This window comes from Carya illinoinensis, chromosome 6 (assembly GCF_018687715.1).
Source record: "Carya illinoinensis cultivar Pawnee chromosome 6, C.illinoinensisPawnee_v1, whole genome shotgun sequence".
Classification (NCBI taxonomy): domain Eukaryota; kingdom Viridiplantae; phylum Streptophyta; class Magnoliopsida; order Fagales; family Juglandaceae; genus Carya; species Carya illinoinensis.
The window spans coordinates 35,709,026-35,820,317 of record NC_056757.1 but is presented as its reverse complement, the minus strand read 5'-3'; the positions used below and the strand labels follow the sequence as shown (position 1 = coordinate 35,820,317).

The following is a 111,292-nucleotide window of genomic DNA, read 5'->3' as shown; positions in this document are numbered from 1 at the left end:
TCGGCCCAAAAATAACTAGGCAAGTTGTTCTCATTGAGCATTGTTCTTGCCATCTCTTGAAGAGATCTATTTTTCCTCTCTACTACCCCATTTTGTTGAGGAGTTCGAGGAGTAGAAAAATTATGCACAAAACCGTTTTCATCACAAAATGTTTCAATATTTTTATTAACAAACTCTTTTCCCCTATCACTTCGGATACTTGAAATAGTATAACCCTTTTCATTTTGAATTCTCTTGCATAACTTGGTAAAGGCATTATGTGCCTCATCTTTATGAGCAAGAAAGATGACCCAAGTATATCTAGAGAAATCATCAATAATAACAAATGCATAATATTTTCCTCCTAGACTTGCAACTCTATTTGGTCCAAAAAGATTCATGTGTATCAGTTGCAATGGTCTAATAGTGAAAATATGTTTCTTAGTTTTAAAAGAAGTTTTTGTTTGTTTACCAAATTGACATGCATCACAAATTTTGTCTTTAAGAAAATTTGTTTTTGGTAAACCTCTCACAAGATCATTTTTTGAAAGTTTGGAAATAAGTTCCATATTGACATGACCTAATCTTCTATGCCATAACCAACTAGTTTCATTTTGAGCTGAAAAGCAAATAGCATCTTGTGAGGTAATTTCTTCAAAATCGATTGTATAAACATTATTGTTTCTAAAAGCAATAAAACAAATATTACAATCATGATCATTCAAAATAATGCATTTATCCATTTTGAAAGTAACTGTAAATCCTTTATCACATAATTGACTTATGCTCAAAAGATTATGTTTTAAACCTTCAACAAGTAGAACATCTTCAATTATGAGAGAAGATTCGTTACCAATTTTACCTATTCCCATGATCTTCCCTTTCGAGTTGTCTCCAAATGTCACGTGTCCTTCTTCTTTAGATCTAAGATCAAAGAACTTGGTCTTGTCTCCCGTCATGTGTCTTGAACATCCACTATCTAAAAACCACTTATTTTTACTTGTGGATGACTTAATGCATACCTATAAAAACAATTAAAATGATTTTTCTTGGTACCCAAGTTCTTTGGGTCCTTTATTTATTAGTATTAGAAGAAACAAGATTTTTAGGTACCCATATGGCCCTAATAGTCATTGTATGATTTCTTCTAATAGGACAAGTATGATAATTATGACCATTTCTATTACAAAAATTACAAATAGCATGTGACATATATGAAAAACTTGAATGATTATAATAATATCCTTTTTTGACAAAATTATTTTTATGAAAAGAATTTTGAATATTAGTTTTTGATATAGAATGATTATCAAAGAAATTTTTATAAGGTTTGTATTTTTGTTTTGTCATATATCCCAAACCTGCCTTGTCAAAAACACATCTTTGACTACCAAGAAGTTTTTCAAAATTTCTTTTTCCATTCGTAAAGTTTTCAACAATATTTTATAAATCGATTTTCTTCTTATTCAATTCAAGATTTTTATCTTTCAAAATGATACTTTCTTTTCTTAAAATTTCAATTTCGTTTGTTAAAGAAGAATTTTTCTTTTTCAAAGCGGTATACTTGATACCCAATTTTTCTAATTTCTCATAAATCTCTTCTAAAACATTTTGCAATTCTTCATATGAAGGATTTTCAATATCATCAAGATTTGTTACCTCAATGTCATCTTTAGCCATAAGACAAAGATTTGCTGATTCTTCATTGCTTGCTTCACTATCTGAGCTACTTGAATCATCATCCCATGTAGCTTTCATTGCTTTCTTGCCCTTGTTTAGATCTTTCTTTAGCAGAGGACAATCTGGCTTGATATGACCAGGTTTATTGCATTTATAACAAATTAAAGTGTCATTTTTACCTGAATCTTTCTTGGAAAACTTTTTGAAGGATTTCCTCGGAGGAGTTCTATTTTTCTTCAAGAACCTCTGAATTCTTTTTGTTATCATCGCAACTTCTTCATCTTTATCGTCATTTTCCTCATCTTCATCACTTTCACTTTCATGAGGAACAGCTTTAAGTGCTAAGCTCTTCTTTGGCTTTCCTTCTTCTTCTCCTCTTTTCAATGTGTACTCATGGGTGATAAGTGACCCGATGAGTTTATTGACTTCGAGCTTCTTGAGGTCTCTAGCTTCAAGAATCGCTGTAACTTTTGATTCCCAACGTTTTGGTAAAGAGTTGAGAATTTTTTTTACTATCTCCACCTTGGAATAAACTTTGCCAAGAGCTGTCAAGCTGTTTATGATGTTAGTAAAACGAGTGTGCATACTAGAAATAGATTCATCATCATTCATCTTAAACATTTCATATTCATGAGTAAGAATATAAATTTTTGATTCCTTGACTTGCGAAGTTCTTTCATAAGTTACTTCCAAGTTATCCCAAATTTCCTTTGCCGTAGCGCAATTCATTATTCTATTAAACTCATTTCCATTAAGAGCATTATATAATAAATTCATAGCAGTTAAATTTAAAGTATAAAGTCTATCGTCTTCACGATCAAACTCTTCTTCTTCCTTTTTGACCTTTACTCCACCAACCACTTTTGTTGGAATATAAGGTTCATTTACAATACATTTCCAGATTTCTCTACCTTGAGCTTGAAGAAATATTCTCATTCTAACTTTCCAGAATGAGTAATTATCTCCACAAAAGAGTGGAGGCCGACTGCTAGATTGACCTTCACCAAATGAAGCTGCAATGTTAGCCATAAGATCTTAACTCAAAAGATAGTTAATCTTATAATAGAGCTCTTAGCTCTGATACCAATTGTTGCTCAGATGACTGACACAAGAGGGGGGGTGAATTGAGTTGTATTAAAAAAATAACAATTATAAATCAAATATATAATATAAAATATAAACAAAATATGAAATAACAATAAATATAAAGAGTAAGGGTAAGAGAGAAGCAAACTCAGTATGTTAACGAGGTTCGGCCCCACTGCCTACATCCTCGCCTCAAGCTATCCCTTAAGGATTCCCAAATTCACTATTCAACCTCCTTCAGGTGGAGATAGAAACCTATTACACATTTGAACAACACCGCTACAAAGGATCCGTGTAGAACACCCTTTACACTTGTAATCACCTTACACGTGGTGATTCAACTATTCCCCGTGTAGAATACTTTCTACACGCACAAGGGTTATACAGACCCTTTTTCTGATACAAAAGCTGATAGTGGGTAGGTTATCAGAAAACACTCCTCAATGAGTGAAATAAGAACAATACAGCGCAAACTATATCTCTCAAAATGAATAAGGATTAATGCTCAATGCTTAGAGAAGAGAGAATGAAAGCTTTGAATGAATGTTGTATGCTCTTGGTGTTGTGAATGTGAAGCTCTCAAATGATCTATTTATAGGCATATGAGACTTCATATTCAAATTTAAAAAGATTCACATGTCAAAGACAACATCATTCACTTTTTCAAAAAATTCAAATAAAAGGTTTTTCTTTTTCAATTGTCAAAGACAACATCATTCACTTTTTTTAAAAAAATCAAACCTAATCTTTTACTTTTGGCATATGACAAAATGAGCACACTTTCCTTTTCAAAAAATTCAAACCTAATCTTTTACTTTTTGTATATGACAAAATGAGCACACTTTACTTTTCAAATTTTTCAAACAAAATCATCTACCTTTTGTATAAGTCTAAAAAAGTATCAATCACTTTTAAAAATATTCAAATAAAACATGCACATGTGAAAGATGACAATCAATCATCTTTAATATTTTCAAAGTTCAACCCTTTAATTAAGGCATGCACATGCAAAAGATGACAATTAATCATCTTTCAAAATTTTCAAATTTAATTTTCAAAAATATTCATGCACATGTGAAAAATGTATTTTAATGCTTTATGATAAAATATTAATTTTGAGCATTAATCCTAATTTCGAATTTTGAAGAGATTTACAACATTACACTATAATTTTAATGTGAACTTGTTCCCTTCTTACTCATGCTTGTTTCCTTAATGTGCTTGACTCCATTGTGTAGACAACTTGATCTTGAGACTTCTTTATTCTTTGAATTCATTTGTTATCATCAAAATCCATGTATAAATATATAATTACACAAAAATTGAAATCTTGGGTTCAACATGTGCCTCTATTGATTATAAAGGAGGCACTGCACCAACAGCAGAGCCATCACAGCATGTAACATAGCCCTTCACAGATTGTATTATATTATGTTATTCTCTACGGTCATGTAACAAGCTTATTCTTTATTCCCTCTTGTAAAAGTCTATATATAGACCACTGTTAGCACAATGAAATAAATATATGAGGAAAACTTTTCAATTCTGTTTTGTTAACATGGTATCACGAGCCACACGACTCAACTAGTCTCCCTGAATCTATGGCCTCTTCCTCCTCTTCTTCTTCTTCTTCCTCCATCACTGAACCACCCTCCATCACCCCATCCTTTTCCCATATAGTCACCACTAAGCTCACTACAGAAAAGTTGAAAACTACCTACTCTGGAAAGTCTAGACATCTGTCTATCTTCGTGGTTAGGATTTATATGGCTAAGTTGATGGCACTCACCTCAAACCACCTGAATTCATCTTCGACTCTGCCACTTCTCCTCCCAAACCCAACCCCGCTTACTCTCTTTGGAAATGCACTGATCAACTAGTTCTCAGTGTCCTTTTCTCCTCTTTCTCGGACTCCATCAACCACTTTACCTTCTCAGTGCCCCAACTACATTAACCACCTTACCTTCTCCTTCACCAGTATGTCCTTTACCAATTCTTATCCTGCCCAGATCTCCGATCATCACCAGAGCCCAATCCAATTCTTCCAGACCCAAAATCTTCCTCGATGGTACGATACCGTACCCATCTCGACATTGTCTCACCACTAGCATCAATGTTCCAGATGTCCCTTCAAGTTATTCAGTTGCCTCAAAGTTTTTTGAATGGCGTCAAGCTATGGAGCAAGAATACACTGCCCTCCTCAACAATCAAACTTGGACTTTGGTTCCACCTACTCCGAACTCCAACATCCTCGGCTGTTGTTGGGTTTTTTGCACCAAAACAAATGCAGATGGCTCCTTCCAACGCCGCAAAGCCCGACTGGTTACCAAGGGCTTTCATCAACAGCCCGGCGTAGATTATCACGAGATCTTCAGCCCCGTGAAGCCCACCACAATTCATCTCGTTCTGTCCATTGTTGTGTCTCATGGCTGGCCCTTACGGCAACTTGACATTGAGAATGCCTTTCTCCATGGCACCTTAACCGATACTGTCTTCATGCAGCAGCCTCAAGGATTTGTGAGTCCAGAACATCCCACTTATGTATGCAAGCTGTCCAAAGCACTGTACGGTCTTAAACAAGCGCCACGAGCATGGTTCGCTCAACTCAATTCATGGTTAACAGAGTATGGCTTCTCTCCATCCAAAGCTAATCCGTCCCTTTTTATGCTCACTCAAGGTAACACTCATATTTACCTCCTTGTCTATGTCGACGACATTGTCGTCATTGCATCAAACACCTTTGCCATTGATACCTTGCTTCACGACATGAGCCTAGCATTCTCGATACGTGATTTGGGAAAACTATCATTCTTCTTAGGACTTGAACTTGATTATACTCAGCATGGTGTTTTTCTGTCTCAAAGAAAATACATTAAGCACCTTCTGTCTCGTAGCAAGATGCTACATGCCAAACCCGTGACATCACCAATGGTCTCTACCATCAAGTTGTCCAAGTATGACACCCCTGACTTCGATGATCCATCTATGTATCGGAGCTTAGTAGGAGGTCTTCAATACCTTTCATTCATTAGGCCCGATATATCATTTGCAGTCAACAAGATTTGCCAGTTTATGCACACACCCAAAACCTCACACTGGACTGCACTAAAATGAATCCTCAGATACCTTAAAGGTACAATCAATTAGGGTCTCTTTTTTGCATCTCACTCAAGCTTCACTTTGCAAGCCTACTCCGATGCTGACTGGGGAGGATGCCCCGATGACAGGAGGTCAACTGAAGGATTCTGCATCTTTCTTGGTAAGCATCTGATCTCGTGGTGCTCCAAGAAGTAGAAAACTGTTGCCAGATCCTCCATGGAAGCTGAGTACAAATCATTAGCCTCCTCCGCTACTAAACTACTATGGCTTCAAACCTTACTTTGAGAACTTGACCTTCCACTGAATCATGCTCCTACTCTTTGGTGTGATAACCTTGGAGCAACCTATTTATGTGCAAATCCCGTCTATCAATCCAAGACAAAGCACATGGATATTGACTACCACTTTGTCCGAGATCGTGTAGCAGCAAACACCTTAAAGATTGACTTTTGCAGCTCCAAAGAACAATTGGCTGATGTTCTAACCAAACCCATCGTTGCTGACAAGTTCATCAAGTTTAAGCCTCGTCTCAATTTGGTTGACACCCCCTTGGACTCGAGGGGGCATATTAACATATGTGCCTCTATTGATCATAAAGGAGGCACTGCACCAACAACAGAGCCATCACAGCATGTAACATAGCCTTTCACAGATTGCATTGTATTCTGTTATTCTCTATGGTCATGTAACAAACTTATTCTTTATTCTCTCTTGTAAAAGTCTATATATAGACCACTGTTAGCACAATGAAATATATGAGGAAAACTTTCCAATTCTGTTTTGTTAACACCTACAACTAGCCATGCATCTTATAGATCTCGAACCAGGCCTACTTGTTTCCAATTTGCCCCCTCTCTCTATAGATACAAATGCAGGAGTGATGATATTGATATGCCAAGGACCACCATTATCTGCTGAAGCATTACAGACTCGGAAGAGCCTGATCAGAAATTAGGCCACGCAACTCCTTTTTTTTTCTCACTTAGGGTTCCCCCTCCCCCTCCCCCTCCCCCAATTGTGATTTCTCTCTATACACTGTTCAAATATCCCATTTTTCATACTAGCTAGTTGGCCTGGGTCATGAAATGCTAGTGACCGTAATTAAAAGTCAGGCACTTTCTTCCGTTTCTGATCATATAGACTTCATTACAGAGATGGATTTGTATTCTTGGGTTCAAATCATAAGGGACTATAACAGTACTAGTATCCAATTAAGTGATCTCTTCATCCATTTACCCTTAAGCAGTTCTTGTGGCAATTAGTTTTTGGTAATTTTGTACCTGAATAATGATGAGAAGTTGGATTAAAGCTACAATCAGCTCCGGCCTCTTAAAGAAAGATTAGCAAAGCCTCTTGGGTCAATCCACTCATGCAGAAAACAATTACCTTTTATCCTGCTTTACTTCAGATCAGCTTCTGTTTGAAGATATATACGGTACTCCACCGTCATCATCATCATAACTCATGATGATTATTATGGTATATTATATCATAATGCTAGTTATTCTCAAAAGAAGATTTCGATTAGTAGGTTTCATATGTGGTGGTTGATGCCAATAATAAAAGATAGAATTGGAACTTACAACTTGAGCAGTAAAATATATAGTATTGTACCTAACAAATCAATTAATTAAATCTGAACAAACGCCGAATATATAAATATATATATATACAGGCCACCATGGCAGCAGCTTGAATGTAGAGAAGCCATAGGCAAGGCCCACAAGAATTGTAAGTTTGATTATTCAGCCTGTCGACGTACGTTTGCATGAAGTGGGGCTAAATTGAAAGCAACCGATTGGCAAGTACCCCACAAAATGAGGGAAGGAATCAACCTAAAAGTCCGCCAAATAGTAAAAGATGGCTGCTTGAAAGACTAAGTTATCCTGGAAAGAAAGGCACAATTAATAGGAAAGAAAGCATAGCATGCAAACTCGATGTAGTCAGTTTCTTTTACTTTCCTAAATTTTGTTCTTAACTGACAGATCACAGATAAAAAGGCTCCCTCTCGTACGTTGACAAAGCCTAAGGGTACATCCAAATTAAAGCTTGGTATACAATACCCGCAATATTTTTGAATTATTGAATTAAATATACCATTTTTAAGCTTCCTTATCATCAGTAATATTTGCAATTTTGATTGATTCAGCCTTACAATTCTTTTTTTAATTGATGGGTGTGGTGTGGGAATTAAAGCTGATCAGTCCCATTAAACATAAATTATAGTAATCCCGAGAGAAGTAGAACATTAGTGTGGTGTTAGAAGGGAGATTGTATTGAGAACTGATCTTAACATAATATGTAAATGGCCCAGACATTCCTTTGCTTCCCTCTAAAGATATTCTTGCTTAAACATAACCTTTCCAGCTTGCTTCTTAGTTCTTATCACAACCCCTACCTCTCTCTCTCTCTCTCCATAGAATACCTATATATAGCTTCTTTGAACGTTTTAATATCATCCTCCATAACACAATTTTATTGAGAACTCGGAAACAAACGATGCACAATTACCAGAAACTCATGATCGCCCTCATTGGGCTTCTTATGCTAGGAATGGTTCAGATTTCAAGAGCATCTTTAGTTTCAACGGGGGACTTCAATAAGGATTTCTTTGTTATGTGGTCTCCTAGCCATGTAAACACTTCAGCTGATGGTGGAACAAGAAGCATGAAGCTTGACCAAGAATCAGGTACAGTGAGATCGAAATGATTCTTGTACAAATTATAATTGCATGGAAGCTTTCAAAAAATATCCTTCCAATTTTTCACTTATGTGGCTTGAAGTTTTTTCTAGGTTCTGGTTTTTCTTCGAACCAGATGTTTCTTTTTGGACAAATTGACATGCAAATTAAACTAGTACCAGGTCGTTCGGCCGGCACGGTCGTGGCCTATTATGTAAGTGATCATGACCTTTTCTCTTCTTCTTTTTTATGTTCTTCTCGAATTGTATATTCCTTATCATAAAATGATTTGGCAATGTTTTGCAGCTGACATCTGATCAACCTAACCGGGACGAGGTAGATTTTGAGTTTCTTGGCAATGTTGTTGGGCGACCATACATACTTCAAACAAATATTTATGCCGACGGCTTTGACGACCGTGAAGAAAGGATTAACCTATGGTTTGATCCGACAAAGGACTTTCATACGTATTCAATCTTGTGGAACCTTTACCAAATTGTGTAAGCTCATGCATTTTGCTCGATTCATTGCCTAAAATGATGTTGAAACTTCTATATATGCGGCCAGCTGTTTGAATCTGCAAGGCTTTGCATGCAGAAATATTATGTCTTCATTTTCTTTTTTCTTTCCAAATTATGGAAAGAAACTTGTTATGTATGGATGTACGCTTGTGCAGTACTACTGATCTGACCCTAATTGTATAGGTTCATGGTGGACTCGATTCCCATAAGGGTGTACAGAAACCATGCAGACAAGGGAGTGGCATATCCTAGGTGGCAGCCAATGAGCATCAAAGCCACCATATGGAATGGTGACAGCTGGGCAACAGGAGGGGGACGAGATAAAATCGATTGGTCAAAGGGACCCTTCATAGCTTCATTCAGGAACTACAAGATTGACGCTTGTATATGGAAAGGAAATGCAAGGTTTTGTAGGGCAGAAAGTTCAAGCAATTGGTGGAACACGGAACAATTCAGCACCCTAACATCTATGCAAAGGAGGTGGTTCAAATGGGTGAGGAAATACCACATGATTTATGACTATTGCCAAGACAACCAGAGATTCCAAAACAAGCTTCCCAAGGAGTGCTCTCTTCCCAAGTATTAATTGACCCAATTAAATTGAAGAAAAGAAAAACACAAAAAAAGAAGAAGGCAAAAGGCATTCCTTGTATGCAGATCTGTGCTTGCATGCATGCGTGCCAGCTATCTACATCATGATGATGCCATTTGTTCCCAGCTATCTCATGACCGCATGACTTGGAGCGATTTTCTATCATTTTCTACTCATCTTTTTCTTAATTTTAATTACGATTCAATTATTTCCTGTTCGATTAATAATTATCATATAAGAAGTTAGTAAACTTGGTTCAAGCATCTCTGTCCTTAGAAGTAAAGAAACCTTTTAGATCATGAGACTCAAGGTATGTATGTTATTTTTTTTTTTCCCTAAAGAAAAACGTTTGCAGGGTGAGTTTGCATTGTCAATTTGTGATTTTATTTTTATGAAATATTTTTATAACTGTGACACTTTTCATTAAAATTATACTGCTATAATTTCAAGATGAGTAATGCTACATACAGTCATTTTTGCGCACTCCCTACGCACTCCACTGATATGATTCGCTGGATTAATTTTTTTTTAATACACAACCAATCATATCAGTGGAGTGCGCAGGCAGTGCGCAAAAATGACTGCACATAAAATTTTCCTTTCAAGATTAGGCAACCAGATCGACACTGGATGCGTACTCATATAATAGACCCATTACATCCTATTCACTGATCCCTAGGTTGTTAATCTAGAAAGAACAATTTTGACCTTAATTTGTATCTGATGGTATTTGCATCCTTTAGAAAAATAAAATTATATCTTCAATCCAAACATCTTTCAATCTGAAAAAACCACATATTCTATTTACACCTTTCATCCAATTACTTGCCTAAATTTGAATGAAAGTAACGGAAAAAATTCTGTCTACATTCACAAAACACAATAACAATACGACTAAAAAAAATTCTTAGAATTTGTTTTTAGCTAATCATATTAATAAAATATGTAAAAAATATATAAAAAAGAAAATTTTTGTTTAACCATATACCCATATCTCTGTCCTTGTATGCATTTAAAAAAAAGTAGTTTCAAAGAAAGGCTGAAAACCCATGCTAATAGGCCCGCCAACCTAGCAGTGATGACCCAATGGGCTCTATTCTATTAATCAAAACCACAGTCGAAAGTCGGTAAAGGTGTAGTCTTAGTGGATTTAGGCCTACACTTTCACTCCTACAGACTGTACCTGTAAGCGCAAGTTCGACTTCGCCGAGTACAGACCATGCCACCTTCTCTGAAAGTCGACTATTTTCCCAGAAGTGAAGGGACAGATATGGGGCGTACAAGCAAAGATCTTCTGCATTTCGAGCACAAGAAGCCCTCCACCTCACCATTGGGTCTCTATCTTTCTCTCCAGTGATTTGTGAGGTCAGCATGACATGTATGTATCTGGTTTCGAATTCCTCATCTAAGTCCGTGGGTGTCGGTATTTTGTGCAGAGTCCATACTTCTTGTTCGCAAAAAGGACTCAGTCGCTCATCCCCAGAAACCCCTCCCTGATGGAAAGCTCCCCAAAAGCCAATCTTTGAGCTTTAAAATGCCTTTTGAACTTTAAGTATGCTTCGTTTTTGTTGTTTAGGGTCATGAATCTGCCTGCAAGAAATGAACCTATGCCGTAGGTTTACATTAATAATCTTTAATTGTGAGTTCCAAATTTTGCATACAAATGCTATGGCTTATGTTCTCTAATCGTGCCATTGTTTGTGCAATTCCAATTTTAGATTAAACGACTCGTGTTGGCCTACTTCTAGAATGAGCCGGATTGTATTACCGTAGTGTTTTTCATTAGAAGTAATTTAGTGTCTTTGCTCTTCTGTACACACTGAATTAAAGCTTTTCCAAGTATAGGAGTTTGTCCCAACTTGCATGATTAAGGTGGCTCTAGAATGAAAAAAGGTTCTCAAATGTAGACTTCGGTTTTTTTTTTTTTTTTTTGATAGGTAGACTTTGGTTTTCAAGTACGCAAAGTCGAGAATATATTTTTTTTTTTTCTTTTTTCTAAAGAACTTGCTAGACAAAGTATCTTTCTGAACATCTAAAAGGCTATTTTTCTGGGAGTAGCTCACTCAAGAATTTGCTGGGGAAAAGAACTCAATCCAAGCTTAAATCAAAATTCCTAGAACTTGTATTTTTCCTTCAGCTGCAACTGCAAGTCCTACAAAATGAAAGAACCTTTCTTCATCATACTGAAGGATGAACGTCTGTGATAAGATTGTGTATACTTGTTATGAAAATTCCTTAATGCAAAGTTGGGTTTTGAGAGGTCTTGATAAGATCATGTGTACTTTGTTAAAGCATGGTCCTCATCTCTCTAATATAAGATGCTAATTACATGGAGATGGATTTTCCTTTGGCCATGGCAGAGCTAAGTTTCAAGCCGTGGATATATCTTTCCCATAGATCTTTTGCTTGGATGCAGATGGTAACATGCTGTATTTCTTGTTACAGTACATTCTAGCATAATAATAAGTACTCTTTTATTAGAAGAAATTTGGTATAATACGAGGAAAATGTTTTTTTATTCATTTATTCACCAATTTGAAGAACTTGATAATCTTACTTTCTCATTTGAACTCTCCAAAACATCTCCTCAATTGCCTGTAGTAATATATATTGCAAAAGAAATTGAGACCACTCTCTAACAATTGGCCGTACTTAATTTCTTTTCTCTGCTGCATTTTTGGGAAAAATTAAAGACTTCTCAGGAGTGATATATATCAGAAGCTAATCATGAGAGGCTTCAGCTCGGTGCAAAGGTTGTGTTTTGATCTCTACCCGAGCTGTATTGTTGAATTGGTTTCCGATGATTCGGGGACAGAACTTGATGCTTGGTGTTGCCAATCTGCATACGCCCGATCGATCAGGCTGTTACTGCTGCTGAATCCGCAATTTCTGGTTCTCAGACTGATTCCGTTGGTGGCTGCCAATAGTAGCTGAACAGATTCGGAGGGTAGCAGTGATAATGCTAGTGATAAAGATGATGTTGATAACAATATTAGTGGCGATGATGGTAACAATTAAAAGATGCCCTCCAGGGAATCTCGAAAGTATCAAATTCTGGTAACAATTAAAAACGACCAAAGATTGTTGAGCTCTATGTTTGGTTTTTTTTTTGAACTTTTTTTTTTTTTTTTTCCCACGTGCATGTATAACCGGGAAGATCGAAGGCAAAAGAGGGGGGGATGAGTTATGATTGTGATCAAAGTGTTTCGCTGCGTACGTACAGCTTGATTCACCCTTAGTAAAGTCTTGTACGTATATGTCATGCTTACACGCAGCGTGCTGAATTGCGCCAAATTAAACCGCTTGAATGGAGTACTAGTGGTCAACATATGAATTTGTGAAGTAATATTTAACAGTTGCGCTAATTCCCAACTGCGTACGTAGTCTATCTGTAGATGCCTTATTTTTTATGTATCGCTGCTTGGATTTATAGATGAGATGAGATGATTTTAGATCCGTTTGGTTGTAAGACTCAATTGAGATCAACTCAATTTAATCTAATTTTAAGTTGAGTCTAACGTCTATATACCAAACTCTCAAATTATTAAATTCATCTCAACTCATTTTAGATGGACTTCACATAATTCATTCCACCAACTCAACTCACTACTATTCATAAAGAGTTCAGTTCAGCTCAACATTCAAATACAGCCGAAGATAAAAGTTGAAAGTTAAATAAAATATTCTTAGAATGTAACTTTTCAATATTATTATTGTTTTAGAATTTAAAAAAGTTGAATTGAGATTTGAAAAAGTTGAACTATTTATTATATTTTGTGTGAAAATTTAAAAAAATTGTAATGATGAGATGAGATGGGTTGATAGTGTTTTTTAATCCAAACAACCTCATTAAAAAATGAAACTTTTAGGATAGGTTTGGGGAGTGAGATAAAATGAAAATTTTTTGATTAGCAGTTAGATAGTTTGTGGATAGTAGTGAGATGATTTGAGTTAAGTATTTTTTTGAGTTTTGGGAAAGGAGAGAGAAAAAGTTAAATAAAAATATCATAGAGTTAAAATATTATAAGAATATATATAATTTTATAATATTATTTTTGTTTGGAGATTTAAAAAAGTCAAATTATTTTTTATTTTTTATTCGAAAGTTTAAAAAAGTTGTAATGATTAGTTTGAAAATTTTATATTTAAATTATGTTTAAAAATAAAATGAGATGAGATGAAATGTGATCAGATTAATATTTTGTGTTTCGTCTTAGGCCCAAACCTATCCTTGGGGATTATTAAAATGTGCTTTCAAAGTAATGAATGCCGGAATAATTCAAAACGTGTAAACCTATCGAGCTAGCTAGCTAGATGGTGGAATTAAAGTCGGGACTGAAGCACCTTTCCTACCAAACTTTGGTAATTTACACCATAAACGACACGATCGATCAAATTACATTAATTCTGTATTTATTTGGTAAATACAAAAAGTTATATAGGGTAACAATTTTTTTTCACATATGGGCTATAGTCACTTAGAGTAAACCACCACTATAAATATATCTTTGATTCTTTACGCCCCCATTCACATGTGCGTCGATTTCTATCTCTTAATAAGTGGTCCAAATAATATTCAAAATATTCAATTAAATAGGATAAAGTGTAATATTGAAATCTGTTCTTATACCAAATTAAGTAAATGGTCACATAGCTTATTTTAGAAGTTTAAACTTATAAGAAGGAAATTGAATTAACATATCTTAAAAGTCTAATTAATTAAATGAAAACTAGCTAGGGGTGCTACCCGCCCCTTACGGGGTGGGGCCACCCCCTTCCCACATGGGCTGGGGTGGAGATTTTTTTCCCGTAATCTGCCCCCGTCCATGCAGGGACAGGATACTCCATTCGCTGCATGGGGTGCGGGGGTGGACCTCTATTTGTTCGCCCCCCCCACCCCCCTCCTCCTTAGGCTCCCCTCCCCTCCTCTGCTCCCCCAATCGATTACAACAAACCTAAACATCAGAACAAGTTACAAACCTAGATCAAGAGAGATTCATCTACCTTGGCCTCTGTTACTTTCATGGCAAATGAAATCGATTCCTCTGTGCCAACGTCTATTACTTTCATGCTAAACGAGATCGAGAGAGTTAAAGAGAGTTTGAGAAACTGAGTTTGGGGGGTTGGGTTGGCCTTATACATGTGGAGGCAGGGCGGGAGATTTACGGAGCAGGACTGAGCTCCTTCCGTCCCCGCCCCCCCCCAGGGGTCTATGAGGAGCTCCCCCGCCCCACCCAGGCAGGGAGGGGCAAAAGGGGCGGTGCAGGAGGGCCGCCCACTTCCCACCCCTAAATAAACCACACATGGCCCCACATTGTAATATATAGAATTGATTCCGTGCGACTTATCTCTCAAATATATATATAAAAATATATATATAATATTACTGATCCCTGGCCGACCTGCAGGATTTCTTCCATTAGCATATATACATGCATGCATATCTTCCATTAACAATCCTCTTCTTTATAAAGCCGAAGATCTTTCCAATTTGCCCGATCTAGTTAAAAGAAGAAGATTTTCCATGCAACAAAAGATAGAGATCATACTGCATATATTTAGATGACTTCGTATATAACACTCATTTTGTAACTCTTTTTCACTCTTAATTTTATAGTTTATTTATCGTTAAATATTATAGGATCGGACGTAGTAGATCGATCACGTAGTTGAACATGCAAGTAAGGCCGCTAATTATTAAGCTAGTAAGGCCGCTCTCCATTGTAATTGCCCGGGGGATCGTAGTTGCAGCCAATGAATGTACCTCCACTATTGCACCGAACCTTAGCACATCCGAGACGAACCGAGTTGCGCCACACCACCTGAGTATAGTGCAGACACTGCCCACCAACACACGTGTTGGAGTTAGGGTCATAGTTCGATTTCTCGTCCACCCACATCTTCACCGCATCTGTCCCCATCAGGTCACCGCTGCTCCATGCAATGTTTTCACCATACGGCCCGCCGGAGTGAACCATATTGCAATCGCCAATGCGCTGATTGGCATAATTCTGTGCATACGAGGCTACTTGGTCGTCCCAGGTCAGAGGTGGAACGCCCACCTCTGCACGGGCGGCACTGTGTGCGTCGAGGAAGTCTTTTGGGGAGTCTTGGGCGTGGGAGAAATCGGGGAGTAGCAGTACTAGGGTTAAGCCTAAGATCAGGCAAATGAGAGCTGGTCGTGATAGCTTGAAGAACGCCATGTTTGGTTATGTAATAAACTACAACGCAAAACAAAAGCAAGCTCACTTGATCAATTGATAGCAACACGAGGAATGTATAACAGTTATATATAGGGATGTCATGCTTCTTACATATGTGGAAATTGACTAAAGTTCAGCTAGAATTTTCAAAAGTAAAATGTACGTGTAAAACGTTATCACGACTAACTAGGAACTAAAGAGACCAAAACACCCCTAGCGTTCTACCTAACTTCAGATCCAAAAACAAAACTAACAATACTAATAATATTAATAATAACAGTAGTGCTATCATGTAAAATTACTTTTACATATTCTTTGGATCGAGACTTTATCAATGTGATTAGTTAAAATAATTATTTTATATTAAAAAAATGATACAACTAATTACATTTATGAAGTACATAAAAAATATACAAAAATGACTTTACATAGATATTTTATTAATAATAACAACAACAATATTAACGATGGATAACAAAAACAGGTGCTAGATGACATGATGCATGTGACCGGCCATATGCATGCATATTATATATACATGTTAGATCTCGGTCTTAATAGCTGGTCTTGTCTGAATTTCAAGCATGACTATATATATATATATATATATTTATATACACGATGATATACGTACGTGCTAGGACGTGGTGCGCGCGGGTGCATGCAGGTAAGTCATTTTGATGTTGGGTTAAATTAACTTGTAGTGCGTATATATGGATCGATGACTAGATTTAATTGGAGATCAGCAAAATTTAGATTTGTACGTGTCTTTAAAATCCAAATCCTCCATTTGGATGATCGAACTTAAGCTTTGATATATCATTCCATAATTATATTTTAAGCTTTTTTCTTCTCTTTTGGATTCAAAAGCAAAAAAGAAAAAGATCAAAGGATGTCTTTTTATCTTCTAGCAATGTCTTTTAGCGTTAATTAGAGATGCAAATTTTCAAAGATGAGAGAATACTTTTAAAAGTTTTAAAAATTCTTCAGGATAAAAAAGAAAAAAAGAAAAAAGAAAGGTAATAAATCTTTAGATCCGATTATCGCTAAAATTTTTTTCGAGTTTATTCAAGTGGATAATTGCCCAGTTTTTAAAATCCAGATCTAAATCTGATTATAACTGGATATCAATATTCAGATCCGGTTCTACACACCTACCCTCAATAGTTTTGGTAAAGTTAATGGGACTATATATCTATCTTGCATTCAATTACGTACCCTCTGAATTCATAGCTGCCTTCATCTTTCATTACTAGTTTCCTAGTACTTAATTTTTTTTTTTTTTTAATAAACAAGATCATCTTCCGGATATATTTTAAATAAAAAGAAAATGATCTTATAGTAGTTTTATATTTTTTAGTAAACAACTAAAAAAAAAAAAAAAAAAACACAACTGATCACAACGGCATGCATGAGACTCACATAATTGAAGCGAAATCAATCCGCAGTCAAAGGCTAATCTGAACCATTAACTTACATAGAAAACCGAGAGATGGAAAAAGTGCGTCCAATGCGTAACATGGAAAACGGAAAAAGTTAAAAAAAACATCCTATTTTTTGGCACAAAATTAGCCATGTCCATCGGAACCACACTCTAATTCTTTTTTTTTTTTTTTTTTGATGGAAATATACTTCATGCATTCATTCAAAAACGAAGTTACAACTGTGACTTATCAATACATGAGAACTAGACTATAAGTCAACTAACGCAACTGCTCAGGAGCTTCCCCGCCAATAAATTTCTTTGTGACGGACATTGTCTAAACTTCTACACCTTCTCTCCTGACAGCAATCAAAAGAGAAAGCGCTCTGTCAAAACAGAGCTAAACCAACCTTTCTTCCGAAGAAGAAAGGTACACTCACGCTCCATATATACTACTACTTGTAATTAATATCCTTCTCTCTCAGTCTTAGCATGCATTTCCATTAATTTTCGCCGCCAATCATCTTTTTAATTAATTACTTACTTGCAATACTGGAAACTACACGTACGTATACGTGTAGTGCAATTGCAACTATATGTATTGGCAGAGACTAATTAACTAAGAATATGAGTAGTTAATTATGTTATGTATTGCATATATATAGAACGTGACATTTTCCATGATTTTTTAATTAATTATTTTTTAATAAAATATTCAAAGGATTTTAGACAATTTCACATTAACGCAATAAATTAATCAAAATGAGATGAAAGTAGTACGTACGCTCATGTAGCATATGATATTTTTCTTATAATATATCGTACTGTGATTTTCTATACCGCATAATGTCGTGTGGTGGAGTAATATTGATCTCTTTAGAAATAAGGTGCATTGAATCATTGATATTCTAGAAAGCATGGGCCAATACATGATGTTCCAGCTTGACGAAGACCAAAAAGGTCAGATCTTAAGCTCCAACCGCCAATTTCGGGAAACAGATTGATCATAGGTTCATAAAGCTGTGAGGTTTTTCAACTGTGGTAAAGCCACTCTACCCTCCGGTGTGGTTTTTCTTTTTCTAAGTAGACTTGAATTTGAGCATCAATTTATATGTTTATCTTTTTCAAATTCTAAATTTTAAAATTCAAAAGAAAAAAAATCTTTTTTGTTTTATACAACGGGAATTGAAGGTTACGAATCCAAATTTTCTATTTGAAAAATCGAGTTATATGCCATTAACTACAAAGCTACTTTTGGCTACTCTAATGAATTTGAACCTAATTTGAAGCGTGTGGTTCCAATTACCCCAAGTTCGGGACAAGCTACATCATACATGCATGTCCATTCACTAAAGTGTTGGTGGGGGTGCTTTTAGGCTAGGGAGGACCCATGAAGCACATGAGCTAGCATAAAAGTAAAGTACATGCTAAATTCTTAATAAGAACACTGTTTTTTGGGGGTTATCTATTTTGTATAAAAATGACTATTTTCATTTTAAATAAATATATTTTGTCGTAAATAGTCATTTTTATTGCAAATAATCAATCGTAAATACTCATTTTTAAGGCGCTACAAGTTTTTAAGAAATACAATGGGAAGTATATATAATATGCATGACTTAGGATTTTTATAACAGGCTAGCCGCTAGCTTTGCATATATCTATACACAGGTTTGCTGCAAATCAGCCATCGTAGCAAAACTCACACCCCACACTCTTATGTGGATTTTCCTCCTTTCTTCTCTTTTTTTTTTGGTTTTTTTTCAGCCTTAACGCTGCTCCTTGGTTTTACTTAGGAGCATATGTGAGCGCGCAATATTTTTGCATATTTAAGCAAGAACGGGTGTTCAATGGTCCTATCTCGACCCCTTTCTCTCTCTAATTAAATTCTTTTGTCCCAGTACTAAGCATCTATAATTCAAGATTCTCCTATATGAACACAACGTAGTTGCCATGCTTGCGATCGATTGTGTGCATAATTAAATAGCACTTGTAGTACGTATGTAATTAGGTTATCGTATCTTGATTTATTTCTTAGGAGAAAAAACTACATCACGGCCTTCCTGATCAACCTGGCACTCATCGATCGGTACCTTCTCATTTCCGAGGAAATTGACTGCTATGTTCTCTCTGATCATCACTCTCTGATCTAATATTGAAATAAAATGGGAGAGAAAGAAAGACAACGAATAAATCGGGGAGAAACATATAATTTCAACTAACGAAACATCATCATGACATCATGTTTCGTGCTTGAACATATATAGAGTACTGCAATCACGATCGACAACCATACTTTCCTGGGCAGCAACATACATAGTATATATCATGTGCTGCTTAATACATATATATAGTCATGAGTAAAAACATGAATTTAGTAAGGACGTTGGCCATCGTTGTTGCCCGGAGGATCGTAGTCGCAAATCACAAATATCCCTCCACTCTTACACCTGACTCTCGCACACCCGAGATGCAGAGTGTCGCGCCACACAATTTGTGTGTAATGCCGACACTCATCGCCAACACACGAGTTTTTCTTATAGTTGTAGTATTTCTTCTCATCTACCCACATCTTCACCGCATCTACTGCAGTCAATCCACTCCAGCCTCCGGCAAGGTTTTCTGAATAGGGTCCCATGGAATGCTCCAAGTTGCAGTCTCTGATCCTCTTGTTCGCATAATTTTGAGCATAGGCTGCAATGGTGTAGTTCCAATGAATTGGACCCACACCAACTCGGGCACGAGCTGCATTGTGTGCATTGACGAAATCTTGGTGCGAGTTTTGGGCTTGGGAGACATGAGTTAGGATTGAGATTAACCCCATCAAGCATATGGCATTGGCTAGGATAAACCTCATGCTCTGCCCCATTTTCAAGGCAAAACCAATTATCAGATTTCTGGTTCTTGGTGAAAATTGGACATATGGTTTAGGTATTTAAAGGCGATTGCTGGTGAAAAATGGTATCCCTCTGTTGGGAGCCTTAAGAATACAAGCTATTTAATAATTGGTGTGCTCTTATCTTAGTCGGCCTTACAATATCTAAAACTGAAAAACGTCCAACAATAATATATAATAAAGATCAAATAAGGGGGCCAGCAATTTATTTTATTATTATTTTTTCTGTTGAAGAAAGGACGTGATCGGTCAGAATTTCACATGCCTATGCCCAACAAAAGGGTACGTTGAGGGCCCAATCCATGTGGAAGCCAGCTACCATGCATCCGTTGGCTATTGAAAGTTGAAACTAAAACGGCTAATTGCCACTTTATAAATTACATTACAAATTGAAACAAGACCTGATCATGCAGCAGCCATATATCACCTTGTGCCAGCAAGCAACACTGCCTTAAGCCATGCATGCACCTTTTAGTTTTCTTCCTTATCTTGGTCATGATATTCAAGATATGATATATCCCACGGACTGGAAATTCAATTTCCACGATTCGATCATTCATTCTACAGTAGAGAGATCTCTGTAATAGCATGAGCTAGGTCAACATATTCTCATCAATCAATCAATACTGGTACATGATTCGACCAAGAAAACCTAATCATCGCCGGTAAACATGGTACAAAAGCTTCAAATAGAAGTGATTTCGATGCTATTATATATATATATATATATATAAACCAGAATATTTCAGTCCCAGACTTTTTTTCTCCTTTTTATCATGATTTGCTGGGCCATGCGTGTCTAAGTTTCGCTTCAGTCATGTGGCATCCGGGACACAAACATAAACTTGTTGAGAGAGAGAGAGAGAGAGCAACAATGTCAGCCCTTGCTAATCTAAGGTCATAATTCCAACGGAGAAATCATGTGATCAGCACATAAATGTATGGGGCGCAACATTTCACGGATAGCCACGAAGACTTTAGGCCACTATGCATGCATGTCAGCTTTAAATTTTCGGCCCTACAGCTGATGGTGATGGAAAGGCACAAATTGGATGCTTTAGCATTATATATATACTTGGATGTTCAACAATGCATGTTCACTTAACCAAATTAATTAAATATTATGCTAATTAAGTATTATGGTAATTAAGCTTTTTCACCTGCACTAGATCATCAATTAAATAATCAAACTTATGGTAAAAGGAACATGTGAGAATTCACGGCATCTGCGGACGGCCGAAGACTTTTCGCCGAACAGATTGACTGCATAATCTGCGCCACAATGAGCAATCCATGGAAGAAAAAGAGTTTCCTCACTTTAAAAAAAAAGGAGTTATTTTATGTGAACTCGAAGAATCAAATGTGTAGGGAATAGGCAGTGAGGATGATCATCTCATGATGTCATTTTATTCTGGCCAATTTGTAGGACATATATGCCTTTAAGTGGAATGATATTTATAATTATAGAGTGCAAGCGTCGAATACTTATTTTTAAAAAAATAATTAAATATAAGATATATATAAAAAAATTAATTTAATTAATAGACTGTACATACTTATATATTTTATAACTGTATTTAGTAATATTCATATTTGAGGAGATTGAAGTATCCAAGCTAGCTAGATCCAGCTGTCCTTAATTTGCCCGTTAGGCCAATCGTGATGTCAAATCGTGATATCACTAGACCAAGTTATTAGAATATTTACAATGAACATACCATCATTGGGTCAAGTAAAAGATTTCATCGGAAGGTCATGTGATATCACTTCCAGACCCTCTCCAAGTCCAAGATGAGTGCTATCTACCTCCTGGGTGAGTCGTTCCCCTGTAGTCCTTCTCTTCAAGCTTACAAACTCCCTCCATAACCCATAAAACAATGTATCTAGAAGCATATTTTTAATCAAAATTCCATCATACTTGCTAGATTTTTACAATGAAAAGGACCCACCAATCTCATTAGTACATTGTAGTAAACTATAAACATCAATAATAGTTATTTTCTTGAGAACAAAAAAAAAAGGATTTCATCGAAATGGATCAATGTCATCATCGCATTACATTACTATTTGATTTGTTAAATCTCAAAAGGATATAGATGGACCCTACAGCCCGGAAAACGCCAACAGGTGTGGATGATGGTGACGCTGCCACGGGCTCTACTTCTGACGGTGAAGAGGTTGGATGATATCGGACTCAGCTTTAAGATATTCAGAGCCCCTTCGGACTCAATCAAGCCGTTTACCAGCCCCACTCGCCTCGCCTCAAATTCCCGGTCCATTTCTTTCGCTGGCGGTGGTATCTCTCTGATCTAGGGGACACATACGTATATAATTACTAGAGATATGTTATTCATCTTATTCATCGAAATTATATATTATTATTTGTAATTATCGTCAAGTAAGTGAAAATATATATGATTAGCATTTTCTAATTATTATATGTGTATACATTCTCGCACCGTAAGTAACTGTCTTCTAAAAATCTCTCTCTAGGGAATCTCTGCATTCGGCAGTGTACGCTGTTGCTCTCTGATTGTATTTTTTAGGAAAAATTCTAAACATAAATTCATATATCACGCACCATTTAATTTTTTATTTTTTTTTATTTTTTTCTTTTACCAAATATTTGTTATATGAATAATGAATAGAAAAATTGAATTAATTTTAAAATAAAAAATTTAAAAAATATTAAAAAAAATAATAATAAGACATGTGGTGTAAGACTTATAAGCAGTAAAGCTCAATTTTTTAATCATTGTTTGTCTGAGCTTAGGGCTTGTGTTTGGTCGAGCTGAAGAGAGTGAGTGAGGAAGGATCTGAATGGCGGTGGAGTACAAATGTTGCGAATCGGGGTTTTTCGTACACATATTCGTAATCACACTGTTGGTGATATTCGCTGGGTTGATGTCAGGGCTGACATGAGCCTCGTCGATCTCGAGGTCCTCGCCAAGTCTGGAACACCTATGAGAGGATTTGCAAAACCACCACCACGGCATAAGCAATGTCTGGACGGGTGATGGTCAGGTATTGGAGGGCACCAACAAGTGATCTGTAAAGAGTGGGATCCGAGAAAGGGGAACCGTCGCCAGTCAGATGCTGAGAGATAACCATGGGAGTGTGAACCGGCTTACTATCAAGCAAGTGGGCTCGAGTAAGAATCTCCCGTGCATATTTCAGTTGACTGATAAAAAGACCATCAGTAGTGGATGTAGCTTCCAGCCCAAGAAAATAATTGAGGGAACCCAAGTCTTTGGTGGCAAACTCAGAATTGAGCTTGTGAGTGAAGCTGTCAAGAAGAGAGGGATTGTTGCCAGTAATGATAATATCATCAACATAAAGGAGCAAATAAATAGTGTCAGACTGCTGGTGAAACACGAAGAGAGAGGTGTCAGCACGACTGCAAGCAAAACCAAGGGTAAGGAGAAAAGAACTAAACCGCTGAAACCAGGCACGGGGAGCTTGCTTGAGGCCATAAAGTGCTTTCTTGAGCTGACAAACATGGTCGGGATAGCGAGGATCAACATATCCAGGAGGTTGCTCCATAAAGACATTTTCAGTAAGGTGACCATTGAGAAAAGCATTCTTGACGTCCAGTTGACGTAGAGGCCATCGGTTGGTAACCGCAAGAGAAAGGACAACACGAACAGTAGTAGCCTTGATAACAGGACTAAAAGTGTTAGTGTAGTCAAGTCCAGGTACCTGAGTGTAACCTTTGGCAACAAGTCGAGCTTTGAGGCGCTCAATGGATCCATCAGGTAAATATTTGGTCCGAAATACCCATTTGGAACCCACAATGTTGGTGTTGACAGGACGAGGGACAAGGATCCAGGTGCGATTGGTCTGTAAAGCATGAACTTCTTCATCCATAGCAGCAAGCCAGGCAGGATTCTTAGCAGCGGATTTGAATCCTGTGGGCTCAGTAGAAGCAAGTAGAGCAGAAAGAAGTCCAGAGGGTTGCAAGACAGTGAGATCCGCCGGATGACGAGTCCGAAAGATACCAGACTTGGCTCGTGTGATCATGGGATGATAACCCAATGATAAGGCAGGAGCGGATGGAGGATCAGGAACAGAACGATCACTGGCAGTCTCATCAGGAGGCGGTCTAGGATCCATCAAAGATGAAGAAGAACCTGCAAGAGAATGAGGAACCTGCAAAGACTCATCCACTGAGTTAGTACAAATAACACACGGGGTGGATCCGGAAGGCGTAATGTGCGGAGAATGGTGCATAGGGAAAATAGAAGGGGGGTCGTTGGGACTGGGTTCAAGAAAATTGGAAAAAATGAGAGATGATATAGGCTGAGCTTGAGAGCTGATATGAGAGGGGAAATGGGTTTCATCAAACTGAGCATGACGAGTGATATATAGCCTAGAAGTAGTGGGGTCAAGACAGCGAAACCCTTTATAGGAAGGACTGTAACCTAGGAAAATACAGGGAATGCTGCGAGGAGAAAATTTGTTAGGCATATAATCACGTAAGCAAGGATAAACACGACAACCAAAAGGATGGAAATTTTCATAATTGGGTGAGGAGCCATAAAGAAGTTCAAATGGGGACTTACCTCCAAGAAGCGGTGTGGGCAGACGGTTGATAATGTAAGCTGCAGTGCTGAAAGCGTCAACCCAGAAGCGAGGGGAAATATGAGAGTGAAAAAGGAGGGCTAGACCAGTCTCAGTCACATGGCGATGTTTCCTTTCAGCGCGACCATTTTGAGCTGGTGTGTATGGGCAGGAAAGTTGGTGGTGAATGCCTGAGGTGCTAAGATGGGCTTTGAAGCGATTGCTTGTAAATTCTGCACCACCATCACTTTGAAAAATTTTGATACGAGTGGTATGTTGATTTTCCACAAAATTTTGAAAGTGAATAAAGATATCATAAAAATCAGATTTGAATTTTAAAGGATAAAGCCAAGTGAATCGAGAGTGATCATCAATAAATATGACATAATATAGAAAACCCGATGTGGATTTGACGGGGGAGGGGCCCCAAATGTCGCAATGAATAAGATCCAATACATGTGACGATCTTTTTTCATTACGTGCATAAGGTAAGCGATGATTTTTGGCAAGTTGACATGTAGTGCACAATGCAGGAGAAGGCAATAAAGATGTAAGAGAAAGATAACCATTTTTATTCAAATAAGAAATAATAGAGTGATTAACATGTCCAAGACGAGCATGCCATAAATCATAAGAAGCATGAAGGGCTTTATTTTTAAGAACGGAAATAAAAGCGGAGTTGCCACGTTCCAGCACATACAAGCCACCATCTCGTTTACCGGTTGCCACCACCCTTCCCGTTTGACGATTCTGGACAGTAAAACAATTATTAGTAAATGCAACCGAGAGAGGAAAATCAGAGGTTAATTTACTAATTGAGAGAAGATTTTTGGTAAGACGGGGAACGACTAAAACATCCAATAAATGAAGATTGGGAGTTGGAGAAGTGATACCGGTGTGGGTAATGGGTAGGGATGCACCATTCCCTACAATTACACAATCCTTACCCATATAGTTATTGGACTGGTCCAAAGTGGAAGGGTCTTTGGTCATATGGGCTGAGGCTCCAGTATCTAAGTACCAATCACTGGGCTCGGGCCCAGTCAGCCCACATGAAGAGGTGAAGGCCTCGACAAGGTGTGCTGCTGAGTCTGCCCGTGCATATCGTTGGTTGCAGCGGTCAGCATAGTGACCATCTTGCCGGCAGATCTGGCAGCGTGGCGGACGGCGGCCCTGGCCGAAACGGCTTCGCTGGTGCGACGGCCCACGGTTGCGAGTTGAATCATTGTGGCCACTACGAGGGCCTTGCTGATTTCGAGAGGAAGAATTCCTCTGCTGTGTCCGTAAGGTACCATGGTGGGTTGCTGTGAAAGCAGCTGTTGGAGGAGCCGATGGTTCAAGAGAGCGTTGAAAGAGTTCAAAGCTTTCGGCTTTGGACACCAAATCAGCAAAAACAGGCAAGGGAGTGAGGGCCATTTGAGCTGTGGAAAAATGAGAGAAATCGGACCCAAGCCCGCGCAGGAACCAGTGAGACTTGTCGGTGTCGTCGACAGGCCGGCCGATGGCATGAAGCTGGTCACAGAGGGACTTGAAGGTTCGGGCATACTCAGAGACCGTGCGAGTACCACGCTTCATCAACTGAAGGTCATCTTTGAGCCGAAGCTCCCTAGCTTTAGACCGATGGCTGAAGGTGTTTTCAAGGGCAAGCCACACCTCACGGGAGGTGGACAAACCCACTACCTCTGCCATGGCTTCCTCGGTGAGGGAGGAGAGGAGGAGGCTGAGGAGGCGTTGATCCGTTTGGTTCCACGCCAAGTGTTTGATATTGGGTGTCTGAGAGGTGGGTGGGTCAAACTGTGAAGGGATTTCGAGAGTGCCATCCACATGTCCTAACAAGGCTTGACTTTCAAGGAGAGGAAGTAATTGACTCTTCCATAGAAGGTAGTTAGAAGAAGAAAGCTTGATGGTACCATGTGGATCATGGTGTTGAAGGGGAGAAAGGTGGAGTTGGGTTCGGCAGCCATGAGGGGAAGAGGGGATCGGGGATGTCAATCCAAGAAGGCTCGTGATACCATGAGAGGATTTGCAAAACCACCACACTCCGAACGTGGTGAGTGATCTCTGTATATATTGAATCATTTACAAATCATGTACATAATGATGAATGGTAAAATAAAAGGAAACTAAATCAATCTATACAATAGAATTGCTGGAATTAAGGACAACTAAATAAGCCTAGAATTATGGTAAGGTTTCCTTAACAGTTTCCTTGACAACCTAAAGATCGCTTACACGCCGGTACTTGTTTTTCTTTTCTTTTTGTTTTGTCCAACTGATTTCTGTGCTCTGCCGAGAAAATTACGCTAGAGCAGAAAAGATAAAGGACGCTAATGGAATGGAAAATTCTGAATGGCTTCTGATTACATTGTATTTTTAAAAACCTTAAATATTATTCCCTTCTCTACTTGTAATAGTAAGAGTTGTAAATTAATTGTTACTTTAACATTTCTCTAACGTGCATTAAAGTGATGTTGTTTTTAAGTGGTTTTTTTTTTCCAAGAGACTAAGCTGTACTTGTAATTATAGCCAAGATTTTGCCAGTGGTCAGAAATCAATATTTACTGCTTTGCACTTTGCTTATTTGCAATCCTGGTGCCATGGAGGTACGTACTGTTGAGGTTTATTGGAGTAGGTGTTTGCTTACATACATAATGTGTCAAAAGAGATTAGGAAGTGTTTGAAATCATCGTTCCTTCTGTCCAGGCGCTTCCAATTTTTCTTGATGGTCTGGTTACAGCGTCGGGTGCTATTCTGATTTCAGCGACATGATTCTTTTGTTCGGTGAGGTGAGCTGTTTATCTGACATCATTTGAAGGATATCATTATTATATGAAAAAGTTTATATACTATATTATCATATTATTTACATCCTACTAATTAAGATGTGACTTATTTATCATCATTGAATAATCATTTATTGTATATTTTTTTAATATCAAATAATAATAAATGCGATACATCATATATAATAAGATATAAATAAACTAATAGCGTAATGTATAACATTACTTGTATTGTTAAATTGGTTAATTATGGTGATTCGGGATTCTTAACTTTTGTTTATTGCTAAAATGCAGGACAATTCTGAGATCATGATATTGAAATTCTCACGGGAAATTGACTCTACAGTTATTGAAATGGTAATGGGCTGACTCACTCTCTCTCTCTCTCATGCCTAGCTTTTTTGTGAGTGCATCTCAATGACAGGAGTTGATGCTTGGTGTTGCCAATCTGCATGCGCCTGATCGATAAGGCTGTTGCTGCTGCTGATCAGTCTGCAATTTCTGGCTCTCAGACTGATTCCGTTGGTGGCTGCCAACAGTAGCTGAACAGATTAGGAGGGTAGCAGTGATAATGCTAGTGATAAAGATGATGTTGATAACAATATTAGTGGCGATCGATGATGGTAACAATTAAAAGATCCCTCCAGGAAAACTCAAAAGTATCAAAACTCGAAAGTATCAAATTCTGGTAACAATTAAAAACGACCAAAGATCGTTGAGCGCTATGTTTGGTTTTCCTTTTTTTTTTTTTTTTTCCCCGTGCATGTATAACCGGGAAGATCGAAGGCAAAAGCGGGGGAACGAGTTATGATTGTGATCAAAGTTGTTGGCTACGCACGTACAGCTAGCTTGATTCACTCTTAATGAAGGATCTTGTACGTATGTCATGTTTACATGCAGCGTACGGAATTGCGCCAAATTAAACCACTTGAATAGATTAGTGGCCAACATATGAATTTATGGAGTTGTATTTAACAGTTATGGTTGCGCTAATTCCCAACTACGTATGTACGTAGTCTATTTGTGGATGCCTTATTTTTTATTTACCGGTGTTTAAATTTAGAAATAAGATGAGATGGTTTTAGACTCCGTTTGGTTGAAAGATTCAACTGAAATCAATTCAGTTTATTCTAATTTTAACTTGAGTCTAACATCTAAGTACCAAACTCTCAAATTACTAAACTCATCTCAACTCAAAACATCCTTACATATATAAGGACTTACAATTTTTTTCAACTCAACATCTCTTTATATATGAGACCCAAAATATTTTTCAATTTCTCATAAATAGTTTTAAACTTATCTTAATATCCAAAAAATCTAAACTTATTTTAGATGGGCTGCATATAATTCACTCCGCCAACTCAAGTCACTACTATTCATAAATAACTTAATTAACCCAGCTCAGCTCATCAACATCCAGACAAAGTCTTAGATGAAAGTTGAAAATTGAATAAAATATTCTTAGAATATGATTTTTTAATATTATTATTGTTTTGAAATTTGAAAAATGTTGAATTGAGATTTGAAAAATTGAATTGTTTAATATATTTTGTGTAAAAATTTTTAAAAAAATTGTAATGGTGATATGAGATGGGTTAAGAGTGCATGTTTTTTAATCCACACAACCTTATAATTAAAAAAATGAAACTTTTAGGATGAGTTTGGGGAGTGAGATAAATGAAAATTTTGTGGATAGTAGTAAGATAGTTTGTGAATAGTAGTGAGATGATTTGAGTTAGGTATTTTTTTGGATTTTGAGAAAGGAAAGAAATAAAATTGAATAAAAATATTAGAAAGTCAAAATATTATAAGAATATAGTTTTATAATATTATTTTTATTTTGAGATTTGAAAAAGTTGGAATTATTTTTTATTTTTTATTTAAAAGTTTGAAAAAATTGTAATGATTAATTTGAAAATTTTAGATTTGAATTATGTTTAAGAATAAAATAAGATAAAATAAAATATGATCATATGAATATTTTGTGTCTCATCTTAGTCCTAAACTACAAAAAGGGATTATTAAAGTGTGAAAAATTATGTGGACTTTCAAAGTAATGCATGGCGGAATCTTAATTCAAGACGTGCAAACCTATAGAGCTAGCTGGCTAGATAGTGGAATTAAAGTCATGACTGGAGCACCTTTCCTACAAACTTTTTGTAATTTAATTACAACGTCGTAAACGACACGATCGATCAAATTACATTAATTCTGTATTAATTTATTTGGTAAATACAAAAAGTACTTATATAGCGTATTTACATGTGCGTCGATTTCTATCTCTTAATAAGCGGGCCAAGCAGTACTACTCGAAATATGTAACTAAATAGGATAACGTGTAATGTTAAAATCTGCTCTGATACCGAATTAAGTAAATGACCACCACAGCTTATTTTAAAAGATTAAATTTTTAAAATAAATTACGTGAAAATCTAATTAATATATCTTAACAAATCTAATTAATTACGTGAAAATAAACCGCACATGGCCCCACATTATAATATATATAATTGTTTTGGTGTAGGGAAGATTTATTTTTTAAAAATGAGTTTTGTTACATACAGTCGCTTTTACACATATACTCTTTGTACACTTTACTGATATGATTGGTCGAAACAGTTATTTTATATAAAAAAAATGATGCAGTCAATCATATGATCAATGGAGTGTACAAATAATACGCACTAGTGACTACATAAAATTTTTGCTCAAAAAATATATATAAATATATATATATATATTTATATAATATTACTGATCCCTGGCCGGCCTACAGGATTTCTTCCATAAGCATATATACATGCATGCATATCTTCCATTAACAATCCTCTTCTTTATAAAGCCGAAGATCTTTCCAATTTGCCCGATCTAGTTAAAAGAAGAAGATTTTCCATCCAACAAAAGATAGAGATCATACTGCATATTGTATATAGATGACTTCATTTATAACACTCATGATTTTGTAACTCTTTTTCACTCTTAATTTTATAGTTTATAGGAAATATAGACTGAAGAGACAAAAGAGAGGAAATGGAGGAAATCGCTCACACACACCTTCATCGAATAACAGACTTGGCTATTAAATAGCCTTACAAATTAAGAAAACTGAAATAAACATAAACATAGCCCACGTTTTACAACTGCTATGTCGTGGCAGTAAGACTAGACGTGGTGATAACTAACCGCTTGACCACTAAGTTAAACATAAAACTAACAGATCGATCACGTAGTTGAACATGCAAGTAGAACTAGCTAGCCGGCCCCTAATTATTAAGCTAGTAAGGCCGCTCTCCAATGTAATTGCCCGGGGGGTCGTAGTTGCAGCCAATGAATGTACCTCCATTATTGCACCGAACCTTAGCACATCCCAGACGAACCGAGTTGCGCCACACCACCTGAGTATAGTGCAGACACTGCCCACCAACGCACGTGTTGGAGTTAGGGTCATAGTTCGATTTCTCGTCCACCCACATCTTCACCGCATCTGTCCCCATCAGGTCACCGCTACTCCATGCAATGTTTTCACCGTACGGCCCGCCGGAGTGCACCATATTGCAATCGCCAATGCGTTGATTGGCATAATTCTGTGCATACGAGGCTACTTGGTCGTCCCAGGTCAGTGGTGGAACGCCCACCTCTGCACGTGCAGCACTGTGTGCGTCGAGGAAGTCTTGTGGGGAGTCTTGGGCGTGGGAGAAATCGGGGAGTAGCAGTACTAAGGTTAAGCCTAAGATCAGGCAAATAAGAACTGGCCGTGATAGCTTGAAGAACGCCATGTTTAATTGGTTATGAAATAAACTACAACGCAAAACAAAAGCAAGCTCACTTGATTAATTGATAGCAATACGAGGATTGCACAACAGGTATATATAGGGATGTCATGCTTGTTACTAGTGTGGAAATTAATCGAAGTTCAGTGGAATTTGGAAAAAAATAGCTAGCTAGCAGCTAGAATTTTCAAAGGTAAAATGGACGTGTAAGACGTTATAACGACTAACTAAGAGCATTCACATTGGTTTCATCAAAATTATCTTTAAAATTTAATAAAATGTATAAATTTTTCATAAATTCAAAACTCTCATATCCATAATTTTACATTAGATTAGTCATTGGATTCATCAAAATAATAATATATTATTATTTTTTTAATAATAATATTTTTATTTGTATTTTTCATATTTTACAATTACACTAACTGTACTTATATTAAAAATTTTATTTGATACTTAAATTTTTGTTTCTCATAAACAGTGATTTTGTACTAAACGGAAGTGATATTGTATTTGGAGGAAGTTGATTTTATAATAAAATATTAGGATAGACCATGAATAGTGTGCCTTCAGATATAAAAATGAAAGTAAATAGACTTTAGCTCAAAGTTTGAGTTCGGGTTGTGTACCGAATCCAATGCAGCGTTTTTAATCACAAAACATTCAATTTTTCATGATTCTTTCATTTTGATGAGTCCTAACTTCAGATCCAAAAATACAACAAATAATAATAATAAAATTTTTATATGCAATTATTTTTAAGTACGTAATTTTTTGTATATTCTACTGATGTGATTAGTTATGTATTAAAAAAATTTGATGAAACTAATCACATCAATAGAATATGTAATAATGAAATAAAAGTGACTGTTTATAAAATATTACTCTAATAATAACAACAACAATATTAATAATAACAAAAACAGGCGCTTGATGACATGATGCATGCGACCGGCCATATGCATGCATTATATGTTAGATCTCGATCAGTCTTAATAGCTGGTCTTGTCTGAATTTCAAGCATGACTATATAAATATAAATATAAATATATATACATGATGATATAGGTGCTAGGACGTGGTGCGTGCGCGCGCGCGGATGCATGCAGGTAAGTCATTTTGATGTTGGGTTAAATTAATTAACTTGTTGTGCGTATATATGGATCGATGACTAGATTTAACTGGAGATCAGAAAATTTTAGTTTTGTGTCTTTAAAATCCAAATCCTCTATTTGGATGATCGAACTTAAGCTTTGATATATCGATCATTCCATAATTATATTTTAAGATTTTTTTCTTCTCTTTTGGATTCAAAAGCAAAAAAGAAAAAGATCAAAGGATGTCTTTTTTCTTTCTTTCTTTTTTATCTTCTAGCAATGTCTTTTGGCTTTAATTAATTAGAGATGCAAATTTTCAAAGATGAGAGAATACTTTTAAAAGTTTTAAAAAGTCTTTTTAAAAAAGAAGAGAAAAAAAAAAAAAAGGTAATAAACCTTTAGATCCAATTACCGCTCAAATTTTTTTCAAGCTTATTCGAATGGATAATTGCCCAGTTTTTAAAATTCAAATCTAAATTCAATTATGGCTGGATATCAATATTCGGATCGATCGGGTTCATAGCTGCCTTCATCTTTCACTACTAGTTTTCGAGTACTTAATTTTTTATTTTAATAAGCAAGATTATCTTCAGGATATATTTTAAATAATAAGAAAATGATCTTATAGTAGTTTTATATGTTTTAGTAAACAACTAAAAAACAACTGATCACAACGGCATGAGACTCACACATGCATGGAGCGAAATCAATCCGTAGTCAATGGCTAATTTGAGCCATTAACTTACATAGAAAAACCGAGAGATTGAAAAAGTGTGTCCAATGCGTAACGTGGAAAACGGAAAAAGTTAAAAAACACCCTATTTGTTGGCACAAAATTAGCCATGTTCATCGGAACCAGACTCTAAATATTCTGAGAGGCTATTTATGTAGATATTCCAATTATATATATATATATATATATATATATATATTAATTCCTGGAATTTAGGATCAAATTCTGGTTACCTTCCATCAAGGGCCTAATTCAACTCGATACGTGTGTCCTATGCCATACCTACAAGTTGAGTGCCGTGTTAGAAGGTTTAAAATTAGGTATTCAATTCACTACTTATCTATATATACTACTACTTATAATTAATATCCTCCTCTCTTAGTCTTAGCATTTCCATTAATTTTCGCCGCCAATCATCTTTTTAATTAATTACTTGCAATATTGGAAACTACACGTATACGTGTAGTGCAATTGCAACTATATTTATTGGCAGAGACTAATTAAATAAGAATATGAGCACTTAATTATGTTATGTATTGCATGTCTATTCATCTGTATAGAACGTGACATTGTCCATGATTTTTTAATTATTTATTTTTTAATAAAATATTAAAAGGATTATAGACAATTTCACATTAACGCAATAAATTAATCAAAATGAGATGAAAGTAGTATGTAAGCTCATGTAGCATATAATATTTTTCTTATAATATATGCAGGTAGTACTGTGATTTTCTGTACCGCGTAATGTCGTGTGGTGGAGTATTGATCTCTTTAGAAATACGGTGCAATGATATTCTAGAAAGCATGGGCCAATCCATGATGTTCCAGCTTGACGAAGACCAGAAACGGTCAGGTCTTTAGCCCCAACCGCCAATTTCGGGAAACAGATTGATCATAGGTTCATAAAGCGAGGTTTTTCCATTGTGGTAAAGCCACTCTATCCTCCGGAGTGGTTTTTCTTTTCTAAATAGAGCTGGCCCATAGAATGCTCCAACTTACAATATCGGATCATTGTTGATCTTAGCTAGTATAGTTTTGAGCATATATATATAGACTTGAATTTGAGGATGAATTTATATATCTATCTTTTTCAAATTCTAAATTTTAAAATTTAAAAGAAAACAAATCTTCTTTTTTTATACAATGGATGTGACGCTCCCAAATTCCGTTTGTGATCGGACGGACATTTGAAGTGTCGAGACATGCAACACAAGGTTACCTGCCTCTATTCATGATATATAAGATGCAATATTCCTAACATGTATCTAACACCATGCAATATTCGCAGTAGATAAATTTTTTCTTTAACAATACTATACACCAAATTGAAAATATCCCAAATGCTTAAAACATACTTAATACATAAAGATCCATTGAACAACTAAGATCACAACACTAGTCCAAAATGGTTATGATCTAAAAAGTACTAGAGATGCAATTACATCGTACAAGTAGTAATTTACGTTGTTAACATTGACGTCGCACCGTCGCTCAGTTAACTGTGTCTAGTTGGTCAGTTCCTAATTCTCTTTCAGGTCCTGTAACAAGATCTACCATTCGGGAGGAATGGTAGTTGTGACTACCACAGTGAGATTTGATTACAAATTTCAGTAAGTTAACAAAAAACTTCCACATATGCTAATGATGCATGGATGATAGTAAAAACATGAATACATAATCAAATTCATAAGTGATTAAAGCATAATTTGACGTACAACATAGCATAACTGACATAACTTAAATTGAAATGTGAACTGAACTTGACCTGACATTAACTTGATCTGAAACTTGACTTAACATGAACTTGTTCTGAAACTTGACTTAACATAAACGTGATTTGAAACTTATTCATTAACTGCTTAAATACATATTCCACAGTTGTTGTGGCCCCATGTATTCTACGTGTCACAATTACTGTGTCTCACGTAGTGTATGTGTCACAATTGCTGTGACCCCATATATAAGTAATCAACGCATAACTTGACGTACAATATTGCATAACTGACGTTGAAACGTGAATTGAACTTATTTTTTAATTGCTTAAATATATACTCCACAGTTGTTGTGGCCCCATGTATTCTACGTGTCACAATTGTTGTGTCTCACATAGTGTATGCGTCACAATTGCTGTGACCCAATACATAAATAATCAAAACATAACTTGACGTACAACATAACATAACTGACATAACTTAAATTGAAACGTGAACTGAATTTATTCTTTAACTGCTTAAATACATACTCTATAGTTGCTGTGGCCCTATGTATTCTACGTGTCACAATTGTTGTATCTCAGGTAGTGTATGCGTCACAATTGTTGTGATCTCATACATAAGTAATCAAATCATAACTTGACATACTTGAAATATGGTTATATCGTAATATGACTTAAACATGTATCACACAACATTTCATAATATGATATCACATGTAACGAAAACATAATTAACATGACATACTTACAACAGTGAACATGACATAACATACATGTAATAGATGGCATATTTAACATTATGTACTTACAATATATGACAGAATATCTTGTGTAATAGATGAAACTCATGATAGAATAAATTCTGTGTAATAGACAAATATGTGATAACTTAGCATGACATATATGATAATACACATACATACACTGTAGTTCCTTTACTTAGCACACATACAAGTAGACTGCTAGTAAGTTAAAAGCTTACTTACCTTGATCTCCACATTTCTTACAAAAGCTCAAGTGCGATAACGAGAAAATGTAATTAGTGATTCTAAAAGTTAGAACTAAATCACTAATAATTTGAAATATGAAAAAATACTAACTTAAAGAGTAAAATTTTCATTTTACCCTCTACATGTAGGAAAATGACCGTTTTACCCCTAACTTAAAGATTTTGCATGCTAACTCCAAAAATCACCAAAATTTACATGTCTCATATAAATTTTATCCTAAACTCAAATATCAATTTAGAAAAATTTAAAACTAATCACAAGTATTAAAACTCTATAGGGCCGAAATTCCCATATGCTATTTCCATTGATTTTTGTTTCTAACTTGTTTCGATTAACCTTTTGATCTATGACTTATAAAGATGTGATCTTCAAACCAAACCATCAAATGATTTAAAAAGATGTCCTAAAACATATATAAGCTTCTAATTCAAGATCACATGGTTAAACATTAACCAAAACATAAATTGAGCCAAGAACATCCACACTTTGGCCTATCCAAACATCTCTTTGCATAATATTTCATATCTTTGAAATTAACATCAAATATCTTCAAAATAATATTCTAATATGTATATAAGAGGCTTAAGATCCTCCAATAAAATTATCAAAACCATTGGAATAGGTTTAAACCACCAAAAATTTTAATTTTTTCAAAATAGAAACTGTTTTTCCTCTTCCAGTTTCTGAGTTTCTAGAACTAAGAAAATATTTCATCAAAACTTTTAATCATGTAACAAATCCTCAACCAATAATCATATACACATGTTAACAATACTCCATAAAAATTTCGGACCAAGATCTATCCATTAGTTTGGTCAAAAACTCCAAAATATAACATATTCTTCAGTTTATCTTCCAGAATAACCTTTCTTTAGTTTAAATAATATTTTACTGATCAAATGATTTTCAAATAGAACAAATAAGATATCCACGTAAATTAGACTAAAAAAGGAACAACTTATATGAATGAGATTTTATAATAAAACACTTACAAAAGTTTCGAAATGGGCGTGCAAAAGAATACCTAAAAGCTGTCTGAGAGAGTGTTTGATGTTCTTTCAATGAAAGATGTAAATGAAGATGATTTCATGGGGAGTATATGGATGTATTTATGCACAAAATATGGAAGATGGTGAGGCTGAAGTGAGGGTTGAGTGTAAGTTTTTCTTACCCAATAATATTTACAAAAATCAGTTCAAGATATTTTTGTCCAATAATATCCACAAAAATCAGTTTAAGATATTTTTATCTAATAATATCCACAAAAATCAGTTCAAGATATTTTTGCCCAATAATATCCACGAAATTAGCTTAAGATATTTTTATCCAATAATATCCACAAAAATCAGCTCAAGATATTTTTTATCCAATAATATTCACAGTTTTGAACAGACGTTTCGTCCAAAAATATGAAAAAAAATTATTGCGTCATAAGACCTTAAATAACCCACTGAGTCTAATGGCACAAACCATAATACATTTTGACACTTCTAACTATTTTCAATAATTAAAAATTCATTTTTGATATCATAGTGAGTAATAACACTAACTATGTAGTTAGACTAAAACCTATACGATTAACAAATTCGTGAAAACTTATAGGGTCTTCATGAGGTTCTTAAATTTCACAATTGAATTTCTAATAAATTATTACAACAGAGAAGGAGGATTTCAAATCTAAATTTTTTATTTAAAAAATCAAGTCATATGTCATTAGACTACCAAGCTGCTTTTGGCTACTCTAATGAATTTGAACCCAATTTGAAGCGTATGGTTCCAAGTACCCCAAGTTCGGGACAAGCTACATCATACGTGCATGTCCATTGACTAAAGTGTTGGTGGGAGTGCTTTTAGGCTAGGGAGGACCCATGAAGCACATGGGCTAGCATAAAAGTAAAGTACTTGCTAAATTTCCTATAAGAATATTGCTTATTCATGGTTAATTATTTTTTATAAAAATGACTATCTTTTATAAAAATAAATTTATTTTATTGTAAATAGTTATTTTCGTTATAAATAATCAATCACAAATACTTATTTTTTAGGCGCTACAAGTTTTTAAGAAATACAATGGCAAGTATATATAATATGCATGACTTACGATTTTTATGATATATATATATATATATATATATTTATATATATTTATAAAGAGCTTTGCTACAAATCAACCATTGTAGCAAAACTCATGCCCCACACTTTTATGTGGATTTTCCTCCTCTTTTACTTAGGATCATATGTGCGCGCGCAATATTTTTGCATATTAAGCAAGAACGGGTGTTCAATGGTACTATCTCGACCCCTATTTCTCTCTAATTAAATTGTTCTATCCCAGTACTAAGCATCTATAATTCAAGATTCTCCTATATGAATACAACGTAGTTGCCATGCTTGCGATCGATTGTGTGCATAATTAAATAGCACCTGTAGTACGTATGTAATTAGGTTATCGTATCTTGATTTATTTCTTAGGAGAAAAAACGACATCACGGCCTTCCTGATCAACCTGGCACTCATCGATCGGTACCTTTTCATTTCCGAGGAAATTGACTGCTATGTTCTCTCTGATCATCACTCTCTGATCTCATATTGAAATAAAATGGGAGAGAAAGAAAGGCAACGAATAAATCAGGGAGAAACATATAATTTCAACTAATGAAACATGATCATAACGTCATGGTTCGTGCTTGAACATATATAGAGTACTGCAATCACGATCGACAACCATACTTTCCTGGGCAGCAACATGCATAGGATATATCATGTGCTGCTTAATACATATATATTATAGTCATGAGTAAAAACATGAATTTAGTAAGGACGTTGGCCATCGTTGTTGCCCGGAGGATCGTAGTCGCAAATCACAAATATCCCTCCACTCTTACACCTGACTCTAGCACACCCGAGATGCACAGTGTCGCGCCACACAATTTGTGTATAATGCCGACACTCATCGCCAACACAGGAGTTTTTCTGATAGTCGTAGTATTTCTTTTCATCTACCCACATCTTCACCGCATCTACTGCAGTCAATCCACTCCAGCCTCCGGCAAGGTTTTCTGAATAGGGTCCCATGGAATGCTCCAAGTTGCAGTCTCTGATCCTCTTGTTCGCATAATTTTGAGCATAGGCTGCAATGGTGTAGTTCCAATGAATTGGACCCACACCAACTCGGGCACGAGCTGCATTGTGTGCATTGACGAAATCTTGGTGGGAGTTTTGGGCTTGGGAGACATGAATTAGGATTGAGATTAACCCCATCAAGTATATGGCATTGGCTAGGATAAACCTGTTCTGCCCCATTTTCAAGGCAAAACCAATTATCAGATTTCTGGTTCTTGGTTAAAATTGGTCATATCGTTTAGGTATTTAAAGGCGATTGCTGATGAAAAACAGTATTCCTCTGTTGGGATCCTTGAGAATACAAAGCTATTTAATAATTGGTGTGCTATATTTTTCGTCGTTATAATATCTAAAAACCGAAAAACGTCCAACAATAATATATAATAAAGATCGAATAAGGGGGCCGGATTTTATTTTATTATTATTTTTTTCTGTCAAAGAAAGGACATGATCAGTCAGAATTTCACATGCCTATGCCCAAGAAAAGGGTACGTTGAGGGCCCAATCCATGTGGAAGCCAGCAACGATGCATCCATTGGCTATTGAAAGGTGAAACTAAAACGACTAATTGCCACTTTATAAATTACAAATTGAAACAAGACTTGATCATGCAGCTGCCATGTATCACCTTGTGCTAGCAAGCAACACTGCCTTAAGCCATGCGTGCACCTTTTAGTTTTCTTCCTTATCTGGGTCATGATCAAGATATCATATATCTCACGGACTGGAAATTCAATTTCCAAAATTTGATCATTCATTCTACGGGAGAGAGATCTCTCTACTAGCATGAGCTAGGTCAACATATTCTCATCAATTAATCAATATTGGTACATGATTCGACCAAGAAAACCTAATCATCGCCGGTAAACTTGGTACAAAATTAAAGCTTCAAATAGAAGTGATCTCGATGTTGGATTATATCTATATATATAAACCACAATATTGCATTCCCAGACTTTTTTTTTGTCCTTTTTTTCATAATTTGCTGGGCCATGCATGTCTAAGCTTTGTTTCAGTCATGTGGTGTCCGGGACACAAATATAAACTTGATGAGAGAGAGAGAGAGAGAGAGAGAGAGAGAGAGCGCAATATTGTCAGTTGCTAATCTAAGGTCATAATTCCAACAGAAAAATCATGTGAACACATTATAAATCATGTATGGGGCCCGGCCAACATTTCATGGATAACCACGAAGACTTTAGGCACCATGCATGCATGTCAGCTTTAAATTTTCTGCCCTACGGCTGATGGTGATGGAAAGGCACAAGTTAGATGCTTTAGCATTATATATATACTTGGACGTTCAACAAGGCATGGTACTCACTAAAACAAATTAATTAAATATTATGCTAATTAAGTATTAAGGTAATTAAGCTTTATCACCTGCACTAGATTATCAATTAAATAATCAAACTTATGGTAAAAAGAACATGCATGTTTCACGGCATCTTCGGACGGCCGAACACTTCGCCAAACAGATTGACCGCATAATCTGCGCCGCCAATGAGCAATCCATGGAAGAAAAAGAGTTTCCTCACTTTTAAAGAAAATGAGTTATTTTATGTGGACTCAAAGAATCAAATGTGTAGGGAACACTGAACAGGCCGTGAGGATGATGATCTCATGATGTCATTTTACTCAGGCCAATTTTTAGGACATATATGCCCTCAAGTGAAATGACATTCAATGCGTAAGTATCGCATATTTATTTTTAAAAAAATAATTAAATATAAAATACAAATGAAAAAATTAAATTATTTTAACGTTAAATCTACTCTTTTTAAAAAGGCTGCACATGTTTATATATTTTATAACTGTATTTAACAGTACTCATACAGAAAATTGAAGCACCCAAACTAGCTAGATATATCCAACCGTCCCTAATCAGTTCACGTTAGGCCAATCGTGATGTCAAATGTTATAAGAGGAACGCTTCACTTTACCTATATGACATTTGGATAGTGAAAATATTTTATCCTATATTATCAGATAACTTTTTTAAATTTTTACATAAAATAAAATAAATAATTTAAAATTTTTAAATTTAAAAATAATAATAATATTAAAAAAATATTTTAAAAAAAATATTTTAATAATATTTTATTTTAACTTTCAACTTTCATCTCATCTTAACTTATTATTTAAATTGCACGAAAATGACAAAGTCTACTATCTCTTACCGCTCATAATTCCTGTTAAAAAGACTCATAATTTTGCAGCTACAGGCAATCTATCAAGAATTGGCTCCTTGCAAAAGCCAGAAATGATTATGTATCACTCTTTTATAAAGATTTTATGGTTAAGGTTTGAACCAGTCTTGGATTTTCATTCAAAACCCGAAAACAGAGAGTAATTTTTTTTGTTGTTTTTGTTGGGAGGGGGGGGGGGGGGGGGTTGAAGAAACCTAGAGGAATGGTATTGGCCCAAGCTCTGCCCGGCTTAACCTGTTGCCAAATTTAAAGTCCAATCCAGCCTAGGTTCTGGCTCACCCCAGGCCCAATCCAGTACAACATGTTTTACGTAAATAAATGCTCTACACAGAGAATCTCTCCGCTCCCCAGGCCAGGCCAGGCCAGGAGCCGAGGAAGTTATTAGAATATTTACAACAAACATACCATCATTGGGTCCAATAAAAGATTTCATTGAAAGGTCATGTGGATATCACTTCCAGACTCTCTCCAAGATGAGTGCTCTCTACATGTGAGTTGTTCCGCTCTTAGTAGTCCCTCTCTTCAAGCTTACAAACTCCCTCCATAACCCATAAAACAGTGTATCTAGAAGCATATTCTTACTCAAAATTCCATCATACTTCCTAGATTTTTACCATGAAAAGGGCCCACCAATCTCGTTAGTACATTGTAGTAAGACTCAATATCAATAATAATTATCTTCTTGAAGGCCAAAAAAAACAAAAAAGATTTCATCGGAAAGGATCAATATCATCATCGCATCACATTACTTGTCTTACTATTAATTAATTGATTTGGTAAATCTCAATAGGCGATGGACCCTACAGTCCGGTAAACGCCAAGAGCTGTTATTGATGGTGACGCTGCCACGGGCTCTACTTCTGACGGTCCATAGGTTGGATGACATCTGACTCAGCATTAACTTTTAAGATATTCAGAGCCCCTTCGGACTCAACCAAGCCGTTTAACAGCCCTCTCGCTTCAAATTCCCGGTCCATTTCTTTCGCCGTCGGTGGTGTCTCTCTGATCTAGGTGACACATGCGAATTTAATTACTAGAGATATGTTATTCATCTTAACCTTCGAAATTATATATTATTATTTATAACTATTGTCAAGTATGTGAAAATATATATGATTAGCATTTTCTAATTATTGTGTATTCATTCTAGCACCGTACGTAACTGTCTTCTAAAAATCTCTCTCTAGGCAATCTCTGCATTCGGCAGTATACGCGGTTGCGCTCTGATTGTATTTTGTAGTCGTTGCTTGTCTGAGCTTGGGGCTTGTGGTTTGGTGGAGCTGAAGAGAGTGAGTGAGGAAGGATCTGAATGGCGGTGGAGTACAAATGTTGCGAATCGGGGTTTTTCGTACACATATTCGTAATCACACTGTTGGTGATATTCGCCGGGTTGATGTCAGGGCTCACCCTGGGGCTCATGTCCATGAGCCTCGTCGATCTCGAGGTCCTCGCCAAGTCTGGAACACCTAAAGATCGCTTACACGCCGGTACTTGTTTTTCTTTTCTTTTTGTTTTGTCCAACTGATTTCTGTGCTCTGCTGAGAAAATTACGCTAGAGCAGAAAAGATAAAGGACGCTAATGGAAGGGAAATTCTGAATGGCTTCTGGTTACAGTGTATTTTTAAAAAACTTAAATATTATTTCCTTCTCAACTTGTATAGTAAGAGTTGTCAATTAATTGTTACTTTAACATTTCTCTAAAGTGCATTAAAGTGATGTTGTTTTTAAGTGGTTGTTTTTTTCAAGACTACTTAGACTAATTTGCTGTACTTGTAATTATAGCCAAAATTTTGCCAGTGGTCAGAAATCAACATTTACTGCTTTGCACCTTGCTTATTTGCAATGCTGGTGCCATGGAGGTACGTATTATTGAGGTTTATTGGAGTAGGTGTTTGCTTACATACATAATGTGTCAAAAGAGATTAGGAAGTGTTTGAAATCATCGTTCCTTGTGTCCAGGCGCTTCCAATTTTTCTTGATGGTCTGGTTACTGCGTGGGGTGCTATTCTGATCTCAGTGACATTGATTCTTTTGTTCGGTGAGGTGAGCTGTTTATCTGACATTATTTGAGGGATATCATTACCACATATATGGCGTATACTAAAATTGTCATGTATATTTTTGCCATAAGAAGAGATACTGAAGTTGCAGGGATTTATGCTTAGATTGGCTATTTTTTATTTTGCCTTATTGACGTGAACTTTTCATGCCGGTGGTGAAGTCAGCAAGGCATGTCTGAGTTCACTGATTGCTTTTTGCTTGTGCAAGCAGGTAATACCACAGTCTGTTTGTTCTCGATATGGTTTAACAATCGGCGCAGCATTGGCTCCATTTGTCCGTGTTCTTGTTTGGATCTGCTTTCCTGTTGCTTTTCCAATCAGCAAGGTAGTAGAGCTCCGTAGTTTCTTCTGTATATTGCGTTCGTGTCAATGATATGATGTGAATTGTTATTTAATTTTCCTATGCTTTATGCAAGTTTCCAGCTATTAGACTTTCTGCTGGGACATGGGCATGTAGCTCTTTTTCGCAGAGCTGAATTGCAAACACTAGTAAATTTTCATGGCAACGAGGTGTGTTCAACTGCTCTCCAATATTATACAATTCCATCTTAATAGCATATGTTTTTTTTTTAAATCTTCATTGGGTCCATATTTTCATTCTTCCAAATAATTTACTCCAATTGTTTCATATGCTAGTCTACTTGCCATGCCATCATCATTCTGCACTCATTAGTTTTCTCCTCTGTTTAAATGTCCCTCCAACTTATCTTTCCCGTTTTATTTATTGAAATCCTTTGCCTTATACCGCCTGCTTTATAATATAAAGATTGCCTGGTACTAGGCTGGAAAAGGTGGAGAGCTGACGCATGATGAGACAACAATTATTGCTGGAGCACTTGAGCTTACTGCAAAAACGGCTGGTGATGCCATGACTCCTATATCTGAAGCATTTGCAATCGATATCAATGCCAAGCTTGACAGGTGTGATATTTATGGAAAGTCTAAGACCGAAAACTCATCTTGAATTAGTTGTTGTGCTACATTCGTATTAATTAGATGTTAAAAATACTTATCATCCAGGGATTTGATGAACCTAATATTGGAGAAAGGGCATAGCAGAGTGCCTGTTTATTACGAGCAATCTACAAACATAATTGGACTTATATTGGTATGCTGATAACTAATTTCCTTATGCATATTTTGTTCCCGAAATTTTTTTTAAAGAGAGCTTACCTCTTCATCAAGATTGGTTACTGTTCTTTCCCTCATATAAATTTAATCATTTATTACAGCAAGTTTGACACCATCCCAACATCTATGTATTTATTCGCTGCAACCTTCCTCTTATAAGTGTTACGTGTTTTTTTAACATTTATATTCTAACATTTTAGGTCAAAAATTTGCTATCGATGCACCCAGAAGATGAAGTGCCAGTGAAGAGCGTCACCATACGCAGGATTCCAAGGTATTTTGTATTGGTTGAAAGGAAGGGGACATCTGGCCAAGTTGACTTCAGTGCACATTTAAAATATTCCATAATAATTTGATGTGCATCATATTTCATATTTCTTTTGTAAGTGATGTGCATCATATTTCTAACATTACTGGTGTTTGACATTTTTCTATGGTACAGAGTGCTAGAGACTTTGCCCCTGTATGACATATTGAACGAGTTTCAGAAAGGTCACAGCCACATGGCTGTTGTGGTGAGACGGTGCAACAAGGTAGTCGAGTCGTCCCCTAACGACCCTCCTGAAAGTATGCTCCAACTTAATATGGCCGAAATTCTTTTGTTAATTTTTTCTATATTTCTTAAACATTAACCTCCCCTCCCTCCCAAGATTTAAAAGAAGGTCAAGTGAAAGACGTGAGAATAAACATTGATGGTGCAAAGAGCAAGAGAGCACTCCAGAAGTGGAAGAGCTTTCCTAATAGGGGTGGCAATAACACATATAAGGGTGGCTCTAGGAGCAAGAAGTGGACAAAGGAAATGTACTCTGACATCCTGCAGATAGATGGCAATCCACTCCCAAAGCTCCCTCAAGAAGAAGAAGCTGTTGGCATAATAACGATGGAAGATGTCATTGAAGAACTTTTACAGGTAAGCGTTGATTATTTTCTGCTAAAATTCTGATGCAATTATTTCGCTCCAACAATTTCTATAAGGGGCCTCTTGACATCAATTGGGTATTATCTAGGAGGAGATCTTTGACGAGACAGATCATCATTTCGACGATTCCTGATACCAGTCTTGCTATAAGAAATCTGAACCACGGCAGTACAGATAATCACGAAAAAATTTGTTCAGTTATATATGTTGTGGCAGTTGGACTATCAGAATGTAGTAATTGTTCAGCATGTATATATATGGCTTTTAGGGACTCGCTTGAACTGTATCAAAAGCTCCTTGTCAACCTGGTTGACGAAACAAGGAAAATTTTACATATCCTACTTTTATCTCACTAGGATGATGTGGTATTACTTATCTACCTTTGGATCTATTCTTTTAAGGAATAAAATATGATCCAAGGGTAATTGAAATGCCACATTTTATGCAGTGAGATGAGAGTGGTTTCTAGCATTACTCGACAAGAAAATAAATGTATGATTTGTTGAGCTCGAGTTGCATCTGAGCTCACTTAATCCAAACTTTTGGTAGGGAAAGATTCCCGGAAAAAAAAAATGGTGGAAGCTAAATAAAGATGTAAAATTAAAGGGAAAAAAAATAGAATGAATATCGAATGGGAAATCCTGGAGACCAGCCGGTCTGGTATCCGGCCATAACCAACTCTCCAATGTCATTTTGCCACGCCAGCATATTATGTGATTAACTGTACACTTACACCAGATCTCATCCCTTACCCAAACTCCCTGGTGAAGAGCACTGCGCCACTCATCACCCCAATATCTGCACATGGAAACTGGAAAGTGATTCCTAGTTCCGAACAAAAACTAAAACTTTAAAGATGTAATCTTTTTTGGATTTGTTGGTATTATGAATGGTTTGGATTGCGGAAACTTCAGAAAAGATCAGGGGAAATTCAAAATAACTGATGTAAAAGTAGAAATCTTACCATGGCCCAATAGAATAGAGTTTGTAGAAGCCAAAATGGCACCAGCAAGAGCAAATTTGTTCAGATAAGCCTTCCTATGAACAGGCGTACCCTTCGGGAGATTGGATTTGTGGGATTCACTTTCAGTGGCTCCTTCTCTTCTTCTTCCATTCTTCAGATCATTTCCCACAGGCAAAGCTGATTCTGAATCAAGAAGGTGGTAGTCATGGTGCTTATCTGGTTCCATAGCGGAACCAATGACTTTCATCTTTGCTGAAGAAGGAATGCGAATGCCGGCTTATGTGAGATTCTAGAAACAGAAAATACCTTCTAGTAATTAAAGACCATCATCTATCCATGTTTACTTAGACGAATTATCAGTGGCGCGAAGGGGAAGGGTGGATTTCAAACTTACTAGGTGCAGTGGGTTTTTGGAAGAATTAATCAGCTGCTTCCCATTTTATTGTAGCACAGACTCCTTTGTCTTACGTGTAGCCAGCCTGTTGGTGGGCTGTTTTTCGCCCAACAGCAACAGGGCTGTTGAAAAGCGTCTCTCATTCCCAAAACGCCAAACGTAACATTCACATGAAATGTTTTAACCACGGGCAATATTTTAGAAGCTTGTAAAAGGTTCAAGCAGCCATACAAGTGATGCGAACACATCTGCTACCAATGTTCGCTTTGATTTCTGCAGTCGAAGGCACGTTTTGAATTTTGAATTCTTATGTAGACTGAAAAATCATTCCATCAGCTGTAGAAATCGAGTTATTTATTTATTTATTGTTTATACAGATTTATCTATCATTTTAAAATGTAAGCAAATGCTCAAATTGTGCTGTGCCAACATTAGGGGATCTGTTCTAACTTCTGTCGAATGCAGCAATTATAACAATGAACGAATATTTACCTTTCCTGAAAAGTCATTCCACGTTAACTTACATTCGGCAATACTAAGAGATCTACACTATATAGTACATGAACTGAATGATTAAGCATGGCCTACTACATACAGCAACACTACATTACTCACAGATCACAATGTGATGTGTAAAGTACAAAATTAAATACCTAAAACTGTTCAATACTCTTCATACTATCCGCTTTGCAAGTTGTCTTATAATGTCCCGTTTGGTTACATCGACTACAATGGACAGTGTGTTTCTCCCGATTAAGGTCCTCTACACAAATTCGTTTCTTTTCCGGGCGTCCTGGTGGTCGACGAAATTTAGGTGGCCGCACAACTTCAGTATCATCGTCCATAGGAACCCCATCAGCCCTTCTCCATTCTAGTTTTCCAGGGATAGGGCGTATCTCCTCTGCATACGTCTCACGATAACTAGCAACGGTGAAACACTTCTCTGTAAAAGCATATATATCCTTTCGACAGGAGATGAGGGCCGCAACAGCATGTGAGCATGGTATTCCGTAAAGCTGCCAATCACGGCATGAACAACTATGGGTCCCAATATTCACAATGTCAGATCGCTCGGCAGATATAACCTCAAATTCAACTTCATCTGACCGAAGGACTTGATATGTGGAAGCACAGTCGACAGCTTCTACCATACGTTTCTCAGCAGATGGGGCAAGCGCAGAAAACCATGAACTGCACTTTATACGTCGATCCTCAAACTCAACCATCAATTTACTGTGAATCCTCTCAATCACCTGGATTACAGGCAACTCTCGAGCTTCGAGAATCCATCGATTGAACTCTTCTATATTTGAAGAGAGTTGACCATACCTAGTTCCTTCAAAGTATGCTAATGCCCAGCGGGAAGGAGGAAACTGTTGTATCCACTTTGCTGCTTCAGGAGAAACCTCCTCAATTTCAGCCATTTTTTGTTTGAAACCAATGGTGGTGGTGGCATATGCAGCTTTCCACAGAAGATGGACAAGCCTTGAGTTCTTAAAATCTTTGCCAATGCTTTCAGTCAAGTGGCGCATACAAAATGCATGAGAAGAATTTGGGAATTTCCTTCTTACCGCATCTATAATTCCTTTTTGCCCATTTGACAAAAATGTGAGCTGTAGTACACTTCCATTGTTCATCTCTAGTGCCTTGTGCAACTCTGAGAAGAACCACATCCAATTTTCATCATTTTCTGCATCAACAACACCAAATGCAAGTGGAAATAACCCGCCATCAGCATCAAAAGAAGTTGCTGAAAGTAAGGTACCCAGGTACTTGCTTTTAAGCTGGATTGCACCGAGCCCAATGACAGGTAAGCAACCATTCAGGAACCCATATATGGATGGATAAAATGAAACAAAAAGCCGATGGAACTGGTTATCAGCACCAGTTGTAAACACCTCTGCAATACTCCCAGGGTTAGCCTTCTTTATTTGTGCACAGTACGAAGGAAGTAGACAATATCCTTCTTCAGAAGAGCCGTAAATTGCTGCAAGCCCACGTTCTTTTGCTCGCCAAGCTTGCTTATATGGTATGGTAATCCCATATTGTTTATGGATGTCGTGCAGTATATCCTTTGGCTTGTAATTAATGTTATCCCGTAATCGTTCCTCTATAAAACTCACAATCCAATCTACAGAAGCCTGATGGTGTCCATTTTGTGCATTTCTCCCACAGGTATGTGAACCTTCAAGGCTTCTTATCGTGAATGTTGGGGCATTGGGAAGCTTAACTGCACGGATGCGCCATGGGCAACCCTCTGCAGCACACTTTGCAAAGTAGCGAATCAGGTCGCTTTTTATAATACGCAGCTCAAAGTGTTGTGCAATTGCAGCTTCTTTAATTGCATTCCGGAAGGCTTTGACATCAGGAAACTCCTGACCAACAAAAAAAGAGTGGTCCTCCATGTGGTAACAAATACAATTTCAGAAATGCTCTTCTTTGAATTTATATGATCAACACTTCAAATATTTTACTTCCAGCGAAAGGCAAAGAAGGTAAGAAAAGCATCATATTTGCACTATGTAGACACTTCAGAGTCGAAGGCTCAGAAATGAGCTCCCTCATCAGAAAAATATCTGCAAGAAGCCAGGTTGTGGCAGTTAAGATCTAACAAAGGAAGAAATCAATTCCATTCAAGGAAGAAAGCAATACTCAAAAAATGATAAACAGTACAAATTAAATGTGAATATGAAGATAGGTAATTCTGCAAGTGATGACTGAATATATTCCTGGCATCAACAGACGTGCTCCTACAGGCAGGAGCGTGAATGTGAAAATAGGTAATTCTGCAAGTGATGACTGAATATATTCCTGGCATCAACAGACGTGCTCCTACAGGCAGGAGCATGTATGCATGAGGATGTTCCGACTGATCAATCCTCGGTACTGTCCCACTGAACACCAAATGGGTTCATTATAAAACAGAAAACAAAACCATCCCAGCAGCTTTAGCTGAAAATCATCACAAAATATGTGGAGCGAGGTACGTAATTTTTTTTTTTTTTATCAGTAAGTAGGAATTTTCTTAAAAATAGGTGAAGCCAAGAACACGGGACATATACAAGATCCACACACCTATGCATGAACGAGCGAGGTACGTAATTATTCTTTCAGTTGCTCTTACCCTTGCTTTTGTTGTTATTTTTCAGTTATTATGTCTAAAGGGGTTTATAGTTGTTGCTCTTGATTCAAAAGAGGAAAAAACCCTAAACTTTATTTTCATCTAAAATTCGAAACTAATCTCATAATCAACAAAATCATAAAATTTAAAATTAAAACCAGTAGTGCTCAGAAGCAGAAATGAAAGAAACACAAGAGGAAACTTATTAAGGACGGACCGCTTCTAGGTGTGCTTCTAAGATCTGAAGCTAGAGAATCTTAAGAGAGAGTTCAATCATGAACAAAAGCCCGCATACATTCAGCCATAGATACAAAACATATATAGTATATGTAGAGATTAACATACCGACGTCAAAAGGTCATATCGAGGCTTGGGAGTAGAGTAACAGTTCGAGATCGAAGCATAGAGGTCGTCGCCATTAGAGAGAGGCAGGTGATTGGAGGAAGAGTACACATTTGGCATTCTGGCGAAAGATTAGGGTTGATTAGGTCAGGATGAGGATATTACTGTTATTAGGGCGGTGGCTTTTTCGTCATTTCAGGTTATGCAGTGAACTAGATAGGTACGTTTCATAACTTTTTGAGTAATTCTAGGTATAGTTATGAAATGTGTAAATATTATGTAATTATTTTAAAAAAGAATCAGATTTATAATTAAAAAAATCAATTTTTTTTTATATAGATTCTATATAATTTATTTTCTTCAAAGAGATCACACGACGCTTGCATAACTATAACTATAAATATTATTTCTCATTTTTAAAAATGTAATATTTGCACACTTACACTGCACTTACTACTACAACTATCATTTTTTTATAATTTTGTATACAAATATTCTTGCTTATATAGTTGAATTTTGCTACACATTAGCCATGAGAAATGCTATTTCAACTGAAGTTTTCTGCCGAAAACTTTTACCGAATTGTGTTTTTATTTTTTATTTAATGATTAAGAAATTATTTTTTTAATAATTTTATCAATTTTATTATTTTTTTAAAAATATTTACAAAGGTTAAAAAAATGTGTAAATAAAATAAAGAAAAAAAATAGAAAAATGACTTAGCCTTTTCGGTACCCATTCGATAACCATTTTTCGGTAAGTGTAACATCTCTCCACGAGCCATTTTTATGGGCTTAGTCAAATATAAATGTAAATTAAAATTTAGCTAATAATCTTTTAAAATGATCTATATTGAAAATGACAAAAGGCAAATATATTGCTTGCTAGCTACAGTTACTCTCTATGTTTGAATAATTCATATTAATTTCTCTCTCATTTTTTTTGTTACATAGCAGCTGCACTACTAATTATTATTTACATATATATACGCACTTGGATTCATATAATTTACAATGAATTTGAATTGCAAATTATGAGAAAAATAAATTAGATAAAAAATTATAAAAAATATTAAATTAATAATATTTTATTATTACTTTGGCTAATAAATTTATAATGTAGAAATTTCTCTTGAATGAAATATTAAAAAGGTAAAAATTTTTATTTTAACTTTGCCTTTGCCTTTGCCTAAGCCAATGAGAACCTATTATGATTTTAAAAATACTAAAACACAAATAATTTTTCAACATAGCTGACTTTTGTCTCAATAACATATTGCATGTGTAAAAAGTAAGATTTATAAATAAATTTTCTTTATATAGTGTATAATGGGTTTCTCTAATGGGTCGGATTAGTCCCCTAAAAAGTGCTCCAAAAATGATTTGGCCCAAAGTCGAATTTTCTTTTATTACTAATGTTGCGTACAATATTTGAAAACCTTACTTTGTCAATATTACTGGCATTGGCCGGAAAATGAGAAATTACCAGTATGATCTTTTTTAAAAATATAAAACCCTTACATGACCTACTGATGAATTTTAGGTTAAAACCTATAACCAACTCATATTAAGTTTGAATCTAAAAAAGCTTATAGTTTTATTAGGTGCTTGTTTGGGTTTGAGTTCGGAATTCGGATTCATCTGCCTAGGTCATAACCAAGATTTATCCAGTCCGGATTCCAGCCTAGATAACTCATCCGAAACTCGGTTGAATAGTCATACCTTTACCAACATGAAAATTCTTTTAAATGAAAAATGGTATGCTAAGTAAATTTTTAAAAACTAAAAAGTGCTTTAATTACTTTAAAAAAGAAAGAGTTAAAAGTCTTTAACTTTTTTTAAAAAGCACAAAATTGAAGATTTTATTAAAAAGCTCCTACAGATATATCTACATTTAAAGAACACTGCTGTAATTAATTTTAAAAATACTCTTTAGATACATGTTTACCAAATAATAAATAATTTTCTAATTGTAAAGTTTTATTAATAATAAAGTTTTTAAATAAAGCTTTACACTTGCAACCAATATTTTTAAAAACTCTATTTTCTAATGCAATCACAAAGAGAGATAAGTTAAACTCATCTCAATCTACTTCATACATTTCAATCTAAAAAGTTAAATCCATCTCAACAACTCAACGCTCAACTCATCTATCATAAATCTGTTGCCAAGCAAGGAATGTTAAAACCTTTCAACAAGCGGAATGATAATGGGAAATGGGCTTCTCACCATTTCATTTTATTTGATAATTTTTCACTTATTGGCAACCTGCTTTCTCTTGAATTCATCATTGTTTTCACTTTCCATTATAAGTGTGCACATATTCTGCTTATTGTCTAAGACCGTCTTAGAGCAAGCCTGTTTCTCATCTTCTTACCCGCGATGCGCTAGTCTTTCAGAGTACATTCTTCTTGATAATGTTTTTCAGCATCTCGTTCGCAGCTACAAGTTCCGCAGCTATTCCAGGTTCATTTGCGGAGTGCCCAGCATTTGGAACAACCTGTTAACAGTAACATTATTTATAAATTTGTCTATATATTAAACATATAGAACATTGACTGGCAAGTAACTGTGTTAACATGAAATAAAAAAAGCTTAATTTTCTGAGTTAATCAAGGTATCTGTAAATACAGAACTCTAAATTGTTCCACCCTTTCTCTTCATACTGGGTATGTTGAGCAGAAAATTCAAAAAAATACTAAATAAAGAGGGGGAAAAAAAACTGTTACAAAACTATGGAACTGCAATCAAGCATAATTTTCCGTTATCTTGGCTTATATAGAACCGTGCCACTAGTTCAACACCATCTAGTCACCTCCTGCAGCCTCGTTTGCATTTACACATGCCAAAATCTGAATGAAAAAAACTATTCCTATAATGAATGTTTCTAGAGTACTCCACTAATGGCTTTTAAAATTTATCCCCATCACACTAATGCAATGCGATGGCTTTACACCAGATCAAAGTGGAAAAGAAACTTGATACGGCACACTGGGGGTTATACAATCCACACTTTTGCTATGATGTGTTCTTATTGCGTAACTGGCTAGTCTGAAAGAACATGATGGCAGCACAATCTATACGCAAATTGACCACTGTTTAAAATGTCCAGGACACGATTGCCAATAAACTATTAGCATTTTTTAAAAATTTGTTGACAATCCAGGACAGTCCATTTGCACTGACTTTGTTTGGATTGACAATCGATCCACCTTATTTCTTCAAAATGGTAGAAGTAAGTAGAGTCCAACCAGATTTTCCAAAGATCAAAGACCAATGAGCTTTGTGAAAAGCAAGATTAATGGTCACAAGCAGTTCTCCTACCTTAAAATCTGCCTCTGGCCATGCTTTATGAAGATCCCATGCTGACATCATAGGACAGCAAACGTCATATCTTCCCTGTCCAATGAAAGAAAAAAAATTCAATGATCTGGCCATCAAGCATAGATTTCTACTGAACCTTCAAAGGACATAAGTTAGCTACTCGTGGTATCACATGATAAGCGTTTTTCTACATTACAATATTGAACATTTTTTGCAGTCCTCTTTACACCTTGAAAGATGTAACAAATACATAAACAGCCAAAATTTGACAATGCGATCACTTAATTAAGGATGTTAAATATAATCAGAAGCTCCCAGTGCCACTGTACCCAAGTGATTCTTCTTTTTAAAAGAGGGAGCTCCCACATGACCCCATGGAAGAAGGATTTTTGGAATTCAATGGGTAGGCTTAAAATATATGGTCCACCATTGCTTGGAAAATAACAACATACCTTACTTCAGATATACTATGGATGAGGTAGCAAGGAGTGAGGCTATATGCATTTGTAGCAATGATGAATATGTAACACCTCATTAGAAGGCGCAAATCACATGGCCTATACTCCAAAAGGACTAGTTATTAGTTAATAATACAATTGGAGCCCCATTGGAACATTATGAAGAGCAAGAACTTCTCATTCATAAGCAATATGGGATCTCATATACCACCTATCCTTATCCTTATTCTTATCCTTATCATATGGGGTATCATAGAATATGATCACCAATAACTTCTTCTTTCTTTCTTTTTCTTTTTTTTTTTGACATCGGGTGTCCAGGAATAGCGTCCCAACTAATCCCGGGGGTGCACAGCCCTCAGTAAGGAGTTTCCCGCAAGTGCACATCGGGTAATTCAATGAAAAAATTCCATAGTCCGATAGCCCCTAGAGATTGTTTGCAACTAAGGGGATTTGAACCTTAGACCTAGGGGGAGCATACCTCCAAGCCCAAGGCCTTTACCACTTGAGCCAACCCCTAACGGCTTCCAATAACTTTTTTTTTATTCACAAGTAATCGAGAACCTCATATATAAACGTGAATATGATGAATTCAAAAAAAAGAATTCAACTTTTGTGGTGTTTTTGTAAGAAACCATGCCATAACATTCAGATCATTTCAGCTAACCCAGTTAGTTGGAGTTTAGGAATTTGTTTAATAAATGTCCCCATACATCAACGAACTGTTCTTGAAGTCAAAGAGCGAGTTCTCCCTATTCTCAGAAGTTCTTATCGAGTCCATCTGTTAATAGAAGTTATCAGATGGATCTCATTCTAATTTTCAGAAATTTTTGAAAAGCCCTTTGAGTACTTAATTCACAATCCTTTCATTTAAGATAGAGTAAGCACTGATCTAGATCATGATATATGCGTGCCTTTGTATAAATTGTATAAGTTTATACAACAGCTTCACTGTTGGCTGAAAAATTATGGATTGAAAATGTGATGGTATATTATACATAAACCTTCACAAGATAGGCTACTAACCAAATTATGCTTGCTTAAACCAAACAATAGGCAAGAGGCGATCATCAAACTTTGCTCCAGCAGGACCAGCTCATGATCCATCATTCAACATAATGGCCATTAACATTGTGTGTGTGTTTTCTGTATACTAGATTACTTTGGTTCAGTATTTTCTAAAGAACGTGACTATAGTGTATGCATATTGATTAAAAAATAATAACAATAATAATAATAAAAGGGAAAAAAAAAATAAAAGTAAAAATTTACCTGTACAATAGTGGTGTTAATATGCCTTATCTTATCAACATTATCTAAAAGGAATGAATCTGTAGGAAAGAATCCGCGCTTCACAAAGTAATGATTTTCAATTCTTGCGAATGCCTGGATAAAGTCAAAAAAATAAATTTAATCAATACAAGCAAATTTTCAATCATTCACATATCCAAAGCCTAGAACATATGCTGTTTACTTGTTTTTTTTTTTTTTTCGATAGGTAAAAGTGAATATGCTGTTTACTCGTTTCAATAAATTTTTATTCTACTTATCAAAAAAAGAACCTAGAACATATAAAAGTGAAAATATTGATCTACCTGATACTAAATTGCAGATGCCAAAAAATTAACTCAAACTTGATATCTACATAACTTCAGAAGTAATGCATGACAATTAATTATTACACTCAGTTGCATACTAGTCCTTATTTTCTTCTTGTTTCTCTTCTCAACCACAGCGGTTAAGAAGGAAATGCAAGCAAAAGATGTTTTAAATTACTATTAACTATAGCATAAACCCTAGTTAAGGGCAAATAAATAAAAAGGAGAAGAAAGGTGTGACACCCACTTCTGATAAGTGATAAGGGTAGATGGTGTATATGATCCGACATTGCTTGGGAAGGAGACGTTCTTGCTTTTTATAGTGTTCTAATGGGCCTCCAATTGTATCATTAACTAGTCATTTTGGAGAATAGGCCATGTAGCTTAGGTCTTCTATTAAGGTGTTACAAATGGTATCATAGCATATCCCAACAAAAAATGTGGGACGTGAGCCGTGCCACATACGTTGGATTGGCTTGATGAGGATGTTGGGAATATAAGGGGGGAGATTGTGATACCCACTTTTGATAAATAAGTGATAAGGGTAGGTGGTGTATGGGATCCCATATTGTTTGGAAAGGAAAAGTTCTTGCTCTTTATAGTGTTCCAATGGGCCTCCAATTATATCATTAACTAGTCTTTTTGAAGTATAGGCTATGTGGCTTGAGTTTTCCATTGGGGCATTAAAAAGGGAGGCCAGAGGAGGATAATGGGGAAAACGAGAAGAAAATTAGAAAAAGCAAAGAACTAAAAGACCTAGATGCAGTATTGATTAGAAGAGATAATACATAAAAGAAAAATAGAATGATTGCTGCAATAGTTTCACCAAGCTTAAGAATAAAATCATTTCAGCATGGAACTATTCCTGTAAAGCTATTCCATAGAGCTGCAGTTTTTGATTCACCAAGCCTGAGCATCATCAATCAAGCTGTTTCTCAACTTTTACAATACCAATAAATGTTTTACAATTTTCATCTTCCAAAGGAAATTCATAACTTCTGATTCTTTGAAGTACCAAATTTTGACCTATACAGTGGCTATGGTAAAGGAAAAGGGAGTTTACTAGAACAGGCTGCTTAAGGATCATGACAAGAAAAAATCACGACACTCATATGAATCAACTTACCAGTGAAAACATATCATCATCACCTCTCTTGATGTTCTCTTCATTAGGGAGAAGATGTGCTGTCATCATTTCCCATTTCGTCCAAGCTCTCGCAGCTGCATACTAAGATATTTGGATAGAGCTAATAAAACAGTAATAATCTCTTCAATATAACAGCCAATAGAGAATCACAAGCAATCAAGTCAAAAGGATAATGCACAGGAGTTCATTTTTTCTCAAAAAAGAAACACAGCCACTTTGGCAGCATTTAGGCATTGGAAGACCTAACCAGGAACAGTTCGGGCTATTAACAATATAATTTTTGATAAGTAGGGTGACTAAATAATTAATTCACATATTTGAATGAGGAAGAGTTTTGAAGATGTTAGAATAACATGTTTCATCTAACATCATTAACAGAAACCTTATATCTTTCTTTTAGGTATATATTCCACAAAACCAATAGGACCTTCAAGTACTTTTGTCAACATGATTGATTGGCTTAATTTCTCACTTTTGATGGAATTGAGAGCTTTTATGTGAGAGGCCTAGATGTACTATCTAATGTAGACCACGCTTTTATTGTTCCCAAGGCCACATCACAAGGAGCTTCAGGTTGAAAACATTTTTCGTTGGAATGATTTGTCAAGGAGTGGTATTCATTTAGATGGCAGAATCAGAAGCTTCTGATAATCCTGCAGAGATCGTACGGCACATATACAAAAGCTAATACAACTCTTACTTGTGTTTCCATATCATCAGAGTTTAATCTCTTATAGTAGGCATCAATGAAGCTTCCCCTCTCCTTTTCGGGTATAAGATCCCTAAATGGCTCCCAAGCTGTAAACCAAGAAATACACAAGCATTCAGCCACTTGCAAATACCAAACCTTGGAATGTTTAAAAGGATGATCAAAACAAAAGCAAAACTATGATTAGAGAGGTTAACGGGTTTTATTCCAATTTATGGAAGCACTTGTATAGATTTGTTAATGGCATTCTTAATTTTGAATAAGAGCGATTGAGACGTAAAGCTTTTAAATACTTTCTGGCAATCTGAAAGGCCATATAGTTTATGTCCCACATACTGAGTAAATTATTTATTAAACCAGCAAAGAAATTGTACGGAACATACCATCAGGGTATATGGCAGCAGCACCACCCTCATAAAACCAATCTATCTCTTTCTTTCGCAAAAGAAAGATCCCTCTGAGGACCATGCCAGTTACCTATAAAGTAATCACAGTGATGATAAAAAAAAAATGTACAAATAGGATATGTTGTTCAAAGAGATAAAGTTACATGCCTTGTCAGGGTGTGCTTGGCTGTATGCAAGAGCAAGTGTACTTCCCCATGACCCTCCAAACACCTGCATAATTACAGAAAAGAAAGTAACCCATTGGTTACATTCACTAAGCATTACAGAATTTGTTTAAGGCTAAAGACGAAAATGTAAAGTATTTACCTGCCATTCTGGAATTTCCAAGTGCTCCCTTAGCTTTTCAATATCATCAATGAGGTCCCATGTTGTGTTTTCCACCAAGCACGCATGGGGTGTACTTTTCCCTGCACCTCGCTGAAAGAATTGATATTTCCTGGTCATAAAGCAACTTCAAATGCAATGGAACAAATAATTTATCATAGACGTTCACAGACTAACCTGATCAAAGAGAATGATCCGGTAAAAAACAGGATCAAAGAATCTTCGATTACTCGGTGTAGTGCCTCCTCCTGGGCCTCCATGAAGAAAGACGACTGGCTGCAAGGATTCAAGAGTTGATTAGCCCAATTCCTTTCTATCTTTTTTTTTTTTTTAATAAGTCAAAGTTAAAAATTAACATAAAAATCATTACAAAAACTGAAAATGTAGAGAAATTTCATAGACATTGAAGCTCTTTGAGACCTCTTGTACTAGCCTGCTTTTCATTTTAAGAATCATCTTCAAATACATGTTTTTTTTTTTTTAAAAAGGATGTGGATGTATATATAGTACCTGATATCTACAAACGGATTGTTTACTAGCTTGTAAAAGTCTAAATAAGAGATATCCCCATATTGGCAATTGAAACTCACATGCCCATTTGGGTTTCCGGACTGCTCCCAATAGATTGTGTGAATGTCTGAAACCTTCAAAAAACCAGTACAATATGGCTCGATATTTTGATAAAGGTTCCTGTTTAATTCCACAACTTCCTTTTCAGACTCCATCAAGTCAACTGGTTGTTGCTCACCCTTGTATCCCAGATTCTGCACACGTAGCACTAAATTCTTTCTTCCTGCACAACGTAAATGTACTGTAGCAACTTCAGCAAACCCATAGGAACACAAATTCAAAACCGCTGTGGCTATAAATACATACGTAAAGACATGTATGTGTGTGCAGGTGAGCGAGTGTTGGGACGCGAGCGCAAACACACACGCAACACATTTATAGAAGTTTTTGTGACGGTGTTAGCCCGGGATCCTAACAGAAAGGTATAGATTAATTAAGAACAGAAATTAGTAGAAATTGAGCAAAATGAAATAAAACTGTTGCAGGAATTCCTAGTTAAAACAACTTATCAAAAACAAATTTCTAGTAATAAAAAACATTCTTATCGGATAAAATCTCAGCAGAATTATCAAACAACTGAACAACAAGAAAACACCAATAATAAACCTGTAAACAATAATTCAAACACAAACATTCGCGCACAGAGAGAGAGAGAGAGAGTTGCCTGAGGGGGTGAAATTCTCGGAGAATGACGGATTGGGAAGTGGAGTGAAGTGGGGAATAATGGCTGAAATTGCAGAAGGTAAGGAGCGAGTAATGGTACTGTTGGTACAAAACCCCAACTTCATTGTTGACAACGTTCATGATCTATATGATTAGGAATATTATTGTGGCCCGCCCCTGCCCCTTCTTCTGTAGCAGAATATTGCATTATTTTCTTTTCTTTTTTCCTTTTTTTTTTTAATTTTTAATTTTGTGTATGTGTGTGATTTTAAGCTATTTTAATGTATTACGGATTATTCTCTTGTCTTTATCCGTAACGTTAATTGCGATTATGCAATGTATCTACGCATCATATCCGTTTCCTGACTAAACACTCTACTTAGAAACGTATTTATTCTTCCAATTAATCTTTTATTAATTCTGTATCAAATAATAAATAACATATATAATTATGTTAACATGCCTAAGAAATTAGGCAATAATTAAAATCTTTAGGATGGTAAAAATAAGTTTTAGTACATACAGTCACTTTTGTGTATACCTCGTATACTCTACTGATATGATTGATTAAAATAATTATTTTATATTAAAAAGATAACGCAACCAATCATAATAATAAAATAATCATTTAATAAAAGTTCAAAGGGAACTGGGAAGTAAATTGGATTTTCTTCTATCATTACTATCATTAGCAATTGAACGATTTTCGAGCTTGGCTAATCAAGTAGAAGTAGAAAGCAGCATTGATGATACAACTTGCTTGATGTGAGGATGATTATTTCTTGTACAATATGCTGTAAAGTCTCTGTGTCTCCCTTACGAGCAGAGATCAAAACAATACAATCTCTTCTTCAACTTCACTTTCTCACCTAAATTGCTATCACTGCTCCAAAGCCCAGCTTTTCGTTTTTCGTTTAGCAGGGACGATCAATTTGAGTTTCAAGGGCTCGGATACTGCCAGTATTCTTCACTCTCTCATTTGAACCATCTTGGCATTCTTTGTCGACGACAATATCGGTAGGACCACATGGCTCAGCCTCTTCTAGCATCTGAACTACCACCATCATGGAGGGTCTTAGACTCGGAAGTTTTGCCGTACAGTGGATTGCTATTCTCAACACCTTGATTGCATCTTCCTTTAGAGCCTCTGAGATGGTTGAGTCCACCAAGTCAAGCAGACTTTCTTTGCTATGCATTTTGCTGCATATCCAGCTGACTATGTCCCCGCTCTCTCCAACCTCTGGCTCAATCGGCCTCTTTCCTGTGACAAGCTCCATAAGGACTACCCCAAAGCTGTAGACATCACTCTTCTCATTTACCTTGTCTGTGTATGCATACTCTTCACCCCCAAAATAAATAAAAAGGAAGGCAGTCAATTACCATATGAAAAATCAGTAATTCAATCAATGCTAGAAGCCTAGATCGTTTTTGGCAATTTCCAATCCTTCTAATCATAATCTGACAAAGAGAAGAAATAACTTACCAGGAGCAATGTATCCAACTGTCCCAGCAACAACATGAGTCCAATCTCCTCCACCAGCCTGCACCATCTTTGCTAACCCGAAATCAGCTATCCTTGGCTTCCAATTTCCATCCAGCAAGATATTACTGGATTTCACATCACGATGAATCACCGACCTACCACACCCATGGTGCAGATACTCCAATCCCCTAGCAGCCCCTAGTGCAATCTCATACCGCACCTTCCATCCCACTTCCATCTTCTTGCATGTGTGCAGACAATCCCACAAGCTCCCATTTGGCAAATACTCGTAAACCAGCAGATGGCTATCCTCACTTGTGATGCTACAGTAAAGCTTCACCACATTCACATGCCTCACTGAGCTCAATGTGGCCACCTCGGCTTCATATTCTGCTGATCGGAAATTCCTTTTTGTTAGCATAGCCGAGCTGCTCTGGCAATTTTTCTGGTCACCTGAATCAGATATCCAAATGTGCTTTACAGCAAGTTCTTTACCATTAGCTAATATAACCTTGTACACATTCCCCGACCCTCCTTTTCCAATCAAATTTTCACTTGTTATGGCATTAATGATCTCATTCTCTGTGAAGCTTAGCACTCGATAGGGCTTCATATCCCAAGAATTAGGCTTCAATGAACCATCGAGGTTATTATGTCTTAGCTTAACGCATAGGAAGCATGCCAGCAAAACAAGCAGAACCAATGCCCCAGCAATAAAACAGAAAATCAGCGTCCGGAGGTGTTTTGTTGTTCTAGAACCTGATGAACATGGCTGGAAATGCTTGAAATTTGGACTGCATAAGCCTGGATTTCCATCGAAGCTGTCACTGAAGGGTTGGATCGAAAGAGCCTCGGGTATTTGACCGATCAACTGGTTGTTTGACAGATCCAGAAGGCTTAGACTCAGTGATGACAAACTGTTAGGAATTTCTCCAGAAAGATTGTTATTGGATAAGTCCAAGAAGTTGAGAGTAGGCAAGTGTCCAAGACCTGCTGGAATGTTGCCTGAAAGTGAATTGTCGGAGAGGTTTATGTCGGTGAGGGAAACACATGAGCCTAATGAATCCGGTATAACGCCGGAAAACATGTTTCCATCTAGATGAAGACTGTTTAGATTCTTCAATCCACCAATTGTTGCTGGGATTTGACCAGAAAATTGATTCGAACTCAACTGTATTGAGACTAAAGATGAAGCTTCGGACATTGTCACCGGCAATTCACCGGAGAAGCTGTTGTTAGATAGAAATAACTGTGCTAGAGATTTTGCCTTAACAATATTGGATGCCACCGGACCTTCGAAATGATTGACAGAGAGATCAAGCAAGGCTAAGTTGGGCAAGCCCCATATCCCAGCGGGAATAACACCCGAAAGAGAATTGTTAGTCACTCGTATCCGAGTCAGAGACGAGCAATTCGCATAGTTTTCTGGGATTCCACCAGTGAACCTATTCTGTAACAAAAGCAGTTTATCCATTTTACCATTCCGGCACATGTCTGGAGGTATAGGACCGCTAAAAAAATTCTCCGAGACATCAATGTAATCGAAATCCGCCCACGAGCCGAGCTTTTCAGGAAGAGGACCAGTGAACTTGTTCGTGTAGAGCGACAACTTCACGAGGTTTCTGAGCTCCCCAAGCTCTTCAGGAACCTCCCCTGCGAACTGGTTCTCAAAGAGCTGTAAAGAAGCAAGCTTTGCCAAGTATCTCACCTCAGAAATATTGCCTTGGAGCTTGTTACGGCTCGCATCAAAATTCTCTAGACTGCTAAGATTTCCAAATCCCGCCGGCAGTTCTCCGGTCAAGAAATTACTGTAAAGCTCAAGTTGCCAAAGATTCTTGAGCTTTCCTATATCGGCCGGGATTTCACCGGACAATTGGTTACAGGAAAGCTCAAGATTTATGAGGCGAGTAAGGTTTCCGAGACCCTCTGGAATCCGTCCTACGAGGCTGCAGTTTGAGAGGTAAAGCCAGTACAAATTCTCAAGCTTCAAGACCTCCACAGGGAAAGGACTTGTTTGAAAAAAGTTGTCACCCAGGCTTAAGAAAGTGAGACTGGTAAGATTTTCCAATGATCTCCATGGAAACGACCCAGAAAACCCGCTGTCGTTTAAACTCAAGAAATTCAATCTCCATAAGGAAGACAAGTCAGGAACTTCTCCAGAAAATGAATTGTGACCCATGTCGAGATCTTGCAAACTTGTACAATTTTCCAAGTCCCGAGTGATGGTGCCATACAAAAAATTCGACCCGAGGGAGAGCTTTTCCAGAGACCCAAGCATGCATATCGAATCAAATGGAAGAATTCCACGTAAATTTTGTTTTGGGAGATTGATTTCTTTGACAAGTCCATTGGAGTTGCATACAATCCCAGTGAAGTTGCACACGGAGTTACCTTGTGTCCAGGAGCTGAAAACATTGGTATTTGAATCTTGGAGGGCCAACTTGAGTTTGAGAAGCGGCTGAAGCTCGTCGGATTTGGAGAAAGAAATCAGGCTGAAAAAGAATAGAAAGACAACTAACGGAGGCAGCCGCTGCTGCAAGAATGGGTCGGCCGACATACCGGTGAAGTCTAACCAGGAGTAGTACTGATGGAGGTGATTTTTGTTCTGGTTTTGGCCTTGTTCAGTGTCACAGCAAGATGTACGTGGAAATGCAAGACTTGGGTCCTGCGAGGCTTGATTAGCACGAGGGCGGCTTCAAAATTAAAGTCAAAGTGGGGATTATAAGTCGTCTCGTGAAGATCAGCTGCTAGAGAACAGCTTTGGTACGCAAGCAGCATTGGATTATCTTCCAGTACGGGGCGGGTGGGACCTTCTAATTATGCAGGTAAAATTCATGAACTTGCTCCGGCAATATGAATTTCTTTTCGTGCTAATTTCTCCGTCAGCCAAAAGATGAATATGTCAATCATATAATATAAATAATTAAATTTATTTCTTTCTGATTCTCCATTTTATTCGGCTCACTTGTTGAAATGAAGACTACTGTGGACCGTTTTGTTTGCTTGATAAATAGATTTTTCTCCCACCAAGAAAAGATCCCCAAATTTCATGTGAATACAAGAGAGACATAATTTCTGACATTTTTACGAGGGGACAAAACTGAAAGTTTACGGATTATATTAGTGATCAGCATGCTGCATGGGGATGGAATGTCGTCTAGCATAGAGGACGGCCAGGCCACCAAGGTTGACCAACTTTTCTGTAGCTGCCACGTGTAACATGCCTTGTAAGTACGTGGAAATAAGTACTTTTTGTGGGTGCCCTGGCAAAACGTCATGCATAAAAGATAACAAGATCTCGACAAGAGAGAGAAAAAAAATAAAAAAAAATTCGAGTCATAAGAAAAGTGATTATTTGTAATAAATTATTTCTTGAAAAAATAATTATTTTTTATTAAAATAATTATTTTTCCTTCATAATTAATTGTTTTTTCGTAAATTATTCATTATAAATATTCGCTTTTTTTTAATGTAACATACATGAAAATATAATATATATATATAAAAGCCTCATTAGCTTGTATTAATTTATTAAAGAATTAAATCTCTTGACTACTTGACTAATTAATTGGTGCATGCATTCATTAAATAATTAAAACTTGCATGCTGGAATATCATGCATGCATGGGGCGATTAATTATGTTATCAAGTATCACCTTGGACCAATTTCATATTTTATTAATAATAAGTGATTTTATAAAATATTTATAAATTGATATAATTTGATATGTTATTTTAAATTATAAAATTATTTTTATAATAAAATAGATTAATATATTACATGAAATTATATAAATAAGTTACTTTTATAAAATCTAGAAATACACAAAAAATAAATCACAAATTAGATCATGTAATCATTGATATTACCTTTGTTTGGATGCTAATTAAATATAATATAATAGCTTTGGAAAAAATCTACTCTTCATCTAGTTTTTCTATCACACACCACACAAAACCTATGTGGCAAACTGGTCTAACAACAACTCTAATCCATATGAAACTCACGTCTCCCTCTCTCAAGCCTCCCCCCTCCCCCTGGGCGGCCGGAATCTCGCCTCTCACTCACTCTCTCAAGCCTCTCCCCTCTGTGCTCTCTACTGTCCTTGATTCCAATTTCTTTTAGGCTGTAAGATACATTTTATCCCCTCATTGATTGGGAATGGAGCAAAAACAACTATATCCATGGGCCTTTCTTTCCACATCACTCAAGTGTTCCTCACAGGCTCGCTTTGCTGCATTAATCATTTCCATGATGTCTGCTATTTTCCCCTTTCCTCCGTTTTTATCAACCAGATAGCATCATTGATAATCATTGCATGTAAAGAAAGACCTAATCATCTCCATCATGTCTAGTTTTTTCCCCTTGTGGATAGCTCTGTTTCTATAGAGCCAAATAGTATCCGGTATAATCACTCCATGTGAAGAAAAATTGTTGCTATTAGAAGGTCATTGGTGAAGGAAGAATGTGGTCAGTGGCGGAGCCACGTTGGGGTGGGGGGCCATTTGAAAATATATATATATATATATGTTAATTTTTTTATTTAATAAAATAATATTAATTTATCATGTATTGGTCTCTCTTCTAAAAATTATTTTGGTCACTCCATAAAATTTAATCTGATACAAAAATGAAATAAATAAAACATATATCATATAAAATAAAATACATATTTTATTATAAATAAAATTAAAAACATTCTAAGTAGTATTTTTAATATCTTTCCATTGTCTATATGGAAGGAAAAATAGCTAAGAATTTTGATTTAGATTTAATATTTAATGATTTTATTTGTTTAAAAGAACATAAGTTATAATTTTAGACACTCTGTATTTCTTTTATTTAATATATTTGTATGAATATATTTATATTATTTCAATGATATATTGTTCTTGATATATCAAATATTTTTTTAATACATAAGTTGTATTAAACTTATTTTATTGATATTGTAAATCTTCCTATCAGATTATTATATATCGTAAAAAAAATTATATAAAAGTAGAACAAAAAATATTTTATTTATATTGTTCTATTTTTGTTTAGCCCCCCTAAAGTAAATTCCTGGACCCGCCACTAAATGTGGTAGTAGACATGAAGGGGTTGCTGGCAGAGGAAGAATACCCGCTTGGGAGGGGGGGGCGTGGGAATTCAAAAATAAATTATTTGGGTATTTTTTCTCAAAATGCACGTTTAACTTAAAAGAGAAAAACAAAAGGAAAAAAAAAAAAAAAAACTACATCACGCTTCGTGTGGTGTATGTAGGGAATTAGGTAGATGTGTAGAAGCACTCATAGCTTTGATTATATACAAAATCACAATCATTAGAGATTTTTTCAGGAAGGTGGAAGTAGGTAGATATGATTGTGACTTTATTATATGAGATTTTAGGAGTAGTTAGGCAAATCAGAACAGGTCTCTTTAAGTAAAGTAATATTTTGTGTCAAAAATATAAAGTGTTAGTATCTCAAGAGAAACATAATTTGCATGCAAAAAAATATTTTTTTTCCAGCAAATAGAATATTTATAGATAAACTATCAGTTATAAGATACAAGTTCAATGGGGATGAGAATCCCTTACCATCTTTCCAAAGCTAACACACATTATAATACAAAAGCAAAAACATAAATTGGGTGATCTGAGCCAAAAGATTGGCTCCCATCTAATTCCCACAAGGGAAGACTGTTTGGTGACGATTTTAAATAGTTCAATGAACAAACTATTAACTATAACTAGAAGTTGCAGGACAAAGGGTTGTGTTGTAACGTGTTGGTCTGGACTAACTAGAAGGAATGAATTATTACATCTACTTTCACTCCATCCTTAGTTAGGGAAAACGGAAATATAGTGTAGCATCCGAAAATTGTAATGAATTGCCAACGAGGAAGCGTTGCTGATGGCACGGCGACGCATGATAATCATGTGCAACGTAAGTCGTGCGTGAGCGAATTCGCTGCACGGATGGGTGGATATCTTCTTCCAAATTGACGATTAGCACTTAGAGAAGTAGAAGAAAGGGGGGTGCATGTCTGCCCTAGATCCCTGAAAAGTAATAGATCAACAAAAGTTGAGCAATGCTATCGGAAATAAATTAAAAAAGTAACAAAAAAATAAAGATAAACAAAAATAAAAGTCATGGCTGGCGAGGAGGGGAGGTGGGTGGAGTCGAAACACCAACCCCCCTTCCCTTGATGAACCAAAAAATTTTCTGTATAAGACGATATAGACACTAGAGAGAAATGCTATGCAGAGAGAAAAAATGTTGTCATGCAAAACAAAAATACTTAAAACAATAGAATTTATCTCCACCAAGAAATAAAACGCATGCATCCTATACCTAAAAGAGGACTTTGATGAAATAAAGGTGCATAGTTGACGCAACATTTATAATAGATATTAGGCAGTTCAATCTATAATTAGACACGGGTGCGTTATTCTGGAATATTATACGTCGTCGTCGTCATTATTATTATTATTATTAATTGGTTGATGTAAAATATCTATTAGAAAAAAGAGAGAGTTGCGTACTTTTTTTCTGTAAGTTATAGAAAAAAAAAAATGTATTTTGATTTTCTGTTTGAATGAAGACGTAGGCAGGCCAATGGCGTGATTGGGACTTCTACCAGCCCAGGAGAAAACGCAAAACAAAGAGGAAAAACCTTGGACTTCCCTGCAGATGCACTGCACTTCGTCTAAAACATTCAGAGTCAAAGCTGGACCTAATTTGTGGGCCAAGGCTCCAATATTCTGAGAGCTAAATACCCGAGAAATTACAGGAAATAAAGCATGTGGGTGTCTGTGACTCAATTTGAGTGAAAAAATCCAATGTCAATTCAATGCTTACTAACCTTTGTCCACCGTTTTCTACATGTCGGTCGAGGAGGGAAGACATGAGATGTGGAGGTGGCTCAGATGCTGAAGTATGTCCCAAAGCCATCCCATTAATCAGTGTCCAGTATTTCAATCATTCATGAAGGTTCTAACGTCTCAACTTCATCTAGAGTATTGTTAAATTGATTATATATATGTAAAAATAAAATATTTTTTAATTATTAAAGATGAAAAGAGACTTGCAATAGATTTGCTAAACTCAAATTATTTAGCTTTCAACTACAGTATTGGTGAATAGGAAAATTCTATATATTATACTACCATTTTACTTATATCCTACTAAGTAAGATTTGACATATTTACCACAATTAAATAATTATTTATTGTATATTTTTTTATTATTAAATGGTAATAAATACGTCACATTATATATAATGGGATAATGGTGTGGTGTATAGCATTACTCTGATAAATATAAAATCAAATTTGATTGTTACTGTTTAAGGAGCAAATGTTTATTTTATTACCCTAGTTACTCCTTGTTACTCATTTAATTAGAATATGATTACTAATTAATATATAATAGGTAGAATAGTAAAATATGATAAAATAAAATTAATTAATAATTAAAAAAATATTTATTAAATATTTTTTAATTATTAATTACTCATTATTATATAATGAATAAATGGATAATTCAATGTGGAGAACTGATGTGAATATTCAAAATCAAATTCATCTTATATTATTTTATTGTTATATAATAAAAATATAACTATTCCAATATAGAAATTTATATAAATAAAATAATTAAAAATTAAATTCATCTTACATTCATCAAAATTACCTTTACTTTAGAGAATCTATTGAAGATACTCTTAGAGCATGCTATATATTGTGAGCGGCAACCGAGGAACGGGAGAAGTAGAACCATTGTTATATGTACACCAAGTCGTCAAAGTCATCACCTTATACCCTAAATTACCATTTTGCAAAGAAAGGAAATTAGATTGCCCATCATAAAGTCATGAAGGAAATTTGGAAAAGTCATACCATCATAAGGCAAATGAATAGTACTTTATTGCACAAATTTTTAGAGGCCTCTTCTACTCATTACATTGATGGGGAAAAAAAGCTCAACAAAAAATAAGCTTACAACTTTACACTCTGTTCCTGTAACTCAGACAAAATTAAAATCCCCCATTAATTTATAAGGAGAAAGGGTTGGAGGGAGGGTGAACAATAGGGGTCTTTGACATCGTCATATTCCCCACAACCAGATTTGGTGCAATAATATCCTATACAAGAACAAGATTAACTTGTGTGATTCCCTCTGGTATAATCTTTTTATTGGGTGGTCTTGGGTCTCTCTCATTCTCAAAAACTAGCTCAAGAGATGAGACGTTTACTCACACTTAAAAACAGACCACTAGCCTTTTCCACAATTGATATAGGACAATCCCAATAAATCTTACCATCAAACTTTGTCAAAACCTCAAAATATATTATCACCATCTCTGGCTTCGTTCTCAACTTAGGAGAATCCACAAAATCAAACCCATCTCCTTCTTTCAACTTCTTCTCAACCCCAAAACCTATCTTCAGGAATGTTTGAGCTGACATGTCTACCTTCAACAGCCTAAAGGAACCTTTCTTGTTGGAGACCCCACACAGAAGTGAGCAGTGCCTCAAAACCAAGCCAGCTTGAGTTTAAGCCATTGATAGAAGCAAAAGGCCACATGGTGCTGAAATGACTTGGAGTGAGAAGGGTGGTAGCTTCTTCTTGAAGCTCAATAGTGGAAATGGCCTTTGATGGTGAGGATAACTCCACAAGCCCTGGAGCAAGGCACTTCAGCTTGAGCCTGTTAGTGGAAGAGCGTAAAGAGGAGGTGGGGCTTGTGAGTGAGGTAGGAACAGCAATACGAAGGGAAAGGAGAGGTGCAACTTGAGTGCGGCAAGTCTTGTAGAGTCATTCGGCCAAGGTTATAAGACCATAAGCAAATCCAATTTGGGTTCGGTTTAAACTTAAAGGGAGTGGGAGATCAAGTGGGTGATAGAGGCGTAATTGAACTAGCACCCTTTATTACCCTTGATGATAATATCATGGATTCCAAACCATCCTCACAGCAGATACACGATGCCTCATAGCACTAGATTTATTTGTTCTCCTTTCTAGAATGTACTGTAGGTACAATTAATAGTTATTGTCTGCTGTAGTTTGTTATTCTCTGTTATAAATCATTGGACACACATTTTCCATTCCTTGTAAAGGTCTATATATAGACTCTATAAATCTTCATTCAATACAATAAGGAAATATTATTCTCTCACACATTCTATTAAACATGGTATCCAGAGCCATTTGACAAACTGTCCACATTGATCCATGGCCTCGTCTTCTTCACCCAACCCTACATCCTCATTCTCTCATCTTATCTCTACCAAATTAACCACAGACAACTACCTTCAATGGAAAGTTCAAACCTCTGCCAACCTAAGGGTCCAAGACCTATATTCCTATGTCAACGGCACCTTTCCCTCACCCCTTAAGTTTCTCTTAAAACTGATTCTACATCTAAACCTAATCCTCCCTATCTCTCATGGCAACGCAAATACTAATTAGTTCTTAGCATTATTTTTTCTTCTCTATCTGAATCCATTCTCAATCATGTTCTTTCCTCCACTTTAGCATATGACCTCTAGAACAAGCTTGCCTCAATATTCTCCTCCCACTCTCAAGCTAAGGAGTTTCAGGTGCGTTTTCAACTCACCAACCTCTCACGCAGAGAGCAAACCATTTCTAAATACTTTGGCAAGGTACGTTTGCTTTCTGATTCCTTGGCTGCTACTAGAAGTTATGATCTGACAAAGATCTTGTTACCTACCTTTTGAATGGGTTAGGTCCTTCTTATGAAACCTTTGTCACTTTAATTACTACAAGAATCGATCCTCTTAATTCCCATGAGCTATATCAATTACTACTCATTCATGAGACCCGTATTTCTCACAATGCTAAAACTCCCTTTTCTTATAGAGAAATATATGCTAGTTTCAGCTCTGCTACACCATGTGACCAAAGGGGTCGTGGTTTTTCATGTGGTGGTTGTACTAGTCATGGTAGAGGACGTAATTACAACAATGGTCGTGGTCGTTCATCTTTCAACAACATTGCTCCTCAGCACAACTCACCACGCCCTACCTGCCAAGTATGCAACAGAGTAGGGCATGTTGCTCTGCAATGTCGAAATCGCTTCACCAATGCTTTCTAGTATGAGGCTCCTTCAAATTTCTCTACAAATTACATAGCTAACTACACTGCTCATAATGGTCCCCCTGACAACTCTTGGTATCCAAATTCGCCATCCACCCACCATGTCACCAATGATATGAGCAACTTGAATTTGTCCTCAAAACAGTACAATGGTGACGAAACCATTCATGTCGGTGACGGTAATGGTCTTCCTATTAGTGCTTACGGTGACTCTTCTTTGTCCACTTTGTCTTCTTCTTTCCTTCTGAAAAATTTATTACATGTCCCATTTCATTTCTAAGAATCTTGTCTCTATCCTTCAGTTCTGTGTGGATAATTGCTGTTTTTTTATTTTTTTAATTTCATTCCTTTCACTTCTCTGTGAATGGCTCTTGGAGTGGGAAAATCCTCCTCACAGGGCCAACTCGTAATGGGCTTTATATCTTTCCATCACTAGCGTCTGGTTCATCCAGCTACCCATCTCCCTCAGTTCATGTTGGTGAGCGTGCTTTTATTGCCCAATGGCATCAAAGGATGAGTCACCCCTCTTTAGATCAAGTCTCCAGAATCCTACGCACAAGGTGTTTGCTTGTTTCCCCATCGCTACTATTTTCCAGTGTCCTAAATGTCCTCTTGCAAAGGCCTGTCAACTTCCATTTAATTCCAGTCGAGCTTCCTCTAGTGGGCCTTTAGAATTAGTTTACTCAAATTTATGGGGCCCTGCCCCTTATGTTTCTCGTATGGGCTTTAAATATTATATATCCTTTGTTGATCATTTTACAAGATTTACATGGATTTTTCCTCTTAAACTCAAATATGATGCCATTAATATTTTCTCTACCTTTTTACCTTTTGTTGAATGCATGTTTAAAACCAAGTTAATAACATTGCAAACTGATGGAGGTGATGAATTCAAACCCATCACCTCCATATGTCAAAAACTTGGAATTAAGCACCATTTTTCTTGTGCACACACCCATCAACAAAATGGGCTTGTCGAAAGAAACTATCGCCACATAGTGGAAATCAGGCTTACTCTTTTGGCCCAAGCCTCTTTACCATTTACATTATGGGCCGAAGCCTTTGAAACAACTGTATATCTTATTAATCTTCTACCTTCTCCCACTTTTAATAATCAATCACCTTATTTCATGGTTCATAAAAAAGAACCCAACTATAATTTCTTGAAGGTATTTGGTTGTGAATGTTGGCCAAATCTACGCCCATACTTACCAAATAAACTAAATTCTCGTTCAACCTCCTGCTTATTCTTAGGCTATAACAATATTCATAAAGGCTACAAGTGCCTTGATCTCACATCTTTACATTTTGCGTGACATTCGCTTCCATGAGACATCCTTTCCTTACAAACATATCACACGGCCCACTTTAACTACAATGGTTTCTTCATCTCACATTCCCTTACCATTTTCTCACCATCTATTCTAGGCCCATTTCCTGGTTCCTTTTCTCTTGGTCAATCTACATTCGAACCTCCATCACCATCCTTACTAGGACCTGGCCCATCACAACCCAGCATCCCTTCTAACCTTCTTAGTTCGTTAATACCTTCTTCTTCAAGACATCCCTATTCCTCCCAACCCCGATTCCCCCACTGCATCTCAAGATCCAGTTTCGTCTTCCTCAATCCCTACCCCTCCACGCTCCCCTATCATCACTCGCTCTACCACCAACTCTCTCTGACCATGTATTGCCACTGATGGAACCATTCTGTACCATTCTCGACATTGTTTTATCATTGTTTCTACTGTGCTTGATGATCCTTCAAGCTACTCTACAACTTCTAAATTCTCAGAATGGCGTGATGCTATGGCTCAAGAGTACACTGCCCTCATGAAGACCCACATATGGAGTCTTGTACCCCATGTCAATATTTCTAATGTACTTGGTTGCAGGTGGGTTTACAGAACCAAAACAAATGCTGATGGCTTGTTTGAGAGGAGAAAGGCGCGGTTAGTTGCAAAAAGTTTCCATCAGCAAGTTGGAATCGACTACAACGAGACCTTTAGTCCCGTAGCTAAGCCAACCACCATACGTCTCATCTTGTCCCTTGTTGTTACCAGAATATGGCCACTGCAGCAATTGGACGTCCACAATGCCTTCCTGCACGACACACTCACTGATGAAGTCTACATGCAACAACCACAAGGCTTCGTTCATCCCAATTATGTATGCAAGCTCCATAAGGCTTTGTATGGCCTCAAATAGGCCCCAGGTTCTTGGTTTGCTGAACTCAATTCTTGACTTCTTAATTATGGCTTCATTGCATCTAAAGTTGACCCATCATTATTTATATTTCATCATGATCATACAACAATATTTTTGTTGGTCTACGTCGATGATATAGTCATCACGTCTTCTCATATGTCAGCTATAACTGCTCTCATTCATGCTCTCGGCAATGCCTTCCCTATAAAGAATGTTGGCAATTTTTTCTTCTTTCTGGGAATTGAGGTGGATTACACTAAGCAATGGTTGTTGTTGACACAATGCAAGTACATTAAAAGCCTTCTAACTCGAAGAAACATGCTTCATGCCAAATCAATGACGTCGCCCATGGCTGCTTCCCTAAAGTTATCAAAATTTGATGCCCTTGATTGTAAAGATACCACTTTATATAGAAGCTTGGTTGGTTGTTTACAGTATGTGTCATTAACCTGACCTGACATATCCTTCTCTCAACAAGGTATGTCAGTTTCTTCATGCCCCAAAAGCTACACATTGGATAGCTGTCAAGAAAATTTTTCGATACCTTAAAGCCACTATCAGTCATGGGCTACTCTTTCAACCTCAATCCACCTTCACCCTTTAAGCATACTTTGGCACTAATTGGGGTGGATATCCAAATGATCGTAGATCAACAGGAGGCTATTGCATATATCTTGGGAAGCATCTACTTTCATGGAGCTCAAAGAAGCAAAAGACTATGGCTAGATCCTCAACAAAGGCGGAATACAAAGTTGTTGCTGACTCAGCTGCTGAACATATCTGGATACAAACACTTATCAGTGAGCTTGGCATTTCTTTTCCTCAATCTCCAATTCTTTGGTGTGACAATCTTGAGGTAACTTACCTTTCAACTAACCCAGTTTATCATTCAAAGACCAAACTCATGGACATAGATTATCATTTTGTCCGAGATCGTGTTGTTGCCAAAATGCTTCATGTATCATTCATCAGTTCCAAGGATCAGATTGCAGATATCCTAACAAAGCCCTTGGTTCCTGAAAAATTTCTACACTTCAAGTCAACTTTCAATGTGGCTGATACCCTCTTGGATTCGAGGGAGCGTATGATCCTTGATGATAATATCATGGACTCCAGACCATCCTCACAGCAGATACACGATGCCTCATAGCACTAGATTTATTTGTTCTCCTTTATAGAATGTACTGCAGGTACAATTGATAGTTATTGTCTGTTGTAGTTTGTTATTCTTTGATGTAAATCATTGGACACACATTTTCCATTACTTGTAAAGGTCTATATATATAGACTCTGTAAATTTTCAGTCAATACAATGAGGAAATATTATTCTCTCACACATTCTGTTAAACACCCTTGACAGTAACAACTGCACCATCTACTAAGATCACTTTCTTTAAGTCATCCATATCCACGTCATGCTGCAGAATAAATCATCATTAAGATCAATGTATCATTTACAAAGATTAAGCCACAAGACTTCTTATCAGATCCTAAAATGGACTCACTGTTATTTTTCTACGAATACATAAGTAGGTTTTCCCTTTTAGGCTCTTTTTACCTGTCTCCTTATCTGAATAGATAGACATTTGCAGTTACCATATATTTGAAGATATTACATTCCCTAGAAAGTTACATGACTAAAGGCCATTCCCATAATTTTGAATAATATAACTATACAGTGCAGTTCAAACTTCAAAGCCCTCAACAAGATGATGACAATGTCAACCAAAAAGAATTTCATTATTTGATAGGCGAATGTGAAAGGCTATTCTTCTTTTACAAGTATAACAAAAATTTTTACTAGAAAATGCATAAAAAGTGAAAGGCCATTATAGAAGAGGAAATTTTAGAAAATGCAAAAGTGGATAAAATTTAAGAAATCCATTCAGACACTCAAAGTTAGATCCATATTTGATAGTTTTGTCAGGTAGGAATTTCTGAACGCCACATGACAACAGTCGTTTTAAACCTTCCACATCCAGTCGTAGAAATCAAAATATGCATTGAACAAAATTTCATCAACATCAAGTATTTGATTTACAATAGTCCCCTATTCACAACTCCTAAGACGTTCCTAACACCTCTTTCCATCCACATTATTTATCTCAATTCATCGGAATGCCTCAATGCCATATAGATATTGAAATATTCAAAGATCAACATTTCATAATTGAACTGAATTCCACAAATATCTCTTAACTTCACGCACCCAATACCAACCTATTGATGAGTTCCCTATATACATCCAAAAACAAATTGACAATATAAAGATCAATTAGAAAAACTAACAAACTGGCAGTGAGGGGCTCATATCTTTGGCATCCTGAAGCCAGAGCTCCATGGGTCCAGCCAACATAAACAGTGTGAGAACTGGCAACCCATGTTACGATTTCCGCCTTTCAATTAACCATTCCTCGTCACCACCGAGTCGGCCGGGCTTGTCCACCTTGAAGGTAGGCAAATCCACATACTCCCAGCTAGGGGTATCAAATTGTGTTAACGGGTCGTGTTCGTGTCGTGTCAAAATATGTATATTACACTATATAAATCAACCCTAACCCAACCCGTTAAGTTTATCGTGTCAAAATATCAAATCCTAACACGGCTCATTAACATAACGGGTTGTGTCGTATTAACCCGTTTTGACCTATTAGCAAATATTACGAAATAGGTTAACACGACACAATATGACATGTTTAAAATTATTTATGTAAATGATTTAAATAGGCCCAAATTTAGTAGAATTTTATATAAATATTAAGATCACAATATCTATAAAAATTATAAAACTAATTACAAGTCCAAAATTACAATCCAAATAACAAAAATATTGAAATTAGAATTCTAACAATTTCATTTTTCGGTATAAGGGCATAATTGTAACTTTAACTTTCTTAACGTGTCATAACGAGTTAACCTGTTATCAACTTGTTAAGCAATCGTGTTTTAACGGGTCAACCCGTTTTGACCCAAACCCGTTAAAACTAAACTCTAACCTGCTATTATCGTGTCGTGTTCGTATTGAATTAAGAGGTCGTGTAATTGTCACCCTCTACTCCCAGATGTTAACGTCCTCCAAAAGCTTGAAAGGGAGGGCCTTTTTGTCAACCTGAACGTCGATTTCGTATGCCAATAATGCCCCATCTGGGCATCCCTAAGAGCGAACCCGCAAACCTTGAAATCATCCGCTTGAAACCCGAGCCCCTTCACGATCGCTTCCTTCAAATCCTACAAACATTTTGAAAATTTAGATAAGTAAATAACTTCAAAAATAAAAAGAATAAAGATATTGCGTTTCATTTGGAAGTGTTTGCTATGCCTTACAGATATGGCTTTTGGGTAGGGAGAATTGAAGTCCGGCGAGGAAAGTAGAGCCTAAGAAGATGAAGCTTGTATGACGGGGAGGACTAAGACGAGGTATATGGAAGAAATCAACCCATCGGAGAGATTGATCGAGCGGACTGTATGTAAGCAAGAACGGTGGTTCTCCCATAACCCATTACATGTGATAAAATGTTTATTTCTCGTAATTTAATTTAAGAAATAAATTTTAAAATTTAAATTCTATCGTTTAAATTGTATGAACAGTTTGAAAATATAATAATTTTTTTAAATTGAATTCAATTGCATCTGAATTTTTTTGTTTTTGAAGTTATATTAATCACGATTACAAGTAGTCTCTTTCACATAAAAAAAAGGTTGCAGAGGAAGGGCATGTGGCTTAAACATAGGCAACTTATACCCTGTACGTCTCCTCCTGTTCTTTCTGAATGTCCACGCATGCGAGCTTGCTGGGAGGGAGAGGTGATTTTGAGGGGCTGCCAACAAGCATAGTCCATTAGCAAACCAGGTTTGGGATGCCAATAGTCCAACCATGTTAACCATTTTTCCAGTGGAAATACGGGATATGCCTAAAAGAATTGGAGCATTATTCATCGCACATATGAAGCTAAACTTTCCAGCTGCACCTTTTGTGTGTTCTAGCATTGACCTGTCACTACTTGGAGGGGCATTTTTATCAACTTTCCATTGAGTTGAAACGGAAAAGACGAATTATGAGAAGTATTTCCCAAGAAAAATGTAATCAGATAGAAGTGTTCAAATCCAGCTTGACAATGGACAACTTTTCATGTTTTCACACAAGCACTGATGGGATTATGGTCCACGAAACATAAAGTAATCCATAAAATATTTGCATATTTGTTTCTGTTATTCAAGCCGGCAGGGTCCGAATCTTAAGTTTGAGAACGTAAAAAGAACAACAAATGAATGATGCATCGTTCCTGCTCCATAATGGGAAAAATTGGCCTTGGCCCGAACATATCATATTGCTCGGGATTGCTTGCTGAAAGGAAAATCTCTGATGGGCACTGACAGTCCCGCCTGTAACACACTGCCTTGCAGTCTGCCAATGCATCTATGCAAGTGAAAGCTCTCCAGAAGGAATCGATCTCTTAACAAGTTTAGCCCACGATTCATTTGTCTCGGTGATGACTTTAAGAGCATAATCCTGCTCATAAGGCAGAAATTTAAATCAAAGAAAAGATAAAATACGAGAAGGGGAAAAAAACTAAATATAATGGGAGAACTCGATACACTCATATAATATAATGAAAAATAATAATGATGATGATGGTGATGATGGTTACAGTAGTAGCAACAGTGATTATAATTTTTTTTTTTCTACATGTAAAGATATTATGTATCAATACAGTAACCAAGTATACTGGATATATACAACAAAACACTGAATCAATACTAGAGAGCCCCTAATGATCCAAAAAGCATGTGAAAAACTATCCAAAATACACCAAACCTGAATTTGAATGGAACAACTGGTATTAGAGAGAGCCAACGATGAGAACCAAAGGCTAAAAAGACACCGCGCGCATGCACTCCTGTTCACTCACTGAAAGCACCCCCACTTGCTCTAGATGTAGAATAGAAGTGATATACATGCGCTCACGCGCCCCTACAGTTGCAAAACACGTGAGTTACATGCGCTCACGCACTTGGCACGTAAAAAGCGTGAAAACCCACGCGCCCTACTCGTTCTCCATGCGTTTTAGAAGAACATAGGCATGAGTTACACGCACACTAGCCTTTGAAAAACGTGTGAAATGCACGCTCTCATGCTCCACCACGCGCATTTTCAGTGCCTAGCGCATCAATGTACATGAGAGCCATGAGCCTTACGAAATGCTCAGGCGCTACATGGCAGAATGCACGTGTTGTGCATGCACCTAAATATTTTCACGCAACCCATACTTTACACTCGCTACAGAAATTTTTTTTGGGTTTTCTTGCTGTATCTTGTGCTATCTGAGGCCCATTTTGACGAAACAAGACTCGTTTCTTAACAAAATCAGGCTTCTGGACGCAACCGTGCTGTTCAATTTTCACAATTCCACCTCGAAGATTCTGTACTTGCATTTTGAACTTTGAATCAGTCTAAATCCATGGAGGATTCAGAATTAGGTACCATGATAAAGCTAACTTCCTCAAATTACAGTCTTTGGAGACCTCAGATGTAAGATCTCCTGAACTGTAAAGATTTGTCTAACCCCTTGGAAAATGAGAGGACGAAGCCATATAATGTTACAGATTAGGTGTGGAAAAAGATGCCCAAGAAGACTATCGGTCAGGTTAAACAATGGATCAACCATAGTGTTTCTTGATGAGATGGCTTGTTAACTTGAAGTTGAAGAGCGATACCTCTATTGCTGAGCACACTAGTGAGTTTCAAAACCTAGTTGATCAGCTCAAGTCTATCAAGCTGATTTTTTGCAATGAAGAACAAGCCCTACTACTTCTCAGCTCATTACCGGACAGCTGGGAGACGTTGGTGGTCTCCTTGAGTAACTCTACTCCAGATGGCAAATTTACCATTACGATTAGGGGTGTAAACCGGTTAGTTCGGTAATTTTTTGTCCAAATGGAACTTTAGACCAGTCGATCTCGGTTCAATAAATTGTGTATCGAGACCATTCGGTCCGGTCCTAGAGTCTATAAATTTTGAACCAGACCAAACCCAATGGACCAAACTCCTATATATTTTTTAAAAATATTTTTAATAATTTAATATATTCTTTTCATATAGTAATTATATAAATTAATGATGTAATTTTCATCTAATTTATTATCATTGACTATATAAAATATTTTTTTAATGAGTTGATTACATAATCTACTTTAATTATTCACTTAAGTTTAATTTAGTAATTTAAATAAATTTTTTTATTAATTTCTTTGAAAAAGATTAAAAAATAATAATTGGGCCGAACCGATAGCTACCAATCCGGTCTGGTCCCTATGAATGTTCGGTTCAGCCCGGTCTGATCTAGGAAAAATGATTGACCGAAAATATCACCCCTCAGACCGGATCGATTTACACCCTTAATGACAATGGTTAAGGATGCCCTATTTAATGAAGAGGCCAGACGGAAGGAAACGAGCATGATTTAGTCTCATGCCCTTGTCATTGAGAGTAGATATAGGCCTTAAAATAATGGTAGAGGCAGAAATTGAGGGAAGTCTCAAACACATTGAAGGTCTAGCGATAGCAAGAACCAGCAGAAGGGTAACTTAAAGAGTTACCATTGTGGTAGAGAAGGCCACACGAGGAAGAACTGCTGCAAATCTCAAAGAGAGCAAGATCAAAGTAGTCAGAAAGAACATGATGCAACTCTAGTACCCTTTCGGGATATGAAGCAGTACTCTCCATTAATGACGAGACGTGTCTGCATGTAGGGCTGCAAATAAACCGAATCAAGTCGAATTCGAACATCAGTACTTGAGCTCAATCAACATGTTTACTTGCTCTAACTCGAATAAAATTCGAATATCATTGCTCGAACTCAGTTAGTTAACCATTAATGTTGTTCGAATTCGACTCGAGCTCGACTAAAAATAAACAAATGACTCGAGCTCGAACTCAATTTTTTATTTTGAAATTTCTAATCTTATCTTTTGATTAATAAAAAAAATTTAAATTTTACAAAAAAAAAACTCAAACCATTTAACTATTCAACCAAATAATTTTGATTCAAACTTCTTATGGTAACTTTTTTTATTTATTTTTTATTTTTATAAAAATAACTTATAGTTATAAATTAAAAGAATAATACACAAGATAAATGTGATAAACTAAACTATTTAATACATATAGATAAGATAATAAATCAATAGTTGTAGTTGTATGATATATTATTCTACAAATGATCCTATACACATTTTGGGAACATATCTATATATATATTTTTTGATAAGTAGATATCTATATTAAATAAGGTAAACTATAAATAAATTAATAATAAATCATTAAGTATAGAAAATATAACTAACATATAATATATATATAACACATACATATATAAAACATATTACGAGTTTCAAAACGAGCTTAAACGAGTCAAACCAAGCTTGTACGAGTTTTGTTCACAAGTCTAAACTGAATTGAGCCTAGTTTATACGAGTTTTGCTCATTTAATATTTGAATCTATATTAGTGTTTACAAACATATCATTTTTTAAATGAAACAAGTATACACGAGCCGAACTTGAACTGTTCACGAACTACTCTATTCATTTGCAGCCCTATTTGCACGTTGCAAACCACGATGTTGAGTGAGTGGTTGACACATCAGCATCATACCACGCCACTTCCCATAGTGAGTTTTTCACAACGTACCAAGCTGGAGACTTTGTTACGGTAAAGATGGGGAACACCAGTGTCTCAAAGATCGTGGGAGTTGGCAATGTGCAAATCAAAACCAACATCGATTGCACCATGGTGTTGAAGGATGTTCGACACGTTCTTGACATGCGGTTCAATCCGATTTTCAGGACAGCCCTGGATCAAAAGGGCTATCATAGCTATTTCAGCAAAGGCACTTCGAAACTGTCACAAGGTGCCATGGTTGTTGCCCAAGGACACATTTGCGGTACGTTGTACAAAACTCATGTGAAGATCAGTTTTGATAGTCTCAAATGCAGTGGAAGCAAAGGCATCATCGAATCTATGGCATAAGAGACTCGGATACATGAGTGAGAAAGCCATCACATTAAGAGACTCCTATACTCCTTAATTTGAGTCGTACTCGAATGGGTAGCCAGCTTGGGAAATTTGTTATACTCCTTTACGTTGATGATATGTTAATCATTGGTGAGGATAGGCCCATGATTAACCAACTAAAGAGGAGGAGCTGTCTCTTGACAGTCCAAGTTGCAAAAAATGTGTTGCTTTATGTACAACAGAGGTAGATGTTGTGGATGAAGTGGTTTTTTCATGAACTAATATCCACTATCATTGGATATGCGAAGCGATGGAACAACAGCTGCTAAAGCTTGTGAAGATCCATACGAAAGAGAATTTAACGAACATGCTAGCGAAGGTGGTTACTATTGATAAGCTCGAGTTATGCAAAGACATAGCTAGGATAGTAGAGGAAATTAGCATTCTCCTCTGATGGGCATGGAGGGGAAGAATTGATGGGTCCACGCCCATCTAGAAGGTGGGGCTAGCTACTTCCTCTTAATGTCAAAAGAAACCGGTTGCCCCTCCTCTATGTCAAAGATTTCTGCTGCACCTCTCCTCTAATGTCAAGAATTGCCACACCCAACAAATGGGTGCTGCATTGCCTCAAGCCTCTCCTATAAATAGGAGAGGTTTGTTGAAGGAGAAAAACACACAAGAGAAGAGCTCTAGCGTGAAGAGTTGAGAAGAGAGAGTAAGAGCAAGGGTCAGCCCTAAGAGAAAAGAAGAGAGTTGAGTTGATAGGAGTGTGATCCTCCTCCATTGTAATATTTTCTGTGTTCCACTATTTAATAGTGAAGCTCTTTCTTTGTGGACGTAGGCAGTTGCCAAACCATGACGCTTGTTGTCATTGTGCATGTGTGCGTGTGTCTTGATTTCCCCAACAAGTGGTGATAATGCAATGACAGAATTAATCTCAATATTATTTCCTCTGTCATGGTCCTCTTCAAGTCCTCAAAAGCTTGCTGACACTTTCCTTATCCCCTTATCATTATAATGTCGAGCGGAGTGTATGATGCTGTGAAATGGAGTTTCCTGAAATGGTTTCATCTTGTGGCATTTTTTACTTTTTGTTTTTATTTTGATCAAAAAGATAAAGAAGAAAGAAAAGCTCAGACGAAAGATCAACCCAGACATATAAAGAGAAAACTAGAGGCTGGTTCAATGCACAGTTCCATTACGACACATTTAGCAACTGTTTTGGTATGGGCAGTGATGTACCATCATGTTCAGGATCCCTTTAGCATGGTTGAGCTGTTGATTACTTTGGAAATTTCCAACATGTTAAAGATGCAACAAGAAAAGAAAGATAACCATATGTAAAGCATGCATCGTGCAATAGCAACATCAATGATATATGACCAAACTTGATCCACATCATGCTATGGTGAGATACGGTGCTGAAGAAATATATCAAGAGCACAGCCATCACATTAAAGAAAACTTTCAAATAATAAATAATGAAAATGTCGGGAAAACCTTGATTGTAATAAGCTGCAAACTCAATTTGTATAGAAAATGACAGGCATGGAGAGCATTCTCAAGGAATCAAGCACAGAAAAGCAGACAACTTGAAAGAAACAATACCTTGTTTGCTGCATTGTTTCCAAGACCAAACTTGTTAGCAGGTTTCCCATCAGGAATCTTGTAGTCTCTGAACCAATCCCTAATTGCAGTGAGAGTTCCCTGAAATACCATCAGATTAGGCCCCATAAATTTTGCTTACTGTGACTGGAAAATTGTACATAAGAAACACTGCACTATTTTTTTCCCTTTTGGGTATACCATGACAACCAATGCCCAAAGCAGTTTCTTCTAGCATGTCAAACTTGATTACTGAAAATAATTAGCAATTTTTTTTTTAATTTTTTTTATTTATTTTAAATATAGATAGAGAAGTCCACAAAAGACATGCTGAATGAAAAAAATGGATTAATCAGTTGATAATATATTTACTATTATGCTTATGACACGTGCAAATAACGGATAAATTAGCTGAAATACTAAACACCACCAAGCCATATTTTGGTTCCACAAGGCTCACCACCAATTTCCTTTGCATCATGTAGTTATTACAAGACTTCGTAATTCAAAACAAAAAATGTTAAGCTTATTACAAGGTTTAAATAATGGTTCATTACTTAAGAGAGACCGGAAATTTACACCAGCCATAATCCTAACTCATTCTGCTCACATAGAGAATGTACAGTTAATCCCTATTTTGCACAGTAATCCCTCCAATTAAAACTGTATGTTGATTGTACTTTTAAGCCATGGCTTATTTTTAAACTTTACCATTGCTGTGTGTTAGAATATTCAAAATGCAAGAGAATTTCACCCCCACTTTCTTGCTGCACCTTCATTACATTCTAATTTATAGGAAAGGTGGTTACTCGATACAACTCATAGACAGTGGTTGGTCTGTTTCCACCCAAAAATAAAAAAAATTGGCATAATGACTTGGAGGATAACTGAAGATACTACAACATCAAGCACAGCAAGAGAGAGTAAAAGAGGGGGGTTATTTTAGGAATATGTATCAGCACTTAGAAAATGGGCATACTGGGAAATGCTTCTCGACATCATCAACGTCATTCACAAGAGACGCTCTTGGATCATCCAACGAAATTGCAACTATCTTCCAGTCAAGTTCCCCTTCATCAATCATGGCCAAAGCACCCAAGGGCTTGACTTTAAGAACTTGGCCAATCTTTCTTTGACTCTCACCAATCTCGACAACATCAACTACAGTTTAGATGAAAACATAAAGGGTATTATTCTCAATTTCTACTTGATCTAAAACATACAAGAATGGTCAGCCCTAAAATAATTGTGTGGTTATATACCTGGATCGTTATCCCCTAATGCCCCTTCAACTTCAGAGTTAGCTAACGATGGGTCTTCCCATGTCTGCGGAAGCAATCCATAATTCCAATTTATATTGTAGCTGACAATCATAAAACAAGATGATTCAGGATTCAGACATTTTAAGGAGGTAAAACTCAAAAGATTTTAGTGATATAGGATCCTCATAAAGCAGTAAAAACCTAAGAATAGGTGAAAATGGTTTATGGTCATAACTAGCTTATATATACAGATGGACATTGAGACCCCCCATCTTTCTGTATCCATAATGACCATGGGTGAACAATTTTCTTAATAAAAAAGATTTTCTTAACTAGTGCTTGCACACTCAACTAGTGAGCACCAGAGCTAGCCTGTTTTCCACATTCAAAATTAAGGCTTGCAAACTCAACCAACAGTTGAGCCTGGATATCTTTTAATGAAAATTCATACGACCAAAAAGACAAGCACATATTTAGGACAAACAATAGCATACACAAAGATAGAATATCAGATCTTACGGATAGTATCGAAGCTTTCCCTTTTTCGTATCCTGCTTAATGGGAGTATATGGCTCATCAGTGGCTACCTCCATCTTTGCACTTGATTCTTTGGGGATTTCAACAATATAGTTGAAAACACCATTACCCAAGCTCAGCGGAATATCATGCCAAGGGGAAATCTGTGACAGAAAACAATATCTTATTTCAATATTAGTTCACAAAGACGACAAAAAGGGGTTTCCATTTATCTTATAACAACTATCATTTCTATCCTCACACATCTTTGCCAAACAGTAAACAGGGGGCAATGGCAGAAAGCAAAATAGGGCAAAGGAAACCAGTATAATCTTGATGTCATGTTTTATGCTGTTCATCATATCTAAAACTAGATGACCGTTTCAACTAAGCCAAACAGTCTTTTATTAGTATCAACATCATACAGAATTCATCCTCGTTCCGAGCTGTATATAATCTGAAACCATTGATTTTGTTTTCATTTATTTTCCGAAACTTCTATGCAATAAAATGTCAGAGGATAAAAGCAAAAATTAGTAGTCTTTCGAACACAGACTGAGCAACGAAAAAAAGAAACCCTCTTTGACCAACCAAAATGAACGAAAGTACAAGATCAGGAGTCAATTTTCTTTTCATTTCCAACATTTTCAAGGTAACCAGAAGCGCTTACAAAGGATCCTGAAACTGGTAGTATATCAAACGCAGATCGAGCAATTAGAACCACAAAACCTCCCTCTAAACAACAAGCTATATAAAAGTCTTCCTAGAATTAACTTGCTTGCAAATCAACGAACTCGAAAACTCTAAAATCAAAAGCATAAATTCCTCCCTTTTCTATGTAAATTTTCATTGAAAAGCAAACGGACATTAGAACGGTAGAATTGAGTATGCAAAGGGCTATTTTGTTCAGAACTATAATTAATCATCCTTTTCCCACATTTCTCGTCAACCAAACAATGCGCCAAATGACAGTTCAATATACTCCTCCATTTTTCTGGGGAACCAAACAAGATTCGAGCCAAGTAAGAGAAAGCACCTTCCTGCCAGTATTATCGACGAAGAAGACCCTGTAGTCTAGCGTTTCAGGCTGACCCTCCTCCTTGATCTGAACCTCGGGATTGTAAATAGCTCTACAAGTAAACAACCTCTTTGCCGCGGACGATGCCCTCAGGTTCTTGAAACGAAGACTGGTGTTGTACGGCGTATGTTTCGATAGGAAGGGATTCTTGAAGAGCAGGCAGGAGGTGGTAGTGTTGCTCGCCACGGCTATGGCTCTGGTGACCGCCATGATTGGATTCTCTCAGGATTCGACTGTGAGAGTGAGAACCACAGAACAGAACTAGTGTTCGGCGACTGAGTACTCTTGAGTCCTGATAAAATCTCGTTTCAATAATGAGGTGGCAGTGTGTAATTGGCTTGGCCGCCGATGATACATTTATAGGCATGCGGTGTTCGAGGCGCGTGTTGAATACAGCCCTTCTCCTTTTTTTTTTTTTTTTTTTTTTTTTTTTTTTTTTCTGTATGGTTGCATTGGTTGAACCTTGAACCTTGAATCGTGACTTATTGGGACGCCAATTTTATCGTCGTGTATGCTGTTGTCGCTTAAGGATCAATCATCATTCGATTTTCTTTTTCTTTTTTTTCCCAACTGTACTTGGATTGAATTTTTTATAAATTTAAATATTAAAATTAAATTGTGTTATTTATATATAGAGAATAAAATGATTAAAAAAATTAATTAGACGCAGTGCCATTGTTCTAGAAAGTCTAAACATCCGTGATGTATTGATTGTAGCCGGAGCCACAAAGGAAGTTCTGTAAACTTCGCGCGTTCCATCTTGAACAGACTTCGCCTTAATAGCTCATGTGTACAAAACAATCAGCTATAAACCCTAGACCTCCCCAGTTCTCCTAAACCCTAATTCTTCGTCCGGTTCGTTCGCATGTATTGTAGCTCATAATGTCTTCGTCGGAGATCGAGGTTGTGTCATCGGACGCAAAAGCCCAGCATAACAGTAGCGAGGTGGCTGTGTTCGACGTGTTTACCGCCTCCGCATATGGCGATTTTGAGAAATTGAGGAAGTTCGTCGAAGAAGACGGAGCCTCTCTCTGTCAACCCGATTTGAATGGGTATTATGCTCTCCAATGGGCCGCTCTCAACAACTTCCCCGATGTTGTGCAGTACATCATTGAGGTACTCTCAATACTTAGACTTTTGTGCATGTATGGGAATGAGTATGACGTCAAAATGTTCTGGAATGGGGAATTCTACTGTGAGTTCTGTTCAAATTAGCTTAACTTGAGTTACAAAAGGGAAACAACTGGATATTTATGCATATCCGTGTAAGAAATGGATTGTGTGGTGAGTTTGTTGAAATTTATCTGAACTCTGCTTTCACTGGAAAAGAAGGAAAAACAAAAGAACAAAATTTGTAGAATCCCGTGCAGTTGATGAAACATGTTATGTATAGGTGTATGCACCATTCTTTGGATTGCTGGATTATGGCGTGGGTGAGGTTTGATATAGTTCGATATGCCATTTTCATTTTTGTTCGTGAAGCATGGGGGCGATGTCAATGAAACTGACAACATGCAACAGACGGCTCTGCATTGGGCGGCGGTTCGGGGAGCCATTGGTGTTGCAGATGTGCTCTTGCAGAATGGAGCCAGGGTTGAGGCAGTTGATGTCAATGGGTATAGGGTAATTTTCTCATCTTTTTTTCTTTCTTTTTTTAATTTATTCTCTTGGAATTTAGAGTTGGTCACTTTGTACTTGTAAATACATAATGGTCATATTGAAATAATTATGGCAATTTTTATTTGGCAAATGATCATGATTCATGATATCTATCGATATGCTTCCCTTTGATGGATCTTACCGCTCTTTCTGTCCACTTCTTTTAGTATGGTGAATTGTGAACATTGAGGATCTTGAAACATAAATTATTTATGCTCAAAATATCTCTTCAATGATTTTTCTCTGGTGTGCATGAAGATGAAAACAGAAAGGATAATGTAGTGGGAAAAGGAAGATTTTCCACTTACGATGTAGAGTTTAGATGAAATTTGTCGTGTCTTGTTTAGCAACAATTGCTCTACTCAAATGGTCCTAAGCTTTGGCAGAGGATACACTTTTATTGAGATGCTGTGCAATTTCAGGATCAACTTTTACTCAGTTATTTATGAAGTAGAAGACATTGCAGTGGCTAAAAAGGATTCAGTTGGCTGACCTTTAGTAGTTTGGGAAAAAAAATTGCAACTTGAGTTTCATTCTCTATACATTGATGCAATAAGCCAAATAGGTACCATTCAATAATAGTAGTAAGGTCGCAACTGTCATATGATTGAGAATGCCAAATTGTGTAAGTGGGGAGACTTAACTGTTGGTGAGCGTATTTATGAAGTAGACCATCTAGGAACTCCTCCTACCTCCTTATTATGGTTGGAAGGATTTTGTTACCAATTAATCTCGCGTATTTTCCAAAAGTAAGTGCTCAGTGTTAATTGCCAATTTATTCCACATGCAATGGGTATATATGTCAATAGTTTGTTATTTTTATAATTGCATCTTCTCTGCAGGCAGTTCATGTTGGCGCTCAATATGGGCAGACAGCTTTCTTGAACCACATTGTTGCAAAGTATCAAGCTGATTTTGATGCACCTGATAATGAGGGGAGGAGCCCTCTTCACTGGTATGTCTATGAGCTATGAATTGTTAGTTTCTATAACTGAGATGGTTTATTCTGTGATCTCATTCTAGTTTTTAACAAAACTTCGTATCTGACTAATAGGTCAAGTCTTGGTCAACTATTCTTAATTGTTTGGATTATGAGATCATAAGGAGCAGTATTGTATAATTTGGAAACAAAAATATTTTTTAAGATTATCATAAGAAAATATGTTATTTTCATGTTTGCAATCAGGGCTGCATATAAAGGATTTACAGATACAGTTAGATTGCTTCTATTTAGATATGCATGCCAAGGGAGACAAGATAAAGAAGGTATGATAACTCAGCAATTGATATCTTCTTGAGCTGGTTTTATGATTTCTCACTTATTATTATTATTCAGTTAAAAAATAGTTTGATTACATTTAATATAGCAGATGAGCCAGAAATTCCCTGATACTTTTATGAATATATGATAGTAAATAAATGAATGGATAATATTCCTACTATTACACCAAATTTCTGTCATAATTTGTGTTGAAGGTATGATAACTCAGCAATTGAAATCTTCTTGAGCTGGTTTTATGATTTCTCACTTATTATTATTATTCAGTTAAAAAATAGTTTGATTACATTTAATATAGCAGATGAGCCAGAAATTCCCTGATACTTTTATGAATATATGATAGTAAATAAATGAATGGATAATATTCCTACTATTACACCAAATTTCTGTCATAATTTGTGTTGATCTACATCCTAATGGCTAGTAATTTTTGTAAAATATGGTGGCTTTGGTAATTGTGTTAATTTATGCTCTAGATGTGATGATGTTGATATCCCATTTAAGGTTGTACCCCTTTGCACTGGGCTGCAATAAGAGGAAATGTGGAGGCATGCACTGTGCTTGTACATGCTGGCACAAAACAGGAGCTAATGGTGAAAGATAATGCTGGATTTACTCCTGTTCAGCTTGCATCTGATAAAGGTCATCGGCATGTTGCAGTTTTCCTTGTATGTATCTTTGTATTGGTATTACCCTTTTTTGTTGTTCCTGTATAAGAATTCTAAATGGGATTTTTACGTGGTTTACCTAGTACAATGTTGTTTTTTATAAGTTCTAAGTACACTGTTGTTACGGTGTCTTTGACAGTAAATGGCAGTAACTATTGGGAGAGCTGTTGTCATGTTGATTTACATTAGCAACATGTCTAAGGTTTTTCTGAGAGAACCGGTACTCTGTTGTTTTAAATACCTCTGTGCTCCCCATCTAATTGTACACAATTCCCAAATCCTTGTTTTCTTTCCACTTTTATGTTGCAGTTACTCTAATCCAAACTTGGTCTTCAGTCTGTCTTAAATTGTCCATATCTTTGATGTGTTTCCACTGATAATGGTCTTTCTTTTCTTGGGATTTTGGGCAGTCTAATGCACAGTGGGCTCACAGCAACCATTGGGTAGACAAACTTTGCTGTGGAAAGATGGCAGATATAGGATACGCTCCCATTCTTTTCAGTATTATAATAATTCTCACGGTTCTCTTCATCAACACAGTTCTTGCAGGTGAATAAACTATTATTTTGCGATTTCCTTCTTGTTGCAGATGTAGGTATGTGATGTTGGCAATCATGACTGACTTTTTACTACTTGTGGTAGCTCCTAACCTTACAAAGGTTACTGCTGTTGTCGGACTTTGGGGATGGACTACTGTTTCTCTGGCAGTTGGTTCACTTATTATGTTCTACAGGTGTAGTAGGTAATCTTGTGCTCTGTTGAACATGTGTTTTACAATTTAACAGTTTTAGAATTTGCTAGTTATCTCATTGTATTGCTACTGATAAAAAATAGCTATCTCATGGCATTATTACTATACATGATGTATACCCTTTTTTTATGCATCTGGAAGGAGCGCTGCTACATTGAGCTTGCCATTGTACTGTTGTACTTTTATCAAAATTACTTCCTTGATATTCTCTCATTATTGGATGCAGTAAAGATCCCGGTTATGTAAAAAGGCAGGGAGATGTGGGTAGTCATAAAGATACAGAGGTGTGTACTATCTCCAATGCAGTATATGTTGCCTATTGCCGAGGGCCTGTGCATCCCTGGGATTAGTCGAGATGCTATTCTTGGACACCCGTTGCCAATAAAAAAATAATAATAAAGTTCTTCGTAGTTATGTGAGTTGTCACAATAAAATGGCTCACTTCAAAGAAGGGTTATGTTGATTATATGATAGGCGGTAGTCCTGTAAACAGAGCAGATACAGAGTGGTAGGGGATGATGTCATCCAGTAAGAATATTATTCAGCATTTCAGATATATGCAATGGGGAAATCTACTGGGTCTTAGAATTCACCACCCAAATTTAAATCGAAGTAGTTAGTGGCGGTCCAGTTCTGTAGTCCTATTCAATCTGTCTACATCAAAAAGTAGATAATACACATAAAAAAAAAAGAGAGTAGATAATACAACTGAAACACATTATATATAAGAGTCACTTATGAAAAAACATATTATACATAAGAGTCCAAGATAATATTCTATTCTTTGCTGTGCAAATGTGTGCAGATACAACTGTATTCTGATTTTTTGATAATCTATAGGATCTTTTGTTGAATATTGATCTGGAAGGTTCCCCTATATGGACCGGTAATTGGTCTCAACTATGCCCTACCTGCAAGGTTTACTCTAAACCTTTTCTTTCCGAAGATTTTTGGATAGATGTACTGGAAATGTTCTTTCAACGCATATAAATTATTGAGGTGCTGCCTTGAATATCTTTTCTATGTTTTCTCATATTTTCAGATAATAAGACCAGTTCGATCCAAGCATTGCCCCACCTGTAAGCGATGTGTGGAACAGTTTGACCATCACTGCCCGTGGATATCTAATTGTGTGGGAAAGGTGAGTTGTACTAAAAACTATTTCTGTCCCAAAGAAATAGGGAAATTAAAACATTATGCTGGATTCATAAAACTCTTTGTAAAATATTTAGATATATGGGATTAAAATTGTATCAGCAAACTGTTTCTTTTTCGCTGCTGTCAACGGGATTAAAATTATACTGAAAACCTTATGCTGGTTTAAAATATGTAGATATATGGGAGGGCCTGTGCACTCCCAGAATTAGTCGGGACGCTGTTCTTGGACACCCGGTGCCAAAAAAAACATATTTTTGTTTACCTCTTCTCAATTTTGTATGTTCTTCTGTTGAGTAAATAATACATGCAGCTACAACACGCTAAAAAAGAAGTTGTATGTGATTTTGCTATTAAATTCAGAGCATTATCGTTTCCTTCTTTTAATCTGTTTCCTTTTGATCAGTTTCACTATCATCTTAATGATGCATCTTGCAGAGGAACAAGCGGGACTTTTTTGTTTTTATCTGCATGGCAGCTTTGACATCATTCCTTGCTGCGGCAATTGCCATTCAAAGTATGCTGGTTTAATCTGCAGTGATGTATACATGTTTATAATGTTTATCATATTCATTTTTGGACTATATACCATCATTGTTTCTGTCATAGGGATTTGGACATCAATACCAGCCTTGTCAACGGAAGAAACATGGATCCATCATGTGGTAGTTCAGAATCCTGGCGTTGTTGCATTTTTGCTCATGGACATTATTGTTTTGCTCGCCGCTACCATCTTAACTACGTCACAGGCCTCACAGGTGATTTACTAAACCATTACCTATATAGTTATATACTCTTGAGGTATGCTGCCAGGAATGTACATGAATTTTATACTATCTTGATGTTTTCGGTAGCAGTCTTCAGAATTCCTGAGTAGTTGCTAATTGACAATGGAGTGTTTATATTTATAACACAGACAGCTCGAAATATCACCACCAATGAATTAGCGAATGCCATTCGTTATGGGTATCTCCGTGGTCCAGATGGGCGATTTCATAATCCGTATAACCATGGATGCCAAAAGAATTGTGCTGATTTTCTTATTCAGGGCTACACAGACGATAATGAAATTGCTTGGCGGCCATTACAGCAGGTTGATAGGTAGCGTTATTTCCACGATATGCAGGTTCACAGCAAAGCTTGACGTCTGGTTTTCTCCCTACTGTCCTTCGTCATAGATGATGTCGGGCGTCCCCCTGCGCAAGCTGCAAACATGTTCCATCACAGGTCCCATGATTGTTACACCTAAACCCTTGATCATCTAGGGATACAACAATTCGATTCATAGTTTTGCATATGTATAATTGTTTACCATTAGATAGAAAAGAAAATTGAAGTTTTTTATTCTGTTGTACTCTGTTCTATCTGATGTTAATTGAAGTTTTTTATTCTGTTGTACTCTGTTCTATCTGATATTCCAACGGCTGACTTCCCCGAAAGTTTTTCTCCTGCCAAAACTTTAAAACTTTAAAGTCTTTTTCTCCTGCCCCCCAAAGTTTTTGACGTGTTAGATCATACTCACTTCCTAAAAGATGGCAATTTCCAATTCCGGCCAAAACTTCTGCCTTTTTATATATAAACGAAAAAATAAATCGAAGCCTCAATTATCCACAAAGAAGGATATTATTCATACATGATATGCTCGTAACATTAAAGCATTTGGATACATCCCCATCGAAAAATTATTTCCTCTTATACAGGCAGAGCCTCACAACAATAGAATTCGTCCCCAATTGGATTAACTTGTTATTAATGGACCAATTCACATGCCCATAAAAATAAAAATAAAAATAAAAATAAAAATAAAAAAAAAAAATAATAAAAAAAAAATAAAAAAAAAAAAACCAATGCACATAAGTAGTAGTTATCAATGCTGGATTCCACTTGGCCATGTCTGATTCTTCACGGGCTTCAGGATAGCTTCAACCTCTGACAGCGTTTCCACATCTTTGCCAACAGTTGTGACTTCTATAGCAGCAGCAACATTCTCCTCCACCTGATCATCAAAATGCCATGAGTTAATCAGCGGTTAATAGAGCACGGCTTTTAAGGGATATTTCGACGTTGTTTAATAGAAAATAATACTTAATTCATATACAGCACAAGGGTCTTCTGTATTAGTCAGGGAGGTGCATGTTTGACAGGTGCTTGAATTAATTTTCAGGTAAATTTCATACGGACAAAGCTTTATTTTCAGGTGCATGTGAAGGATGTGTGGAATGTGTGGCCTGGCCGACCTTAGAAGCATACACAAAAAGTTCTCTTTAGCAGTTATGGATTATACCTGGAGGTTCAAAAACTACTATGTTCAAATATTAAATAAATACCAATTCATCAAAAAATAAATAAATACCATATCAGGCTCATTGATTCCAGTTGGAAGTAAGACACAAAGGCAGGCCCAGATGGTGGAGTGAGATGGGGGTAGGATAACTGTAGATTTGGATATCCAACGAAAACTACTCTGGCAGATTTCATTAAGAATCTGAGACTGAATTGGGCTGGTCCTGATTGTACAGATTACATTAGGAATTATGGCAATCAATACTCCTGATAGTAAGATATAACCTGGTTTAAAGGACATGGCATGGCTATTTCAGATGAAGATATATTTACCATCAAAAGTGCTTGAGCACCTGATCTTTAGGACGCTACAGTTTAGAGTGGGTAGATCATTCCAAGGCTCAGTTTTAAGTTATGGCTTATAAGAGGGGAAAAGACTGCAGATTCAAAATTTATTCATTAAAAAGGGAGTGCTTAATAAGTTTGTTGTGCTTTATGTTAGAAGCTGCAATAATGTGGACCATCTGATCTTTGCAATGAAACTTCACCAGGAGGAGAATCAACTGAAAACTTATCTACATGAATTAATTATAAAACAAACAATAAGGCACACATATACTTGAGCCAAGAAACTTACCTGTCCAACAGAGTTCATTCCAACCAAAACAGATGAAAAGTCTTTATTTGACAGGCTATATTGCAGAGCCAACTTTGAAATATTCTTCCCCTTTTCTTTACAATGGGCAACAGCAGCTTGGCATGCAGACTTTTTGAAAATATGAAACAGATCAAGCAGTTAGCAACCTTATATTACATGCTTCAGAAAATAAAGAGATTTAAAAAATGTGGTCCATCTATTGTAAGCAAATAAGTTATAACATCTTTGAGAACATCTAACATTCTCAATGACTCCATTATGTGGCTGTATATCAAAACTTAACAGGCTGTTAGATTCATTGAACATATATATTTTCGTTTACCATTCATTTTAGTAATGCAATTCGAGTATCATGTCTTCTCAGATATTGAAAAAAAGAAAATAAACATTCTTGATTCCATTATAGAACATAAAGCTAGTTGCAGATATTCATGAAAGGACTTTGGTAGGAGCACTTCTCTAATCTGAATATTTTGTATAATATAATCTCCATAATCAGAAGAGATATTCTCACTCTATAAAATGATCATTAATTCTTGTAATGTGTCTATCTATCGGGTAAAGAATTTTTCATTTTTTCCCATTGGCTTGATCTGCTGACACATATGCATATGCTAACATACAGATATGATGTTGGTTAAAAGGAATCAGAATTTTGAGTTAGCTAATGATGCAAAAGAAACATAAAATTTTAGAATTTGTCATTTGAAGAGAAGAACACCTTGAGCTCAGGTGAAGCTGGGTGCCACTCTGGGGGACCTCTCTCAGTCAAAAGACCCATTGCAAGTGGAGAAGCAGTAATTACTCCAACCCCTTTGTTCTTTAAGTAGGGTAATAAATCCTCCAATGTTGAATCATTAATACTGTAGTGGCAATATGACAGAATTACATCCACTGTGCCTGGTGGCACTCGATCGAGTACATATGTAAAAACTTCCAATGGAAGTCCAGTAATTCCAATAAAACGGATCTTCCCTGCTTCCTTTATTTTCTGAAGGGCAGGAATAGTTTCGTTGACAACCTGTTAACAAAACCATTTAAAGAATCCAAGTGTCACCACCACAATGAATTTTACAACAACCATCAAGAAACAGAGTCCACATTCAAAGAAAGTTAACAGGTTTAATTAATTAAGCACCTGATCCAGAGATCCAAATTCAATGTCATGGCATTGCAATATATCAACATAGTCTAGCTGCAACCTTGCTAAGCTCTCATCAATGCTCCTAGTCACTCTATCAGCACTGAAGTCAAAACCCTCAACGTACCGCCCGCACTTTGTTGATACAATATATTTGTGTCTTGGAACTCCTAGAGCCTTTAGTGACTTACCGAGCATCTTCTCTGACAAAGTTCCTCCATAGTATCTAAAAACAAAAATGAGACAAATAAGGTAAGAGAAAGAAGATACACTATCAGAACTCTGCAGTGAATTAGTTATCAGAAACAAAGCATATTATCAATGCAACAAAGCATATTATCAATGCACTGAAACAAGGAAAGTACAACGTAACTAACAATTGATGAACAATAAAATTAGGAAGGGAAGCACAGAACGTGAAAATTTGCAGGTTAGTACAGCTACTCAACTGCACCTTGGATCAAGAAAACCAAGAAGAAAAGAAGGTTAAATCTGAAACCCAACACTACACACACACACATTTAAATGAGAATTACAGCACATAATGCTGAAATGAGTGAAGCAGTTTTTCTTTTGTTAGATTCACATTACAATAATATAGGTTTTAGAATGCTTTTTCTTTTTTCATAAGTAATATAGGTTTTATAATGCTAGATCGATATTCATTTAATTGGATCCCTTAAAATTTACACAGCCAAGCAAAGCATTAATGAGTTCTGAGTTCTTGAATAGTGTTCAGTAATATAAAACAAAATCTTTGTCCGCTAGAGTTCTCAGTAATATAAATCTAACACCAAAAGCTATAATAAGTTCTTCTCCAGTTTCACCTATTGACATAAAGATTAAAACTACCAGAGCTAACAACAAACATGGAGACGCATCAAATAAATTGGCCACCTCCCTTGCCTAAAAACTCGACTGCTGAACTATGGATAAAATATTCCAACTTTTCCGCCTGAACTAGACTCATTAACGTGTAACGTTTTCGATTTTGGAATCCGTTCACTTTCAAACACAGAATATTCATTATCGATCCAATCAGTGAATATTATCCTTTCTTTCATTAACAGAGAGGATCTTCATCCTTTGCTATTTAACTTGCATCACGAAAAAAAAATTATTTCTTCGGTTTTAACTTGACTTTCATTTACTTTCCAACAATCAGCTATGCAGCAAAAGTCAATGCTAACAAATTTTCTTCATTCTTCTACATTTTCTCAGCAAACCAAACGCCGGTTTACACGCGTGCGCACACGCACGAACAAAATTACACTTTCCAGGAAAAAATGACATACGGAGAGGTATCAAAGAAGTTGATGCCGCGGCGAAAGGCTTCGCCGACGGAGGCGATGGCATCTTCGTCGGAGACCGGACCGAAAACGTTGCCGAGAGGCGAGGCCCCGAAGCCGACACAGCTGAGCTTGAGCCCCGTGTTCCCGAGCTCCCGGAGCTCGAGACTGGCCGGCTGTAAAGCCATTGGTTCTGGAGAGGTTAGCGCGTGAGATTGAAAAGAGGAGCCTGATGTGAGGAGAGTGAAGAAGATCTTCGATGGTGTTGGAAGCATAAAGAGTAAGAACCCAGTGGTACTGAACTGGATTTGGATCTAGACTCAAACGTGTCCCTTCGTGGAACCTGCGGTGGGCCACTGTTGGGTGAGTTTTTCCCTGCCATTTCCACGTCAGACTAGTTTAACGACAAGAACCAAATAATGTACAAAGTCATTAAGGTTCTCACATTATTCTTCGATTTTTTTTTAAGAATGGGACAGTCGATTACTCAATTATCGGGGACACTCACAACTTGCAAGGAGTATGTATCCTACAGCTCATAGCCTCATATATAAGAGACAATGCCAACGGTCTCGTACTTTTGAGGTTTAAAATTTCAATCTCCACAATTAAATATTTAAATATAAATATTTTTTAATTATATATATTCAATTTTTTTATTTAATTATTACTTCGTTATTATAATTTTTTAAATTTTGAAATAAAACATAAAAATAACTCAATTTTTACAATTTTTAAAATAAATTATATTAAAAAAATTATATTATAATAATATTTCAACTTTATAATATATTTAAATTTTTTTTCAAAATCTCATAAAATATTTTAAATCAAATTATTTTTCTACTATTTACATATCTATCATCTCACTCATCTCAACTAGAATTGTATAGGAACCGACAAAATCGACGGCAATAAGAACCGACCGGCCGCATCAAGAACTAGTCAAAACTGGTGGAGAACTAGTCGTGCATGCGGTGAAAAATTGAAGTTCAACGGTTCAATCTCTATTTAAAGTTGGACCAGACTGTTAAATCAGCCGATATTATAAATCCTTTTTTTTAAATATACCTTCTACAAAATTACTTCATTCCACTTAAATTTAAGTGGAACGACACGGCATTGTTTTTATATATAATTTACAACACATAAATGAAACAAAGTTATTTAATATTAAACAAAATGGCACCATTTCATGGAAGACCTATGAAAAAAATATATTTGAAACGACGCCGTTGTTGTAATATGGGATTGTCTTCTACTTTTAATTTCTACTTCCCAACATCATTTGCAGTAGCTCTCTCTCCTATGCAACACTCTCTTTCTCGACTCTCTTAGGTTTAGATCACCTTTAGAAAAAACGAAAACCGACATAAAACTATCAGAGTCGATACAGCCGATTTTCCTCCTCCCCGTTAGGAAATATATGCATGGACAAAACTGAAGCTTTATTTACTCAAATAATAAGCACTCCACCGGTGCTCAGGATTCTTCGTTTCAAAATGCGTCTGCTTAGGGGCCGGGGAAAAAAAAAACTAAAATGGTCAGTCATTCTAACCATTTCACACTTCGTCAAGTACTGCATCTGTTCCCAACCCTTTTCCCGGGATAACGTAAATTGGTTTCGATCGGCACCGACAGATATCCCATACATGAGGAAATATGATCTGTAACCTGCATGCAGCATCGTCAAACTTGGACTCCACTAAGTTCTAATTGATCCACTACTGTCTTCAGCAACATCGATAGGATTGCTTTCTCAAAAGAATAGTTTATGTCCCTTTTCCATTTTGAACTTCATCCGGTAATTTCATGATGAACCGACCTCTTTATGAGTCGGTTTGACAAGCCCCATTGGCCCAACAATCAGCTCACTTGGCCACGAGTCACTACTGTATTGGCTCAAACAACAACAAAGTCAAGGGAGGCTTTGGACTAAACCAATTATTTTCTTAACCCTATATTAATTATAGATGACACGTCTCAAATCACATGGGCTTTATAAACTGTTATGAATGGGATGCCAGATCATCTGCGTAAAATTACCATGCTCTTGATTTCAAAGGATTGTTGGTGAAGCATCCTCCTAAAAGTCCACACGGCACACTACAGCAAAAGTGACTTGCTTTTAGTCATAATGATAAGTTCTATTTTGTCAGCTTCAAGTGCCCCGCGCGAAAAGATGTAACAAGTGATTTTCCTTTGCATAATTTCGATAAAAAAAATCAAGTATCAGAATGTCTCTGGCCAGTTAACAAGAACAACCCGTGATTGAGGACGTGCAACACTAATGGGCTACAGATCATACGTAAACTATAATGTGCAAGCTGAGCTATAAAAACTGAGGAAGCAGATCCTGCAGTCTCAATCCTAGTGTAATGAGAACAAACTGGTGAAAAGGAAAGCCTTGGTCATTATTGAAGGGTGAGCTTTCTTTTTATAATATTCCACGTACAGTACTACTTCTCCATATTTCTTTTTGGCCTCGATCTCATGCAGGATTCTCATTTCTCCCTAGAGCTCTTTCTATCAATAAGGAGACGTTCTTCCATGGAGATTTCTTCCATTAGAGGGTTAACTCATGAAATGGTAAGCGGTAATTATGTGCTTCTGCTGTCGTGATAACTCTAGGACAAAGATTGATGGATTCTCTGAACAAGAACGCATTATTACATTTATTTTTTGGAATAATATTTTTGCTATTATATATACCTTACTGCTAAATAATTTGCATGCAACTTTTTGGTTTTGAAATGCTTCATGAGAAACTCAAGAATTTGGAGCAGTACTTTGAGCATTTTCTGAATAAGATCAATAAGATCATAATGACACAGAAAATATCAAATTCGCAGGATATGGAGGATCCTAGGTTCACCAGCCAGTGGCACATGAACTCTGTCGATGAGCTAAGCATACCGCCGCTAGCAGCCACATTTGAAGAAACTTTACAACAGTACTCTTTCACTCATCCAAACTTCAATCTCAAAAATGCCATGGCAACTTCTCGGACTGGTATTGATTCACCCATGAAACTGCTCAAACCCAACAGCTGGAACTCATCCAAACTTGAACATGTATCGTATCCACAACTTCCCCCTTCTCAAAACGTTCTATCATTTGCCAATGCAGACTATGCAAATCAAATGGGCATTTTAAAGCCAAAGGAGGAGACCGCAGTATGTTTCCAAAAATTTAATACCCTTCCTTCTGATATTTTGATTTCTCAAGATTCCTTGGGGAATCAAGATTATGGACTTAAGGCCTGTCAGGGAGGTAGGAGTATTAGGAGAAGCACTAGACATTCTCAAACACCGGATCACGTTATAGCAGAAAGGAAAAGGCGAGAGAAGCTCAGTCAGCGGTTCATTGCTTTGTCTGCATTAATACCTGGCCTAAAGAAGGTATTAGATTCCACGAAAATATATCTCTTGTTTTGAACAACTTGGGTAGCTAGATTCCTACTCTTTTGTAATTGTTAGGGTTTTTATTTTCATCTAGTGTTATCTTTAGTACTGCATGATTCAATCATTTGTTTCCGCTGAAGCATTCTCAATGCCAACTTTTATCTTAATGCTATTAATAGACGGACAAGGCTTCTGTTCTTGGCGATGCTATCAAGTATCTGCAACAACTGCAAGAACGAGTGAAGACACTTGAGGAACAAACTAAGAAGATAAACATAGAATCAGTCTTTCTAAAGAAATCACAACTCTTCGTTGATGGTGAGAACTCTATCTCAGGTGAAAACTTCTCCAGCGATCCCCTTGATGAGCATCTACCAGAAATTGAAGCAAGATTCTGTGACAAAAATGTCCTCATAAGAGTTCACTGTGAGAAAAGGAAAGGAGTGGCAGAGAAATCAATCGCTGAGATTGAAATGCTCCACCTAACAGTCATTAATAGCAGTGTCATAACATTTGGGAGTTCTGCACTTGATATCACTATTATTGCTCAGGTTATTTCTTAAATTCCTCAATGAACCGAATATGGAAATTTCGAACCACTAAAAAATTTAAATTCACTATGGTATACCAAAATTAATGAACGCTGTTGTTAGGTCTTTAAAATGAAAATATTTGGCGTTCTCCCCCTTGAATAGCTTCTTAACATTATGCAGATGGATGAGGGATTCTCCATGACAGTAAAGGATCTTGTGAGGAGTCTGCGCTCAGCTTTTGAGTTTATCATGTGAAACGTAGCAGCAATTTCAGCCAAGATATTGAGGAGTATCACTTCTTTGCTGCTTTTGTAAGGTTATTAATTCAGAAGGCCAGGAATAATTAAAGGGGCCAGAAATGCTCTACCATCTTAAACCATCTATTTCTAAGCTTCATTGCTGCGAGGTCCATTTCGTAGGTCCTTTCATTTTTTTTTTTAAATGTTTTTTTTTTTTTTTTTTTTTTTTTGCATGCATAACCTCTTCACCATGTTAATGAATCAATGACCCACCTGTATATCGCTAGCTACTTCGTCGTGTTTTATGGTTTTCAAGGCACCTTGAAAATTCTCCTCTCCTCGGGCCTCCTTTTTTCCTTGTAATTAAAGTCATTGGATTGTAACAGTCTAGTTGATAACAATGCAATAATTGCAACTTCTATTTTTTCTAATATCTTCCATGTTTGGTTGATAACAATGAGATACCACTACCAGCCATTTTTAGATATAATCAGGAAAGCCTGAGCTTAAAAGAGAGGTTCGGCCTGATCTCTAGCTACGACTTTCATGGAAAGTAGGGCCATGGTACTGCTAAGAAACTAAGGTAAGCAATAGGGGAGAAGCACTTCCCCGTCCAATTAGCATTAAGCAGTACTAGAACTCCAATTATTTAGAGTTACAAATAAGCATGCAGGGCAATCATTTTCTAAGATTTGGAAAGCAAAAGCAAGTAATATCAAACAGTAAACACCCACCCTCATGAGTAGTCTCTGATCCCATCTTTTCTACAAGACATAGCTTGAATTCTACCGCCCGTGCACCTTTTTTTTTTTAACTTAATTTGGTCAGAGTTATGGCCCCAGATGTGTAGATAACTACTTGTAAAGAAAGCAAAATGGGTTATCCTGTCAACATCAGAATCTTTACAAGACGTACACGTACCTTTCCAGTTTTCATGGAGTGGAAATCTTGCATGTAGAGTGGAACTTAATCAAGGTTTGATTAGCTGGTTTTAAAATAATTCCCTGCATGGGATGCACATCAAATCACAGGGAACTAAGTGGAGGAAAGCTGTAAGCGTGTTGATTTTCGTGGCTGTTTAATTAGCCTGTTGGGTTTGTGCAACACTTCAGTCTCAAATTGAAATTAGAATGGTACTGACGATATGTGTTTCGCTCAAATGGTTATCGGGCTTGATCGCCAAAGACACGAAGAAAATGAGGACTTGGAGTTAATAAAATACCTCCGATGTAAGTCAGTTTTTATTCCTTAGAGAGGATTTCTTTGTTTGAAATAGCGTAAAGAAAAATATGTTCTAACCTGCAGTCCGACTTTTATACCTCTGTCAGGTGGTCCTCATATCTCATGTTAAAGGAGGTCGCCTTCCATACAGGCCGGGGGACTTGTAACAATTCAATAGAAAACTCAAATCATATGATTTATACTTTAAAATGATTAGTCAATAATATAATTAGAATATCATTAGAATCTTATAAAAAGTAAGAACTTTTTATTCCTAAACAATGAAAAATCTTATACGTCACTTACTTTTATCCTTATCATATAAGGGTATCACAATCTTACTCCTTTAAATTATCGACGTTCTCGTCATGCTAGCTAGTTTATTATAGGTGGCAACACTCAAGACCCACATTTTTTGGTTGAGATGAACTCTGATACTATTTATAACACCATCATAGAAAACCCAACAGTTAGAGCTCTATTGAAAGATTATAAAGAGCCAAAACTTCTCATTTTCAAATAAAAAGTATAATATGTTAATTCAATGAGTTGCGTCCCATCATCTGGTAAGAATCGAAAGTTATATATATCTATATATGTATTAAGTCGGTTTTTCATTCCTTAGAGAGGATTTCTTTGTATGAAATAGCGTAAAGAAAAAAATATTCTAACCTAGAGTCCGAGTTTTATACCTCTCAAGGTGGTCCCCATATCTCATGTTAGAGGAGGTCGCTTTCCATATAGGTTGGGTAATGTCCCAATAGAAGACACAAACCACATAATCTATACTCTAAAATGATTAGTTGATGATACAATTGGAACGCCATTGAAACCTTATAAAGAACAAAAACTTCTCATTCCTAAGCAATATGAGATCTTATACACTATTTACCCTTATCCTTATTATATGAAGGTATCACAATCTATCTTCCTTAAATTCTCAACGTCTTTGTTAGGCCAGTCCATTATAGGTAGCACAGCTAAAGACTCACATTTCTAGTTAGAATAAGCTTTAATGCTATTTGTAATGCCCCAATAGAAGACTCAAATCACATGACCCTATACTCCAAAATAACTAGTCAATACTACAATTAGAATCCTTTCGAAAGATTATAAAAAGTAAAAGTTTCTTAGTTTTAAATAATGTGATATTTTAAATACCACGTATCTTTATTTTTATCATATGTGAATATTATAATATCATATTATTGCCTTTAATACGACATGACTTCCTTGAATTGTATCCCCGGTGGTAGATGGAAGATTGCGGCCACCTTATCATGCATCTTGTCAGGGAAAATAGGCCTTGTCGTAATCTTTATCCACGTCTCGTATTTAGTCTTTAAATACGATGTGGCCCTGCCACTACATGAATGTGCAGAGCAATGTTGAAATGTGACATCCCATCATTCCGAATTGGCCTTGGGCCTATGACTTGTGGGCTGACTACGATTTAGTTGCGGGGCCTCATGGGATAAGTTAGCCTCACCCCAGTAGGAAATGTAAACACCCCTTCCAATTACTCTCCTAGAAGGTAATAACCACAGCAACTTCACGAAATCAATGGTATTAGCAAAAAGTAAAATGTAAACCAATGATATTTTTCCTAAATGAGAGGAAATAAATTTCGGCCATGCAGTAGAATAGATATCGAACTTCAAAGATATGACTGGGAGACGACTACAATCATACTATATAAATTAATTTTAGATATGAGTAGGTAGATGTAAATATTTAGTGTAACAGTATAATATGTTAATTCAGTGAGTGGCGCTCCATCATCTGGTAAGAATCTAGAGTCATATATATATCTATCTATATATTAAGGTAAAAATTTGTAAGCAATTTTCCAATGTCCATGAGGAGAAAAATAAATAACTAAGGTCATATTTCCCACGAGGGGTAGTGCAGGCTATAGGCAATGGGACAAAAAGAGAGTCGGGGAGGTCGAGGGCCGAGTGGCAGGGAGTCCTAGCTTTTAAATAATTAACGAAAGTACGGACCAGGACGACAGAACCAGAACGGCACCCATGACCATCATTAATTTTACTCCTAACGTTAGTCCTCTCAGACATGATCGTGGTGGCATTTCTCTAGCATCTCTCCCTTCCACCACTTGCATTCCTCAGAGTACTCGGTGTCGGTCTCTGTCTCAATCTCAATCTCAATCATCGTCAATTCGATCTCGTCTCTCTGCCCTTTGCCTCTCTTCTCTCCATGGTACACCCTCCCTTCCACAATTCTCACCCAAACACGTATATTCACATGTGGGTTGGATTGATTTTTTGAATTATTTCTGTTTTTTCTTTTTTTACACAAGAAGATTGTGTGTATTTAAGCCGCTATAGGTAGTGACTTATAGGAGGAGGAGGAGAGGGATCATTGTGAAATTCCCCTGTTGCTGAGCTGATAATTTTTGTTTCCATCATGTTTGAATCCCAGGGAAAAATGCTGGCTTGATCTGTAAAGGCTTGATTTTGGGAGTTTTTTGGTTTTTGTTTATTTCGTTTAGGAAAGTTCTTAGCGAGTTTAATATGTGCCTGTTTTCTAATATGTGTGTGTCTATGATAATTGTAAATCTAGCTTACTAATTTTATAGGCTTTCATTGACATAGTAAGTGGTTAACTCATAACTGCATGTTTATGACAGAAAGGCTGTTAATTGTTAGGAATGAAACAGTTAAAAATATAAATTAAAAAATGCGTTGGACTTGAACCTATATATGCGTTCAGCACTAAGTGACAGAACAAACATACATTCTACAGATATGTGATTTTGACTGGATACTGTCTCAATTATTTTTTCAGCTGAAGCTTTCCAGGCAATTACCGTTGTTTTTCCACTCGTGTTTTTCCTATTTCTTACTTCAAAGTTAATGATTTCAGTTGCAGATATGGATGATGGCGCAGGTACAAGCTTGTTTCCATTGCATCGATGCAAAACTCTCCATCTGGTTGGTATCCAAAGCTGTTTTCCAATTATGTACAATGTCCGTTATGGATTTGAAGCTGCTAGCCTTCTTTCTTGGCTTTTGTTTTCAACTCAAGGCCTTGTGGTCTTCTAAAATCATACATCCAGGTGAGGCATGCGCAAGGAATCCACAATGTAGAGGGAGATCAGAATTACAAAGCATACTTGTCTCCTGAATACCTTGATGCACACCTTACTCCACTAGGCTGGCAGCAGGTATGAAGCAAGTCATTACATGTTTATCCAGATTCCATGTATCTAGTTGCAACACTTTTTCCCTTGCTAGAAAGATTGTTATACGCCCAGGGAAAAATATGTGTTGAGTATTTTTGCTGTTGTTGCAGGTTGATAATTTGCGAAAACACGTTCACACATGTGGGCTATCCAAGAGGATTGATTTAGTCATTACATCCCCCTTGCTAAGGTTTTGATGTCAGCTTATTGTAATCCTCTTGATAACCATTTGTTCATATCTTTTCACATATCTGTGCTTCTATTTAGAAATAACTCAGCCTCCTGTGGTTTTTCTTCCCGTCATTTTTATTTCTGATTAGCTCAGACAGAACGCTTTTATTTGAATCATTGCCTTGTAATATTTGCTGAAGGATAGTCAGAAATTATTGTTTCTTGATTTGGAGTGCAAACATTTGTCTTGATGTTCATTTTCTCTTTTTGTGATTGGTTTCGTTATATGATGCTGCTACAGCTGAAAGGAAGTGCTCTGCCTCTGAATGTGGTCATGTTTGCAACCTATGCAGAAAGACGCCTCTTGAGAGGGGTGAAGAATTCAAAATAAAAAAAGAAACTTCAATGGATTTAAAGAAATACAGTTTTGTTTCATTTGTTCTCTTTTTGGGAAGATGGGTTTGGTTCTTATTTATTATTTTTCCTGAAAAGACACATTACAATGATTAATGTTGCAAAATTCAAACTTTTACTTCTTGTCACTTGATTATAGGACATTACAAACTTCTGTTGGAGTTTTTGGTGGTGAGGGCTACACAGATAGTATGGATGTACTGCCTCTAATGGTGGCAAATGCAGGAAACAGTGGTCGTGCTGCAATCTCAAGTATTAGCTCCCCACCAGTCATGGCAGTAGAACTTTGTCGAGAACATTTGGTATGTCTGGTGAAGATTAGCCATTTTCCTTTCTTGCACTTACACTTGCCTTCCATCAAAATATAGTGAATCACATTGTCAGTGGTCACAAAACTTTAAGTCGGGTGTGTAAAAATCCCAATATCGTGCATAGAAGCCTACTTATAAAACTTTTTTATATATATTCTTGAAAATCTCTCATGGAAGAAAATGATTTCATATGAAAGATAGTCAATTGTTCAAAATGTGCCTTGATAGTTTTTGCTCGGTTGATATAATCTTTGTAAAGCTTGTGTCATTTTTCTAATTCAACGGCTAAATTCAGAAACATCTGATTCTAACTTGATGCAGAGACAATTTGTGGGGGATATGTTTTATATATTTTCATTAGACCATATGTATTTTCTGTGCTTCTAACGAGCTTAGTGCTTATTAATGGTTGCTGCATTCCCTTTTCTTTTTTAGGATGAATTTAAATTTGATTAAACTAAAGCAAAATATAACAGTACAAGCTACAAATGCAGAAGAGAAAATACAGCAGCAAACAAACACGCTCACAGAAAAAATAAATAATAAAAAAAGAAGAAGAGATAAACTAGTGGAACAACTAGCTGTCAAACTACACATGACTAGCTCAAAAGGCTATACAGTGGCTCTCTATGATAAAAACAGAATAGGAGACATCGAACCTGCTGCAAATTCTGGTACAAAACGACATTGATAAAAGAGGTAATCTGTGCATGCCATACTACTGGTAAAAACGAAATATATATTACCAGAATAGCCACACTGAGGAAGCCTTTCTCTTAGTTGTAAATAACCAGCCATGATATAAAATTGGATTTAGGTACATATTCAAATAGCCAACTTAGACTCCACCAAGACAACACTGGCAAGGCACCAAAAATCTCATCCCGGGTAGCATATAACAGATACATTGTAATGGCCCAGCCCAGACCATTTTTCCGCTACCACCGGATCTGGCTCCCAAGAGAAAGTAGGAGGGTTGTGTCTTTTAAACTCCCCAAAAGAGCAACCCTCTCTCAGATTTTCATGTCTCCTAGTACTCCATGCAATTCTAGAATATATTCTATCAGCCACTTCATCAATTTCATCTGTTTCAGTCTCAACAGAAATTTCCTCCTCTAAATTACATTCCGGGGCCATCCGGTGGTAGTGGAAAAATGGGCTGGTGGGCTGGGCCATTACATACATACTCACATTCCTGAATCAGAAGGCTGCCAAGAAACAGATCTTCATGGGTCAGTGAAATAGTCAAGTGTTGTCTGTATGAACAAGGGCTTCTGACCTGACAGCATCCATGTCCAACTGCATTGTTGAATGATAACTAAAGCTACTTTTATTTTGTATATCTCTGGCTGCAGGGTGTTCACCCCTGTGATAAAAGGAGAAACATCAGTGACTATCAGTTCCTTTTCCCTGCGGTTGATTTTTCACTGGCAAGTAATTGGATATCTAAAGTAGATCTAGAAAAAACTAGTTTTTATGAGTTCATTTACAAGCGCATCTTTTGGCAGCGATATGGTTTCTAGTCAACATAATTGTTTCCTTGAATTCTCCCAAATTTATATGCAGATAGAAAATGACGAGGATGTACTATGGAAGGCTGATATTAGAGAGACAAAGGAAGAAGTTGCCGCTAGGGGATTGCAGTTCCTGAAATGGTGATGACCTCTGCTTACTATCAAAACTTTGGATTTGTATCAATGCATTTAGGCTCTAACGTACTTAGACATGATTGTATGTGGAACCTCCGCTTTTCTTTAAATTTTTTTCTCAGGCTGTGGACACGGAAAGAGAAGGAGATAGCAATTGTTACCCACAGTGGATTCTTGTTTCATACACTAAGTTTGTTTGGAAATGACTGTCAACCTTTGATTAAAAAAGAAATATGCAAACAGTAAGTATCTATGATACCTCTTATATGAGAATATATGGGCACTCGTGGTATCGTGTTAATAATGGGTATGGGCGCTCCTTGTAGGGTGTTACTCTATGTTCTCCTCGGTACATAGCACATTATATGTTGCACCATTTTTTCCCCTTCTTTAGGTGTAAAAAACTGTAGATCATGCTTTATGCTCTTTTGTCCCGATTAACTATCTAATATTAATCTTGCATATAAATGCTTGTCATTGATGTCCTCCCGTGTAAAATTTATATGTACTTTATTTTCATCAAATTATGTGTATATTTTAGCCTAGGGTTTGTTTTGGTAGAGCACAAATTATAAGTAAAATACTTGAAATAAAATTTTACCTGCGCTTAATTTAGATCCAGGTTTTTAACTCATTCATGAATGAGAAATAACTTCTCCAACATTTACTTGCAGTTTTGCGAATTGTGAGCTTCGGTCTATGGTCATTGTTGACAGAAGGTGAGCCTTTGTACTCTTCATAACTGCGAAATACTTTCACCCATTCAGGATTCCTAAGTATATAGTTGTTTTGCCAGTATGACAGGTTCGGTTGACACAACAACTAATTATCCAGGAAAGATTCCTTCTGGGCTGGATCTCCCTAGCGATATAGCGGACAAGAAGAAACTAGAGAAAGAAGAGCCTCATTCTTCTGGATTTGCATAGAAAAAGAAGTCCCACAAGGCATAAGTGCTGGGCACATAAAGCATTCTTTGAAGCTCGGGTTTCTCCTACTATACCTCTTAATATGCTGTGATGATACCTTTGGAATCATGTTGAAATAAAGGAAGTTGAAGAAGGAAGAGATAAACAATGATTCATTTTTTAATGAAAATTAGATGAACCAGGTCATTAGGGATAGAAATACTGTAATTGAACTAATATTTTTCAAGGTTTATGAAGAAGGGGGGGGTTATCTCAGGAGCAACTTAAGCCAATTTATGCCTGTTGGCCCTGTTCCATCACCATTGACTTTCTTCACCATGTGCTTATTCCAACCTGAAAGTGACTTCTCTCCCTCTGTTACAAATGCTGGCTGGTAGGAGCAGCTCCTAAGGATTTGAGTATTGAGAGAAGAATCCCAACTAGAAGTTTACATGATGTGGACTAAGATATCCCTGAACCGCAACCTTTGGTGTGAAAAATGGCAACCAAGAAAACCTGATTGCCAACCAAAAATCTCAGCGAAATTCAGTGTCATGTCTGTTTCAACTTTCCACAATAACAAGATGGGATCGAGTCTTACGCTGAAACCAATAGAGTGGTGCAAGTCCTTAAGGAAACCTCAAGGAAATTGGTGAATCGTAATTTGTCAGTGTCTCTCAGCATGCCCTAGAAACTATCAAATTTCCATCATTCATAATCATAACAACTTATACCTCTCAGCGTACCCCATGGAAGGCCTATTAGTTGCAAACCCATTGGCAGTCCTTGTTTATCATAATCGACCTGAAAGCTGAAGACAGTGGAAGATAATTAGCCGACAGAGTAGTGAACTCAAAACAATCCCAAGGTTTTCAACTGGTCATAGACAATTTCTTTGAATAGTACTTATTGAATGTAATGAGCTATTAAGCCACTTAGAGCTGTGCAAAGAATCAAGGTTTTGCACATCTTTCGAGATTATAAGAATAGGTATGTATGTAAGGAAAGAGAGCACCTATGGAAACTACGAAACAAATGAAAGTTGCAAGGAGCATACTCCAAACTTTGAAGATGATTTTTTCTTTTGTGCCTGAGGCAGTCATCATATCATCTTGGCGGTGCAGAGTCCATATTTTACTTTGAATTGTGCTTTTGGAGTTTTCTTTTTCTCTCCACACACATTCTCCTACCTTCTCGTCCATGTATATTTAAGTGTCCAACGCCTAGAATACTAGAAAAGTTTCATTTTCCAACAAGCTCTAAGTAACTCTGGCGAGTAATTCTGGTTTGTATTTCAGGGATGAGTGAACTCAAATATGCCTATCCATAGCCTGCTCAAGGTACCTCCATCCTATTTCTCGTCCTTCCTATCTCTCTCCTCTTTTCCTTTTTCCTCTGTCTTTTCAATTTTGCAACCTGTTATTTCTATTCTCATGTTAGGGGGATGCAGTAATATGCAGTGCACATGGCAAACTTTGACAAAAATAGCAAACAAAAGAGAGAATATTTCATTGAATAAGATACAAATTTGGCACAGGTGCTAATCAAGGACCTCCAGTTATGGGACCTCCATTGATGGCACCTCCCGAGTATGTTGCTCCAGTACCACCTGGGCGAGAACCAGGTTTTCTCGAGGGATGGTAAATATTATTATAAAGTAGCTCTGTAACCATTAATTGCTTCTTAGTTTTCTTAATTTATCAAGTGCTTCTGTGCAATATGTTACATCTTTCGGATATTTCCTATCTTTCACAGATCTGTTTGATTATGCAGCCTCGCAGTTTTATGTTGCTGTTGCCTCTTAGACGAGTGCTGTTTCGACCCCTCCCTCGTATTTATCATCTAACAATATACATCTGTACTACAGAAAATGTGGATTTCTTTGTGATATATAAAGCTTCTTATCATGGATGTCTAGCTTGTAATTACACATGATTTCTGCTCATCTTCTAACATCTTGTTTATATCCATATATTTTACGTTATTGTGAAGGCATTTCTGCTATAAATAGTAACTAGTTCAAAGCATTTACTGAAATATCCAACATCAAGTTTACGATCATCAAGTCTGTTTTGGGCTTCTTCTGATTTATGTTGAAGAGTTTTGTAAAGAAAGATGCAATGGTAACGATAATTTGGAACCTAGCTACCACAATAGTCAATGAACTAGAGCACTCACAAATCACAATGGGTTTTGTAAAACATTTGAAGGAAAACGGCTTAAACGTGCATCCAATGGATTATGCATTCCATTTCTATTTTCAATTTATCTACAGTGTTGCCTCAATGCGGAAGTAACTATACACAATTGTAAACATTGTTTTATTTATTGCGTCTCTTCTTGTACTTTGCATTTCACAATAATTTCTCTCTCTTTGTACTTTTGTCTCACAAAATATTAAAAAGTATAGTATTTAAAGAATTTGATTATGTATGGTATATTGTAAAATTTAGTATGTAAAATAGAAAAAGTAGGTTTTGATTATGTATTTTAAAGGATAAGATGAATAATCCATTGAGAGTGCATTTAACTGATGTCTATATCAACTAAAACAGGATTCTTGGATGTACATTAATTATCAATGAAATAGTACCTGAAAGCACTAGCATTGGACTCATCAAATTCATCTTCAAAATTTGATGAAAAGTACAAAATTTTCATAAATCCAAAACCTTCATATTTATAATTTCACATTGGATTAGCCATTAGATTCATCAAAATAATAATATAATATTATTTTTTTAAAAATAATATTTTTAATTTTTTTTCTTCATATTTTGTAATTATACTAA

General features: G+C 36.4%; 15 protein-coding genes, 2 long non-coding RNA genes and 1 pseudogene across 30 annotated transcripts; 7 read left to right on the top strand and 11 right to left on the bottom strand.

The window, feature by feature from the left end:
* The first annotated feature begins 8,089 nt into the window (after window positions 1–8,089).
* On the top strand, window positions 8,090–10,011 carry LOC122312946 (probable xyloglucan endotransglucosylase/hydrolase protein 10). Its single transcript, XM_043127620.1, has 4 exons — window positions 8,090–8,533; window positions 8,638–8,738; window positions 8,831–9,024; window positions 9,229–10,011. The coding sequence occupies exons 1-4, from the start codon at window positions 8,344–8,346 to the stop codon at window positions 9,629–9,631; spliced, it is 888 nt and encodes a 295-aa protein (XP_042983554.1). The 5' UTR covers window positions 8,090–8,343; the 3' UTR covers window positions 9,632–10,011.
* A 239-nt stretch (window positions 10,012–10,250) lies between these two features.
* Window positions 10,251–13,074, top strand: LOC122312974. The gene is made up of 2 exons (XR_006243250.1): window positions 10,251–12,694; window positions 12,795–13,074. It is a non-coding gene; the product is annotated as an uncharacterized LOC122312974 (long non-coding RNA).
* Window positions 13,075–15,155: 2,081 nt separating this feature from the next.
* On the bottom strand, window positions 15,156–15,913 carry LOC122313834 (pathogenesis-related protein 1-like). Its single transcript, XM_043129103.1, has one exon. It carries the CDS (start codon window positions 15,838–15,840, stop codon window positions 15,340–15,342), a length of 501 nt encoding a protein of 166 aa, XP_042985037.1. The 5' UTR covers window positions 15,841–15,913; the 3' UTR covers window positions 15,156–15,339.
* A 3,540-nt stretch (window positions 15,914–19,453) lies between these two features.
* Window positions 19,454–20,283, bottom strand: LOC122312746 (basic form of pathogenesis-related protein 1-like). The gene has a single exon (XM_043127406.1). The coding sequence runs from the start codon at window positions 20,130–20,132 to the stop codon at window positions 19,638–19,640; it is 495 nt and encodes a 164-aa protein (XP_042983340.1). The 5' UTR covers window positions 20,133–20,283; the 3' UTR covers window positions 19,454–19,637.
* Window positions 20,284–26,934: 6,651 nt separating this feature from the next.
* Window positions 26,935–28,571, top strand: LOC122314206. Its single transcript, XR_006243640.1, has 4 exons — window positions 26,935–26,957; window positions 27,246–27,322; window positions 27,423–27,505; window positions 27,797–28,571. It is a non-coding gene; the product is annotated as an uncharacterized LOC122314206 (long non-coding RNA).
* Window positions 28,572–30,536: 1,965 nt separating this feature from the next.
* Window positions 30,537–31,363, bottom strand: LOC122313802 (pathogenesis-related protein 1-like). Its single transcript, XM_043129043.1, has one exon. It carries the CDS (start codon window positions 31,279–31,281, stop codon window positions 30,781–30,783), a length of 501 nt encoding a protein of 166 aa, XP_042984977.1. The 5' UTR covers window positions 31,282–31,363; the 3' UTR covers window positions 30,537–30,780.
* A 7,084-nt stretch (window positions 31,364–38,447) lies between these two features.
* On the bottom strand, window positions 38,448–39,238 carry LOC122312906 (basic form of pathogenesis-related protein 1-like). Its single transcript, XM_043127579.1, has one exon. The coding sequence runs from the start codon at window positions 39,133–39,135 to the stop codon at window positions 38,644–38,646; it is 492 nt and encodes a 163-aa protein (XP_042983513.1). The 5' UTR covers window positions 39,136–39,238; the 3' UTR covers window positions 38,448–38,643.
* A 2,782-nt stretch (window positions 39,239–42,020) lies between these two features.
* Window positions 42,021–45,609, top strand: LOC122313550 (DUF21 domain-containing protein At2g14520-like). Of its 2 annotated transcripts, XM_043128655.1 has the most exons (12): window positions 42,021–42,176; window positions 42,353–42,652; window positions 42,948–43,024; window positions 43,125–43,208; window positions 43,437–43,550; window positions 43,649–43,735; window positions 44,007–44,146; window positions 44,246–44,333; window positions 44,557–44,630; window positions 44,799–44,923; window positions 45,007–45,266; window positions 45,364–45,609. In XM_043128655.1, exons 2-12 carry the CDS (start codon window positions 42,475–42,477, stop codon window positions 45,406–45,408), a joined length of 1,272 nt encoding a protein of 423 aa, XP_042984589.1. In that variant the 5' UTR covers window positions 42,021–42,176; window positions 42,353–42,474; the 3' UTR covers window positions 45,409–45,609. The 2 variants fall into 2 exon arrangements, with proteins under 2 accessions (XP_042984589.1, XP_042984590.1); XM_043128656.1 differs by lacking the exon at window positions 42,021–42,176 and having other exon boundaries at window positions 42,207–42,652.
* Window positions 45,610–45,748: 139 nt separating this feature from the next.
* On the bottom strand, window positions 45,749–46,829 carry LOC122313552 (probable polyol transporter 4). 2 transcript variants are annotated; one of them, XM_043128659.1, is made up of 2 exons: window positions 46,240–46,829; window positions 45,749–46,100 (listed from the first exon to the last, which is right to left on the bottom strand). In XM_043128659.1, the coding sequence occupies exons 1-2, from the start codon at window positions 46,484–46,486 to the stop codon at window positions 46,024–46,026; spliced, it is 324 nt and encodes a 107-aa protein (XP_042984593.1). In that variant the 5' UTR covers window positions 46,487–46,829; the 3' UTR covers window positions 45,749–46,023. The 2 variants fall into 2 exon arrangements, with proteins under 2 accessions (XP_042984593.1, XP_042984594.1); XM_043128660.1 differs by having other exon boundaries at window positions 45,749–46,073.
* A 275-nt stretch (window positions 46,830–47,104) lies between these two features.
* LOC122313549 lies at window positions 47,105–50,248 on the bottom strand. The gene is made up of 2 exons (XM_043128654.1): window positions 50,100–50,248; window positions 47,105–49,209 (listed from the first exon to the last, which is right to left on the bottom strand). The coding sequence occupies exon 2, from the start codon at window positions 49,036–49,038 to the stop codon at window positions 47,287–47,289; it is 1,752 nt and encodes a 583-aa protein (XP_042984588.1). The 5' UTR covers window positions 49,039–49,209; window positions 50,100–50,248; the 3' UTR covers window positions 47,105–47,286.
* A 1,916-nt stretch (window positions 50,249–52,164) lies between these two features.
* On the bottom strand, window positions 52,165–59,466 carry LOC122313551 (proline iminopeptidase-like). 2 transcript variants are annotated; one of them, XM_043128657.1, is made up of 11 exons: window positions 59,298–59,466; window positions 58,654–58,856; window positions 58,241–58,339; window positions 58,046–58,156; window positions 57,887–57,949; window positions 57,716–57,809; window positions 57,324–57,421; window positions 56,603–56,704; window positions 55,151–55,264; window positions 53,421–53,495; window positions 52,165–52,596 (listed from the first exon to the last, which is right to left on the bottom strand). In XM_043128657.1, exons 1-11 carry the CDS (start codon window positions 59,419–59,421, stop codon window positions 52,492–52,494), a joined length of 1,188 nt encoding a protein of 395 aa, XP_042984591.1. In that variant the 5' UTR covers window positions 59,422–59,466; the 3' UTR covers window positions 52,165–52,491. The 2 variants fall into 2 exon arrangements, with proteins under 2 accessions (XP_042984591.1, XP_042984592.1); XM_043128658.1 differs by lacking the exon at window positions 59,298–59,466 and adding an exon at window positions 58,940–58,964 and having other exon boundaries at window positions 58,654–58,874.
* Window positions 59,467–60,039: 573 nt separating this feature from the next.
* LOC122313548 (receptor-like protein kinase 7) lies at window positions 60,040–63,553 on the bottom strand. Of its 2 annotated transcripts, XM_043128653.1 has the most exons (3): window positions 62,683–63,553; window positions 60,780–62,619; window positions 60,040–60,635 (listed from the first exon to the last, which is right to left on the bottom strand). In XM_043128653.1, exons 1-3 carry the CDS (start codon window positions 63,334–63,336, stop codon window positions 60,211–60,213), a joined length of 2,919 nt encoding a protein of 972 aa, XP_042984587.1. In that variant the 5' UTR covers window positions 63,337–63,553; the 3' UTR covers window positions 60,040–60,210. The 2 variants fall into 2 exon arrangements, with proteins under 2 accessions (XP_042984587.1, XP_042984586.1); XM_043128652.1 differs by having other exon boundaries at window positions 60,780–63,551.
* Window positions 63,554–68,820: 5,267 nt separating this feature from the next.
* LOC122312822 lies at window positions 68,821–76,930 on the bottom strand (annotated as a pseudogene).
* A 226-nt stretch (window positions 76,931–77,156) lies between these two features.
* On the bottom strand, window positions 77,157–85,897 carry LOC122314176 (soluble inorganic pyrophosphatase 6, chloroplastic-like). Its single transcript, XM_043129596.1, has 6 exons — window positions 85,524–85,897; window positions 84,491–84,651; window positions 83,972–84,072; window positions 83,689–83,870; window positions 82,713–82,811; window positions 77,157–77,601 (listed from the first exon to the last, which is right to left on the bottom strand). Exons 1-6 carry the CDS (start codon window positions 85,773–85,775, stop codon window positions 77,509–77,511), a joined length of 888 nt encoding a protein of 295 aa, XP_042985530.1. The 5' UTR covers window positions 85,776–85,897; the 3' UTR covers window positions 77,157–77,508.
* Window positions 85,898–86,212: 315 nt separating this feature from the next.
* LOC122314174 (probable protein S-acyltransferase 23) lies at window positions 86,213–92,479 on the top strand. 5 transcript variants are annotated; one of them, XM_043129589.1, is made up of 13 exons: window positions 86,214–86,681; window positions 87,048–87,188; window positions 88,067–88,179; window positions 88,411–88,490; window positions 89,008–89,171; window positions 89,582–89,720; window positions 89,814–89,904; window positions 90,149–90,206; window positions 90,763–90,840; window positions 90,965–91,063; window positions 91,516–91,594; window positions 91,687–91,835; window positions 91,994–92,479. In XM_043129589.1, the coding sequence occupies exons 1-13, from the start codon at window positions 86,448–86,450 to the stop codon at window positions 92,180–92,182; spliced, it is 1,614 nt and encodes a 537-aa protein (XP_042985523.1). In that variant the 5' UTR covers window positions 86,214–86,447; the 3' UTR covers window positions 92,183–92,479. The 5 variants fall into 5 exon arrangements, with proteins under 5 accessions (XP_042985527.1, XP_042985523.1, XP_042985525.1 ...); XM_043129591.1 differs by having other exon boundaries at window positions 89,814–89,913; window positions 92,204–92,479; XM_043129588.1 differs by having other exon boundaries at window positions 86,215–86,681; window positions 89,814–89,913.
* Window positions 92,480–92,681: 202 nt separating this feature from the next.
* Window positions 92,682–96,755, bottom strand: LOC122314175 (L-galactose dehydrogenase). 2 transcript variants are annotated; one of them, XM_043129595.1, is made up of 6 exons: window positions 96,455–96,755; window positions 95,157–95,385; window positions 94,740–95,039; window positions 93,998–94,126; window positions 92,909–93,073; window positions 92,682–92,862 (listed from the first exon to the last, which is right to left on the bottom strand). In XM_043129595.1, exons 1-5 carry the CDS (start codon window positions 96,721–96,723, stop codon window positions 92,945–92,947), a joined length of 1,056 nt encoding a protein of 351 aa, XP_042985529.1. In that variant the 5' UTR covers window positions 96,724–96,755; the 3' UTR covers window positions 92,682–92,862; window positions 92,909–92,944. The 2 variants fall into 2 exon arrangements, with proteins under 2 accessions (XP_042985529.1, XP_042985528.1); XM_043129594.1 differs by having other exon boundaries at window positions 92,682–93,073.
* A 1,930-nt stretch (window positions 96,756–98,685) lies between these two features.
* LOC122314272 (transcription factor bHLH25-like) lies at window positions 98,686–101,045 on the top strand. 3 transcript variants are annotated; one of them, XM_043129757.1, is made up of 5 exons: window positions 98,686–98,872; window positions 98,967–99,037; window positions 99,301–99,849; window positions 100,032–100,403; window positions 100,566–101,045. In XM_043129757.1, exons 2-5 carry the CDS (start codon window positions 98,999–99,001, stop codon window positions 100,638–100,640), a joined length of 1,035 nt encoding a protein of 344 aa, XP_042985691.1. In that variant the 5' UTR covers window positions 98,686–98,872; window positions 98,967–98,998; the 3' UTR covers window positions 100,641–101,045. The 3 variants fall into 3 exon arrangements, with proteins under 3 accessions (XP_042985691.1, XP_042985692.1, XP_042985690.1); XM_043129758.1 differs by having other exon boundaries at window positions 98,686–99,037; window positions 99,301–99,460; window positions 99,578–99,849; XM_043129756.1 differs by having other exon boundaries at window positions 98,686–99,037.
* Window positions 101,046–103,760: 2,715 nt separating this feature from the next.
* Window positions 103,761–108,776, top strand: LOC122313813 (phosphoglycerate mutase-like protein 1). 3 transcript variants are annotated; one of them, XM_043129062.1, is made up of 10 exons: window positions 103,764–104,065; window positions 104,732–104,799; window positions 104,925–105,032; window positions 105,161–105,240; window positions 105,775–105,937; window positions 107,302–107,376; window positions 107,513–107,601; window positions 107,718–107,837; window positions 108,270–108,314; window positions 108,392–108,776. In XM_043129062.1, the coding sequence occupies exons 1-10, from the start codon at window positions 103,876–103,878 to the stop codon at window positions 108,519–108,521; spliced, it is 1,068 nt and encodes a 355-aa protein (XP_042984996.1). In that variant the 5' UTR covers window positions 103,764–103,875; the 3' UTR covers window positions 108,522–108,776. The 3 variants fall into 3 exon arrangements, with proteins under 3 accessions (XP_042984997.1, XP_042984996.1, XP_042984998.1); XM_043129063.1 differs by lacking the exon at window positions 107,302–107,376 and having other exon boundaries at window positions 103,761–104,065; XM_043129064.1 differs by lacking the exons at window positions 103,764–104,065; window positions 104,732–104,799 and having other exon boundaries at window positions 104,979–105,032; window positions 105,523–105,937.
* Window positions 108,777–111,292: the final 2,516 nt, after the last annotated feature.

Excerpts from the sequence above, each read along its gene's own strand:
- LOC122313834 (XM_043129103.1), bottom strand. The coding sequence starts at position 15,840 with ATGGCGTTCTTCAAGCTATCACGACCAGCTCTCATTTGCCTGATCTTA.
- LOC122313550 (XM_043128655.1), top strand. The coding sequence starts at position 42,475 with ATGGCGGTGGAGTACAAATGTTGCGAATCGGGGTTTTTCGTACACATA. Across the intron at positions 42,653-42,947 it reads TAAAGATCGCTTACACGCCG|CCAAAATTTTGCCAGTGGTC; the intron begins GTACTTGTTTTT and ends TTGTAATTATAG. Across the intron at positions 43,025-43,124 it reads GCAATGCTGGTGCCATGGAG|GCGCTTCCAATTTTTCTTGA; the intron begins GTACGTATTATT and ends CCTTGTGTCCAG.
- LOC122313549 (XM_043128654.1), bottom strand. The coding sequence starts at position 49,038 with ATGGAGGACCACTCTTTTTTTGTTGGTCAGGAGTTTCCTGATGTCAAA.
- LOC122312746 (XM_043127406.1), bottom strand. The coding sequence starts at position 20,132 with ATGGGGCAGAGCATGAGGTTTATCCTAGCCAATGCCATATGCTTGATG.
- LOC122313552 (XM_043128659.1), bottom strand. The coding sequence starts at position 46,486 with ATGAAAGTCATTGGTTCCGCTATGGAACCAGATAAGCACCATGACTAC. Across the intron at positions 46,101-46,239 it reads CTCTATTCTATTGGGCCATG|GAATCACTTTCCAGTTTCCA; the intron begins GTAAGATTTCTA and ends GTTCGGAACTAG.
- LOC122314175 (XM_043129594.1), bottom strand. The coding sequence starts at position 96,723 with ATGCTTCCAACACCATCGAAGATCTTCTTCACTCTCCTCACATCAGGC. Across the intron at positions 94,127-94,739 it reads CAGCTTCACCTGAGCTCAAG|TCTGCATGCCAAGCTGCTGT; the intron begins GTGTTCTTCTCT and ends ATTTTCAAAAAG. Across the intron at positions 93,074-93,997 it reads GAATGAACTCTGTTGGACAG|GTGGAGGAGAATGTTGCTGC; the intron begins GTAAGTTTCTTG and ends TTTGATGATCAG.
- LOC122314174 (XM_043129588.1), top strand. The coding sequence starts at position 86,448 with ATGTCTTCGTCGGAGATCGAGGTTGTGTCATCGGACGCAAAAGCCCAG. Across the intron at positions 91,595-91,686 it reads TGCGGCAATTGCCATTCAAA|GGATTTGGACATCAATACCA; the intron begins GTATGCTGGTTT and ends TTTCTGTCATAG. Across the intron at positions 91,836-91,993 it reads CTACGTCACAGGCCTCACAG|ACAGCTCGAAATATCACCAC; the intron begins GTGATTTACTAA and ends TTTATAACACAG.
- LOC122314176 (XM_043129596.1), bottom strand. The coding sequence starts at position 85,775 with ATGGCGGTCACCAGAGCCATAGCCGTGGCGAGCAACACTACCACCTCC. Across the intron at positions 84,652-85,523 it reads TCGATAATACTGGCAGGAAG|ATTTCCCCTTGGCATGATAT; the intron begins GTGCTTTCTCTT and ends TTTCTGTCACAG. Across the intron at positions 82,812-83,688 it reads ATGTCGAGAAGCATTTCCCA|GGAACTCTCACTGCAATTAG; the intron begins GTATGCCCATTT and ends ATGGTATTTCAG.
- LOC122314272 (XM_043129756.1), top strand. The coding sequence starts at position 98,942 with ATGCAGGATTCTCATTTCTCCCTAGAGCTCTTTCTATCAATAAGGAGA. Across the intron at positions 99,038-99,300 it reads GAGGGTTAACTCATGAAATG|GATATGGAGGATCCTAGGTT; the intron begins GTAAGCGGTAAT and ends TCAAATTCGCAG. Across the intron at positions 100,404-100,565 it reads ATATCACTATTATTGCTCAG|ATGGATGAGGGATTCTCCAT; the intron begins GTTATTTCTTAA and ends AACATTATGCAG.
- LOC122312906 (XM_043127579.1), bottom strand. The coding sequence starts at position 39,135 with ATGGGGCAGAACAGGTTTATCCTAGCCAATGCCATATACTTGATGGGG.
- LOC122313551 (XM_043128657.1), bottom strand. The coding sequence starts at position 59,421 with ATGAAGTTGGGGTTTTGTACCAACAGTACCATTACTCGCTCCTTACCT. Across the intron at positions 57,422-57,715 it reads TGCTGCCATATACCCTGATG|CTTGGGAGCCATTTAGGGAT; the intron begins GTATGTTCCGTA and ends CTTGGTTTACAG. Across the intron at positions 53,496-55,150 it reads TTAACACCACTATTGTACAG|GGAAGATATGACGTTTGCTG; the intron begins GTAAATTTTTAC and ends TTCATTGGACAG.
- LOC122313548 (XM_043128652.1), bottom strand. The coding sequence starts at position 63,336 with ATGTCGGCCGACCCATTCTTGCAGCAGCGGCTGCCTCCGTTAGTTGTC. Across the intron at positions 60,636-60,779 it reads AGTTGGATACATTGCTCCTG|AGTATGCATACACAGACAAG; the intron begins GTAAGTTATTTC and ends TTGGGGGTGAAG.
- LOC122312946 (XM_043127620.1), top strand. The coding sequence starts at position 8,344 with ATGCACAATTACCAGAAACTCATGATCGCCCTCATTGGGCTTCTTATG. Across the intron at positions 8,739-8,830 it reads GCACGGTCGTGGCCTATTAT|CTGACATCTGATCAACCTAA; the intron begins GTAAGTGATCAT and ends AATGTTTTGCAG. Across the intron at positions 9,025-9,228 it reads TGGAACCTTTACCAAATTGT|GTTCATGGTGGACTCGATTC; the intron begins GTAAGCTCATGC and ends CTAATTGTATAG.
- LOC122313802 (XM_043129043.1), bottom strand. The coding sequence starts at position 31,281 with ATGGCGTTCTTCAAGCTATCACGGCCAGTTCTTATTTGCCTGATCTTA.
- LOC122313813 (XM_043129062.1), top strand. The coding sequence starts at position 103,876 with ATGACCATCATTAATTTTACTCCTAACGTTAGTCCTCTCAGACATGAT. Across the intron at positions 104,800-104,924 it reads GATGCAAAACTCTCCATCTG|GTGAGGCATGCGCAAGGAAT; the intron begins GTTGGTATCCAA and ends TCATACATCCAG. Across the intron at positions 105,033-105,160 it reads CTCCACTAGGCTGGCAGCAG|GTTGATAATTTGCGAAAACA; the intron begins GTATGAAGCAAG and ends CTGTTGTTGCAG.